The following is a 122,781-nucleotide window of genomic DNA, read 5'->3' on the forward strand; positions in this document are numbered from 1 at the left end:
GTGTAGAGTATTTAAGAAAAAATGATTGCTTGCTATTTCACACTTGTTGACGTAAGCCTGAGGGTTACAGTACTGGTTTAGTGCTGCCATGACTGATTTCACAACTATCCATTATCACAGTAGGGTGCCTGCCGTTTCATTTTGATTGACAGCTAATGGTGGTTATAAACTGTTTGATATGGGACTATGAATTCCAATGTGTCCTTATATGGGATTGTACAGAAAATGTTTGTTCTATAGGCTTTATTTAGTTGAAGGAATGTAAATGGGTTTTCATGAATGAGTGTTTTTTCATAGAATTTCTACAGTGCAGAAGAAGGATGTTTGGCCTAAGCCCTCTTCCCAGCCCTAACCTCGTACCCCACCTAACCTGTGCATCTTTGGACACTAAAGTGCAGTTTAGCAAGGCCAATCCACATAACCTGCACATCTTTGGACAGTGGGAGGAAACCGGAGCACCCGATGGGAACCCACGCAGACATGAGGAGAACATGCAAACTCTGCGCAGTCACCCAAGGCCGGAATTGAACCCGGGTCCCTGGTGCTGTGACTGAGCATTGCTAACCACTGTGCCACCATGTTGCCTGCACTTGACACTTAGAACTCTATTTGATAGAACTTTATTTCATCTCTGCATGGGGTCAGAGGTCTGGCCATGATGGATACTAGACGAGTTGGCATGGTAAGTGTAAGGACAAAGGTTGGTGGGTGGGGGAGCATGGGGTTGGCATAAATTCTAGCATGAGATCTGCTATGTAGTCATTCACTCACACCTTGTACCATTTTTATCACTACATTCCATGCACAATACCCATAAATCATTGTGTATCTAGATATATGCAGTTGAAGCGGAATGTCAACATCGATCTTGCAAAATTTGTTACATTGTAGGAAGACAGCTCATGAAGGATAGTACTGAATCCAACCCTTTCACATTTTTATCAGCATTTATTCACAAGAGTACAACCATACACTTCCAACTCAACAATCTCAATTTAAATATGTTTCTCGGGGCACAACTGAAACTACAGTTAATGCACACCACATACAATCGAAGACAATTAATAAACAATTAACACTTTGCTCTATTCAATATCTTCCAATAGATGCAGCACCATGGTCATAATATTTTCTTAAACTCTTCCAATCATATTATTACGATAGGCGCAAGTGACGAAGCTAACATATTTCAGACCATCACAGGTGAACCCGAATGATTATTCCATCACGCTCATTACTTGTAACGATACATTTACCTTAAACTCATGAATAAAATGTATAGTTTACAATCTTATGCCAGTGCAATGCAGTTTTAGCTCATTGTAGGCTGGTTCCACATGCTGCCAAGGACATTGACATATTTAAGTAGTATGAGCTCTCGTTTCTCCGCCACCAAGCTTGCTGCATCATGGATGAATACAGCGCGAAAGGAGGCTTTTTGGCTCAATTGTGCCTGTGCCTAGCTTTTTGTATAGCTGGTCAATTAATGCCACTGCTGTGCTATCTTCTCATATCCTTGCAATTTTTTTCCCCTTCAAGTATTTATCCAATTCCCTTTTGAAAGTTACTTTTGAATCTGTTTCCACGGCCCTATCAGGGAGCGCATTCCAGACCAAAACAGTTCACTGTGTAAACATCTTCTTCATCACGTGGGTTTGGTTCTTGTGACCAGTTAATTCAGTAACAGCTGAGAAGAAACAAAGAGAGCCTCTGGTGAACCAAGAACATGAGCCAATGTGTTATCCAGGTCAGTTTCACTTGTGAAGACACCATCAGGAATGTTTATTAATTTCAGTGGAGGAAAATCATGGAGAGTGTACCATTGAGTTTCAGATGTGTGCTCCTTCACTTTGGAAGCATGTATTTAAAGATTTGTCTCCTGTCAATATTGTTTTTTGGTCCACCCACCTCTGACAGCAACACACCTATTAGATCTCACATAACCACTACCTCTTAATTTATCCAACCCTCTTTCTGAATATTTTCAATCTTCATGGTGCTTTGCACTCCTGGTTTTCACCTGGAGTAACTTAAATATATATATTTTAATATATCAGGCCTTCGTGTGTCCTGAAGTAACCAAGTAAAAATACTACAGTGACTTCTAAGATTAAAGTGTTTTGTTCTGATTCATACTTGTGGTTTTAGGCCTTTTTGTAATCATTAACCACACCGGCAAAACAAAGTAGGGCTAAAGTTATTTCTGAGTCATTTCTTGCATATCATCATAGGAGCAATCTGCTCTTACTTTGTTTTATTTTATTCTGTATTTCCTTGGCACATTCCCTTGCACTTGCCACGTCCAGCCTACTTCCTCCAGGGAGGACAGATGAACTGATGGCATTCAGAACTGAATATCCAAGGGTATTCGATATTTAAAGGACAGACAAAAAGAGAAAGGAGGTGGGATGGTGTTATTTAAGGGTGAAATCAGTGCAGCAGTGAGAGAGGATATTGGCTCGGAAAATCTAGATGTAGAATCAGTCTGCGTTGGACTAAGAAGCAACAAGGGCAGAAAACACTAATGGGAATTGTCTATTAGCCTCCAAACAGCAGTAGTAAGGTAAGGTAAGGTATAGTAATCATGGGTGACTTGAATCTACATGTATATTGAGCAAACAAAATTAGCAACATGTGGCAGATGAATTCCTGTAGTGTGTACGAGATTGATTTTTTTTAGACCAGTATGTTAGAACATAGAACATATAGTGCAGAAGGGGGCCATTCAGCCCATCGAGTGCACCGACCCACGTTAGAGCATAGAACATATAGTGCAGAAGGAGGCCATTCAGCCCATCGAGTGCACCGACCCACGTTAGAGCATAGAACATATAGTGCAGAAGGAGGCCATTCAGCCCATCGAGTGCACCGACCCACTTTTAAGCTCTCACTTCCACCCTACCCCCGTAACCCAATATCCCCGCCTAACCTTTTTGGACACTAGAAGTAAAAGTTCATTATTTTTTTCATCCTGTTAAGAGTTCTTGAATGAAGGAGGTGCTGCTTTTAAAATGGCACATCGCAGTCCTGAAAATCAGTGACATCTGAAAATATTAAATTTCAGCCAGTTCTAGAGTTTGTTAACATCAGCAGAACCAAACCAGATATTGTCAGACCATCAATCCTGGATGTGATTGACAGCAGCATAAACACCAAAATCCCTGCAGTCACTTGTCAACTTGCTGATTTCTCAGCTCATATCGTGACTGAGTGAATCCCTTCCCACAGCGTCGATGGTCGGTCTCTTCCCTTTGTGAATGTGTTGGTGTACACTGAAGGTGGATGACTTCCTGAGCGTCTTTCCAAGGAAACTGCAGCTGAATGGCTTCTCCATAGAGTACCTTCGCTGGTGTCTTAGCAGATTGAGTGAATCCCTTACCGCACACTGAGCAGGTAAACGGTCTCTCCCCGGTGTGAACACGTTTGTGTACATGGAGGTTAGATGAAGACGTAAACCTCTTTCCACAGGACATGCAGCTGAATGCTCCATCCTTAGAGTGCATTTGTTGGTCTAATATGAGTCTGGCTGAGAGTGAATCTCTTCTCTCACACACACCAGGTGAACGCCCTCTTCTCAACAGTGAAAGGCATTCAGCCTCTGATCTCCGGGTAAGCGTTCTCCAAGGCAGCCTTCAGGACGCACGACAACGCAGAATCGCCGAGCAGAAACTGATAGCCAAGTTCAGCACGCATGAGTATGGCCTCAACCGGAACCTTGGATTCATGTGCCATTACATTCACCCCCCACCATCTGGCCTGGGCTTGCGAAATCCTACCAACTATCCTGGCTTGAGACAATTCACACCTCTTTAACCTGTGATTATCCCTCTCTCCAGTTGCACCACCTGGACCTGTAAAGACTTAATTACCTGCAAAGATCGCATTCAAAGGATCATCTTGCATCATTGACTTTGTCTATATATGGGTTTGTGGAACCCACCTCTTCACTCACCTAATGAAGGAGCTACACTCCGAAAGCTAGTGACTCCAAACAAACCTGTTGGACTTTAACCTGGTATTGTAAAACTTCTTACGGAGAGATTATGGGACTGAAAGCCAATAAATCCTCATGACCTGGTAACCTACATCCCAAGGTACTGAAGGAGGTGGCCTTGGGAACAGTGAATGCATTGGTTGTCATCTTCCAAAATTCTGTAGATTTTGGAATAGAGGGTGGAAAATGTAACTCCGCAATTTAAAAAGGAGTGAGGGAAAAATTAGGAATTACAAACCGGGTAGCTCAACATCAGTAGTAGGGAAAATGCCAGAGTATTATGAAGGATGCGATAATAGGACACTTAGAAAATATCAACAGGATTAGACAAAGTCAACATAGATTTATCAAAAGGAAATGTTTGACAAACCTAGAGTGTTTTGAGAACCTAACTATTAGAATAGATAAGGGAGAAGGGTGGCATGGTGTAGCAGTGGTTAGCATTGCTGCTTCATGGCGCCGAGGACCCGGGTTTGATCTGGGCCCCAGTCACTGTCCGTATGGAGTTTGCATCTTGTCCCCATGTCTGCGTGGGTCTCACCCTCACAACCCAAAAAAGATATGTCGGGTTTGTGGATAGGCCATGCTAAATTTCCCCTTAATTGGAATTTTAGATAAGGGAGAACCAGTGGATGTGGTGCATTTGGATTTTCAGATGGCTTTTGATAAAGTACCACATAAGATTAAAGCACATGGGATTGGGGGTAATATATTGGCATAGATTGAGAATTGGCTAGCAGACAAGAAATAGAGAGTCCCATAGAGGCAGTCCAGCAAAGGTTCACCAGACAAATTCCTGGGATGGTGGAATTGTTGTATGAGGAGAATTTGGGTCCGCTGTGTCTGTACTTACTGGAATTTGGAAGTGAGAGGGGATATAATTGAAGCATATAAAATAATAACAGGGCGGGACAGACAGATGCAGGCGTGCTGGGGGTGTCTAGAACAAGGGGGTCATAATTTCAGAATACAGGGTAGGTCATTTAGGACTGAGATGAAAAGAAATGTCTTCATTCAGAGGGTGGTGAACCTGTGGAACCCTCTACCACAGGAAGCTGTGGAGGCCAAGTCACTAAATATATTTTAGAAGGAAATAGATAGATTTCTAGATTCTAAAGGTGCCAAGGGGTATGGGTAGTGTGCAGGAGTCTGGTGTTGAGATAGAATGGTGGAGCAGGCTCGAAGGGCTGGATGGCCTCCTATTTTCTATATTTCTATCAATAACATTGCTTGAAATGAAATGAAATGAAATGAAATGAAAATCGCTTATTGTCACAAGTGGGCTTCAAATGAAATTACCGTGAAAAGCCCCTAGTCGCCACATTCCGCCGCCTGTTTGGGGAGGCTGTTACGGATTGACCAAAATGGATGTCTTCCGACATAAGGTGTCAGCTGTTGCTCAGTGAGTGACATTTTCACCTTTGTGGGTTGAAGTCCCTCTTCAGAAATATGAGTACAAAATCCAAACTGCCATTCCCAGCATAGTACTGAGGGGGTGTTGCACTGACAGGGGTGCTGTCTGTCGTAAGATACGTTAATGGAGATTGGAGTACAAGAGTAAGGAAGTCTTGGACTTCCAGTGGCGACCATGCATGTGCTGGTAGGTCACGTAATCGGCAGCTCCCACCGCAAATGGACTAACGGCCCTTTTAAGGAGCTTTAGCGGCTCCTCCTCGACGAAACTCGGCAGGCAAACAACGCTAGAAGGCTTTCCGTTTATGGAGGGGACCAGGAGCAGGACGGCGAAACAAATGAGCACCGAGAAGCGGTTGGAACGGGCGTGGGAACACAAAATGGCAGACGGCTCGGATCAGGCAGCGTGGGCCCAATGGTCGCGGGAACAGCAGGTGTTCCTTCAAAGTTGTTTTGCGGACCTGAAAACGGAGATGCTGGCCCCGATGAAGGTCTCAATGGAGAAGATGGTTGAGACCCAGAAGATGCAGGAGAAGGAGATCGAGAAAAAGGTCTCGGATAATGAAGACGAGATACTTGGTCTGGCCGTCAGGGTGGAGGCACATGACGCCTTGCATAAGAGATGGCAGGAGAGGTTGGAAGACCTTGAAAACAGGTCCAGGAGGCAAAACCTGCGATTTCTGTGCCTGCCTGAGGGTGCGGAGGGGTCGGACGCGAGCGCAGTTGTGACCACGCTACTGGGGACCCTGATGGGGACAGGAGCATTTCCTTGGCCTCTGGAACTGGATGGGGCGCACATAGTCCTTGCAAGGAAGCCCAGAACGAACGAACCGCCGAGGGCTATGGTGGTATGGTTTCACAGCTTCTCAGACAAGGAACGTGTCCTGCGATGGGCTAAAAAGGAGCGGAGCAGCAGGTGGGAGAACAGCGTAATTCGCATTTACAAGGACCTGGGAACAGAACTGGCCAAGAGGCGCGCTGGATTCAACCGTGCTAAGGCGGCCCTCCACAACAAAGGGGTGAAGTTCGGACTGCTGCATCTGGTGAGGCTTTGGGTCACGTATCAAGATCGTCACCACTACTTTGATACACCGGACGAGGCGTGGACATTTATCAAACAAGAAAAGTTGGACTCGAGCTAAAGGACAGCTACACTGGGATGAAACGCTCTGGTGGGGATGTTAATTGTTTGGTAGCCGGAGGGAGCTATGTTATGTTTCCCCCCCCACTTTTTTTTTTTGCTCCCTGTTTCTCTGGCCATGTTCTCGGCTTTTGTGGAGTTCAGCCACAGAGGAAGGAGAGGGGCCCTATACTTAGGGCTGCTCTTCAGGCACCTGGAGCCGTTTTTTTTGTGGGGCCGGGTTAGCGCCCGGGGATTGTTGTTTGTTTTGGGGGGGGGGGGGGTGGACAATGTTCTTTGAGGGCTGTTAAGGCAGTTAACGTGGGCTTTTCATAGGAAGGGAGGGGCCCGAATAACGAGGCAGCAGGATGATCGGAGACAGAGGCGGGAGCATCCGGGGTCAGCATGGGTCAGCTGACACACGGAAGCGTAATGGGGGAGAGTTAGTGTTAAGCTGGTGCTTGACTTGGAGGATTGGGATCATGGGGCTGTTGGGAGGGGGGGGTGGGTTGCTGCTTTGCTGACAGAAAAGGAGCCAACTTGGGGGAACAGATGGAGAGTCGGGGGGGGGGCCTCCAATGGGAGGACTCGAGTAAGCGGGGGACGTGGGCTCGTGGCTGGCCGAAAAAGGGAGATGGCTAGTCAGCAGGGGAGGGCAGGGGTTAACCCCCCATCCAGGCTGATCACGTGGAATGTGAGGGGTCTAAATGGACCAGTCAAGAGGGCTCGCGTGTTCTCGCAGCTAAAGGTGTTAAAGGCAGACGTAGCCATGCTTCAGGAGATGCACCTAAAACTCGCAGATCAAACAAGATTGAGAAAGGGGTGGGTGGGCCAGGTGTTCCATTCGGGGCTGGATTCAAAGGCCAGAGGGGTAGCAATTCTGGTCAGTAAACGGATGGCATTCGAGGCAGGGAGTATTGTGGCTGATAAAGGGGGCAGATACATAATGGTTAGTGGGAAGCTGCAGGGGACCCGGATGGTGATAGTGAACGTCTATGACCCGAACTGGGATGACGTGGAATTCATGAGATGCATGCTGGGTAGAATTCCGGATTTAGACTCACACAATTTGATATGGGGGGGGGTGATTTCAATACAGTCATTGACCCTGTATTGGACCGTTCAAAGCCCAGGTCAGGAAAGCGACCAGTGGCGGCCAAGGAACTGAGGGGTTTCATGGAACAGGTGGAGGTCGTAGACACATTGAGGTTCGCTCGGCCGAGGGCGAAAGAGTTCTCTTTTTTCTCACATGTCCACAAAGTGTTTTCCCGCATAGATTTTTTTGTTGTGAGCAGGGCGTTAATCCCAAGGGTGGAGGGGACGAAATACTTGGCCATTGCAGTCTCTGATCGTGCTCTGCACTGGGTGGACTTGCGACTTGGTGAAGAGAGAGGACAGCGCCCATTATGGAGATAGATGTGGGACTTCTAGCAGACGACGAGGTTTGTGGGCGCATAAAGAGGAACATTCAAAACTACTTGGAAACGAATGATACGGGAGGGGTAACGGCAACTACGGTTTGGGAGGCTCTGAAAGCAGTTATTAGAGGGGAGTTGATCTCTATCAGATCCCATAGGGAGAAGAAAGAAAGAGCGGAGAGAGAGAGGCTAGTTGAGGAGCTACTCAGAGTAGACAGGAGTTACGCGGAGACCCCCGAGACGGGGCTACTGAAAGAGCGCCGGAGACTGCAGGCGGAATTTGATCTGCTGACCACAGGGAAAGCGGTAGCACAGCTGAGGAAGGTAAAAGGGGCTGTCTATGAATATGGGGAGAAAGCGAGTAGAATGCTGGTGCACCGACTTCGTAGGAGGGAGGCGGCCAGGGAAATTGGGGAAATTCGGGATAAGGATGGTAACACGGTCTTGGACCCAGAGGGGGTGAACAAAGTCTTTAGGATGTTTTATGGTAAATTGTATGAGTCAGAACCCCCAACGGGAGGGGAAGGGATGAAGCAATTCATGGACCAATTGAGGTTTCCAAAGGTGTAAGAGGATCTGGTGGAGGGATTGGGGACCCCGATAGAGTTGGAGGAGATTGTTAAGGGTCTAGGGAGCATGCAGTCGGGCAAGGCCCCGGGGCCGGTCGGCGATCCTGTAGAATTCTACAAGAAATTTTCGGAACTGTTGAGTCCACTCCTGCTAAGGACCTGCAATGAATCTGAAGAAAGAGGGACCCTCCCCCAACAATGTCACGGGCTTCAATTTCACTCATCCTCAAATGGGAGAATGATACACTACAATGTGGGTATATGTTCTATAGACCGATATCGCTCTTGAACGTGGACGCTAAATTGCTGGCCAAGATTTTGGCCACGAGAATTGGGGACTGTGCCCCAGGAGTGATAGGGGAGGATCAGACAGGCTTCGTTAAGGGCAGGCAATTAAACTCCAATGTATGGAGGCTCCTAAGCATTATTATGGTCCCCTCAGAGGGAGGGGAGGCAGAAGTAGTGGCTGCGATGGATGCAGAGTGAGGCACGATCAATTTGACTGGAGACGAAGTTGAATCCAAACTGAGACTTTATTAGTATCAGATGTGTGGCCTCCCACAGCAGCTGGTGAAATGGCTGCGAGCTGGAGGCCACGCATACTTATAACCCGCCTCCTGGGCGGAGCTACCATGCAGGGGCCACAGGTGAACCTGTAGTGCAGGTTCTACCGTACAACCTCTAATATCAGAACACAGTGGTTTACCACATTCACACCCTGTTAAAATTGAGTCTGGCGGAGGTGGTGGATAACTATATACAATTAGCAATTTTTAATATTTACAGAGCAGTAAAAAAATGTCTCTGGTCATCCGGCGGGCCGGTCAGAGGTTCAGCCGATCCGGTGCCTTGATGGTCCTTTGAGATCGACGAAGTGGTGACGGCGCTGTTGGTGCTGTCGTGGTCGAAGTTGACTCCGGGAGCGTGCCAAAATCCTCTTCATCAACGGGGGTGGGCAAGGGGAGGACGGACGGTCCTAGGGGGGGTGATGGGGCAGCGGGGGAGGGGAGGATGGCACCGGAGGCGACGGGTGTGGTGTGGGGGTGGAACCTGCTGGTGCCAGCTCCCTGAGGGAGACGGTATCCTGACGGCCATCGGGGAACGCCACATAGGCGTACTGTGGGTTTGCATGGAGCAGGTGCACCCTTTCCACCAACGGATCCGCCTTGTGGAGCCGCACATGTTTACGGAGAAGCACGGTTCCCGGAGCTGTGAGCCAAGTTGGGAGCGATACCCCAGATGTGGACTTCCTGGGGAAGGCAAAAATACGTTTGTGTGGTGTACTGTTAGTAGCAGTGCAGAGTAATGAGCGAATGGAATGTAGTGCATCAGGGAGGACCTCTTGCCAGCGGGAGGCCAGGAGATTTCTGGACTGCAGGGCCAGCTGGACGGCCCTCCATACCGTCCCTTTCTACCTGTCCGTTTCCCCGGGGCTTGTAGCTCGTCGTTCTGCTGGAGGCGATACCCCTGCTGAGCAGGAACTGACGTAGATCATCACTCATGAATGAGGATCCCCTGTCACTGTGGATGTAGGCGGGGAAGCCGAACAGAGTGAAGATAGAATTAAGGGCTTTAATGACGGTGGCAGACGTCATGTCGGGGCATGGGATGGCAAAGGGAAACCGGGAGTATTCATCGATCACACTGAGGAAATATGTGTGTCGATCGGAGGAGGGGAGGGGGCCTTTGAAATCCACGCTGAGGCGTTCAAAGGGGCGGGAGGCCTTCACCAGGCGTGCGCTGTCCGGCCAGTAGAAGTGCGGCTTGCACTCCGCACAGACCTGGCCGTCCTTGGTGATTGTCCTTACTTCCTCGACGGAGTAGGGCAAATTTTGTGCCTTCATGAAATAGTTCAACCGAGTGACCCCTGGGTGACAAAGGCTGTCGTTCAGGGTCCAAAGTCGGTCTACCTGTGCGTTGGCACATGTACCTCGGGATAGGGCGTCTGGGGGTTCGTTGAGTTTGCCAGGGCGATACTTAATCTCGTAATTATAGATGGAGAGCTCGATTCTCCACTGCAAGATTTTATCATTTTTGATCTTGCCCCGCTGTGTGTTGTTGAACATGAAGGCTACTGACTGTTGGTCAGTTAGGAGAGTGAATCTCCTGCCGGCCAGGTAATGCCTCCAATGTCGCACAGCCTGAACGATAGCCTGGGCCTCTTTTTCGACGGATGAGTGCCGAATTTCGGAGGCATGGAGATTGCGGGAAAAGAAAGCCACGGGCCTGCCTGCCTGGTTGAGGATGGCGGCAAGGGCGACGTCCGATGCGTTGCTTTCTACTTGGAAAGGAAGTGTTTCGTCTACAGCGTGCATTCCAGCTTTGGCAATATCAGCTCTGATCCAGGCAAAAGCCTGTTGGGCCTCGGCCGTCAGGGGGAAATGAGTGGACTGTATGAGTGGGCGGGCCTTGTCCGCATAGTTTGGGACCCACTGCGCGTAATATGAGAAGAACCCCAGGCAGCGTTTGAGGGCCTTGGGGCAGTGGGGGAGGGGGAGCTCCATGAGGGGGCGCATGCGGTCGGGATCGGGCCCCAGAACTCCGTTCTGGACCACGTAGCCGAGGATGGCTAAGCAGTTTGTGCGGAACACACACTTCTCCTTGTTATACGTGAGGTTGAGGAGAGTGGCGGTGCGGAGAAATTTAGCGAGGTTGGCGTCGTGGTCCTGCTGATCATGGCCGCAGATGGTCACATTGTCTAGGTATGGAAATGTGGCCTGCAAGCCGTACCGGTCGACCATTTGGTCCATCTCCCTTTGGAAGACCAAAACCCCATTAGTGACGCCGAAGGGGACCCTAAGGAAGTGATATAACCGGCAATCTGCCTCGAAGGCGGTGTATGGCCGGTCCGATTTACGGATGGGGAGCTGGTGGTAAGCGGATTTCAGGTCCACCGTTGAGACGACCCGGTACTGTGCAATGGTTAACCATGTCAGATATGCGTGGGAGGGGGTACGCGTCGAGCTGCGTGAACCTGTTGATGGCCTGGCTGTAGTCCACGACCATTTGGTTTTTCTCCTCAGACTTCACCACGACCACTTGAGCTCTCCAGGGGCTGTTGCTGGCCTCGATGACGCCCTCCCGAAGCAACCGCTGGACCTCGGACCTGATGAAGGTCTTATTCTGGGTGCTGTACCGTCTGCTCCTGGTGCGACGGGTTTGCAATCTGGAGTTAGATTGGCAAAGAGGGAAGGAGGATCGACCTTGAGGGTCGCGAGGCCGCACACAGTGAGGGGTGGTAAGGGTCCGCCGAATTTAAGAGTCAGGCTCTGGAGGTTGCACTGGAAGTCCAGGCCGAGGATAAGTGCAGCGCAGAGGTTAGGGAGGATGGAGAGGCGAAAGCCGTGGAACTCTACGCCTTGGACTGTGAGCGTGACTGTGCAGTACCTCCGGATCGCTACGCGATGGGATCCGGAGGCCAGGGAGATACTTTGATTGGTAGGGTGTACCTTAAGGGAGCAGCGCCTTACCGTATTTGGGTGTACAAAGCTCTCGGTGCTCCCGGAGTCCAGTAGGCAGGAGGTCACATGGCCGTTGACTTTCATGGTGGTGGATGCGTTGGTCAGATTATGTGGTCGGGACTGGTCGATTGCCATGGAGGCGAGCCGTGGTTGATCGTCGGGTAGAGAGGCGGCCGTTGAGTTGAGGTCCTGGAACGCCGTTGGTGTCCATGTGCTGCGGGGTGGACAAGATGGCGGCGCCCGGAGATCCTGGGGATTACAAAATGGCATCACCCATGGAACGCACGTTGCGGGAGTGGAGCAAGATGGCGGCGCCCATGAAACGCACGTGTTGTGGGGGGGAGAAGATGGCGGCGCCCATTGGTCGCACATGGCCTGGGGAGGAGAGGAGGATGGCGGCGCCCATTGTACGTGACCGGGGGGGGGGGGGGGGGGCGACCGCGGCCGCTGAGTGGGCCTGGCACACCGCAGCGAAGTGGCCCTTCTATCCGTAGGCCTTACTAAGGGCAGCGCGGGCTGGGCAGCGTTGGCGGGGTGTTCTTACTGGCTGCAAAAATAGCATCGGGACCCCCCGGAGATCATTGGCTGACGCGCAGCGCAGGCGTATTGGGTGGGTAGCCCCCCGCTAGGGCGGCTGCATGTGGGGCCCATGAAGCGTAGGAGGAGTGGACCGTGCGGTTGGGGGCGTAGGACTGGACATTGCGCAGGGTGACCGTCATGGAGAGCGCTAGTGTTTTAGTCTCTGCGAGGTCACGCGTGGCCCTTTCTAGGAGCCGCTGCCTGATAACATCAGAACCAATCCCAGTTACAAAAGCGTCCCGCATAAGGAGATCTGAGTGTTCCTGGCAGTCACAGTCCCAAACTAGTGGGATCAGGGCCCTCCAGAAGTCCTCGATTGACTCACCAGGTAGTTGAGTACGCGTTGCGAGCGCGTGTCTGGTGAAGAGCGTGTTTTTCTTCTGTTCATAATTTTCTTTGAGTCGAGTCATGGCATCAGCATAATTGGGCGCATCCTGGATCAGCGGGAAGACTTCGGAGCTGAGTCTGGAGTACAATATTTGGATCTTCTGAGCCTCTGGAACAGGGGTCGGCGCCGCGTTGATATACGCTTCAAAACAAGCTAGCCAGTGTTGGAAGTCCTTTCTGGCGTTGCTTGCGGTGTGGATCCAGCTGCAGGCAATCTGGTTTAATCCGGAGGTCCATCTTCTGAATCTGATACTAATAAATTGAGGCACGATCAATTTGACTGGAGACGAAGTTGAATCCAAACTGAGGCTTTATTAGTATCAGATGTGTGGCCTCCCACAGCAGCTGGCGAAATGTCTGCGAGCTGGAGGCCACGCATATTTATAACCTGCCTCCTGGGCGGAGCTAGCATGCAGGGGCCATAGGTGAACCTGTAGTGCAGGTTCTACCGTACAACCTCTAATATCAGAACACAATGGTTTACCACACAAAGAAAGCCTTTGACCGGGTGGAATGAGTGTACCTGTGGGAAATGCTAAGAAGGTTTGGATTCGGTGAGGGATTCATAGAGTGGGTCCAGCTACTTTATCAGGCCCCCGTAGCAAGTGTATGCACGAACAGGGTGAGGTCGGAATACTTTAGGCTCCATCGAGGGACATGGCAGGGGTGACCCCTCTCCCCGTTATTATTCACCCTTGCAATAGAGCCGTTGGCCATAGCGATGCGGGCTTCAAAGAACTGTCAGGGTTTGGTTCGGGGGTGGGAGTGGGGGGGGGGGTGTGGGAGGAGCATCGGGTCTTGTTCTATGCGGATGATCTGCTCCTGTACATTTCGGACCCACTAGAGAGGATGGGGGAGGTCATGCAGATTTTGAGGGACTTCGACAATTTTGCTGGGTACAAATTAAACGAGAAGAAAAGCAAGATGTTCGTGATCCATGCTAAAGGGCAGGAGAAGAGACTGGGAGAGCTTCCGCTGAAGATGGTCGAGAAGAGCTTTTGGTACTTAGGTATACAGGTGGCTCGAAAATGGGACGCCCTCCACAAACTTAATTTATCCCGGCTGGTAGAGCAGATGGAGGGGGACTTTAAAAGGTGGGACATGCTCCCGCTTTCTCTAGAGGGGAGGGTGCAGACATATAGGATCTGGGGTCAGTGGAGAAGATACAGGGGGGTGGAGGGAGCCTCGGTTTGGACCCCGATACGTAACAATCACAGATTTGTCCCGGGCAAGATAGACGGGGGGTTTCAAAGCTGGCATAGGGCAGGTATTAAAAGGCTGGGGGACCTGTTCAGAGACAGGACTTTTCCCAGCTTGAAAGCGCTGGAGGAGGAATTCAATTTGCCCCCTGGAAATGCCTTCAGATACCTTCAGGTACGCGCCTTTCTTAAGAAACAGGTGGTGACATTTCAGTTGCTACCCACACGCAGGATACAAGATAGGGTGGTCTCCGGCACCTGGGTAGAGGAGGGGAAGGTGTCAGACATCTACCAGGAACTACAAGAGGCAGAGGAAGCCCCAGTGGGGGAACTTAAGGGCAAGTGGGAGGAGGAGCTAGGCGGTGAGCTGGATGCGGGCCTGTGGGCGGATGCCCTAAACAGAGTTAATTCCTCATCATCATGTGCCAGGCTTAGCTTAATCCAGTTTAAGGTGGTCCACCGGGCACACATGACGGCAACCAGGATGAGCAAGCTCTTTGGGGTTGAGGATAAATGTGCGAGGTGTGCGGGTAGCCCTGCAGACCATGTCCATATGTTCTGGGCATGCCTGGCTCTTAAGGGATTCTGGCAGGAATTTGCTGAGGCCTTGTCCAAGATCTTGGACACGCGGGTGGTGCCGAGTCCAGAGATAGCGATCTTTGGTGTGTCGGACGATCCGGGAGTTCAGGAAGCGAAAGAGGCCGACATATTGACCTTTGCCCCCCTGGTAGCCCGGAGACGGATCCTTTTAATGTGGAGGGACTCGAAGCCCCCGAGTGTAGAGACCTGGATTGGTGACATGGTTGGGTTTCTCTGTCTCGAGAAAATAAAGTTTGCCATGAGAGGCTCCATGACGGGGTTCTCTCGGAGGTGGCAGCCGTTCCTCGACTTTCTCGGAGAGCACTCAATGTCAGCAGCAGCAACTCGGGAGGGGTGGGGGGGAATGCTACATATTCTTGTTCTTTTTTCTGTATATAATGTTAACGTTTACCTTATTGTGTTAAATGTTGTTAATGGTTATGCACAAATAATGTTTTGATAAAAATCTGAATAAAAATAATTTAAAAAAATAAGAGTAAAGAAGTCTTGTTTTAGTTGTTCAGTGTACTGTCAGACTGTCAGCGTACATTATGTGCTCAAGTCCTACAGTGAGGTGTAACCCCATTTTTTTGTTACCATGGAATATGAAAATCAACCTCTCTGCCTCAATAGCCGTACGAACAGGAGGAGGCAACCCCTGCCTTTTTGTTAGATCATACTGATCTGTACTTCAGTTTTATTCATCTGTTTTTCCTTGACCCTTACAACAACAACTTTATTCATGTAGCATCTTTAATGTAATAAAGGTCCCAAGGTGCTTCACAGGAATGCCATAAAGCAAAATTAAACGCTGAACCACATGAGATGGCCAGTCGGCCGAAAGCTTTCAAAATGAGGTGGGTTTTACAGATGTTTGAAAGGAAGGAAGAAGGTGAGGGAATCAGGCAGGGAATTCCAGAGTTTAGGGTACAAGAACAGTTTTTAAAAAAATGTATTATTCATTGGATATGGGGATGCTGACAAGGCTAGCGTTTATCGCACAGTCCTAATTGTCTTTGAGAAGATGGTCGTGAGCTGCCCTCTTGAAACACTGCTGTCCTTGTGTAATTAAAATCAGAGATGCTCAAAGGACAGAATTAGATGAACGGAAATATCTTGGGGCGTGTGGAACTGGAGGGGGTTACAGAGATGGAGAAGGATGAAGCCATGGAAGGATTTGACAACAAAGATAAGAAAAATTAAATCAAAGGCATTTCTTTACTGGAAGCCAATGTAGGTCAGCAAGCACAGGAGTGATGGTTGAACAGGATTTGTTGTAAGGGTGCATGGCAGCAAAGTTTGGATAACTTTAAGTTTACTGGGAAAATAATTAGAATAGTCCAGTATAGCGGAAACACACGAATGAGTGCTTCAGCAGCAGATCAGCAGAGGCAGGGACAAAATTGGGGAATATTATGCAGGTGGAAATGGGCAGTCTTAATATTGGCATGGATACATGCTCAGAACTCATTTCAATTCAACACCAATGTAGTGAACAATCTGATTCAGTCTTAGTCAATATTCGGAGAAAGGCATGGAGACTGCAGCTCCTGCGGTTATGACAAGGCCTAAACAACATAACGGGCTACAAAGCGAAGCCGCGCAGTATCTCCAGCAGCAGCGCATGCCTCCCCGATGAACTCAATGCATTCTATGCTCGGTTCGAGCAGGAAATCAACAATCCGCTGGCGAGTGCCCCAGCAGCCCATAACACACCATACTCACCATCACAGCTTCCGAAGTCAGATCGGCCTTCCTGAAAGTGAACCCTCGGAAGGCGATGGGTCCAGACAGGATCTCTGGTCGTGCATTCAGAGCCTGCGCGGACCAGCTGGCAGATGTGTTCGCGGACATCTTTAACCTGTCCCTACTCCACTCCGAGATCCCCACCTGCTTCAAGAAGACCACCATCATACCGGTGCCAAAGAAGAGCCAGTCAACCGGTGGCCTTGGCCTTAGTCATATCGAAGTGCTTCGAGAGATTGGTCATGAAGCGCATCACCTCCATACTCCCAGAATGCCTTGACCCACTGCAATTTGCATACCGCCGCAACCGGTCCACAGCAGAAGCCATCTCCCTGGCCCTACACTCATCCCAAGAGCATCTCGACAACAAGGACTCAGGAAACTTCCTCAGGAAACTAAGGAAATTCGGCAAGTCCACATTAAGTCTTACCAATCTTTACAGATGCGAAATAGAAAGCATCCTATCTAGCTGCATTACAGCCTGGTATGTCAACTGCTTGGCCCAAGACCACAAGCAACTTCAGAGTCGTGAACACCGCCCAGTCCATCACACAAACCTGACTCCCATCCATGGGCATAAACTACACCTCCCGCTGCCTGCGGAAAGCGGGCAGCATAATCAAAGACCCCTCCCACCTGGCTTATTCACTCTTCCAACTTCTTCCATTGGGCAGGAGATACAAAAGTCTGATAACACGCACGAACAGACTCAAAAACAGCTTCTTCCCCACTGTCACCAGACTCCTAAATGACCCTCTTATGGACTAACCTGCTCATAGATGCTCAGTTTGGAATCCGCCAGGGTCACTCAGCTCCTGACCTCATTATAGCCTTGGACAAAGAGCTGAATGCTAGAGGTGAGGTGAGAGTGACTGCCATTGACATCAAGGCAGCATATTTGACCGCGTATGGCATTAGGGAGCCCTAGCAAAACTGGAGTCAATGGGATGAGGGGCAAACTCTCTGCTGGTTGGAGTCATACCTGGCACAAAGGAAGATAGTTATGGTGGTCGGAGGTCAATTGTCTCAGTTCCAGGACATCACTGCAGGAGTTCCTCAGGGTAGTGACCTAGGCCCAAAGATCTTCAACCTGCTTCATTAATGACCTCCCTTCGATCATCAGCTGAGAAGTGGGGATGTTCACACATGACTGTACAATGTTCAGCACCATTCGCCACTCCTCAGATAATGAAGCAGTCCATGTCCAAATACAGAAAGTCCAGGACAAATATCCAGGCTTGAGCTGACAAGTGGCAAGTTACATTTGTGCCAAACAAGAGCCAGGCAATGACCATCTCTTACAAGAGTAGATCTAACCATGGAGCGACAGAGGATATAGATTCCATCCTTGAGGTGAACCATCAGTACTCTCTTGCCGCGACAGTGGAGTTGCTGGTGAGTAGGAAAAAGTTGCAGCCGCAATTTGAGCTACTCAACGGGTAAGGCAGCGAGCCAGCTGCGACGCTCGAGGGGGACGTTCTATGAACACTGGGAGAAAGCCAGTCGCCATTTAGCACACCAGCTGAGGTGACAGGCTGCCTTCTGGGAGATTATGCAGGTAAGGGACTTGGGTGGCAGGTTGGTTTTCGCCCCATCAAAGGTTGATGCTGCTTTTGGAGCTTTTTATGAAAGTCTGTATACATCGGAGCCTCCGGAGGTGAGGTCACCCATGATGCAGTTTTTGGAGGGGTTGTCCTTCCCTGTGGTGGAAAGGGAGAGAATCCCCATTGGGCCCCAAGGAGATTATGAGATGTATTGGTTTAATGCACTCGGGTAAAGCTCCGGGCCCGGATGGAAATCCCATTGAGTTCTATAAGAAATGTGCGGGGCAGTTGATGCCTCTGAGATTGGACACATTTAATGCTTCCTTGCCCTGTGGGTTTTGCTGATTACATTTGCTGGCTGAAGTGCTGGCAGTTAGAGCCCTGCCATCCAGGGGTGAGCTCAGAAGAAGACAAGTTTTATTAAGGGTCGGCAGCTGTTGGCCAATATACGTTGATTATTAAATATCGTCATTTCCCCCTCTCCAGCGCCCGAACCAGAGGTGATTGTCTCAATGGACGCCGAAAAAGCATTCAATAGGGTGGAGAGGGGGTATCTATTTGAGATTCTCAAACCACTAGCCATTGTGTTAAGATCTTCCACTGAGTGGAGGGGGATAAAGCATGGAGGGAGGGAGCATAGGGTGTCCTTGTATGCAGATGATCTTCTTTATATCACGGACCCAGTCTCAACCATGGATGTGATAATGAAGCTACTTGGGAGTTTTGGCTCCTTCTCAAGGTATAAGTTGAATTTGGATGTGAACAAATACATTCTGGTGAATCCCCAGGGAGGGGAGTCGATCTGGGGATGTTGCCTTTTCACCTTGCCAGATCTAACTTTTGTTATCTGGGAATCTGGATGGCCCACGATTGGGCCTCGATTCATAAATTTTATAATGCTAGTCTGGTGAATGGGGTTAAATCTGACTTGCAAAAGTGCGATAACCTCCCCTGTCCTTGATGGACAGGATTCAGACTGTTAAAATGAATGTCCTCCGGAAGTTTTTATTTCTGTTACAGTATATCCCCACTTTTCTCCCTAAATCTTTCTTTGCTCAAATCAACAAAGTGATAACTTCCTTAATTTGGGTGGGACAGACCTTACCCTAAGGTTTTGTAGAGCATTTTTTCAAAGAGAGAGACTATTGTGTGACCTAGCTTTACCTAATTTGTAATTTTATTACTGGGAAGAGTGCTGGACAGGTATGTCCCTGTGAAAATGAAGGATCAAAATGGCAGGATTAGAGAACCATGGATGACAGGGGAAATTGTGAGACTAGTCAAAAAGGAAAAACAAGCATACGTAAGGTCGAGGCCACTAGAAGCAGACAAAACTTTTGAAGAATACAGAGAAAGTAGGAACAAACTCAAACGGGGTGTTAGGAGGGCTAAAAGAGGCCATGAAATGTCAGTGGCTTGCAGGGTCAAGGAAGTCCCAAGGCCTTTTATACATATATAAGGAGCTAGAGAGTAGCTCGGGAAAGAGTAGGCCCACTCAAGGACAAAGGAGGGAAGTTATGCTTGCAGTCAAAGGACGTGGGTGATATCCTTAATGAATACATTGCATAGGTATTCACCAAGGAGAGGGACATGATAGATATTGAGGTTAGGGATGGATGTGTGAATATCTAGGACATGGCAGTATAATGAAGGAGGAAGTGTTGGATATTTTAAAATTCATTAAGGTAGACAGGTCTCCTGTGCTGGATTGGAAAAATGCCAGGTTATTATGGGAGGCAGGAGAGGAAATAGCTGGGGCCTTAACAGATATCTTTTTATCATCTTTGACCACAGGTGAGGTTCCAGAGAACTGGAGAATAGCCAATGTTGTCCCTTTGTTTAAGAAGGGTAGCAGGGATAATCCAGGTAATTATAGGCCGGCGAGCCTGATGTCAGTGATGGGGAAGCTGTTGGAGAAGATACTGAGGGACAGGATTTATTCACATTTGGAAGCGAATGGACTTGTTAGTGATGGGCAACATGGTTTTGTGCGGGGAAGGTCATGTCTTACCAACTTGATAGAGTTTTTTGAGGAGGTGACTGAAGGAAACCTACTATTTCTGATAGGTAAAAGGATCATTAATTAGCCTATTTATTATAAATATAAAAAGCCCAGTTTAAAAATCACTTTAAAATGGATTCCTTTATGACACTGTAAAACTGTACAATCAGTTTGAAAAGCACAGCTTTTTGAGGAGGTGACAAAATTAGGGAAAGGCTGTGGATATCGTCTACATGGATTTTAGTAAGGCGTTTGACAAGGTACCTCATGGCAAACTGGTACAAAAGGTAAAGTCGCATGGGATTCGGGGTGTGCTAGCTAGATGGATAAGGAATTGGCTTGGCAACAGGAGATAGAGAGTAACAGTGGAAGGGAGTTTTTCGGAATGGAGATCTGTAACTAGTAGAGTTCCACAGGGATCAGTGCTGGGACTACTGTTGTTTGTAATATATATATAAATGATCTGGAGGAAAATGTAGATGGTCTGATTAGCAAGTTTGCAGATGACACTAAGATAGGTGGAGTTGCAGATAATGAAGGGTACTGTCAGAGAATACAGGAGAATATAAATAGATTGGAGAGTTGGGCAGAGAAATGGCAGATAGAGTTCAATCCTGACAAATGCGAGGTGATGCATTTTGGAAGATCAAATTCAGGTGTGAATTATACAGTAAATGGCAGAACCCTTAGGAGCATTGACATACAGAGGGATCTGGGCATTCAGGTCCATAGTTCATGAAAGTGGCAATGCAAGTGGATAAGGTGGTTAAGAAGGCATATGGCATGCTCACCTTCATCGGCTGGGGCATTGAGTACAAGAGTTGGCAGGTCATGTTACAGTTGTATAAAACTTCAGTTAGGCCACATTTGGAATATTGGGTGCAGTTCTGGTCGCCACACTACCAGAAGGATGTGGTGCTTTGGAGATTGTGCAAAGTTGCTGGTCTGGAGAGTGTTTGCTATGAGGAGAGGTTGAATAAACTCGGATTGTTTTTGTTGGAAAGTCGGGAGACCTGATTGAGGTCTACAAAATTACGAGAGGTATAGACAGGATGAATAGTCAGAAGCTTTTTCCCAGGGTGGAAGACTCAATTACAAGGTGGTACAGGTTCAAGATGAGAGAGGAAAGTTTAGGGGAGATGTGCGGGGAAAGTTTTTCACGCAGAGGGTGGGGGGTGCCTGGAACGTGTTGCCAGTGGAGGTGTTGGAGGCAGGCACGATAGCAACGTTTAAGGTGTATCTTGATAGACTCATGAACGGGTGGGAATGGAGGGATACAGATAATTTGGGCAATAAGTAGTAGGCCTAAGTAAGGAATCTGGAGCGGTGCAGGCTTGGTGGGCCGAAGGGCCTGTTCCTGTGTTGTGATATTCTTTGTTCTTTGTTCACTACCCGCAATGCCATGTGCTTTACATAGTTACATAGATACATAGAAGATAGGAGCAGGAGGAGGCCTTTTGGCCCTTCGAGCCTCCTCCGCCATTCATCACGATCATGGCTGATCAACCAACTCAATAGCCTAATCCTGCTTTCTCCCCATAGCCTTTGATCCCATTCTCCCCAAGTGCTATATCCAGCTGCCTCTTGAGTATATTCAACGTTTTAGCATCAACTACTTCCTGGGGTAATGAATTCCACAGGCTCACCACTCTTTGTGTGAAGAAATGTCTCCTTATCTCTGTCTGAAATGGTTTACCCTGAATCCTCAGACGGTGACCCCTGGTTCTGGACACACCCCTCATTGGTAACATCTTCCCTGCAGCTACCCTGTCTAGTCCTGTTAGAATTTTATAAGTCTCTATGAGATCCTCCCTCATTCTTCTGAACTCCAGCGAGAACAATCCCAACCTAGTCAATCTCTCCTCGTATGACAGTCCCGCCATCCCTGGAATCAGTCTGGTAAACCTTCGCTGCACTCCCTTGAGAGCAAGAACATCCTTACTCAGAGAAGGAGACCAAAACTGCACACTATACTCCAAGTGTGGCCTCACCAAGGCCCTGTACAATTGCAGCAACACATCCCTGCTTCTATACTCGAAACCTCTTGCAATGAAGGCCAACATACCATTAGCCTTCTTTACCGCCTGCTGCACCTGCATGCTTACCTTCAGCGAATGGTGCACAAGGACACCCAGGTCCCGCTGCACACTCCCCTCTCCCAATTTACAACCATTCAGGTCGTAATCTGCCTTCCTGTTTTTGCTTCCAAAATGAATAACCTCACACTTACCAAATTATACTGCATCTGCCATTGGTTTGCCCACTCGCCCAACCTGTCCAGATCTTGCTGTAGGATCCCCGCATTCTCGTCACAATTCAACCTCCCACCTAACTTGGTATCATCTGCAAACTTTGAGATGTTAAATTTTGTTCCCTCATCCAAATCATTAATATATATTGTGAATAGCTGGGATCCCAGCACCGATCCCTGTGGTACCCCACTAGTTACTGCCTGCTTTAACTTTACATAGTAATCTGCTATGTGAGACCTTGTTGAAAGCCTTCTGAAAGTCTAAATAAACCACATCCACCGGGTCTCCCTGCTCAACTCTACTAGTTACATCTTCAAAAAATTCCAGTAGATTTGGGTGAGGGGAAGATTTTGAACATCTATGGCCAGATCCAGTCAGCAGAGCAGGCTCCCTTGGATGAGGTGATGAGGAAGTGGGAGGGTGAACTGGGTCTGGTTTTTGATGGGAGGGAGTGGAGTGAGACTCTTCACAGGGTCAACTCAACCTTGTCCTGTGCTAGGTTCAGCTTGATTCAGTTCAAGGTGGTGCACAAGGTGTACCTGACCAAGGCAAGGATGAATGTCCTTTTCTCGGGGTGAAGGATTGGTGTGAAAGTTGTTTTCGGGGTCCAGAAAATCATACCCATATGTTTTGGTCGTGTCTTAAACTTGTAAGCTTCTGGGTCTTCTTCTTTAACACCGTGTCAGGGATTCTTGATATTGAGCTGGAGCCCTTGGCCGCTGGTTGTCATTTTCGGGATTTCGAACTCGCCGGTGCTACAGACGGTGGTGAAGGCAGGTATCCTCGCCTTAGCCTTGTTTTTAAAAAAAAATATGTTTATTCAAAGTCTTTCCAACAAAAATTTTCAACCATTTAAACCCCCCCCCCCCCGTAACAGAAAAGAAAAAGAGAAAGAACAGAACAAAACATAAACCTATCAATCCAACATAATACAGAACTTGTACAATGGGTTTCTCCCGCACATATTAACACTCCCATATGTTTATGTTTTTCTTTTTCCAAGTGCCCCTAGGAAGACCCCCCCTCCCTCCCTGGGTTGCTGCTGCTGACCGATCTCATTCTAATGCTCCGCGAGATAGTCTAGGAACGGTTGCCACCGCCTGAAGAACCCCTGCGCAGACCCTCTCAAGGCAAACTTTATCCTCTCCAGCTTGATGAACCCTGTCATGTCATTTATCCAGGCTTCCACACTGGGGGGCTTCGCGTCTTTCCATAATAGCAAGATCCTCCGCCGGGCTACCAGGGACGCAAAGGCCAGAATACATAGTAATCTGCTATGTGAGACCTTGCCTATTTCGCCTCCTGCACTCCCGGCTCGTCCGCCACCTCAAATAGTGCCAGCCCCCAACTTGGCTTGACCTGGACTTTCACCACCTTGGACATAGTCCTCGTGAAACCCCTCCAGAACCCATCCAGTTCCGGGCACGACCAGAACATATGGGCGTGATTCGCCGGGCTTCCTGAGCACCTCCCGCATCTGTCCTCCACCCCAAAGAACCTACTCAGCCTCGCCCCTGTCATATGCGCTCTGTGAATAACCTTAAACTGTATCAGGCTAAGCCTGGCACACGAGGAAGAGGAATTAACCCTACTCAGGGCATCAGCCCACAGACCCTCTTCAATCTCCTCCCCCAACTCCTCCTCCCACTTGCCCTTCAGCTCCTCTACCGAAGCCTCCTCCTCTTCTTTCATCTCCTGATATATCGCCGACACCTTGCCTTCTCCGACCCATACACCCGAAATCACCCTGTCCTGAATCCCCTGTGCCGGGAGCAGCGGGAATTCCCTCACCTGCCGCCTCACAAACGCCCTCACTTGCATGTACCTGAACGCATTTCCCGGGGGTAACCCAAACTTCTCCTCTAGCGCCCCTAGGCTCGCAAACGTCCCATCTATAAACAGGTCCCCCATCCTTCTGATCCCTGCCCGATGCCAGCTCTGAAACGCCCCGTGCATCCTTCCTGGGACAAACCAATGGTTATCCCTGATCGGGGACCACACCGTGGCTCACATCTCACCCCTGTGTCGTCTCCACTGCCCCCAGATCTTTAGCGTTGCCGCCACCACCGGACTCGTGGTGTACCTTGTCGGCGAGAGCGGCAGTGGTGCCGTCACCAGCGCCCTGAGGCTCGTTCCTTTGCAGGACGCCATCTCCAACCTCTTCCATGCCGCCCCCTCTCCCTCTATTACCCACTTCCGGTTCATCGCCACGTTGGCTGCCCAATAGCAGCCCTCCTCTGTCCCTACTACGCTCCAGAAACCCCCTCCTTACCCTCGGGGTCTTGTTTGCCCACACAAAACCCATGATGCTCCTACCTACCCGCTTAAAAAAGGCTTTGGTAATCATAATAGGAAGGCACTGGAACACAATTGTAGCGCACAATGACTTGCGAGAGAGGCGAGTAGAGATGAAGTCGATGAGGCTTTATTAAGCGAGACTTGTCCCCAGCAGTTCAGCAACAGAATGGAGCGGCGGGGAGAAGCTCGGGTTCTTATACTCCGCCTTCAGGGCGGAGCCAGGAGTCAACAGCCAACCAGGACCCAGGATCTGTCAGCCAATAGCATCACGGCTTCACAGTCCCACATGACCCCTAATACATACTACCACATTCACCCCTTGTTAAAAATGAACCCGGCGGGGTGGTGGTTCGCATGGTGGTAGGGGTTTACAAGGCTGGTCCTGGGGGGAATATTTCGGGCATGTCATTACAGTTTTAGCCCTACACTAGGCTATGTACAAGGTTTGTGAAACTATTTACAATATTAGTAAGAGAACATTTTTTTGTTACAGTCCAACAACATTCTTGGTGTCACGCCGATGCCACGAGTCGAGCGGGCGGTCTGGTCTTCCTCGTCGATCGCCTCAGCCCCGGTGGTGGTGCAGGTGCTTGTTCCGGCGTTGTCGTCTCCAGGAGCGTTTCGGTGTTTGTTCCTGTTTCACTCCTGGGCGGACACGGGAGGAGGACCGATCCTCCCGGGAAGGGGGCGGTCGCGGGGTGCGCCGGTGGCAGGGAGGGGATGATCGGTGTCGGGGGGGGGGGTGTGTTGCCGGCGGGCGCCAGGTCTCGCAGGGAGACCGTGTCCTGTCGGCCGTCGGGGTACGCCACGTAGGCGTACTGCGGGTTCGCGTGGAGGAGGTGAACCCTCTCGACCAACGGGTCCGACTTGTGCGCCCGCACATGTTTCCGGAGCAAGATGGGTCCTGGGGCCGCCAGCCAGGTCGTCAGCGACGTTCCGGAGGAGAACCTCCTGGGGAAGACAAGGAGGCGCTCCTGAGGCGTTTGGCTAGTGGTGGTACACAGCAGCGACCGGATGGAGTGGAGAGCGTCCGGGAGGACCTCCTGCCACCGGGAAACTGGGAGATCCCTGGACCGTAGGGCCAGTAGGACGGTCTTCCAGACCGTGCCGTTCTCCCTCTCTACTTGCCCATTCCCCCGGGGGTTGTAGCTGGTCGTCCTGCTCGAGGCTATGCCCTTGCTGAGCAGGAACTGGCTCAGCTCGTCACTCATGAAGGAGGACCCCCTGTCGCTATGGATATATGCGGGGCAACCGAACAGTGTGAATATGGTGCCAAGGGCTTTAATGACTGTGGCCGCTGTCATGTCGGGGCAGGGGATGGCGAAGGGGAAACGGGAGTACTCGTCCACCACCAGGAAGTATGTGTTGCGGTCGGTGGAGGGGAGGGGCCCTTTGAAATCCAGACTGAGGCATTCAAAGGGGCGGGAAGCCTTGATCAGGTGCGCTCTATCCGGCCTGAAAAAGTGCGGTTTGCACTCCGCGCAGATGTGGCAGTTCCTGGTGACTACGGACCTCCTCCACAGAGTAGGGGAGGTTGCGGGACTTTATAAAATGGTAGAACCGAGTGACCCCCGGGTGGCAGAGGTCCTCGTGGAAGGCTTGGAGAGGGTCTATTTGTGCGTTGGCACATGTGCCGTGGGATAGGGCATTGGACGGCTCGTTCAGCTTTCCGGGACGGTACAAAATCTCGTAGTTGAAGGTGGAGAGCTCGATCCTCCACCTTAAGATCTTGTCATTTTTAATTTTGCCCCGCTGTGCATTATCGAACATGAAGGCTACCGACCGTTGGTCGGTGAGGAGAGTGAATCTCCTGCCGGCTAGGTAATGCCTCCAAAGTCGCACAGCTTCCACTATGGCTTGGGCTTCCTTTTCCACTGAGGAGTGGCGGATTTCTGAGGCGTGGAGGGTTCGGGAGAAAAAGGCCACGGGCCTGCCCGCTTGGTTAAGGATGGCCGCCAGAGCTACGTCGGAGGCGTCGCTCTCGACCTGGAAGGGGAGGGACTCGTCGATGGCACGCATCGTGGCCTTTGCGATATCCGCTTTGATGCGGCTGAAGGCCTGGCGAGCCTCTGTCGACAGGGGGAAGGTAGTCGTCTGTATTAGCGGGCGGGCCTTGTCTGCATACTGGGGGACCCACTGGGCGTAATATGAAAAGAACCCCAGGCAACGTTTCAGGGCTTTGGAGCAGTGGGGGAGGGGAAATTCCATGAGGGGGCGCATGCGTTCGGGGTCGGGGCCTATTATCCTAAAAACGCACTTTTCCTCGTTGTATGTGAGGTTCAAGGCGTTAGCGGTCTGGAGGAATTTTTGGAGGTTGGTGTCGTGGTCCTGCTGATCGTGGCCGCAGATGGTTACGTTGTCGAGTTACGGGAACGTGGCCTGCAACCCGTGCTGGTCAACCATTCAGTCCATCTCCCGTTGGAAGACCGAGACCCCGTTCGTGACACCAAATGGGACCCTTAGGAAGTGGTATAGACGCCCGTCTGCCCCGAAGGCTGTGTACTTACGGTCACCTGGGCGGATGGGGAGCTGGTGGTAGGCGGACTTGAGGTCCACGGTGGAGAAAACCTTATACTGGGCAATCCGATTTACCATGTCGGATATGCGGGGGAGAGGGTACGCATCTAGCTGTGTGTACCTGTTGATGGTCTGGCGATAGTCTATGACCATCCTTTGCTTTTCCCCGGTCTTTACTACTACCACCTGGGCTCTCCAGGGACTATTGCTGGCCTGGATTATGCCTTCCTTCAGCAACCGCTGGACTTCAGACCGAATAAATATCCGGTCCTGGGCGCTGTACCGTCTGCTCCTAGTGGCGACGGGTTTGCAATCCGGGGTGAGGTTTGCAAACAAGGACGGCGGTTCAACCTTGAGAGTCGCGAGGCCGCAGATAGTGAGTGGGGGTATTGGGCCGCCGAATTGAAATGTTAGGCTCTGCAGGTTACACTGGAAATCTAATCCCAGCAATGTGGGCGCGCAGAGTTGGGGAAGGACGTAGAGCCTGTAGTTTTTAAACTCCCTCCCTTGCACCGTTAGGTTCGCGATGCAGAACCCTTTGATCTCTACGGAGTGGGATCCTGCAGCTAGGGAAATCTTTTGCGTACTTGGATGGATGGTCAGAAAACAGCGTCTTACCGTGTCAGGGTGAATGAAACTTTCGGTGCTCCCGGAGTCGATCAGGCATGATGTCTCGTGTCCGTTGATCAGCACCGTTGTTGTCATCGTCTGGAGCGTCCGGGGCCGTGATTGATCCAGCGTCACCGAAGCCAGTCGTGGTCGTAGTGTCTCGGCGTCTTCTTCGGACCCCGTGGAGCCATCGATGCTGGGGTCCTTTGTTGTCATCCAAGATGGCGGCGTCCATGAATCGCACGCGGCCGGGGGTGGACAAAATGGCCACCCCCATGGATCGCACGTGGTCGGGGGTGGACAAAATGGCCGCCCCCATGAATCGCACGTGGCTGGGGAGTCACAAGATGGCGGCGCCCCTCCTCCCCTCGTGGTGCCCGGGACCCAAAATGGCTGCGCCCACGGGTCGCACATGGGGCGCTGGGGGGGGTTGGGGAGCGTTTGGGATGCGCTGGGCTCGTTCTTCTCCAGGGATTGCGGCGACCCCCCGGGACCGGCACACAGCCGCGTAATGGCCCTTCTTGCCGCAGCTTTTGCAAATAGCTGCGCGGGCCGGGCAGCGCTGCCGGGGGTGTTTCGCTTGCCTGCAGAAATAGCAGCGGACCCCCCCTGGATGATCTGGCGCTTTAACCGCGCAAGCCTGTGAGGGAGGGGGGGGTTTGTCGCGACGGGGGTCCACGGAGCCCAAGGGGCTGCCGCGCGGTCGGGGCCGTAGGCGCGGGCGTTTTGCGAGGCCACATCTAGGGAAGCTGCAATGGCCCGTGCCTCTGAGAGTCCTAGCGACTCTCTTTCTAAAAGTCTTTGGCGGATTTGGGGAGAGTTAATACCTGCCACAAACGCATCGCGAATTAGCATGTCCGTGTGTTCAATCGCGTTCACCGGCGGGCAGCTGCAGCCCCGTCCCAAAATTAGCAGCGTGCGATTCTCCGGGACTTTGCCGTCTCGTTGCGAGTTGGTAGCGTGCGTAGACCTGGTTCACGGGGCGAACGTAGATGCTCTTCATTGCTGCGAGCGCCGTCGGGAAATCCTCTGCGTCTTCTATGAGAGGGTAAATTTCCGGGCTTACCCTCGAATGCAGGACCTGCATTTTCTGGTCTTCTGTGATCCGGCCGGGGGCCGTTCGGAGGTAGCCTTCAAAACAAGCTTGCCAGTGTTTAAAAACTGCTGCCGAGTTCGCTGCGTGGGGGCTGATCCGCAGGCATTCCGGGGCGATCCGGAGCTCCATAGTCCTTTAAGCTCGCTTAATAAATTGTAGCACACAATGACGTGCGAGAGAGACGAGTAGAGATGAAGTCGATGAGGCTTTATTAAGCGAGACTTGTCCCCAGCAGTTCAGCAACAGAATGGAGCGGCGGGGAGAAGCTCGGGTTCTTATACTCCGCCTTCAGGGCGGAGCCAGGAGTCAACAGCCAACCAGGACCCGGGATCTGTCAGCCAATAGCATCACGGCTTCACAGTCCCACATGACCCCTAATACATACTACCACAGTTGCCCAATAGTAGCCACCCAGATTCGGCAACGCCAGCCCTCCTCTGTCCCTACTACGCTCCAGAAACTCCTCCTTACCCTCGGGGTCTTGTTTGCCCACACAAAACCCATGATGCTCCTACCTACCCGCTTAAAAAAGGCTTTGGTAATCATAATAGGAAGGCACTGGAACACAAAAAGAAACCTCGGGAGGACCATAATTTTAATCGACTGTACCCTACCCGCTAGCGAGAGTGGCAACACATCCCATCATTTGAAGTCCTCCTCCATCTGCTCCACCAGCCGCGTCAAATTAAGTTTGTGCAGGGCCCCCCAACTCCTAGCTACCTGGATCCCCAAGTACCGAAAGCTCCTTTCCGCCCTCCTCAACGGTAGGTCGTCTATCCCTCTTCCCTGGTCCCCTGGATGCACCACAAAGAGCTCACTTTTCCCTACATTGAGCTTGTAGCCCGAGAAGTCCCCAAACTCCCTTAGGATCTGCATGACCTCCACCACCCCCTCCACTGGATCTGCCACATACAGCAACAGGTCGTCCGCATATAGCGACACCCAATGCTCCTCTCCCCCTCGGACCACCCCCCTCCATTTCCTGGTCTCCCTTAATGCCATGGCCAACGGCTCAATTGCTAATGCAAACAACAGGGGGGACAGGGGGCACCCCTGCCTTGTCCCTCGATACAGCCGAAAATACTCCGACCTCCGCCGATTCGTAACCACACTTGCCACTGGGGCTCTATCTAGGAGCTTAACCCAACTGATAAACCCCTCCCCAAACCCAAACCTCCGCAACACTTCCCAGAGATACTCCCACTCCATTCGGTCAAAGGCCTTCTCCGTGTCCATAGCTGCCACTATCTCCGCCTCTCCCTCCACCGAAGGCATCATAATCACGTTTAGGACATTGGTGTTTAGCTGCCTGCCGTTTACAAATCTCGTCTAGTCCTCGTGGATCACCCCAGGGACACAGCCCTCAATCCCCGTAGCCAGCACTTTTGCCAGCCACTTAGCATCCACATTAAGGAGCGAAATCGGCCTATACGACCCACATTGCAGTGGGTTCTTGTCCCGCTTCAGGATGAGAGAGATCAGCGCCCCGGACATTGTCGGGGGCAGGGTCCCCCCTCCCTTGCCTCATTGAAAGTCCTCACTAGCAACGGGGCTAACAGGTCCGCATACTTCCTGTAAAACTCAACCGGGAACCCATCTGGCCCCGGGGCCTTCCCTGCCTGCATGCTCCCCAGTCCTTTAATCAGCTCCTCCAACCCAATTGGCGCCCCCAAACCAGCCACCTCCTGCTCCTCCACCCTCGGGAACCTCAGTTGATCCAGAAATCGTCGCATCCCCTCTTCCCCCGCTGGGGGCTGAGATCTGTACAGCTCCTCATAAAAGGCCTTAAATGCCTCATTTACTTTCACCGCACTCCGCACCATAGTTCCCCTGCCATCCATGACTCCACCTATCTCTCTCGCTGCCATCCTCTTACGGAGCTGATGTGCCAGCATCCGGCTTGCCTTCTCCCCATACTCGTACGTCGCCCCCTGCGCTTTCCTCCACTGTGCCTCTGCCTTCCCTGTGGTCAACAGGTCGAATTCCGTCTGGAGACTTCGCCGCTCCCTAAGTAGTCCCTCTTCAGGGGCCTCTGCATATCACCTGTCCACCCTTAGGATCTCCCCCACTAACCTCTCCCTTTCCCTGCCCTCTCTCTTCTCCCTGTGAGCCCTGATGGAGATTAATTCTCCCCTGACCACCGCCTTCAGCGCCTCCCATACTACCCCCACCTGCACCTCCCCGTTGTCATTGGCCTCCAAATACCTTTCAATGCACCCCCGTACCCTCCCGCACACCTCCTCGTCCGCTAGTAATCCCACATCCAGACGCCACAGCGGGCGTTGGTCCCTCTCCTCTCCCAACTCCAGCTCCACCCAGTGCGGGGCGTGGTCTGAGATGGCTATGGCCGAGTACTCCGTTCCCTCCACTTTCGGGATCAGCGCCCTGCTCAAAACAAAAAAATCTATCCGGGAGTAGGCTTTGTGTACGTGGGAAAAAAAAGAAAATTCCCTGGCCAGGGGCCTAGCAAATCTCCACTGATCTACTCCCCCCATCTGGTCCATAAACCCCCTAAGCACCTTGGCCGCAGCCGGCCTCTTTCCCGTCCTAGATCTGGAACGATCTAATGCTGGGTCCAACACCGTGTTGAAACCCCCCACCATTATCAAGCTTCCTACCTCCAGGTCCGGAATGCGCCCCAACATACGCTTCATAAATCCAGCATCGTCCCAGTTTGGGGCGTATACGTTTACCAATACCACCCACGCCCCCTGCAACCTACCGCTCACCATCACGTATCGACCTCCATTGTCCACTACAATATTCTTGGTCTCAAACGACACCCGCTTCCCCACCAGTATTGCCATCCCTCTGTTCTTCGCATCCAGCCTTAGCCTTGTTGATAGCTCCGAGGCGAGTTCTGCTGGGTTGATGATCTCTTACTCCGCCCAGTGCCTCGACCTGGTTGGGTGACCTCATGTGGTTCCTATATCTAGAGAAGGTCAATTACACGAGAGGGTCGGCAGAAGGGTTCTACTCGAGATGGTAACCATTCATTTCCTTTTTGAGAGAGTTAGTCACCGTCAGCTATTGGGCGGTGGTAGTTTTTAGTCATATATGATGGGTTAGGTTTAGTGGCGTTGTTAGTTATTGATTGTGCTGTTCAAGCAATTGTACCTTTATGTATTTGTTGTTTATTTTGGTATAATGAAAAGATTCTTCAATTAAAATCTTTTTTAAAGAACAAATGTATGTGCATATGTAGGGGTGCATCTGTACAGAAGTGCATGGGGCCTTGACAGTAATCTTTGTATCCTCATTGGCTACAGGTGAAGTTCCAGAGGACTAGAGAGTAGCCAATGTTGTTCCATCGTTTAAGAAGGGCAGCAGAGATAATCCAGAAAATTATAGGCCAGCGAGCCTTACGTCAGTGGTAGGGAAATTATTGGAAAAGATTCTTAGAGACAGGATTTACTCACATTTGGAAACAAATGGACTTATTATTGATGGGCAGCATGGTTTTGTGAAGGGAAGGTTGTGCCTCGCTAACTGAATCGAGTTTTCGAGGAAGTGACAAAGATGATAGATGAAGGAAAGGCATTAGATGTTGTATACATGGACCTCAGTAAAGCCTTTGACAAGGTACCTCATGGTAGACTGGTACAAAAGGTGAAGTCACATGGGATCAGACGAGAGCTGGCATGTTGGATACCGAACTGGCTTAGGCACAGAAAACAGAGGATAGCAGTAGAAGGGTGCTTTTCTGAATGGAAGGCTGTGACTAGTGGCGTTTCACAGAGATCAGTTTTGGGACCTTTGTTGTTCGTAGTGTACATAAACGATTTGGAAGAAAATGTAGCTGGTCTGATTAGTAAGTTCGCAGACGACACAAAAATTGGTGGAGTTGCGGATAGCGAAGAGGATTGTCAGAGGATACAGCAAGATATAAACTGGTTGGAGTCTTCGGCGGAGAAATGGCAGGTGGAGTTTAATCCGGAGAAGTGTGAGGTAATGCACTTTGGAAAGTCCAATGCATGTAGGAATTACACAGTAAATGGTAGAACTCTTGCGAGTATTGACAGGCAGAGCAATCTGGGCGTGCGTGTCCACCGATCACTGAAAGTGGCAACGCATGTGGAAAAGGTGGTCAAGAAGGCATATGGAATGGAATCGGTCAGGGCATTGAATATAAAAATTGGTAAGTCATGTTGCAGGCCTCATTTGGAATATTGTGTACAATTCTGGTCGCCACACTACCAGAAGGATGTGGATGCTTTGGAGAGGGTACAGAAGCGGTTTACTAGGATGTTGCCTGGTATGGAGGGCATTAGCTATGAGGAGAGGTTAGATAAACTTGGTTTGTTCTCACTAGAACAACGGAGGTTGAGAGATGACCTGATAAGAGGTTTACAAGATTATGAGTGGCATGGGCAGAGTGGATTGTCAGATACTCTTTCGTAGGGTAGGACAGTCAAGTACTAGGGAACATAGGTTTAAAGTGCGTGGGGGAAAGTTTAGAACAGATGTGCGAGGCAAGCTTTTTACACAGAGGGTGGTAAATATATGGAACGGGCTGCCTGGGGAGGTGGTGGGAGCATGTACGATAGTGGCAAAGGGGCATCTTGACAAATATATGAATAGGGTGGGAATGGAAGGATACGGACTCCGTAAGTGCATACGGTTTTAGTTTAAGCAGGTACCATGGTCGGCGCAGGCTTGGAGGGCCGAAGGGCCTGTTCCTGTGCTTTATTGTTCTTTGTATACAAAGTGTGTCAGCACGAGCTTGCCTGTGCATATTGTTATGGGCCAGGGTTTAAAGAACACCAAAGTGTATCATGGAATTCACCAGACCCACAACTTTTAATAGATTTTGGTTATGGGGAGCACAGGGGCCCACTCTACAGGTGTGATGCAACAGAGATCTAAAGTACTTTTAAAACAAAACAATGTTTATTCTGTGAATCCAGTTAACATTTTATAAACACACAGTAAACATTTTAGCAACTATCAACTCAAATACTCCCCCCAAAGAATACAGTACTCTATAAGTAACCCTTAATCTTTCCTAGCAACATCCATAAAAAAAATACCCTCTTTAACAAAGATAGCTGGTTTTAAGTTCTCTACTGAGAGCAGTTATCACTTTTAAATTAGCAAGTGATCTGAAGATATTCTTTAAGTGCAGCGAGATCAAAATTACGCCTTGTTTGGCTGGATGCAGCTCCAACTCTGAAAACTAAATTAAACACACACTGTAGCTGCCAGCTCAAAAACAAAAGTAAAACAGACAGACAGCCCAGCTCCATCCCCATTTTGACATCACTGCAGCTATTTGATAAACACCCATTTCTCAATATAAACGTTGAGTACATGCCTGTGCATATGAATGTTGAGTATATGTCTGTGACAGAGTGCATGGTGCACACATATGTACGTTTAAGAATGTAAAAGTAAGTGTGCAAGTATATGTGAATATAAAATAAAAACAGAAAATGTTGTAAAAATCTGCAGGCCTGGCAGCATTTGTAAAGAGAGAAATAGAATTAATGTTTCAAATCCAATATGACTCTTCTTCGCAACTGAAGTTGATTTCCAAAGAACGGTCATTTATAACTCTGTTTCTTTCTCCACAGAGGATTCCACCAGGGCCATCAGCTCCTGACCTCATTACAACCTTGGTTCAAATGTGGACAAAAGAGCTGAATGCCAGGGGTGAGGTGAGAGTGACTGCCCTTGACATCAAGGCAGCATTTGACCAAGTATGTCATCAGTGATCCCTTGGAGTTATTGGGAATCAGGGAAAGGTCTCTGCTGGTTGGGGTCATACCTACCTGCTTAATGTGACCTTCCTTCCATCATAAGATCAGAGGTGGGGATGTTTGTTGGTGATTGCACAATGTTCAGGACCATTTGCGACTCCTCAGATACTGAAGCGGTCCATGCCCAAATGCAGCAAGACCTGGTTAATTTCCAGGTTTGGGCTGACAAATGACAAGTAACATTCAGGCCACGCAAGTGCCAGGCAATGACCATCTCCAACAAAAGACATTCTAACTATCAACCTTTGACATTCAATAACATTACCATCGCTGAACACCCACTATCAATATCCTTGGGGTTATCATTGTCCAGAAACTGAACAGGAACAGCCATATGAATACTGTGGTTACAAGAGGTCAGAGGCTCGGAATCCTGTGGCATATAACTCACTTCCTGACTCCCCAAAGCCTGTCTACCACCCATAAGGTACAGGTCAGGAAAGTGATGAAACATTCTCCACTTGACTGATGAGTGCAGCTCCAACAACGCTCAAGAAACTTGACATCGTCCAGAACACAGCAGCCTACTTGATTGCTACCCTATCCACAAACATACACTCCCTCCACCACCCATACACAGTAGTAGTGTGTACCATCTACAAGATGCACTGCAGGAACTGATCAAGACTACTTAGCACCTTCCAAACCCACGATCGCGACCATCTAGGACAGGGAAAGCAGGTACACGGGAACATCTCCACCTGGAAGTTTCTCTTCCATCCACTCACCACCCTGACTTGGAAACGTATCGCCATTCCTTCACTGCACTTGGTCAAAATCCTGTGCCTCCTTCCCGAACAACACTGTGGGTGTATCTACTGGGTGTATGTACTGCAACAGTTCAGGAAGGCAGCTCATCACCACCTTCTTGAGGGCAATTAGGGATGGGCAACAAATGCTGACCTAACCCATGAATGAATTTTAAAAAAGATGCTGCCAGACCTGCTGAATTTTCCCAGCTGTTATATTTCTTTGCTGCCGCAAAGAGAAAAGGTTGGGAGGTGCCCACACTCTGGATTTTTCATTGCATATTCCACAAACCAGCCTGTCTGGAAGAGTATCATCAAGTGTTGTACCGAATTCACAATATGAGAGAAATGTACCTCTAATTCACTGGTGGACTTGCCTCAGTTTTGCTGGATGAACAAGATTCTGTAGCAGCATAAATGTTTTACGGCCAACTGAGATGAGAAATATTGTGATCTTGAGGTCCTCCAGTGTCCAATTAGCTATTAAAAACAATTGGAAACTTTCTTCATATGAATTCTAAGTCTCATAACCCTCATAAAATCCGTCCATTGCGCCTGTTTTTCCTGCCATTTCTGGACACCAGCTCTTAGGATCCACACTTCCTCTCTTCCGACTGTGTTGGCAAAGACGACCAGCAATTAGGAAATCTATCCCTTTTATGCCTGAGTATTTTGACTTTTTTGCCAAATAGTGGCCTGTTCAGTTGGCAGACTACGAAATCCCCATTCCCCGTAGTCCCTGTAGTTTTCCTACGTGCCCGGTTCCTGCAGCCCAGGCCTCACTCTCTTCAACGCAAGCAAATCTTCCCCGACTGTTGGTCTTTCTACTCAAAGTTGCAGTCGAAAGGTTTTGCCAAACTTTCCCATCGGTGGCGGTGCTTCCCTCAACGTCTGTGTGTGTGTGCAAATCCGGTCCCAAGAATATTTGGTTGCTCCCGATACCATCCTGCAATTAGGCGTTGGATATCTTCTTCCTGTGATTTTTCTGCCACAATCCTCGTCACCAGTTTTCTGCCGCAGAGAGAAAAGGTATGGAGGTGCCCACGTCCGGATTCTTGTGAAACACAGCAGGAGGTTTATTAAGGGTGTTGCTCATATAATCAAGGTGCTTATCTGCCCAAAACCTGTGCAAACTCTCCGCTGACGTCACTACACACCATGTTACGCAGAACCAGCAAGAATGTATTCCCAGATGCATAACATTAGCACTTTCTGTTTTTAGATTTCAGATCTCCAGCATCGGCAATATTTTGATTTTTATATTAAAAGAAATAGGAAAATGAACATGGCTTGTACGTATTTCACATTTGGCATAACATCTTATCTTGCACCCCTTTCAATCTGCTGTTTTCATTTCTCAAAAAATTTAAATCTGGAACTTGCTGTTTCCAAGTCTGATTTATGTGAGATAGAACAATGCTATGAGTTACGTTCTTGTCAAACATACAACGATGGGAGGAAAAATACAATGAATTTATTTACGATGTAATAGGAACTAAAACAAACTTTGATAGAAAACAGAAGATATTTTCCATATTAAAATAGGTGGTTGGCTTACAGGATGTTCTGCACTGATTCAGCAACTGTTGTACAAACAAAAATAAACAACTGCCCAGAAATAGGAAATCCCTGTGGCTACGAAAGCATCACAAGTTGACTATTTTAGAGAGCTTCCTTGTATTGAAAGGTTTGTGAGCAGCCCCTGCAGGCTGATTTAAGACTTGCATGGATGCGGAAAGATTGAGATTAGCTGAAGTACAAATTGATTTGAAGCCTAAAAAGTATCCTCGAGTCTAACTAGCGAATGGATAGGCAACAAATACAGCCCTTGCCAGTAATGCTCACATCCTGAGGATGAATATTAATGAAAAAGAAATGTAATATTTTTCTGCAAAAACATAATGGGGAAGAATTGGGTTATTTTAAACTGGTTAATGTAGCAGATGGGGTGGGATTAGCTGCAGCATAATTTCCAAAAATTAAAGATGAACGACAACTGATTAATTTGATCAAGAGTTTACACCTTCCTCTGTCACAACCCAGAAAGACAGAAGCCTCTACAATACTGCCAGTTTTCCACCCCTCACTCTGGAGGGAAAATGACTGAGAAATGGGGTACAGGACAGCTTCACCTTGGAACTGCATTTCTGTCTCTCCATGGTATATGTATAAATTGTACATGTGTGTATGAGTATGTCTGTATTTATTATTGTGTCTGTGTTTAAATCAGCGTGTTTGCGTTTAAGCATCTATGTATAAGTATCTCCGTATTTATGAGCGTGGAATTTAATAGAACAACTGCATATCTTGCCTGCAAGTTGGAGAGATGGTGAGAGCCACTCGTCATTTAACTGGGCAAGAAATATAAGCTAAATGCTGCAGATTCTGGGAATCTCAAATAAAAACAGGAAGTGTTGGAAATACTCAGCTGGTTTGGCAGCGTCTTCAGAGAGAGAAAAACAGAATTTAACTTTCCAATCAAAAATTACTTCTTCAGTATTTCAGAACTCATTAATTTCCCAATCAAAGCCTCATTAGCAATGGTGCAGGAAGGTTGTCCACACGCATTTCCACTAGGGACTTAATCAAGGTGCAGGTGGTAAGGCGACTGAGTCCCCATCCACTGCTCTTCCATGTCATTAATTGTTCCCACCACTAAAATTGGCCATTAAACTTTGCCCTTAGTGTGTGTCTGTGTGCATATTAAAGTTTTTCTATGCATATAGGTATGTCAATGCGAACAAGAGTGAGCTCATCTGGCAATAAGACTCAGCTGTTCCCATGATTTTCTTCCCACGAAACAGCTGATCAGCCAATTTCCCTTGCTGGTTCCCATGTCAGGTGATATTGTAAACGGTTCTCTCTCCTTTATCCTTTAAATCCACTGTCATCAATATCTCCTCAAAAAAAAACATCTTTGACTCTACTTTTGGCTACCATCCTATGTCTAAACCTCCCTTTCCTCGCCAAGGTTTTTGATAATTTGGTTGTCGCCTCCCAAATCTGTTCCCATATTTCCCGGAACTCCATATTTGAATCCCTCCAAACAGCCGTCCACTACAGACACAGTACCAAAACAGCTCTTGTCAAAGTCACAAACAGTCCAATCTCTGATATCCAATACTGGATGAGCAAAATTTTCCTCCAATTAAATATTGGGAAGAGTGAAGTTATTGTTTTTGGTTGATGCTGCAAAGTTTGATCCCGAACTACCAACTTCATTCTTCTCTCTGGCAAATCTGAGATTAAGCCAGTCTGTTCACAACCTTGGTGACACACTTGACCCTGAGATGAGCTTGACCTTCCAACCGATCTCGATGACTGGGTATTTCCTTCTTCATAACATCATCTGACTTTGCCCAGACTCCGCTCACCTGCTGCTGAATCCCTCATTGTTTCTTTTCTTACCTTTCAACTTGACTATTCTGACACACTCCTGGCTGGTATCCCACATCCTACCCTCCATATACTTGAACTCATCCAAAACTCTGCTGGCCATCTCTTAACTGCAGCACATTTCTTTCCCCTATTGCTCTTGTGCTCACCAAGCTACATTGTTTCCTTGCCGAGCAATATCTTAATTTTAAAATTCTCATTCATTTTCGAATCTCTCAATGATCTCACCCTTCCTAATGTCTGTAATATCCCCCAGTTCCACACTCTCCAACATTTCTGCACTCATCTAATTCTGACCTCTTCAGCATCTGTAATTTTAATTGCTCCACCACTGGTAGTCCACCTTCAGTTTCCTCGGCCCAAATGTCTGGAATTCACTCCCTGAATGTCTCTTCAGAAACGTAGACTGAGTACTTCCAGGCAACAGAGCCTTTGAGACAACACTGTACAAATGAAATGTGGACTGAGCAAAATGGTAGGGAATGGGAAATGAGGGATGGAGAGGCAACTTAGATGGTTCAGACATAGACGCAAAATGAGTGCTGATAGATTGACAAAGGCTTATCAAAAGGATCGGGAATAAGGAGACTGTGAAAATGCTGGTCAGTTGGTAATAAGGATGATACAACTGTTATGCGTCCGGGTTTACAGAACCCCAAAGTGTTTCATGGAGTTCAACCGACCCACAAATTTTAATAGATTGTGGTGTGGGAAGCACACGGCGTACTCTCCAGGTGTGATACAGCAGAAATGGACAAATGGTTTTTAAAACAAAACAATGTTTATCCTATGAACTCAAGTTAACCTTTTAAAAACAAACATTGACTATCTTAACACCCATTACTTCAAAGATAACCCCAAAAGACTACAACACTAAATAATCCTTCAAACTGTTCCTTTAAACATCCAAAAGACTTCAAACCTTCAAAAATAAGAACACATTAGGTTACATTCAATATATTTATAGCCTTTGGATTGCAGACATCAACAGACCAGCTCTGTGTTTCTTCCTGCAGCTCACAGCAAAACAAACACACACTCCCAGCTGCCTTCTCAAACTGAAACTCAAAAAAAGCAGAATTGAGCTCCGCTCCCCCCACCCTCTGACATCACTTCAGTAATATGATCAGCTCCATTTCTTAAAATGGTACATTGCTTAAACATCCGTTTCTTAAAGGTACTCTCACATGACCCAAGGACAAAGAATCTTCACAATCTCAGGATGTTCCCAAAGCTCTTGATATCCAATTGAAGTAGTTTGAAATGAATTCATTTTGTAATGAAGAAACACAGTAGCCAATTTGTGTACAAGCTCCTACAAAGAGCAATGAGATAATACTTAGGAAATCTATTCTAGTGATATTCGATAAGGGAGGACAGACACCAGGATAACTCACCTGCTCTTCTTCAAAATAGCACCATCGTATCTTTTACTTTTTTTTTAAGTACATATGATGAGCATGTGAAAAAAATGAAAAAGCGCCAACGATCTACCCTCCTTATCTGTGCCATAAAAGAAGATAAAGGCCTGGATATCCTGGATGGACAAGATATTTAGGTTTGGAATGATCCAACGACACTAAGAAGATAAAGTAAAAAGATCCACCCAAGATGTCCACCGAGCCAAGTCAGATGACTCGACAAAGGAAAACTATCAGTAAACTAACACTATAACCACCCCAAATATGCCAGATTGAAACAGTGACAAACAATATCTCACCCTAAAGCCTATAGTTAATGAAACACAATTAAACAAAAGCTCTAAGCTCATTTGAGAAAAAAAAAGAAAATTGCTTAATTTCACAAGTAGGCTTCAAATGAAGTTACTGTGAAAAGCCTCTCGTCGCAACATTCTGGTGCCTGTTCGGAGAGGCTGGTACAGGAATTGAACCCACGCTGCTGGCCTACTTTGGGCTGCTTTAAAAGCCAGCTATTTATCCCTATGCTAAACCAGCCCCTATTTTGAAACACTGTAATGAGTTGCAGAAATCCCTCTAACACTACTCCTGTTAAATAACCCCTTTGTTAGCAGGGAGAGTTCCAACTGGAAAATAAGACCTTATTTGGCTTACAACACCACACTTGTGCTTAATTATCATGCCCAATGACAACAATGAAAAGAGAAAGGGAACAATAAATTGATGCAACACCAAATAACAGAGATCTCTCAAATATAACCAAAGGCATTATGAGCACACCCCAAAACTGAATATAGAAAGACATAAAATAAATACGAAGTGCCCGTCCACAGAGCCAAAGAACAGATCAAACCATGCCCAACTTGAGCTTTCGAACAAAGGAGTCCGCATCTCCTGGCATGTCAGAAAATTGGTCTTTTCCCCAAAGGTCACTCTAAGAAGATGAGCTGAATAGACCATTCCTAACATGACACCATTCTTATACAAGATAGCTTTCACTCCGTTAAAAGCAACTCTTTTTTCTATATCTTGGTACAACCAAATGGAGTGGCCTTCCCACTTGAGATCATCGAAAAACCTGTTCCTTTTCTTTTAAACTATGAACCCTTACAATCACCGCACAAAGCAGATCTCCAGCTGAAAGCTTCGGTTGAAGTGAGCGATGGGCCCCGGTTTAATTGTGGGTGGGATGTAAATAAACCCTCATTCACCATCTTGGAGGGCACGATAGCACTGTGGTTAGCACAGTTGCTTCACAGCTCCAGGGTGCCAGGTTCGTTTCCTGGCTAGTTCACTGTCTGTGTGGAATTTGCACTTTCTCCCCGAGTGTGCGTGGGTTTCCTTCGGGGGCTCCGGTTTCCTCCCACAGTCCAAAAATGTGCAGGTTAGGTGGATTGGCCATGCTAAATTGCCCTTTGTGTCCAAAAAAAAGGTTGGGTTGGGTGCGGTTACGGGGATGGGATGGGGTGGGGGGTAAGCTTGGGTGGGATGCTCTTTGCAAGGGCTGGTGCAGACTCAATGGGCTGAATGGCCTCCTTCTGCACTGTAAATTCTATGATCTTGTAAAACATTCCCGAGAAATATTCAGTAGGGGTGTGGACTTCAGATCCCTCTGGTAACCCCACAATACGAATGTTCTGCCTCTCGGATCTATTCTCCAGATCATTGAGTTTGCTTTTAATTACTTGTTACTTTCAACCACCAAAGTAAGATCGACCTCCGATGAGGTGCTCCGATCACTGTGATCTGATAATGCCGCCTCCATGTGCTGAACAGTAACTCCATGAGCTTCGATGGTCTAACTTGTGTTTTCAAGAGCCAAACAAATGGTGGCCAAGGCCGTGTCAATTTATCTCTTAAGATCTACCACTGTGCTTTGTTGGTGTTTATCAAGCTTGCTCACCAAAATGCTGGTGAGAATCTTGACCGTTAGCAGTGTGACCGGAGAGGAAGAATCCGCTCTGCTATCTTACCTCCAGAAGATCCCTGAGAGGCTTCGGAATCAATCGATGGATTTCGGCTTGAATTCTTCTTGGCTTTATCTCTACTGGGCATCTCCGAGAAGGGAAAACTCTCTTCCATTAAATTACTCCTGAGAAAGAAAAGGTCCATGGCACCTGCAAAAAGTGCAAAAAAAAAATCAGCTTTCCAGCGGGAGCCACCTCGTGCGCATCATCCACTTACATCGCGCCATCGGAAGTGCATATCTTTTACATCTACCTGAGAGGGTAGATAGGGACCTCAGTTTACATACACTGCTGGATGTGATAGCTTTTAGATGGTAACAGCCCTCAATACTGCACAAGGCGTGTCAGCTGACATTTTACACTCAAGTCTCTGGAGTGGGGTTTAGTCCCACAACCCTCTGACTCAGACAAGAGTGCGATCCATTGAACAATCATTGATGCAGTTCTCTCGATTTCTGACTGAAAGGATCAGTGCAGTGCTAGTCACCCATGACTCATTCACTGATGTGACAGGTAAAATTTGCTGGCCTTCTTCTCAGCATCTTTCAGTAAACTGATGATTAAGCTGCCCCAACTTGACCTCTTCTGAGGGGATGATTCATGCTTTGTTATTGCTTCCACCCTCAGGTATACCAATTAAATAACCTTTTTTCACATGTGAACTATCAATAGGAACATGGGATGAGGAGGATGCCATTTGAACTCTTGAGCCTGCACAGCCACTCAACTAGATCATGGCTCAGCTTCTACATCAGTCAATTTCCCCCATATCCCCGATGTCCCCCGCAACCCATCCCATGATTAAGCGCCCTCCCGCAGATATCCCTCACCCTCCCTTGACCTAACTACCAACCCCTCCACTGACCAAACCCCCTGACTCAACCACACCCACCCACCAACCACACCACACCCATCCCAACGTGACCTCTCGCACCGCCAAATCCGACCTGCCTGACCCCTAACCTGGCCGACGATCAACTCCTCCCCCAATGTACAACCACCCCTCACACCTCCACCGACCAGACCCTCTTCAACCCAACCCAATCCAACCACCACTCCCATCCTACCCCACCTCACCACTGACTCGACCTTCACTCTACCCCACCAGGCCTTCCAGACCTGACCCTCAGTCCACTGACCTGACATTACCCTCAACCCCCACCCTATCAATTTTTGAACCCCTCCGTATCCACGCCATACCCACATAATGTCTGAACTTCTCCCCCGATGTCCACCTTCCACCCCCCACCTCCCCTGTTGTCTCAACCCCAATCGCCACATTTCATTCCCTTACTTCAGAAACTTAGCTTTTGTTATGACCCCCTGGGCTAGTCAATTCCAGCCCCACTTGACGCGGAGTCACAACACAATTGAAATTAATAAATAATTCTTGGAAAAATACTCAAACGCTTTGCCCCTTGGCGGCTCAATAATGACAGTCACCAGATTTGTAAATTTAAACACAATTAATTTTATTAATAACAATAACTATGATTAAATATGCAGCAGATAAAATAGGTTAACTATAATCTAATTCTTAACCCCCACTTAAACGTGCCATTTCCTCTACACACACACAAGCCAGACAAACACAGAGAGGAAAAGAGGGGTGAAAAACAATAATAAAAGTAAAATGGATAAGAGTCTTTGTTTCAGATGATTGTTTTCTAGCACACCTTTCTTCATCCTAGGCTTCCAGTTCGAGGTTTCTGTTTGCAGTCTGTAATGGGTTTCACGTAGATTGATTCAGGTCTCTGTACAGCTATTCAGCTTTTATGGAGAAAAACAAGAGCGAAAGAGAGAGCAGCTTCTTCCCTCTGAGTGTCCCCGACTCCCAACTGTCCTTTCTCAATTCTCTGAAAAATCATCCCACTCAGCAAGATCCAATCACCGCCTGTTACTGGATAGAATATGGCCTTTTGACCAAGTCATTGGCCACCAACCAACTAATCAAACCGAGTCCCACCGATCTCTCAGGTGCCGAAATGCCTGGGTTCTGCTGTCCGAAGACTAGCAGTGTCACCTTTTGTAACTTTTGAATTCCTCACTTTCCCTACTCGACTTAAAGATACATGTCCATTAAGCATCCATGGATCAAAATGGTGACAGCATAAATAAAGAAAGGGGGAAAAAGGGAATCAACAAGAAGGGCCCATCCTCTTCTCCCTGCTCTATTATTTTCTTATTTTTTTAGAAAATATTTTCTTGAGGCATTTATAATTTTTAAACAACAAAGAGATCCAACACACGCAAAAACCCCACAATAACATACCCAACTTCCCCCAGCCCTAGAATCTAATTACCCATACATTAGATTCCCTGCCGTTATTCGTCACTTCCATGCCTCCCCCTTCCTCCCGCCCCCCCCTCTTCCTGCTGACGGTCAATTCTCCTTGAAGAAGCCGATGAATGTCTGTCACCTCCGAGCGAACCCCTGTAATGAACCTCTTAAGGCGAACTTAATTTTCTCTAGCTTAAGAAACCCTGCCATGTCACCAATCCAAACACCCGACTTTGGAGGTTCCAAGTCCCTCCTTTGCTCTGCTTCTTTTACACTTCGACACCGGAGCTAGGGACCTGCACTGTCTGCATTTCACCCAATCTGAGTCAGGAAGTTTGTATGAGGCAGGCCCTTAAGAATTCTAGCACTGTTAAGCCAGTAGATAGTAGCAATCCAATGCTGATCGCCACTGCAGGGAAGTTATGCCCAAAATCTTTATGCCTAGAAATCTATCAATCTCTAGCTTGAACATGCTCAATGACTGAGTTTCCACAGCCTTCTGTGGTAAAGAATTCCAAAGATTCACTACCATCTGAGTGAAGAAATTCCTCTTCATTTCAGTCTTAAATGGCCTATGTTTTATTCTGAGACTGTGTTTCCTGGTTCTAGACTACCCAGCCAGGGGAAACATCCTGCATATGTTGAACCCTGTAAGACTTTTGTGCGCCTCAACGAGATTGTCACTCATTCTACTGAACTCTAGAGGTAGAGGCCCAGTCTCCTCAATCTCTCCTTGTACGGATGTCAGCAGATGTGGGCATCAGAGTCTGGCTTGATCCTGTCCTCAAATGAAAGCTAAAAAAGGTTGGAAACATACTGCATCACAGCAGTATCTGTAGACGAGGTTAGGTGATGACAGTGTAATGTAGCCCCCCCCCCCCCCCCCCCCCCCCACTGGCCTCTAGATCGAAAATGTTAGATCAAGGAGTGGGATATTCCCAAGATGTGGTTAGAATATTGTGTGGCATCAGCCAGGTTAGGTTTGAGGTGTTCACTTGACCTTCCTGGTTCAAGTTGAAGACCTACTGAGCCATTGACAGACCCATCTAATTAGCTAATCATCCTTTTAGATTTATTCCATCTCATCGTGTAGACTTCTTAAAGAAAAATCTGTAACCAGAGAGTGATAATGATATTATCAGAAGAGAGATTTGAAATGTCATGAATAATCATCAATTTATTTCAGTCTGATTTGCATTGGCCCCTGTACATTATAGCTTTACTGATATTTATAAATAGTTGTACTTGTGACGATATATTGTTTAAAATATATGCCTTCTTAGTAATTGCAGGCACATCCAAAATTATTACTCTTCTCACATTGATGTGCCACAAGTATTTGTAGCTGTGGGTGCACATACACATGGACTGCAATGATGTAAGAAGGAGGCTCACCACCACCTTCACAAGGACAATTAGGAATGGGTAATAATTGCTGGCATCACCAGCGAATCCCACTCCCGTGACAATATTCAGAAAAAATAGTAAACGCTAATCTGGCTCTTACATTCCACCAATGGTTGATGTTAAACATTAGACAATTTTGTGAAATGGAGCCAAGTGTTAGTGAATGAGTCATCTCCTCACTAATCTGGTTTAAACTTTAATTTGACTCAGCTCTGACTAAATTGAGAAATCTGAATTGTGTAGCTGCCTGTTCATGAAAGGCATTTTCATTTAATCATGGATGGTGGAAACCTGGATCAGTCGATGTACGATGAGGTACAGTATAGTTCAAGTCAGCTGGAAAGTCTTTCTGGATGTTTGCGTTTTTTGTGTTTGTTCATGAAAAGCCAAAGTCTTGGTAATGAATGTCACAGAATCAAATGTCATGGGCATCACGGTGGCCCAGTGGTTAGCACTGCTGCCTACGGCGCTGAGGATCTGGGTTCGATCCTGGCCCCCGGGTCACAGACCATGTAGAGTTTGCACATTCTCCCCGTATCTGTGTGGGTCTAACCCCCACAACCCAAAGATGTGCAAGGTAAGTGAATTGGCCACGCTGAATTGCCCCTTAATTGGGAAAAAATAATTGGGTACTCTAAATTTATAATAAAAAAAGAATCAAACGTCACGTATTTGGCATCATATGCTCAGCTGTCACGATGAGAATATCACATGATTAAATCGCCAAATATGCTTCCAACCAGAGTTGACAAGCCTGGTGTGGATCGATGAGTAATTGTATGGGACAATTCTCAAAGGGTCAAGAAAAGTTGGGAGCATTGAGAAGATATAATATAGATAACAGCGAGAGAGAATATGGAGGTAGAGGGGAGAGAAACATTACATCTCTTTGTTGTAAAATTCAGAGACGTAATTGGATAATTACAGAGCGAGTTAAAATACACAAAAGCAAAATACAACTTTGACAGGTGTGTCGGGAGTGTTTAAACTGGAGCAGAATATCCTCCAATGAAAAAGGCCAGTTCCCCATCAACCCCAGAGCCTGCAAACAGGAAATGGTGTTAACTTATTTTGATATTGGAGTTGAAAGCGATGTGATCGTGTTATTTGTGACTTTTATTAATGCCAGTAGCCATGGATCTCTCTTTTCTTTGAATGCATTGTGTATTTTCTATTGCTCTCAGGATCCAATGATGCTGAATGCTCGCTTCCTGAAGTCTGTGCTGCCGGCCTCCGCCAGAGGTTTGATCCGAACCGGAGCGCTGCGGGCTGTGGCCACCTCCGGGATTTCCAAAGGTACGGGCTAAATATCCAACCCTTATGCTCGCTTATCCGGTGCCCAGTTATGCTGAACAAGCAATTCCGAGTCATTTTGTATGAACCCCTTCTCTCTGATTGCACATACAAACATGCAGCTTCTCAAGCCCAGAAATCTCGGGCAAAATTTTAATTTAAACTCGCTGTGTAGGAAAATCATAAGGTCAGGTGCAACACCTGATAAGGGCAGCATGGTAGCATTGTGGATAGCACAATTGCTTCACAGCTCCAGGGTCCCAGGTTCGATTCCGGCTTGGGTCACTGTCTGTGCGGAGTCTGCACATCCTCCCCGTGTGTGCGTGGGTTTCCTCCGGGTGCTCCGGTTTCCTCCCACAGTCCAAAGATGTGCAGGTTCGGTGGATTGGCCATGATAAATTGCCCTTAGTGTCCAAAATTGCCCTTAGTGTTGGGTGGGGTTACTGGGTTACGGGGATAGGGTGGAGGTGTTGACCTTGGGTAGGGAGCTCTTTCCAAGAGCCGGTGCAGACTCGATGGGCCGAATGGCCTCCTGCCCTGTAAATTCTATGATAATTTATGATAAGTGCTCAACGCATTTAAACATTGGGCCAGGTGTAAATGTGGTGTTGCACCCAATCTGATTGTGAATTGAAACTCTGGTATAGGAAATAGGAATCCTCTTTAGACTGCAGGGAGATTGGCAACCCATCAAATCCTCTGGAGCTGCCAGTTACATCAGTCCCTCCAGCCTTACCTTATGAAAACCTGCTTTCCTTTGGAATTTACCATTGCGCTGAAGTCAGACATGTTTAATGTGTGGGCGTGTTTGTGGGAGGAGGATTGAACAGCTGGACCTCCCCCAACAAAGAAAAAAAAATATTCAGCACTTCCAACTTTTTATGTACTATTTTGAAGTGTATAATATGGACAAATGTGACACCTCATTTGCATACCATAAACTCTCTCAATCAAATGATGACATGCTTTGTGACATTAAGGAATAAATATAGGCTAGGTTAGCACTTTGGATGAAGCATTGAGCTTGACCAAAAGATGGTCCTCTGACGTGCAGAATTCCCTCAGTACTAGCACTGAGTTTAGTGAATAAAGGCTAAGTGTGATGTTGTGAATCCTCAACTAAAGTGCAGGCCATGTTGCATCAATTGGTCTTGGGCAGAGTAGCAGCAGATGGGGCACTACCATTGAAATTAGCACTCTATCCATAGTGGGAGAAAAAAGAGAAAGGATCCCATTTGTGAATGCACACCAGAAGCCTTGTTAGAAAGTTTGAATGCATGGACACGAGTTGAAGACATTCTCAGTGACTGCATTCTTTTCTTCATTCTAGAGATACAGATGTTGCTGACAAGTTTTGCCTCGTTTACCTGTCTCTGGTTGCCCTGTGAAGGTGGTAATGGGCTACTGCCTTTTTGAATCACTGCAGTCCTTGTGTGGAAGCAGTTTGGAATGAATTGCTAGGATGACCTCAGAGCAGTAAGGGTCAATCACTTTGTTGTGGGACTGAGTCACACAGACTTGGTACAGAGTTTGGGGCTCTTTTCCTAAAAGACATGGACTAATTGTATTTTTACAACAATCTGACAGCTTCATATCCCCTTTTACTTTAGTTTTTTTAAAATGGTGAAATAACAATGTTCTGGGTGCTATGGTTGCACTTACACTTGCGTTGTCTGGATTATGAGCTCAGTACATAACTGTCATGATATTCAAACACACACATCATGATGGACACACCAACAGGCAAATCAGAGCACACAACACCACAACCAATCACAGACAAGAACACCAACCACATAAAAAGCACGAGCACGACACCTGGTGTTCAGTAGGTCTGGGGACAAAGAAACAGAGAAGAGCTGTTACAACATCACAAGCAGGGAACCCCCACGTGCAGAGTGTCAAGACAAAACTGTACATAGTAAGTTTGAATAAAATAGCGTTGTACCATATACAACCGTGTTGGCTCATCTGTGTGTCAGAACACCCAACACCACATGGTACAGGAGTGGATCGATACCTGCCTACTAACCTGCCATTCTGGACATGGACCGCACCGACAAACCGCAGCCGTTGCAAGTCGCGGGGAACCTAGGTACCAATTGGAAGCTCTTCAGGCAGCGATTTGACCTGTACATCCGTGCCACCGAAAAACAGAGTGCCTCGGATGAAACGAAGATTGCAATGCTCCTCTTCTACGCAGGTCAGCACGCCGTCGACGTCTTCAACTCACTGGTGTTCGAAGAAGGCGAAAACCAATCCAAATATGACACGGTCATCCTCAAACTGGACCAGCACTTTCAAGTTGAAGTAAATGAAAGTTTTGAAAGATACCTCTTTCAGCAACGCCTGCAAGGTAAGGAGGAGCTTTTTCAACCCTTCTTGACGCACCTCCGGATTCTAGCGCAGTCCTGCGGTTACGGCACCACCACAGAGTCCATGATCAGGGACCAGATTGTTTTTGGCGTTGCCTCTAGTGGCCTACGCCAGCAGCTTCTTAAAATAAAAAGCCTCACCTTAGCGTCTGCTGTGGAAGCCTGTGTCCTCCACGAAAATGCTACCTGCCGTTTTGCACGATTTCAGGCGTCCGAGTTGGCACGGAGGGGGTCCCCAGCCGTCGAATCGGCAAGCCAGGCCGCCCACGACGTCGAACGCATCCAGGCCATCGATTACTTCCCGACCCACGGCCCGGACGACAGCGGCCGCTTCCCGCGCTTTTCGCGGTCTCCTGCGCAGGTGCGCGCCAAAAATAACGGCCACAACGAGGGACGCACTGCGCAGGCGCGCCCACCGCAAGATCGCACTGCGCATGCGCAGTGGCGCAACGAACGCCGTGACGTCATGACGTGCGGCAATTGTGGAGCTCTACATTTAAAAGGGCAATGTCCTGCAAAAAACCGACAGTGCCTCAGATGTGGCAAGATGGGCCACTACGCAGCCCACTGTCGTTCGGCTCAACCCATGGATCCGGCGCATCCTCGACAATCTCGCAGACAAGTCAGGACCGTCCAGCCCACGCATCAAGACTTCCAGTTAAGTGATGCAGATGACCAGGATGCCTTCCGCGTTTCCGTCATCGATGTCAACAAGGTCAATGCCATCAATCCAGCCGATGAGTGGTGTGCCACCCTGACGGTCAACCCGAACTCGTCGCAAGCCCATTAGACTGGACTTATAATACCGTTCATATGTCTAACAAGTTGCACAATTTTACATGATAACCTGTTGTTGTTTATCGTTCCAGATGTCGTCTGACTGGACAACTGTTCAAGTTTTTTTTTCTTCTCTCGTTCGCATTTATGTTATGTTATGGTACAACTTGGTTCATGTGACGCACCCGACATCGCCCCATGTACATAGTTCCGTCATATGCACATGCTGCACACGACACACACACACTCTTAGATGCACTCACGGCACGATCATATTTATTACCACGTAGGCACATATCTTTGTAAAAAGGGGGGATGTCATGATATTCAAACACACACATCATGATGGACACACCAACAGGCAAATCAGAGCACACAACACCACAACCAATCACAGACAAGAACACCAACCACATAAAAAGCACGAGCACGACACCTGGTGTTCAGTAGGTCTGGGGACAAAGAAACAGAGAAGAGCTGTTACAACATCACAAGCAGGGAACCCCCACGTGCAGAGTGTCAAGACAAAACTGTACATAGTAAGTTTGAATAAAATAGCGTTGTACCATATACAACCGTGTTGGCTCATCTGTGTGTCAGAACACCCAACACCACAATAACCACTATACCATTGGTATCCTTGTCTAGACTGGCACATTCCTGTACCTTGGGTGAGGTACGATACCTCAGCAGGAGTTTGCAGATTCAGAAAAGCCAGAGAGAAATTGGAAGTATCAAACATGAGCCAACAGGCCTAATTTTACTGTATAAATAATGGTGAGGCTAACAGCAGCTGCCATTATCTTTTGCGCCGAAGCACACAGCAGCTTCTGTCTGGTGTACACATGCCATTAAATGCAAAATACAGCAGTTACAGTCCGCAATGTGCTCCTCCATAACCTGTGCTAAAATGGCACATCACTACTGGTTTCACTTCAAATGTATTGAACGTGGTGAAGTTCCTGACTTTATAACATACATTCAGGGCGGCACGGTAGCACAAGAGGTTAGCACTGTTGCTTCATAGCACCAGGGGCGGGTTCAATTCCCGCTTGGATCACTGTCTGTGCAGAGTCTGCGTGTTCTCCCCATGTCTGCGTGAGTTTCCTCCGGTTTCTTCCCACAAGTCCCAAAAGACGTGCTGTTCGGTGAATTGGACATTCTGAATTCTCCCTCCGTGTATCCGAGCAGGCGCCGGAGTGTGGCGACTCGGGGATTTTCACAGTAACTTCATTGCAGTGTTAATGTAAGCCGACCTGTGACAATAATAAAGATTATCCAAATAGATTATCTAAACTAGCCACCAAAGGTTAGTATTTGCCCATTCCTGTCCAAGTAGTCTTTTAATCATATGATATGCCTTAATTGCTGTGAAACAAGTACTCTGCCACACTTTGAAAGCGTATAGTCTTATTCTTTCAAATTTTCATTATTATTGGATTTTGTGCATGCTTTTTAACCTTTTTCCTCTTAATCCAGCCTTTCTTTCCCCCTCTTTATTTAGCTTGCAGTACTTGATATTGAATTTGCCTTTCGGATTTAGACTGGTTTAGACTCCCCATTCCTCAATAATGATTCTTCAATTGGATTGGTTAAAGATTTACACAGTTGAATGCCCTTTTCACACAGGTCCCAGATGCCTTGTCGAGGGCATTCCACTTTTGGGATTTTGGGCTGACAGCAAATTGCCATGCTAAAGTCAATAGGATGTCTCTGAGCAAGTTCTTGTGCAACGAATAGCTGGTGCTATTTGCTCACTGCTTATGGGAAAATTCAGTACCGCGAGTTATCTTTTCATTTGGTATTTTGAAAAGTTTAACTATTGTATGAAGTTAGTCGACTTATGGATTTATCCTCAAAAGGTTTCAAGCAAGCCAACATTGTGATAGTGGACAAAACATTGGCTGATGACTTTGAGAAGTTTTGCTTGGCAAACAATGGACCACTGCCATTACTGTACAGGAGTAAACCTGGCGAATGGAGCTCCCCACCACTCAGCACCGATTCTGATATAAGGTAGGTTCAAATACACTTTACCTTGTCCGTGGTTCCCAAATGTAAGGCTTTTGCTCTCGACACCAACTAGATTGGAAAAATCTTTTTTATGATTGACTGAAAGAAGGTTTTGGGAACTGTGGGTCCACAACACCAAAATGCACGGAATTTGACACATTAGCAACAGACCGGTAATTTCATTCCAGTGGGCTACCCGACAGCTTAGTGGCCAAGGACACCCAGCCAGTGTAGCACTGAGCCATGCAGACCAGAAGTAACTGGTTTCAAACCTCAACTGGTGCTGAATCAGCTGATTTGAGCCAAGGACAGATATTGGAATATTTCACCTAATAATGTGTCCCAGCGCAGGAAAGAGCAGGACAAAAAGGTTTTTGAAAATCTGCCCAGATTCCTGCTCCAGATCCTAATTTGGTGACTTCTACTGGAAGGTTCAATTGATTGGTTGTGATTCCTCCCAAAGTCCAAAAGCTAACAAACCCACCAAATTCACCAAAGGGCTATTAGGGGTATGTGCTCAGCACATGTGGAATGGTTACCCACCCACGGGTCATCAACTTCAGGAAGGTCATGAGGAAACTTGGTGCAGAGGGCGAGAGAACTACTGGAATCTTTTAGCACTTGACAAACAGTCTAAACTCAGATTATCATTTTGTGCATTAACCTCTGTTTAATCCTCTCAGACTTATCCTACAATTTGGTATACATTAACTGAGTGGTCATTTAAACTACAAACTAAAAGCAGCTTTCACATATCAGTTCAAGTGACAGATTCCAAAAAAGATTAAAGATTAGGGATCAAAGATTGGTACCATTCTTTTTTTTAAGATCTGTCTTCTCACTTTTTTGATTCACAACAAGAATGGTTACTTGGTCAACAACAGCAGTGAGGCTTGACCTTCAGAACCTTCAGGAGAAGGGACATTTTTATTTTCAAAAAACAAAGTCAGAAAGATCAAGGATAGAGGCACTTAGATCCAATTTAACAACCAAATGGCTAACAGGATGTCAAGAGCTCTACCATTCACATTTGTATGCCAGCCATGACTCAGTTAGTTACACACTCATCTATAACTCATGTTCATGTCTACTAGCCGGTCTTTGTCCTCTTGAAGTGTATCATTAGCCTCCTCACAGAGCACAGTACTTCCAAATTTTGTTTCATGTGCAAATTTTTAAATTGCAACCTGTATATTAGAATCAAAGGATTAACAGTGAAGAAGGAGGCCATTCAGCCCTTCGAGTCAGCACCGGCACTTGGAAAGAGGACCCTACCCAAGCCCACCCCCCCACCCTATCCCTCAACCCAGCAACCCCACCCAACCCCTTTGGATACAAAGGGCAATTTATCATGGCCAATCCACCTAACCTGCACATCTTTGGACTGTGGGAGGAAACCGGAGCACCCGGCGGAAACCCATGCAGATTCGGGGAAAAAGTGCAAACTCTGCACAGACAGTGCCGGGACTCGAACCTGGGACCCTGGAGCTGTGAAGCAACTGTGCTACCATGCTCCCCATACATCTTAACCTAAGTAGATAATTATGATCAAGTAACGCTTAAGTACTGACCCCTGGATACTTCCGGTGGCGGCTATGAAGGAGAAGGTCGCACATTTGGTGGCTCCCGCTCAGGTCGGACCTTTGGATCTTTTCCTCCGATTTGTTTTGTCGGACTTGATTCGGTAAATTGAAGGTGGAGGCAATTGTGAAGTGGATTCCTACATCAGTGCATGGAGAGGCGGACCAGAAGTGCTCGCATAGGAAGAAATAGGCAAACAGAGAAGGCTTGGGCTGCAGCAGGAGAAAGCATGGCGGACGACCGGAGTCCTGGCTTGTCGACCCAGCGGTCAACGGAGCAGCTGATGCAGTTCACTCGGGAGGGCTTCACCAAGCAGAAGGAGGAATGCTTGGACCCGATTAAGGAATCGATTGCGCGGCTGGAACTTAGACTGGATGCTCAAGACCGGGCGATCCAGAAAGTGGAGAAGGCGCTGGCTGAGCAGGAGGAATATCAAACAGCAGTGGAGTTGGAGGTGGGGATGCTGAGAGACCATCAGAAAAGGCTCCTAGAGAAGGTGGAGGACATAGAGAATAGGTCCCGCCGGCAGAACTTGAGAATCGTTGGTCTCCCGGAGGGGTCCGAAGGAACGGACGCAGGGGCGTACATAGCGGGCATGTTCGAGACGTTGCTGGGGGATGGGACATTCTCCCGACCCTTGGAGGTGGACAGGGCTCACAGAGCGCTCGCGAGGAAGCCACGTGTGGAGGACCCCCTCCGAGGGCAGTGGTGGTGAGATTCCACAGGTACCTGGACAAGGAGCGTATTTTACAGTGGGCCAGGCAGACATTGAGCTGTAAATGGGAGAATCGTATACTGCGGATCTATCAGGATTTGAGTGCGGAGGTGGCCAGGAGAGGAGCGGTGTTCAACCAGAAGTCAACCCTTTTCAAGAAAAATGTTAAGTTTGGACTGCTGTATCCGACCTGCCTCTTGGTCACGTACGAGGAGCAACATTTTTATTTTGAGTCGCCTGAGGAAGCGATGGACTTCGCAAGAAGGAAAGGGCTGGTGGTGGACTGAGGTTTTTGAACTTTGCTGCAGCGCTTATTTTTAAAAAAGTTTCTTGTTTTTCAGACGTTATTTGTAATGCCTTCTGTATTGATCTGGGGCTTGTTGCAGAGCTGTGTGAGTTAAAGTTTACATTGGCACTGATGGGGGATGGAGGTGTGAATCTTAGATGTTGGATCTTCTGTTTGATCTTTTCTTTGTTTTTCGTGGGTTTTTTCGGGCAATTGGAGGATAGCAAATGTTGTCCCGTTGTTCAAGAAGGGGAGTAGAGACAACCCCGGTAACTATAGACCAGTGAGCCTTACTTCTGTTGTGGGCAAAATCTTGGAAAGGCTTATAAGAGATAGGATGTATAATCATCTGGAAAGGAATAATTTGATTAGAGATAGTCAACACGGTTTTGTGAAGGGTAGGTCGTGCCTCACAAATCTTATTGAGTTCTTTGAGGAGGTGACCAAACAGGTGGATGAGGGTAAAGCAGTTGATGTGGTGTATATGGATTTCAGTAAAGCGTTTGATAAGGTTCACCACGGTAGGCTACTGCAGAAAATACGGAGGCATGGGATTCAGGGTGATTTAGCAGTTTGGATCAGAAATTGGCTAGCTGGAAGAAGACAAAGGGTGGTGGTTGATGGGAAATGTTCAGACTGGAGTCCAGTTACTAGTGGTGTACCACAAGGATCTGTTTTGGGGCCACTGCTGTTTGTCATTTTTATAAATGACCTGGAGGAGGGAGTAGAAGGATGGGTGAGTAAATTTGCAGATGACACTAAAGTCGGTGGAGTTGTGGACAGTGCGGAAGGATGTTACAAGTTACAGAGGGATATAGATAAGCTGCAGCGCTGGGCTGAGAGGTGGCAAATGGAGTTTAATGCAGAAAAGTGTGAGGTGATTTATTTTGGAAGGAATAACTGGAAGACAGAGTACTGGGCTAATGGTAAGATTCTTGGCAGTGTGGATGAGCAGAGAGACCTCGGTGTCCATGTACATAGATCCCTGAAAGTTGCCACCCAGGTTGAGAGGGTTGTTAAAAAGGCGTACGGTGTGTTAGCTTTTATTGGTAGAGGGATTGAGTTTCGGAGCCATGAGGTCATGTTGCAGCTGTACGAAACTCTGGTGCGACCGCATTTGGAGTATTGCGTGCAATTCTGGTCGCCGCATTATAGGAAGGATGTGGAAGCATTGGAAAGGGTGAGGAAGAGATTTACCAGAATGTTGTCTGGTATGGAGGGAAGATCTTATGAGGAAAGGCTGAGGGACTTGAGGCTGTTTTCGTTAGAGAGAAGAAGGTTAAGAGGTGACTTAATTGAGGCATACAAGATGATCAGAGGAGAGCCGTTTTCCTCGGATGGTGATGTCCAGCACGAGAGCTTTAAATTGAGGGGAGATAGATATAGGACAGATGTCAGAGGTAGGTTCTTTACTCAGAGTAGTAAGGGTGTGGAATGCCCTGCCTGCAACTGTAGTGGACTCGCCAACACTAAGGGCATTCAAATGTCATTGGATAGACATATGGACGTTAAGGGAATAGTGTAGATGGGCTTTAGAGTGGTTTCACAGGTCGGCGCAACATCGAGGGCCGAAGGGCCTGTACTGCGCTGTAATGTTCTATTGTGTTGGGATTGTTTTTCTTTTGCACATGTGTGTCGGAGGGGGGGAGGGAACAATAGGTGGGAGAATGTTGAGCGCCATGGGTGAGGGTCACCAATCCAGCTGGACGGGCTAGCTCACAGAAGCGCAGTTGGGTGGTGAGCAGGTGTTATGCTTGTTGAAGGGGTTGGTTTACATAGTGCTGTTACTAGGTGGGGGAGGGGGAACAAATGTTCTGCTGATGGGGAGGGACTTTTGCTGTGGGACAGAAAGGAGACGCAATTTAGAGTAACTGATCAGATTAGATTAAGGAAGGGGTGGGTCAGACAGGTTTTTCACTCGGGGCTGGACTCTAAGACCAGAGGGGTCGGAATCCTGATTAACAAGCGAGTGTCATTCGAGGCGGGAAGAATAGTTGCGGATGTGGGAGGCCGGTACATTATGGTCAGTAGGGAGCTGGAGGGTCTGCCGGTGGTATTCGTGAATGTGTACGTGCCGAATTGGGATGATGTGGAGTTTATAAAGAGGTTGTTGGGAAAGATCCCGGACCTGGATTCGCATAAGTTGGTCATGGGGGGGGGGGGGGGGACTTTTACACAGTCATCAACCCTGGGCTAGACCGGTCGAGCTCAAGGACAGGCAGGGTGCCAGCAATGGCAAAGGAGCTAAAGGGGTTTATGGAGCAAATGGGGGGGTGGACCCATGGAGGTTTGGGCAGCCGAGAGTGAAGGAGTTCTCCTACTCACGTGCACAAAGTGTACTCCCAGATTGACTTTTTTATTCTGAACAGGGCTCTATTGACGGGGGTAGTGGACACTGGGTATTCGGCGATTACAATCTCAGATCATGCCCCACACTGGGTTGACCTACAGGTTAGCAGGGAGAGTAGCCAGCGCCCGCACTGGAGGCTGGACGTGGGACTTTTAGCTGATGAAGAGGTGTGTGGGTGGCTGAGGAAATGAATTCAGAACTACCTGGAAGTTAACGACACGGGTGAAGTTTCGGCGGCAGTGGTCTAGGAGGCATTGAAGGCAGTGTTTAGAGGGGAGCTGATCTCGATACGGGCCCACAGGGAGAAGGCAGACAGAGCAGAGATGGACCGACTGATAAAGGAGATACTGCGGGTTTACAGGAGGTATGCGGAGACCCCAGAGCCAGGAGGGAGCAACGGAGGCTACAGGTGGAGTTTGGCTTGTTAACTACAGGGAAGGCGGTGGAGCAGCTGATGAAGACGAGGGGGGCGATTTATGAATATGGAGAGAAAACCAGCAGAATGCTCGTGCAGCAGCTTAGAAAGAGGGAGGCAGCCAGGGAGATAGGGAAAGTAATGGACGGGGACGGGAACCTGGTCGGAGATTCACCAGAGGTTATTAAGTTGTTCAAGGAGTTTTACATCAGGTTGTATGAGTCGGAACCCCCAGCTGGGCCGGAGGGGATGAAGCACTTTTTAGGGGGACTGAAGTTCCCGAAGGTGGACGGGGGGTTGGTAGAAGGGCTGGGGGCCCCAATCGGGTTGGAGGAAATAGCAGAGTGGCTGAAGGTCATGCAGTCGGATAAAGCCCCGGGGCCGGACTGGTACCAAGTGGAATTTTATAAAAAGTTCTCTGGGATATTGGGGTCGCTGTTGATGAGGACATTCAATGAGGCAAGGGAGCATCGTGGGGTGCTTCCCCCGACGATGTCACATGCCACGATCTCATTGATCCTGAAGCGGGACAAGGACCCTGAGCTATGTGTAGCGCACAAAGACTCCGAGAGACGAATAGAGTGAAGTCGATGAGGCTTTATTAAGCGTGACTGTTTCCCCCGCAGTTCGGTAGTAGACTGCCTGTGGGGGAGGACTCCAGGTACTTATACTCCGCCTTCAGGGCGGAGCTAGAGGTCAACGTCCAACCAGGACCCGGGATCTGTCAGCCAATGACATCATGGCTTCACAGTCCCACATGACCCCTAATGCATACTACCACACTATGTGGTTCCTACAGGCCGATATCCCTACTAAATGTAGATATCCCTACTAAATGTAGATGCCAAACTGTTGGCCAAAATCTTGCCCTCTAGGATTGAAAACTGCGTTCCAGACGTGATTGAGGAGGACCAGACGGGATTCGTTAAGGGTAGGCAGTTGGCGGCCAATTTGAGAAGGTTGCTAAATGTGATCATGATGCCCCCAGAAGATAGGGACGTGGAGGTAGTGGTCGCAATGGACGCAGAGAAGGTATTTGATCGGGTGAAATGGGAATATCTGCCGGAGGTACTGGGGTGGTTTGGATTTGGGTGGGGCTTCATTGACTGGGTCAGGCTGCTGTATCGGGCTCCTGTTGCGAGCGTACGGACGAACAGGTTAACATCGGACTATTTCAGGCTGCACCGGGGGACGAGACAGGGATGCCCCCTCTCCCCACTGCTGTTTGCGTTGGCCATAGAGCCCTGGCAATTGCGCTGAGAGCCTCAAGGGGCTGGTCCGGGGGGGTGGATGGGTTGAACACAGAGTCTTGCTATACGCAGACGACCTGCTCCTATATGTTTCGGACCCACTAGAAGGGATGGAAGAATTTATGAGGATTCTGGGGGAATTTGGCCGGTTTTTCGGTTATAAACTGAATATGGGGAAAAGTGAGATGGTTGCGATTCAGGCAAGGGGGAAGGAGAGACGATTGGGGGAGCTGCCGTATAGGGTGGTAGGGGGTAGCTTTCGGTACCTAGGCATTCAGGTGGCGCGGGAATGGGAACGGCTACACAAGTTAAATTTGGCCCGATTAGTAGACCAAATGAAGGACGATTTCCGAAGGTAGGACGCGCTCCCATTGTCACTAGCTGGGAGGGTGCAGACAGTGAAAATGACGGTCCTCCCAAGATTCCTGTTTGTGTTTCAGTGTCTCCCCATCTTTATTCCGCGGTCCTTCTTTAAACGGGTCAATAAGGTGATCACTGGCTTTGTATGGGCGGGTAAGAGTCGCGAGTAAAAAAGGGGATGCTGGAGCGGAGCCAGAGGGAGGGCGGGCTGGCGCTGCCGAACTTTAGTCATTATTATTAGGCAGCGAATATAGCCATGTTTAGGAAGTGGGTGGTGGGGGGAGGGTCGGTGTGGGAGCGAGTGGAGGCGGAATCATGCAAGGGCACTAGTTTGGGGGCATTGGTAACGGCACCTCTGCCGTTCCCGCCAACATTGTTTTCCACCAGCCCCGTGGTGGTGGCGGCCCTGAGAGTCTGGGGTCAACGGAGGAAACATGTGGGAGCGGAGGGAGCATCGGTCTGGTCTCCAATCTGCAATAATCACCGGTTTGCCCCAGGAAGGCTGGATGTAGGGTTCCGGAGATGGCAGAGAGCAGGGATTGAGAGGATGGGAGATATGTTTATAGAGGGGAGCTTTTCTAGCCTGAGTGAGCTGGAGGAGAAATTTGGATTGACGAGAGGAAATAAGTTCAGGTCCCTGCAGGCACAGGACTTCCTACGCAGGCAGGTCTCAACCTTCCCGCTCCTACTACTAAGGGGGATACAGGACCGGGTAGTTTCCAGAATGTGGGTGGGAGAAGAGAGGGTTTCTGACATTTGCAAGGAACTCATGGGGTCAGAGAAGACGCAGACCGAGGAGTTGAAATGCAAATGGGAAGAGGACTTAGGAGGAGAGATAGAGGATGGTCTCTGGGCGGACGTGTTGAGTAAAGTCAACGCGTCCACATCATGTGCCAGGCTCAGCCTGATACAGTTCAAGGTCGTTCACCGGGCCTGCATGACAGTGGCTCAGATGAGCAGATTCTTCGGGGTAGAAGATAGGTGTGCAAGGTGTGCGGGAGGGCCAGTGACCCATGTTCATATGTTCTGGGCATGTCTGAAGCTTTGGGGATTCTGGCAGGGGTTTGCAGATGTCATGTCCAAGGTCTTGAAAACAAGGGTGGCACCGAGTCCGGAGGTGGCGATTTTCAGAGTGTCGGAAGACCCGGGAATCCAGGAGGAGAAAGAGGCAGACGTTCTAGCCTTTACTTCCCAGCCCGGAGACAGATACTATTAGCTTGGAGGGTCTCAAAGCCCCCGAAGTCGGACACCTGGCTAACTGACATGGCTAGCTTTCTCTGTCAGGAGAAAATCAAGTTCGCCTTGAGAGGGTCAATGTTAGGATTCGTCCGGAGGTGGCAGCCATTCGTGGAATTCTTTGGGGAAAATTAACTGTCGAGGGGGGGGGGGGGGGCGCCGGGGGGGGGGGGGGGGGGGGGGGGGGCGCCGGGGGGGGGGGGGGGTTGGGTTTAGTTTAGAGTAGGAGGTTAGTAAAGGTGGGACCTGTAAGGGGGGATGATGGCTTTTGCACTATGTTTATATTTTCAGGTCATTGTTTATTCTGTTGTTGTTATAAAACCATAAATACCTCAATAAAATGTTTATTAAAAAAAAAAGTACTGACCCCTGGACAAACCCATTGTGTACCTTTCTCATGTCTGGAAAACATCAAATTAACATTACCCTCTATTTCCTGTCACTCGGCCAACCTTGAATCCATGTGCCACTGTCCCTTTTATTCTATGGCCCTCAATTTTGCTGACAAATCTGTTATGTGGCACTTTATCAAACATCTTTTCAATGTCCATATACATCTCACCATCCCCTCTGGGGGGGGGGGGGGGGTGTAAAAGAGGAGGTGGTGTCGCAATCCTGATGAAGAAATCAATTACTACAGTAAGGACCCTATTTTACATTTCTCTGCAATTTGCCTACATATCTTCCCTTCTATCTCTCCTGGACTGTTTAGGGGCCTGTAGTATACTCCCAGCAATGTGATTGCCACTTTTCCATAGAATCCCTACAGTGGACAAGGTGGCCATTCGGCCCATCGATTCTGCGCCGACCCTTCGTAGGGATGATGCCTTAGATGTTTCTTCAAATGAGGTCTTATGGGTAAAACTTAGAAACAACAAGGGGCAATCACATTGCTGGATGGCACGGTGGCACAATGGATAGTACTGCTGCCTCACAGCGTCGGGGACCAGGGTTCCATTCCGGCCTCGGGTCACTGTGTGGAGTTCTCCCTGTGTTCTCCCCGTGTCTGCGTGGGTTTCCTCCGGGTGCTCCAGTTTCCTTCCACAGTCCAAAGATGTGCAGGTTAGGTGGATTGGCCATACTAAATTGCCCTTTGTGTCCAAAGGGGTTGGGTGGGGTTGCTGGGTTGAGGGATAGGGTGGGGGTGTGGGCTTGGGTAGGGTCCTCTTTCCAAGTGCCGGTGCCGACTCGATGGGCTGAATGGTCTCCTTCTTCACTGTTAATCCTTTGATTCTAATATACAGGTTGCAATTTAAAAATTTGCACATGAAACAAAATTTGGAAGTACTGTGCTCTGTGAGGAGGCTAATGATACACTTCAAGAGGACAAAAACCGGCTAGTAGACATGAACATGAGTTATAGATGAGTGTGTAACTAACTGAGTCATGGCTGGCATACAAATGTGAATGGTAGAGCTCTTGACATCCTGTTAGCCATTTGGTTGTTAAATTGGATCTAAGTGCCTCTATCCTTGTTCTTTCTGACTTTGTTTTGATAAGTTGCCCCTTAGTGTCCAGGAGTGTGCAGGTTAGGTTATGGGATTACAGGGATAGGGCAGGGTACTCATAACTAGGCACAGTGCTCATTCGAAGGGTCTGTGCAGACTTGAGATATTTGTTCAGTAAGTTTATTAAGGGACATGGAATGAAAAGGATGTGGAGTTGAGGTACAGAATCAGCCATGGTGTAAGTGAGTGTTGGGACAGGCTTTAGGGGCTGAATGACCTCCTCATATTCCAATGGTCCCACTTGCTGTTTTACCTCAATGTCTCCATTGTTCTTTTCAAAGTTGGTGTTTTACGCCAGGAGCCTCAGCCTTCACCGAAAAACCTGTGGACTAACTGAACTCATGTCAATAGAATTATTGTTCTGAATTTTGAAACAAAGGCGTTTAACCAAAATCTATTGCTGCAATTTGGCTTTAGGACCGATTGTCCACAGTACATCAAGTATGAGGAAGGAAATGTCACAGGCAATCTGAGCAGCCTTATGGAATGTACCGAGCAGTTGAAGGACATGGTGACGTTTTATCTGGGATGCAGCTTTTCCTTTGAGAGCGCACTCCTCAAGGCTGGGGTACCAGTAAGAAATATTGAACAAGGGTGTAATGTCAGCATGTTCAAGGTAGGTTCAAGTTTGTACGTTTTCACACTTTTATATAAAATCAGCTAACCTCGTGACATTGTTCATAGTGTCAGATAATAGGGTCTGGTAGAACAGTGGCTGTCACTAGACTAGCTTTATATTACTCGACTGGAAATGAAGAGTAAAAGCAAAATACTGCAAATGCTGGAAATCTTAAAAACAGAAAATGCTGGAACAACATAGCAGGTCTGGCAGCATCTACGGAGAGAGAAGGAGAGTTAATGTTTCGAACTCTGGAGAAGAGTCGGATGTACTCGAAACATTAACTCTAGTTCCCTCTCCACAGAGGCTGCCAAGCCTGCTAAGTTTTTCCAGCATTTTCTAGTAATGAGGAGGCCTGGACCAATAATCCACGAGATCGTGAGTTCAAATTCCACCGTGACAGTTTGAAACTTCCCATTCCGTTTTAAATAAAAACCTGGGATCAGCAAAAGTGATCTTGACTCTGTCTGAATGCCAGCCACAACTAGTTTGTTGTTGTACTTTACGGATGGAAGCCTGCCTTTCTGACCCTGTCTGTTCCATATGTGACTTGTTTCCATGCTAATAATGTTGTCTCTTAATTGTCCATTAAAATGACCTCACAATATACTCAGTTGTCTAAAACCTCTATCAGCAACAGTGGTTCTAGAGGAAGGCCCACAACCAACTTCTGGGCAACTCGAGCACTACTGGCCAGCCTTGCCAGAGAAGTCAGAATCTCTAGAATGAAGAAAAGAAAACAGTCGCAGCCAATGTCCGCGGGTGGCCACACTTCCCTTTTAGCTGCCCTCTGAGGTTGGTTATATCAAACGACCGCAAAGCATCCGCCACTCAAAACAAAGACCCCGTCACCTTGCTGAGGCACTGCTGGCAAGCAGGCCTTGCTCTATCGAATCGTCTGTGGGTGTGAACTAGTCTTGGCTCCACACAGCTGACTACATTTTTGTGGGTTCAGTGTTCAACTATCAGCATGGCAACCCGAGTTGGCAGACCAATCAGTGTTTTTCCTGTTGTGGCAAATCGGACCAGTTACCATTAAATTACTGCACCCCCAACAACCAATCAACTTGAATAATAGGCATCTGATTTCAGCCAAGATCAAAACCAAGTCAGGCATCTGTGTGAATACAGGAGGGTCCACTTGGTGTTGTTTACCTCGTAATATGAAAGCATGTGTCCTATGCCAACAAGTCAAATATTGATTTTCTTTTTTTTAATGAGCCACTTTGTGGCAAAAATTCGTCATGTTCTTTCCATTTCTTCATTCCCCCCACCGATTTTTTCAGACGTCCATTCCATGTGTTGAGGTTGGCGGTTTCCAGTGTAAAATGGTGGTCACGATGCGACCTATCCCCGTAGACAAGCTTGATGCAGCTGTGCAAGTAACCCATCACATGAAAGATGTCCATGGTGCTCCTGTACACATTGGCCACCCAGGTAAGATTGCCTTTTGGCCCTGAGAAGGAATGCAAAAGAGGATTTATTTTCCTGTTGTTGTTTCTGGGAGTAGCACAAAGGAACTGGAGAAGGCCATTCAATCCCGAGAGTACATTCTCCTTAAAGTTGTGTGTGGTGTACATACTGTTCTTACTTATGGTACTTACTGTTCTTACTGTTTGTTACGTGTCTGGGTTTGTCCCTGCTGGCTCCGTCCCTCGGGCTCAAGTATAAAGGTAGCTAACCTCCAGCCCTGCCCTCATTCTGGGACCGGCTGCCAGCAGGTGTCTTTTAGCTGATTAAAGCCACAGTTTACTCTTCCGACTCTCGTCTGTCGTCATTGATGGTACATCAATTTAATCAGCTAAAATGTTAAGATGCATCCATCACTCAAGCCTGATCGCCTGGAGCTGGACCCCCAAGCAGCCGACGCCACTGCCACTGCCACGTTTGAACACTGGCTAAGCTGCTTCGCATCTTACATTGATTCCTCCGCCACCGCCGTCACTGAGACCCACAAGCTGCGAGTCCTCAACTCCCGGGTGAGCCCGCAAGCTTTCCTTCTTATCAGAGACGCTACCTCGTTCGAGGATGTGATAAGCCGTTGAAGGGGCAGTATGTTAAGCAAGTCAATGAGGTGTACACTAGGCATCTCCTTGCCACGAGGCCACAGCGCCCCGGAGAATCGCAAGCTGAATTTCTGCGCACCTTGCGGATACTCGGCCGGAACTGCAGTTGTAAGGCAGTATCGGCTGTCAAGCACACCGAATTGCTGATCCGGGACGCCTATGTCGCAGGCATAAAATCTAATTACATCTGCCAGCGCCTACTAGAAGGGGATACACGCTACCTCCAAGACACAGTACAACTCTCGGACTCGTTGGAAGTGGCCTTCCATAACATGGATGCCTACACCTCCGGCCACGCGGCGCCCTCGTGGGCGCCGCCATCACCCGGCCCAGGGGCGCCGCAAGCCTGTGCCGCGCAGCGACCCGCCAACTCCGGAGGCCTGAAATGTTACTTCTGTGGCCAGGGTAAGCACCCCAGACAACGCTGCCCAGCGAGGAGCGCGATCTGCAGAGGGTGCGGAAAGAAGGGCCACTTCTCTAAAGTCTGCCAGGCCCGACCTGTTTTTAAACCCAGCAGCGCTGCGTGTAGCCTGCGGGGACCGCCCCTATCTTCCACGTCACCCGCCACGTGCGACCCGTGGGGGCTGCCATCTTCGACGCCACGTGCGACCCGTGCGGGCCGCCCTCTTCAATGCCACCCGCCACGTGCGACCCGTGGGGGCCGCCATCTTGGAATCACCCCGCCGCCTCCCAGGACCCCTGCTCACCAGATCGTACGCTGGCCTCCACTTCCCTCGATCAGCCCACCCATCTTCCGAAGCTCGCCTCCATCACCCTTGACCAATCTCGACCTCATCACCTCACTAAATCCATGATGGCCGTCCGGATTAACGGCCACGAGACGACCTGCCTCTTCGACTCCGGGAGCACGGAGAGTTTCATTCACCCAGATACGGTACGGCGCTGCTCCCTCCCAATTTTACCCGTGACCCAGAAAATTTCCCAGGCTTCCGAATCACATTCCGTGGAAGTCAGTGGGTACTGTGGCGCAACCCTTACAGTACGGGGCGTCGAGTACAAAAATGTCAAGCTCTACGTCCTCCCCCAACTCTGCGCTGCCCTACTACTAGGTCTAGATTTCCAATGCCACCTCAAAAGTCTTACCTTGGAGTTCGATGGACCCCTGCCCCCTCTCACTGTCTGTAGCCTTTCGACCCTTAAGGTCGCCCCACCCCCACTCTTTGCTAACCTCACCCCGGACTGTAAGCCCGTCGCCACTAGGAGCAGACGATACAGTGCTCGGGACAAGGCCTTTATCAGGTCGGAGGTCTAGCGACTCCTGCGGGAAGGGATCATAGAGGCCAGTACTAGCCCCTGGAGAGCCCAAGTGATGGTCGTCAAAACTGGGGAGAAGCACCGGATGGTCATCGACTACAGTCAGACCATCAACAGGTTTATGCAGCTGGACGCGTACCCTCTCCCCTGCATATCTGACATGGTCAATCAGATTGCGCAGTACCGAGTCTTCTCCACTACTGACTTGAAGTCCGCGTACCACCAGCTCCCTATCCGCCCGGAGGACCGCCAATATACTGCCTTGGAGGCAGATGGCCGCCACTACCACTTCCTCAGGGTCCCCTTCGACGTCACCAATGGAGTCTCGATCTTCCAACGGGAGATGGACCGAATGGTTGACCAGTACGGCTGCGGGCCACGTTCCTGTATCTGGGGATGACCACGACCATCAGGACCATGACTCTAACCTCCAACATTTCCTCCACACCACCAAGCTCCTTAACCTAACATACAATAAGGAGAAATGCGTTTTCCGCACACCCGCCTAGCCATCCTTGGCTTCGTTGTGGAAAACGGAGTCCTAGGGCCCGATCCCGACCGCATGCGTACGCTCTCCCCCGCATATCTGACATGGTCAATCAGATTGCGCAGTACCGAGTCTTCTCCACTATTGACTCCTGGAACTTCCACTGCCCCAAGGCCCTGAAGAGATGCCTGGGGTGCTTTCCTATTATGCCCAGTGGGTCCCCAATTATGCGGACAAGGCCCGCCCACTCATTAAATCCACTATTTTTCCCCTGATGGCTGAGGCCCGCCTGGCCTTCAACCGCATCAAAACCAGATATTGCCAAAGCCACGATGCACGCAGTAGACGAGTCCATCCCGTTCCAAGTGGAGAGCGATGCGTCTGACTTTGCTCTGGTCGCTACCCTCAACCAGGCGGGCAGGCCCGTGGCTTTCTTCTCCCGTACCCTCCAGGCTCCGAAATTCGACACTCCTCAGTCGAAAAGGAAGCCCAGGCCATTGTGGAAGCTGTGCGACATTGGAGGCATTACCTGACCGGCAGGCGATTCACTCTCCTTACTGACCAACAGTCGGTTGCCTTCATGTCCAACAATACGCAGCAGAGCAAGATCAAGAATGACAAGATCTTAATGTGGAGGATCGAACTCTCCACCTATAATTATGATATCTTGTATCGACCTGGGACGCTCAATGAGCCCCCAGATGCCCTATCCCGCGGTACATATGCCAGTGCACAAGTAGATCAACTTCGGGCCCTCCACTATGACCTCTGTCACCCGGGGGGTCACGCGTTTTTTCCATTTTATCAAGGCCCGCAACATGCCTTACTCCATCGAGGCGCTCAGGACCTTGACCAAGGACTGCCAGGTCTGCGCGGAGTGCAAACCGCACTTCTATCGGTCGGATAGAGCACACCTGGTAAAGGCCTCCCGCCCCTTTGAGTGCCTCAGCATCGATTTCAAAGGACCCCTCCCCTCCACTGAATGTAATGTGTACTTTCTCAACATCATTTAAAAAAAATATATATATATTTTATTCAAAATTTTTGGCCAACCATGACAGTACATTGTGTATCCTTTACACAGTAATATAACAATATAAATAACAATGGCCAGTTTTAAACAAGAAATAAATAATATATAAACAACATCAAAATTAAAAAACAAAACTAAATGGCAACTGCCTTGTCCCAAATAAATACTCTCCAAAAATACAATTCAGCAGTCCAATATACAATTACCTATAACAACAACCTATACATATTATACATATACACTAACATCCCTGAGAGTCCTTCTGGTTCCTCCCCCCCCCCCCCCCCCCCCGGGCTGCTGCCATGTCATTTATCCAGGTCTCCACACCCGGGGGCTTGGCTATAGCTATTTCGGATCACGCTCCACATTGGGTGGACTTGGAGATAGGGGAGGAAAAAGAACGGCGTCCACCCTGGAGAATGGACATGGGACTAATGTCGGATGAGGGTGTGTGTCTAAGGGTGAGGGGGTGTATTGAAAAGTACTTGGAACTCAATGATAATGGGGAGGTCCAGGTGGGAGTGGTCTGGGAGGCGCTGAAGGCAGTGGTTAGAGGGGAGCTGATATCAATCAGGGCACATAAAGGAAAGCAGGAGAGTAGGGAACGGGAGCGGTTGCTGCAAGAACTTCTGAGGGTGGACAGGCAATATGCGGAGGCACCGGAGGAGGGACTGTACAGGGAAAGGCAAAGGCTACACGTAGAATTTGATTTGCTGACTACGGGTACTGCAGTGGAGGAAGGCACAGGGTGTACAATACGAATATGGGGAGAAGGCGAGCAGGTTGCTGGCCCACCAATTGAGGAAAAGGGGAGCAGCGAGGGAAATAGGGGGAGTGAGGGATGAGGAGGGAGAGATGGAGCGGGGAGCGGAGAGGGTGAATGGAGTGTTCAAGGCATTCTATGAAAGATTATATGAAGCTCAGCCCCCGGATGGGAAGGAGAGAATGATGTGTTTTCTGGACCAGCTGGAATTTCCTAAGGTGGAGGAGCGGGAGAGGGTGGGACTGGGAGCACAGATCGAAATGGAGGAAGTAGTGAAAGGAATTAGGAGCATGCAGGCGGGGAAGGCTCCGGGACCGGATGGATTCCCAGTTGAATTTTACAGGAAATATGTGGACTTGCTCGCCCCGCTACTGATGAGAACCTTTAATGAGGCGAGGGAAAGGGGACAGCTGCCCCCGACTATGTCAGAGGCAACGATATCGCTTCTCCTAAAGAAAGAAAAAGACCCGCTGCAATGCGGGTCCTATAGGCCTATTTCCCTCCTGAATGTAGACGCTAAGATTCTGGCCAAGGTAATGGCAATGAGGATAGAGGATTGTGTCCCGGGGGTGGTCCATGAGGACCAAACTGAGTTTGTGAAGGGGAGACAGCTGAATACGAATATACGGAGGCTGCTAGGGGTAATGATGATGCCCCCACCAGAGGGGGAAGCGGAGATAGTGGTGGCGATGGATGCCGAGAAAGCATTTGATAGAGTGGAGTGGGATTATTTGTGGGAGGTGTTGAGGAGATTTGGCTTTGGAGATGAGTATATTAGATGGGTTCAGGTGCTGTATAGGGCCCCGATGGCGAGCGTGGTCACGAATGGACGGGGGTCTGCATATTTTCGGCTCCATAGAGGGACGAGGCAGGGATGTCCTCTGTCCCCATTATTGTTTGCACTGGCGATTGAGCCCCTGGCAATAGCATTGAGGGGTTCCAGGAAGTGGAGGGGAGTACTCAGGGGAGGAGAAGAACACCGGGTATCTCTGTATGCGGACGATTTGTTGTTGTATGTGGTGGACCCGGTGGAGGGGATGCCAGAGATAATGCGGATACTTGGGAAGTTTGGAGAATTTTCAGGATATAAACTGAACATGGGGAAAAGTGAGTTGTTTGTGGTGCATCCAGGGGGGCAGAGCAGAGAAATAGAGGACTTACCGCTGAGGAAGGTAACAAGGGACTTTCGCTACTTGGGGATCCAGATAGCCAAGAATTGGGGTACATTGCATAGGTTAAATTTAACGCGGTTGGTGGAACAGATGGAGGAGGACTTCAAGAGATGGGACATGGTATCCCTGTCACTGGAATACCAGTGGAAGAGAGAAAAGTTACCGGGTCGCAGGATTAACAACATAAAAATCATCTCTCCCCCCTTTTTCCCCCCTCTTCGCCCCCCATATTTGCCCCACCACTTTGTCTCAAACGTTCTTTTTTAATAATCCACTCATTCCAATTTCTCTTCAACAATAAATGCCCACGCCTCATTCGCCGTTTCAAAGTAGTGGTGCTTCCCTTGATATGTGACCCATAGTCTTGCCGACTGCAGCATTCCAAATTTGATCTTCTTTTTATGAAGCACCGCCTTGGCCCGATTAAAGCTCGCCCTCCTTCTCGCCACCTCCGCACTCCAGTCTTGGTATATGCGGATCACCGCGTTCTCCCATCTACTGCTCCGAGTTTTCTTTGCCCATCTTAGGACCATCTCTCTGTCCTTAAAACGGAGGAATCTCACCACTATGTCTCGAGGAATTTCTCCAGCCCTTGGTCTTCGCGGCATAACTCGATAGGCTCCCTCCACCTCCAGCGGACCCGTCGGGGCCTCCGATCCCATCAACGAGTGCAGCATCGTGCTCACATATGCCCCGACGTCCGCCCCTTCTGCACCTTCAGGAAGACCAAGAATCCTTAAATTCTTCCTCCTCGCATTATTCTCCAGCACCTCCAGCCTTTTCACACATCGTTTATGGTGTGCCTCGTGCATCTCCGTCTTCACCACCAGGCCCTGTATATCGTCCTCGTTCTCGGCAGCCTTTGCCTTCACGACCCGAAGCTCCCGCTCCTGGGTCTTTTGTTCATCTTTTAGCCCTTCAATCGCCTGTATTATCGGGGCCAACAGCTCCTTCTTCATCTCCTTTTTAAGCTCTTCCACGCAGCGTTTCAAAAACTCGTGTTATTCAGGGCCCCATATTAAACTGCCACCTTCCGACGCCATCTTGGTTTTTGCTTGCCTTCCTTGCCGCTGCTCTAAAGGATCCACCGCAATCCGGCCACTTTCCTCTCCTTTTTCCATCCGTATCCAGGGGGAATTCCCTTCTGGTTTACCGCACAGTGCTTTTAGCCGTTAAAATTGCCGTTGGGGCTCTTATTAAGAGCCCAAAAGTCCGTTCCACCGGGAGCTGCCGAAACGTGCGACTTAGCTGGTCAGCGCCGCACCCGGAAGTCCTTTCTCAACATCATTGAGTACTCACATTTCCCTTTCGCCATCCCGTGCCCTGACATGACCTCTGCCACAGTCATCAAGGCCCTGCACGGCCTCTTCACCTTGTTCGGTTTCCCCACTTACATCCATAGCGATCGGGGTTCCTCCTTCAGGAGTGATGAGCTGCGTCAGTTCCTGTTTAGCAAGGGCACTGCCTCAAGCAGGACTACCAGCTACAACCCCCGGGGAAATGGACAGGTGGAGGGGGGAACGCGACGGTCTGGAAGGCCGTCCTTCTTGCCCTATGGTCTAGACGTCTCCCTGTCTGCCGCTGGCAGGAGGTCCTTCCCGATGCGCTCCACTCCATCCGGTCGCTCCTGTGTACCGCCACCAATGTGACCCCTCATGAGAGGATGTTTGTCTTCCCCAGGAAGTCCACCTCAGGGGTCTCGCTCCCGTCCTGGCTGATGATTCCAGGGCCCGTCCTCCTCCGGAAGCATGCGAGGAGTCACAAGTCGGATCCCCTGGTTGAATGGGTCCTTCTCCTCCATGCTAACCCCCAATATGCCTATGTGGCATACCATGACGGGCGGCAGGACACAGTCTCCCTTCGGGACTTGGCACCCGCAGGTTACCCAGCGACCATCACCACTACCCCCGACTCTACACTGTCTCCCTCCGTTGCTACTCACGACTTTACACCATCTCCCTCCGTTGCTACTTATCCGGAAGACGACACGCTCCTGGATACGCAGGCCTCAAACCTTCATCCGACACCAGTGTCCTCACAAAGCCGGGACTGAGGCGATTACAGCAGGAGTTCAGAGCCCCCGACAGACTCGATCTCTAATTCAACCCGTCCGCTTCAGCCCCGCCGGACTCTTTTTCTAACAGGGGGTGAATGTGGTGAACCACTGTATTATATTGTACATACTGTTCTTACTTATGGTACTTCCTGTTCTTACTGTTTGTTACATGTCTGGGTTTGTCCCTGCTGGCTCCACCCCTCGGGCTCAAGTATAAAGGTAGCTAACCTCCAGCCCTGCCCTCATTCTGGGACCGGCTGCCAGCAGGTGTCTTTTAGCTGATTAAAGCCACAGTTTACTCTTCCGACTCTCGTCTGTCTTCATTGATGGTACATCATTGTGGCTGCATGCCTGAAATCACAACTTTAAGTGAATCCTGGGCTCCCACAGGAACAGGATGCAATGTTAAAGCCAGAGTTAAGTTCCTTTGGACGTTTCTCGGCCGGAGAAAACGATGCAGAAGTTTCAATTCTGTACAATGCATGTTCAGCTCTTTGCATTCCTAGCTGAAGTAACTTGCAAAGCAAAATATGTCACTAAATGTGAAAGAAATGCAATTATCCAATTTTTTAAAAACACACTTATAGATTGACTGATTTCCATCTAGTGGCAGATGCTGGTCAGTGCAGTTATCAGTTGAAGTTCCAGTACTATCTGCACTGACCTCCTCTGCCACTAGATAGAGCCCAAGAGTGAAGCACAGGCGAAACCAGCAGCAAAGACACAGGAATGCAGCCAGCAGCAAGAGAAGAACAGACCCCAGGGCCTAAGATATGAACCGAGGGCAGGGGCCAAGACCCGGAGTGGAGGTGATGCTGGGGAGCCAGGGCAGGAAACAAGACCTGGGAGCCAAGGGCAGGAAGCAACATTGGGAGCCGATGGTGGCAGCAGTAAGGGACGGAATAGGACTGAGGGTGAGAGCGGAAACACTGGTGGAAAGGTTTTGTGACCAGGCAGATCACAGAAGACTGAGTCTATGGCAACAATGTTAAAGTCAAACTGACCACGTGGAATGGATATGCCAGAACACAATGGCTGAGACTTGTCTCCCATGAGCCTTATTGAATACTTTTATATACCTGACTACTGCATTTCATAGAATCATAGAATTTACAGTGCAGAAGGAGGCCATTCAGCCCATCGAGTCTGCACCAGCACTTGGAACGAGGACCCTACCCAAGCCCAAACCACTACCCTATCCCAGTAACCCCACCTAACCTTTTAGACGCTTAAGGTCAATTTAGCATGGCCAATCCACACAAACTGCACATCTTTGGACTGTGGGAGGAAACCAGAGCACCCGGAGGAAACCCACGCACACACGGGGAGGACATGCAGACTCCGCACAGACAGTGACCCAAGCTGGGAGTCGAACCTGGGACCCAGGAGCTGTGAAACAATTGTGCTAACCACTGTGCTACCATGCCACCCGTCTAGTGTACATGGCTCTAATTTCTCTTTGATACTCATGATGTGTTCTAACTATAGAGTTAAAATATTATGGAGGTAATCACATGCCTGTAACGGCGATGTCTCTCCAATCATTCGATCACAAAATCAATCCCATCCAAGGGAGGAATGGGTATGCGGAGTCTCCACAGTAGATCAAGTTTTGGGAGTTGTCCTACCAATCAGCTTTTTTATGGGGGGAAGAATCAACATTTGTCGTCCTCCTTTGCGGTTTTTGGCTGATTTTTAAATGTTTCTCCAGTAAGCCACCTACATAGGTATTGAAATATGTTCACTTTACCACCCTCAGGCTTAATTGGAGTTGAAGACTTGTCCAAACCAGATTTTGGAGAAGCAGTTAAAGCACATCCTGGTGACACTCCAGTCTTCTGGGCCTGTGGAATCACTGCAACAGAGGCTGTTCGCAACTGCAGTAAGATACAAAGATAAGAGACTTCAGTGGTTGTGGGCTGTCACTCGAAACTTTTTGTATGAATAATTTTGCTGACAGTAAAATTGCATTTATATATCGCCCTTCACAACTTCAGGACGTCACAAGGCTCTTCATAGCCAACTGAGTACTTTAAAAAATATAATTAGCAGGTCTGGCAGGATCTAAATGACCCTTCTACTGAAGGATATCCTTTAGGGAAGGTAACCTGCGATCCTTACCTGGTCCGACCTACATGCAACTCCAGATCCACCACAGTGTGCTTGAGTCTCAAATGTCCTCTGAGATGGAGAGCGGTTAGGGATGGACAATAAATGCTGGCCCATCAACGACACCCACACCCGTTCAATAAACGTTTAAACAATTCAAGGTAAACAGTGACTCGCTGGAGGTTTTGGACAAGAAGTCAGAAGTGTAATTTTGCTTGAACTAATAGTTAACAAATGACTGATTTTGCATCGTGTCTTTTAGGGGTCCAGAGATGAGAATGATGGAACAGTTGGGGTGGTAAACAGGTAGGGATTAAGAGAGGATGAGAGCATTGGAGACAGAAGCAGGGAAACCTCTGAACAGGTGGAATGGGCAAATCCCTCCAGTCTGGTGGAAGGTAACAAGAATGGAAATCAAGAATTGGGAGAGGCAGTCAGTAGGGATCAGTTAAGGGCCGAGGACAATTATGGAATGGTTTGAAGCAGGAAGCATGATTTGGATATGGAGGAAAGTCAGAATGAAATCATATCTTTAAAATGACAAGTAGCTTGGGCCTTTAGGAAGATTGAGGACAGCAAAGAAATCCAAAGTGGAGATTTTAGGTGAAGATTGAAATCACTTGGGTAGATGGAATTCTTTAGCTGGATGAATTAAGTGGGTATTAGAAGAATTGTTTTCACATCAGGATCATAAAGAAATAAATAACTTTAATTTATATATTCTTGATCTCAGAATGCACTAAAGCTCTTCACAGCTAATTAAGTACTTTTGAAATGCAGCTGCTGTTGTACCAAGGAAAACACAGCAACCAATCTGCAAGATAGTAATACATCAGTGATGCTCATAGATGGAGCTCTAACATGCAACATGCACACGTATTGTAAGTAAAGCTAGTGGGTGTTGAGACCAAGGACAGAATTTTCAGTCACCAAAAGGCTGGGACCTCGATTCCAGATGTCCTGCCCCCGAACCCAGCACTCACCATTTTCATCAGGGGGCTGGGAGGGGAACAGGGACTGGGGGGGGGGGGGAAACAATGGTGAGTGTTCTTTGCACATCTGTGGTTCATGGAGGCAGCCATAGGTGTATAAGTGGAAGCACCTTCAGGCTGGTCCAATTTTCGTTATTGGGATTTCCAAAACGTGACTTGTCGGGTCTACCATTTGAGGAAAAAGTCGAAAGCTATTGGGGTTACTTGGGGAGGTCAGGCACCCCTTTTGGAGAGATCAGGTGCCCTTTTGTGATTGTTAAGAAGAGACATGAATGTGCATTAAAAGTGGATAAACTCTGGGAGACTGTCCAGTTGTCAAGTCATTTAAAACCCCAGGCCCTTTAAAGTTTTGAAAAGAACCATCCAGCCCACAGTTAAAATAAATTGGTGCTTGCTATTTCACCATTTGTTGGCATAAAGATTAGTGTTGCTTGACTGTTTCCACAACCTACCATTATCAACAGGTGAAAGGGTGGGGTGGGAGATTATGGGCTATATAATTTGTTTGAAAGCTCCAAGTGGTTCGAAAGAGATTAGATTTTTTATGGGACTATTAATGCAAATCTATATTTTCATGAGGGAGTAAGGACTTGAAAGAAATTTTTTAAAGGGATGAAATACTTGAAGAATTTGAATGTTATCAGTGAAAGTGTTTTTTGTTTTAAAGATAGCGAAGTCTGCAGTAGACACTAAGGCCAGAATTTGCCATGTCCCGCTACGGGGGATAACCCACCACAGAAGCAGCAAGCTATTCACAGGTCTATTGCTTTCAGTGAGGCAAGACGATCCAACTGGAGCCATTCTGGTTGTAGAACTGGTCTGTCTATGGTGAAGGGTGTAAGAGCAAAGGGTGGTATGTATGGGACACTCATTAAGTTTGCATAGGTTGTAAAGGGCAATGGGGGAGTGGGGACGTAGGTTGGCATGGAGGCAATGAGGAGTGAGAAGATAACCATAGATTAGCATGGAGGGATGAGGGGCTGTGGGGTGGGTAGAGGGGCAGAGGTTCACATGGAGGCAATGAGGCTCCATTGGAACAAAGTCCCGGAGCACAAGGAGGACCTTTTAAACAGCCCCCCTCAGCACCCGGCAGCCCCTGTGGATGCCTCCAAACTCTTTAAGGGGGTGTGGACCTGACTCCAGTTAACAACGCACCAACGTTGATACCCTTCTTTGTTAAGTATCCTAGGATGTTTTAGTATGTTAAATGTGTTATATAAATGCAAGTTGCTTTCATTTCCATCAATTTCTATAATAATAATCTTTATTAGTGTCACAAGTAGGCTTACATTAACACTGCAGTAAGGTTACTGTGAAAGAGAGAACAGTGGGGATGTTGGGGTTGGTGTGAATGATGTAGATGTTGTTAATGCCCCTCAGTGCAGGGGTTAATCGAATATGTGCTTACACATCGGGTTTCTTATAATTGATATGTAGATTGTGAATGTTGATGTAAAATTGATTACATCCTTCTCTTTAAGTTCTGTAAATGACGATTAACTCTTACTTTCAGAATCCCCTCTGGCTTTCACCCATGCTCCCGGCTGCATGTTCATTACTGACCTGAGGAGTGATCAGGAGGTGGTCAGCAACTATGCTGCTGACACAGAAACCCCGCACGTTTTCTGCATTTCTCAGAATCCACTCCACTATAGCGTTGCCTCAGCTACCGTGGTTAAGAAATTCAAGGCTATGGACATTCTGATTCAGCAAGATCCAGGTAAGCAGAGAATGCTAATCACAGCTGTATAATAGCGGGGTTCAAATTTCAATTGTGAGAGTTTACTTATTCACAAAGGTACCCTAGAAATGGCCCTGGGGCGGGGTTTGGCAGGTTTCTGCAACTATCTGCTTCATTTATAGATTCCTACAACCACCCACTCCTCCTCCTCAACCCCCCCTCCCCCCCCAATTACCCCATCACCTTTGAGAAGTTTTTAAAAAACAACACTTGTGATGTTACACTTGGAGGCAGGGGCCTGCAAGATACAGCCCTGGGATTCCCATATGCTCCATCCACAGTCAGCGCTAAGTATGGTCACATGAAGTGGGCATGATTGCTGTACAAGCATTGTAAATGAACCCTCCCACCATATCCCAGTGACCAATGGTCCAAGAGTGTTACACACCAACCAGGGAGAGGACGTGGGCAGAAATTAAAATATTACCATAGCCAGTTAGTCGACTTTTGCCTATGGTTCATGAATTATGGATAGATCTCAGTTGAGTTTTTTCTCTGTTGATTTTTCTAACCCAATAGTTTCAGCAAGCTATATGGTAATGAAGTGACCATCCAAATTTGAGTGGATGAAAAGTGTATTTTCCTGTCATGACTCTCTGAATAGATCCCTAATTGATGATTTAGTTTGTATAGGGGTAGCAGCCCTCCTGTATCTCATTCAGTGTCCATTTCTCATATGTGAGCTGAGGGATTCATCAACTAGCTCTTCATCCAGAAATTATGCTATAGACAAAGCCAACCTTGAGCTTGCCCAATATCTACTCATGGGCATTTCAGCGAGGGAGAGGAGCAGCAAAGCTGATAAGCTGCACAATTTCCAAAACCCTCTCCCCAACCCTAAACTTATTGAGAACATTTACACTTCACTGATGTCCTGGTTAAGATGGTCCAACTCAATACTCCACTACTCAGGCTCAAAACTACAAGATAACATATTTGGTATACCACCTTTAACATAGTCAGTCACCTTATTGAACATCATCAGATTAAATGTAATACTAAGCACACAAGGAGATAGCAGGGCAGGTGATCAAAGGCTTGGTTATGTTTTAATTAACAACTTCAAGGGGGAGAGAGTGTAGGATAGATTTACAGGATGAATTCCAGAGTTTAAGCCCCGGGCAACTGCCACTGGCGGCAGAGTGGTTAAAATTGAGGACATACAATTGGCCAGAATTGGGGGAGTCAAAATTGCCCACAGGATGTTGGGCTGGAGGAGATTGCAGAGATAGGGATAACAGAACAGACTGTAGCTTTATCTGCTGGGCAACTTGGTGGAGATTCTTTTAAAGGAAACCTATTGGCACATAAGTGCCTGTCAGAAAATTCTTGCCAGCAGCTGAGTTACTACAAATAAAACCATGATGGCTGCTTACCCAACTGTTAGTAACACTGATTGATTTGTGTGTAGTTTCCACTGGACCCACAACCTGGACCCAAGTAATCATTGCTGTGAAGAATCTGTCCGGTGCTCACCCGTTATCAACATGCAGTAACAATTGGACCTTGTTCCATTTATTCCGAACTAGTCAAATTGAACTATGCATCTTTGAATGTAAATGAACCAGTTGGAATAAAAATTTAATAATACATGTTTCTGTCCTCGTCAGGCAATCGAGGTATCAAGCATTTATTAATTGAAAACCAGCTGGTGAAAGCCTGTCTCTCACTATCACATGCAAAATCTGTGCTCATAACTACTGGATTTCCAACCCACTTCAATCACCAGCCTCCAGAGGAGACGGATGGCCCTCCAGGAGCTATTGCCATAGCAGCCATGTTGCAGGCCCAGAAGAAAAATATTGTCATAGTAACAGATCAAAGAGCCCTAGAGATGAACAGAAAGATTATTGAAGAAGCTGTTGAGCAAGGTAATAATTTTTTTCTCTTTGAATAAAGGCTGTTTGATCTGACAACAACTGAAGACTAAAGGTTTTTGGAGGTGACAAGGATTTTGTCCACCAGTTGGAGAGCCCTGCATCGTGTCTTTTAGGGAAGGCTTGCTGAATTCAGGCCTGGTCAGGATTACGTCCCGCCTCCTGAGAGCTGCTGTCCAATCAGAGGCCAGCAACTATGTTAAAGAGCAGCAGCATCGCGGAGGCGGTGGCTGCTGATGGTATTTTTTTTATAGAAAATATTTTTATTTGGTTTTTAGCATTTTATACATAAAACAAAACAATGCAAATCAATAAGAACAACAGAAACCCCCTCCCCCACTCGACCAATCAACACACCAATATTCAAAGAATATCTCACCCATCCTTACAGCTGACGGTAACCAACTCTTTAATGTGTAGAATAAACAGATTCCATCTCTTGAGGAACCTCTCAATCGCACCTCTCAATATCAACTGATCCTTCTCCAAATAAAGGAACTCCTTCAGGTCACCAAGCCATACTGAGGAACTGGATAGAGGCTAAAAGTCCCCTCCCCCCACACTCCCATCTGCAGTTCCGACAAGTCCAGTACCCCAATTATGGCCCCCAGGTGAGGGGCTCCAAACCCAAGTGCAAGATTGCCGACATGGTGCTGAAAAATGACCCCCAAAATTTCTCCTAATTCGGATAGGGCCAGAACATATGCACATGATTGGCCTGACCTCTCCCACTCCCTCCCACACCGCTCGCAAATGTCCTCCACCCCCTCAAACAATTGGCTCATCCTCGACCCCGTCAGTGCGCCCAGTACACCACCTTTAACTATATTAACCCCAGCTTCACACATGAGGTTGAGGCATTCACTGTCCGCAACACCTCAGATCACATCCCCTCCTCCACTACCAGCCCCATCTGCTCCTACTCCCACTTGGCCTTAACGTCCTCCAGCGACGCCATATCCTCCTCCAAAATCTTTCCATAAATCGCCGAGATGACCCCCTCCCATTTCAACTCCATCACTAACAACACCCCCTCCAACAACGAGGAGGGGAGGTGTCACCGGAAACATCGGGAAAACCTTCCTTGCAAAGTCCCGCACCTGCATATACCAAAAGACCCCCCCCCCCCCCCCCCCCCGGCCCCACGTGGAATCCCAAACTTCTCCGTCAACTCCTCCAGACTCGCAAACTGCCCTTCCAAAAAGAAGGCCTTCATTTCCTTCAACCCCCCACCCCATCCTGCGCTTTCCATCTCTAAAATCTAGCATCCAGTCTCGCTGGCTCAAACAAATGGCTGCTGCTGGCATGACATCAACCCAAGGCCTAAGATTGTTGCTGGATCGTGGAGTTGGAAATGTGATGAGATTTACCACTCCAGCCAGATTAAGTGTCACCATCACCAAACTTTCTGAAGAGAGGGTTTTAAATTCCACCTTTGCCGTGGATTTAACCACAGCATTTCCTTTTTGAATGATAGAGTTTTATTTTCTTTTTTAATCTCATTTGTCCCAGCATTCTTTTTTTAAACTGTAAAGAACAAAAAAAAGGCATTAAGGAATGGTCTTGGCCGTTTCCTCCTTCCTACTGCCTGTGTTCGTCATCTCCCATCTCCACACATCTCCCTACTTCCTGGCATCCCACATTCTATCCTAAAGGTAGTTACAGAAGAGACCAGCAGTACCTCCAGTACTTAACCAATTCTTCATGCACAAGCCTGGTCAGTCTGAGAGACTTTGCAGACTGTTTCCATCATGGGACATCCACACAAAGGTGGCTTGTAGGGGAAGTGACTAGACAGCTATCAGGTGTGGCTATGTGTACAGAGGCATCCTTAGCAAGCCTGATGGCTGCTAACCACCCAAAGTTACCTAATGGATGTGAGGTTTGTGTGGTCAGCAACATTGAGGTTTTAAAAATGACCTCCTTGGACTGTTTGATTCCCAGATTACTCTAATCTCCGCCTCCACTCATGAAAATTAGATTATTCTATTTGTGTTAACAGGGAGAGCTAATTGACAGATCACACTTAATGGCTTCACCTCAACCCTGGAAAATCTAGTAATTGTCTCCATCATTCAGAAGCCATTTAAAACCTTTATCATTGATGGTGCTGAATATTAAAAACATTCAAGATGACATTGGATCATAGAATCCCCTTTAATGTTCACCCATTCAACTGACCTGTCTGTGTTCCTAACTTTTCTGATCGTCTTCCTCCTATTCATGCTGGAAATCCACACAGGGTCATGCCAACATGTAGAAGAGAAAGACAGGTTAATATTTGGAATGGGTTTGTCCATCAGTTCTGACTAGTCTGTCCCTTACTCTTACAGATTCTGACATGCTACCTGTGAGTGTTCCAATATTCACCGTTTTGCCTTTCTTTTTGTCTTTAGGAGTTTTGAAAACTCCCATCCCTGTTGTTAGCTTCCAGGACAATGATGAAGATTCATCCGTAAAGTTCCTTTGCCGTGATGGAGATCTGCAGTTTCCAAGGTAAACCTTAACTGTAAAGCATGGATTGGGTCAAAATGAAACATTACCCACCAGTAAAGGTAGAAATCACTCTACATTTGGACAAGATCCATCATGAAAATGAGTGGTCAGTTCCTCAGTATTGGACTAAGATGTCAGCCTAGATTACACTGAACTCACTGGGCTTGAATTAGAGGAGAATAAGTTAAATAAATCATAACGGTAGTTCTGTGGAGAACACAGAGGTTGCGCTGGGGAAATTATGGACCATTGCTGCAATAAGTAATTTACATGTGGGTTCAGTCATTAACAAGTTGAGTAATTTTGCATGATTGTATATGGACAGGTTTGATCATCTCTTAGCAATAGAACGTGCTGGAATGGCTGCAGATGGCAATTACTACAATGCACGGAAAGTGAACATTAAGCATTTAGTGGATCCAATTGACAAATTGTTCCTCACAGCACAGAACATCCCTGGAATTTCCACAACAGGTAACTGCAAACTTGGGTCAGGTTGGAAATTTGTCCCTGTTTTGAAATGTTTTCTCTCACAGGATATGGGTGTCATTGGCAATGTCAACATTTGTAGTTGATCCCTAATTGCCCTTGAACTGAATGGCTTGCTAGGCCATTTCAGAGGACAGTTAAGAGTCAACCATATTACTATGGATCTGAAATTGCATGTAGGGCAATCCGAATAAGGACAGCAGATTTTATTCCTGAAAGAGCACTAGTGAGAACCAGATGGGTTTGTATAACAATTGATAGTTTGTTGGTCATCATTACTGCAGCTAGCCTCATGTTCCAGAATTGAATTTAAATTCCACCAGCTGCTGTGGTGAGATTCGAACACATATCCCCAGAGCATTAGCCCAGGCCTCTGGATTACTAGTTTAATTACATTACCATTACACTGCCATCTCCCTGACAATTGAGAAATTGGATTGTGCCAGTTACTTGGATGAATGAAACCAGAACTGCTTCAAAAAGCTCAACACTATCATAGGGAGAGCAGTTTGCTTGATTGGTATTCTTGCCTCTGGACTCATCAACCGTACCGCCTCCCATTAATACACTCTGTGTAGGTTTAGTAGGAGTGGTAGAATACATTGCACTAGCACCCTGAGGGTATTCCAACAGCACATCCCGCCCCTGAGACTCCCACCTGTCAGAAGGACAGAAATTGAAATGTGTTACGACCACAGCAGATGTTATTTATTGAGCAAGCCAAATCCCAGAGGGAAACATGTCTTACTGATCATAACCTTTTTGTTGTATTTTGAAACCTACTGATCCCAGAAACATAGAATTGCAGGAACACTTTTGCGATTTAAAAAAATTTAATATCAAAAGATTTATTAACAAGAAGATAAGAAAACTTAAGCACACAAAATTGAAGTTACATATTTAAAACAGTCTTATAAACTTCCCCCTCCCCGCCTGCCCCCAAAAGAATGGACTTTATCAGAACACACAAGTAAACACCTTCTTGGCAGACTTTTTTAAACAACAAAGATCCAGTAATATTGCCCAAGGAAAAACTGCTGTTGTCTTTGTAAATACCTGTTGACTTCTCAAACTCTTCCACTTTGTTGTGGAAATCCACGAAAATTCAGAAACTGGACTGATTTCTGAAACAAAGACTTTCTTGGATTCTGGATTGCTGCTTCAGATTTCCTACCTCCTTTCAGCATAAAGCTGGTCTCCGGACCTCTCTCCAACATAGCCTAGATCAATATTTTAATTTTAATTTTTTTCTTTTCAACTTTGATTCTCTTGTCCTCAGCACCTCTTTCAACTCAACCTTCTCCAAAATGTAAAAATCCTATTACCGTCCCTTTTGGGTCAAATGAAATTTCATAACCTCTACTTGTTTATTTATGAAACCTTTGTACGTTGTAAAAGTCCCTAACAGCTGAACAGCCACGTCCTGGACTATCTCTTAATGCAAATTTCTAAACCCAACCGACTTACTTATAATAATAATGATAATCGCGTATTGTCACAAGTAGGCTTCAATGAAGTTACTGTGAAAAGCTCCTAGTCGCCACATTCCAGCGCCTGTTTGGGGAGGCCGGTACGGGAATTGAACCTGCGCTGCTGGCCTTGTTCTGTATTACAAGCCGGCTGTTTAGCCCACTGTGCTAAACCAGCCCCAGGATGGCCTCTTATTACAAAAGCATGTATTTACTACCTTTACCCTTTTTGTTTTTCAATTTCCCAGACAAGTTATCACTTTACCCTTTCCTCAGCTTAATTATTTTTTTCTTACAAACAGACACACACATGCCACAGAAGTCTTTAGAGAATAACACAATATTCACCAACAATATTTTTTTTAAAATCCATCCTCACGAATGTCAAGGGAAACCCCATCACCTCCAGCAAATACATCTGCACTTGATGACCTGCATCCTAGAACACTCTAAAAGAGGTTTAGTAGATGACTGAAATGAAATGAAATGTAAATCGCTTATTGTCACAAGTAAGCTTCAATGAAGTTACTGTGAAAAGCTCCTAGTCGCCACATTCCGGCGCCTGTTCGGGGAGGCTGGTACTGGAATTGAACCATGCTGCTGGCCTGCCTTGGTCTGCTTTAAAAGCCAGCGATTTAGCCCAGTGTGCTAAACCAGCCCCAGACTGGTTGCGATCTTCAAAATTTCGTAACTTTAGAACTGTCCCAGTGGATTGCCAGATAGAGCGGGTGTAATACTGCAATTTTAGGAAATAGAAAGAGAGAAAACCGGGAACTACAAGTCAGTTAATTGATATCCATCAGAAGGAAAATGTTGAATCCATCATTAGAAAATCCGCGATTAGGAAATCATAATATGATTAGGCAGAGTCTGCAGAGTTTATGAAAGGGAAATCACGTTTTACAATTCCATTAGAGATTTTTAAATATGTAACTAACAGGGTAGATAAAGAGGAGCCAATGGATGTAGTCTATCTGGATTTCAAAAAGGCAGCCGATGGAGAACCACCTGAAAGTTCTTTAAGGCTTGTTGGGTTGAGATTAATGTATTGGCACGGATAGAGAATTGGTTCAAGGACAGAATATAGAGAGCAGGAATGAGCAGGTCTTCACAAGTAAGGAAAGACATTCCTGCCTAAATTTACCTGATTCCTTTCTGAGTTGAGAGAGAGTTGTTATAAGGAGAGATTGAGCAGAATGGGTCGCTATTCTTTGGAGTTTAGAAGAATGAGATGTCATTGAAAGATTCTGACATGGTTTGACAGGGAAGATGCTGTAATGTTGATTCTTGTGACTGGAGAATCTAGGGTGCATAGCCTCAAGATAAGATATCAGCCATCCAATACTGAGATAAATAAACACTTCTTCCTTCAGCAGCTCACAAGCCTTTCAAATTATCAATCACAGGGCTGTGGATACTTAGGTGTTGAATGTATTCAAGGCTGAGATTAGGAGATCTTTAGACAAAGAAGAGTCATGGGAACAGGGCAGCAGTGGAATTGAGATTGAAGGTCAGCCATTATCTTATTATATGATGGAACAGTTTCATGTAACCATAGGAGCTACTTCTGAACCAATTTCTTATCTTCTTGTGCACCTCCAAGTTATTCTGACTTGGATATTTAGCACTGTTATTACGATCCCAGACCAGTGCCTGGGATACTGGATAGAAACCCAAATATTTTATTTTAATTTTGTAAAATTGTGAGGAAAGGATGCTTTGCTCCAGAAGTGATTGCACAAAGAAATAGGGACATGATATATTAAAATAAACTTTATTATGAACATAGCATTCAAATCTTTAAAATCACACCAGAAAATAGTTTTCAAATACCCCTTAAACAATGCTACTCAATATAGTGAATACAATACACTTAATTGCTAATCTTTGTTTCCACGAAAACAACAAGAAAATAAACCATCTCAGCTCTCAATCCATCTTAAATACAAACGGGACAAAGGAATACTTGCTTTACAGAGATATTCTTTGAGAAAGAGATATTTTGACACTGCTTTATAGAAATGATCTGACTCCTGTCAGAAACTCTGGCTGTTTGTCTTCAAAAGTTGCTTTAATTGGCTTGTTTCAGCTCCCCCTTGTCCTCTGACAAGTCTGCACTGCTTTAAATTTATTATTATTATTAATAAATACTGTTAATCTATTTTAACTAACTTACAGTGAGAACAGACTGTCTTATTTGAAGTCTCAGCATCAGCCAGATCAGAAGTGAACTGAAAATGCTTTCTCAAGCCTTAGCTCTTTAGCTCCACCCAGCAATGGCATCATCTCATCAAGCTGAAAACTAATTAACCTTCCAGGGAATTATCTTAATCAAAACAAAACAGCACTAGCCCAAGCTTTTTGTAATGGTTAATTGTACCTCTGTCTCCTAAAAGCTTTGTTGTCTTTGGAGTTTAGAAGAATGAGAGGATGTCATTCGAAGATTCTGACATGGCTTGACAGGGAAGATGCTATAATATTGATTCCTGTGACCGGAGAATCTTTTAAAACATGACATCAGCCGTCAAACACACTCTTAACCCAGGCTTTTAATCCTTACTTCACTAAAAACTTATAATACAATACATCCAAAATTCCTACATTCATCACGCTATTCCTTCATCATTTCTAAATGCTGGTATATGGCTGATGTTCTGTTAACAGCCTTAGACCTTAGTTAAGGAGGGAGAAGATACCAGTGGGCTGTCACTCCAAATTGCTATGCAGGAATCTGTGCAGTGTGTTACATGTCTATCATTCTTATCCTAATTTGCATCAAGTTCCATCTATGGTCACAAACGTACACTGGCTGCCAGCCTAGTGGTACTTCAATTTTAAAATTCTAATTTTTGTACTCATAGAATCATAGAAAATAGGACCAGGAGGAGGCCATTTGGCCCTTCGAGCCTGTTCTGCCATTCATTATGATCATAGCTGATCATCCAACTTAGTAACCTGTTCCTGCTTTCCCCCCATATCCTTTGACCCCTTTCGCCCCAGGAGATATATGTAACAATGTTTTGTCCTCAACTGCTTTCTCTGGTAGTGAATTCTAGAGGCTCGCCACCCTTGGTGAAGAGATTTCTCTATCATGTTGTGTTACGTAATTTGGAATAACACAAGCTGCCACTTGATGCAGTTTTGAGTAAAAGATGCTCCAGACTTTGAAGTGAGTTCAATGTGTTTTATTGAACTATTAGCACAGTTCTCAATGAGTTCGACTCTCTGCTAATCTAAATGTAGTAACTCAGTCTAACTGAACCAACCTTGCTCTAAGCCACGTGCTGGGGTGAAATGCTGAGGATACCCCCTGTCTCACTCTGTAGATATTGGTCTGTGGAAAGAGGCGGGGTGAGAGTGCCTCATCCCTTTTATAGTGAGACACCACCGCTGAGTGTCCTGACTGCTCATTGGTCATGTCCTATTCTGTGTGTTCATTAGCTGCATGTTTGCATATCATGACACTCACAATCACATATATCCTACCCTGATCCCTCACCTCCTTCGCACTCACAAATCCCATTTTTTTGCTCATTAAAATCGCCACTCCCCTCAATTTCAAATCGACCCCGGATGAAAAACCTGCCTGACCCACCCCTTCCTTAACCTAACCTGGTCCTTCACACGGAGGTGAGTCTCCTGCAGAAAGACCACCCCCGCTTTAAAGCTCTTGAAGTGCGCGAGCACCTGTGATCTTTTAACCGACCCATTCATTCCACAGACGTTCCACGTTACCATCCTTATCGGAGGCTTACACCTCCTATCCCCTCTACCGTCCGTCATCTTCCCTACTTAATTCCACCCTATACCTAGCCCATCCCAGGTGGCCCCTTCGTCCGCTTCTGACCATGTCATCTCTCAGCCCCTGCCACGTCGCAACAACCTACCCGCACTCGCCCTTCCCCCTCTCACCTCTCTCCGCCTTCTCCCCCACCATCTCACTTCGGTTCACCAATACCACCTGCTAGCGTGGCCGTCCCTGCCCAACGGCACCTCCTAATGACCTCCCCACCCCAGCCCCCCACTCCCCAGCTCAAGGAGGAAGGCTCCCTGCTGACCTTACCCTCCCCGTCCCAAACAAAGACTTCCCCTGAACTCCAGGCAGCCTTCTCCAAAAGCAAACAAACAGTCCCATAAAACAGGAGGGGGGGATGGGAACATCCATCCCCACAAAACTCTTCACTTCTACAACCTTACAATCGCAACATTAAACAGCAAACCCCCCACCCTCCCCCCAAAGATGAAAATCCCCCAATCCCTACCCCCACCTCAAACACGCTCCCAACCATGAAAAAGTACCAGCATCTCAGTTCCCAAGCATTGTCTGCTCAGTTCTCCCCCAGTTTATACTCCTCAATGAAGTCTTCGGCCGCTTCTTGGGTCTCAAAATAATACTCCCGGCCTCCGAACGTCACCCATAATTCCATCAGGTAGAGCACCCCAAACCTGATCTGCTGCCAGTACAGCACCGCCTTGGCCTTGTTGAAGCCTTTTTCAACTCTGCTCCAATGTCCTGATGAATTCGGACGCTATTCCCCTCCCAGTTGCAGATACGCTTCTCCCTGGCCCATCGCAGAATTTTCTCTATCTCCATAAATTTGTGGAGTCTCATGATCACTGCCCGAGGCAGCTCCCCCGCTCTATGGCTTCTGCCTCAGGGACCTATGCGCTCGGTCCACTTCAGGCACCTTATCTAGCACCCCTTCTGCCACCAGCCCCACCAGCATCTTCGAGATGTACCTCGTGGTACTCACACCTTCCACTCCTTCAGGCAGGCCCACTATTCGCAGGTTCTGCATTTTCGAGGTATTCTTCTGTTCCTGCACCTTTGCCCTCAACATTTTACACAGATCCCTAGGAGCCCCACCTCCGCCTCCAGAGCCACTGCACGGTCTCTGTGGTCTGAGATAGAACATAGAACATAGAACGATACAGCGCAGTACAGGCCCTTCGGCCCACGATGTTGCACCGAAACAAAAGCCATCTAACCTACACTATGCCATTATCATCCATATGTTTATCCAATAAACTTTTAAATGCCCTCAATGTTGGCGAGTTCACTACTGTAGCCGGTAGGACATTCCACGGCCTCACTACTCTTTGCGTAAAGAACCTACCTCTGACCTCTGACCTATATCTATTACCCCTCAGTTTAAAGCTATGTCCCCTCGTGCCAGCCATTTCCATCCGCGGGAGAAGGCTCTCACCGCCCATCCTATCTAACCCCCTGATCATTTTGTATGCCTCTATTAAGTCTCCTCTTAACCTTCTCTCCAACGAAAACAACCTCAAGTCCATCAGCCTTTCCTCATAAGATTTTCCCTCCATACCAGGCAACATCCTGGTAAATCTCCTCTGCACCCGCTCCAAAGCCTCCACGTCCTTCCTATAATGCGGTGACCAGAACTGTACGCAATACTCCAAATGCGGCCGTACCAGAGTTCTGTACAGCTGCAACATGACCTCCTGACTCCGGAACTCATTCCCTCTACCAATAAAGGCCAACACTCCATAGGCCTTCTTCACAACCTGGGTGGCAACTTTCAGGGATCTATGTACATGGACACCTAGATCCCTCTGCTCATCCACGCTTCCAAGAACTTTACCATTCGCCAAATATTCCGCATTCCTGTTATTCCTTCCAAAGTGAATCACCTCACACTTCTCTACATTAAACTCCATTTGCCACCTCTCAGCCCAGCTCTGCAGCTTATCTATATCCCTCTGTAACCTGCTACATCCTTCCACACTATCGACAACACCACCGACTTTAGTATCGTCTGCAAATTTACTCACCCACCCTTCTGCGCCTTCCTCTAGGTCATTGATAAAAATGACAAACAGCAACGGCCCCAGAACAGATCCTTGTGGTACTCCACTTGTAACTGAACTCCATTCTGAACATTTCCCATCAACCACCACCCTCTGTCTTTCAGCTAGCCAATTTCTGATCCACATCTCTAAATCACCCTCAATCCCCAGCCTCCGTATTTTCTGCAATAGCCTACCGTGGGGAACCTTATCAAACGCTTTGCTGAAATCCATGTACACCACATCAACTGCTCTACCCTCGTCTACCTGTTCAGTCACCTTCTCAAAGAACTCGATAAGGTTTGTGAGGCATGACCTACCCTTCACAAAGCCATGCTGACTATCCCTGATCATATTATTCCTATCTTGGTGATTATAAATCTTGTCTCTTATAATCCCCTCCAAGACTTTACCCACTACAGACGTGAGGCTCACCGGTCTATAGTTGCCGGGGTTGTCTCTGCTCCCCTTTTTGAACAAAGGGACCACATTTGCTATCCTCCAGTCCTCTGGCACTATTCCTGTAGCCAATTATGACATAAAAATCAAAGCCAAAGGTCCAGCAATCTCTTCCCTGGCCTCCCAGAGAATCCTAGGATAAATCCCATCAGGACCCGGGGACTTATCTATTTTCAGCCTGTCCAGAATTGCCAACACCTCTTCCCTACGTACCTCAATGCCATCTATTCTATTAGCCTGGGTCTCAGCATTCTCCTCCACAACATTATCTTTTTCCTGAGTGAATACTGACGAAAAATATTCATTTAGTATCTCTCCTATCTCTTCAGACTCCACACACAACTTCCCATCCCTGTCCTTGACTGGTCCTACTCTTTCCCTAGTCATTCGCTTATTCCTGACATACCTATAGAAAACTTTTGGGTTTTCCTTGATCCTACCTGCCAAATACTTCTCATGTCCCCTCCTTGCTCGTCTTAGCTCTCTCTTTAGATCCTTCCTCGCTACCTTGTAACTATCCATCGCCCCAACTGAAACTTCACACCTCATCTTCACATAGGCCTCCTTCTTCCTCTTAACAAGAGATTCCACTTCTTTGGTAAACTACGGTTCCCTCGCTCGACGCCTTCCTCCCTGCCTGACCGGTACATACTTATCAAGAACACGCAGTAGCTGATCCTTGAACAAGCTCCACTTATCCAGTGTGCCCAACACTTGCAGCCTACTTCTCCACCTTATCCCCCCCAAGTCACGTCTAATGGCATCATAATTGCCCTTCCCCAGCTATAACTTTTGCCCTGCGGTGTATACTTATCCCTTTCCATCATTAACGTAAACGTCACCAAATTGTGGTCACTGTCCCCAAAGTGCTCTCCTACCTCCAAATCCAACACCTGGCCTGGTTCATTACCCAAAACCAAATCCAACGTGGCCTCGCCTCTTGTTGGCCTGTCAACATATTGTGTCAGGAAACCCTCCTGCACACACTGTACAAAAAAACGACCCATCTAATGTACTCGAACTATATCTTTTCCAGTCAATATTTGCAAAGTTAAAGTCTCCCATAATAACTACCCTGTTACTTTCGCTCTTTTCCAGGATCATCCTCGCCACCCTTTCCTCCCTAGAACTATTTGGAGGCCTATAGAAGACTCCCAACAGGGTGACCTCTCCTTTCATGTTTCTAACCTCAGCCCATACTACCTCGGAAGAAGAGTCCCCATCTAGCATCCTCTCCGCCACCGTAATACTGCTCTTGACTAGCAGCGCCACACCTCCCCCTCTTTTGCCTCCTTCTCTGAGCTTACTAAAACACCTAAACCCCGGAACCTGCAACATCCATTCCTGTCCCTGCTCTATCCATGTCTCCGAAATGGCCACAACATTGAAGTCCCAGGTACCAACCCATGCTGCCAGTTCCCCTACCTTATTTCGTATACTCCTGGCATTGAAGTAGACACACCTCAAACCACCTACCTGAACACTGGCCCCCTCCTGCGACGTCAAATCTGTGCTCCTGACCTCTATACTCTCATTCTCCCTTACCCTAAAACTACAATCCATGTTCCCATGCCCCTGCTGCATTAGTTTAAACCCCCCCAAAGAGCACTAACAAATCTCCCCCCCAGGATATTTGTGCCCCTCAGGTTCAGATGTAGACCATCCTGTCTGTAGAGGTCCCACCTTCCCCAGAAAGAGCCCCAGTTATCCAGAAACCTGAATCCCTCCCGCCTGCACCATCCCTGTAGCCACGTGTTTAATTGCTCTCTCTCCCTATTCCTCATCTCACTATCACGTGGCACGGGCAACAACCCAGAGATAACAACTCTGTTTGTTCTAGTTCTGAGCTTCCATCCTAGCTCCCTGAAAGCCTGCCTGACATCCTTGCTCCCTTTCCTACCTATGTCGTTAGTGCCAATGTGGACCACGACTTGGGGTTGCTCCCCCTCCCCCCTAAGGACCTGGAAAACACGATCCGAGACATCATGTACCCTTGCACCTGGGAGGCAACATACCAAACGTGAGTCTCTCACGCTCCCACAAAATCTCCTATCTGTGCCCCTGACTATCGATCCCCAATTACTAATGCTCTGCTCCTCTTCCCCCCTTCCCTCCTGAGCAACAGGGACAGACTCCGTGCCAGAGGCCCGTACCCCATGGCTTACCCCTGGTAAGTCCCCCCCCCCACAAGTATCCAAAGCGGTATACTTGTTTCTCAGGGGAACGACCGCAGGGGATCCCTGCACTGACTGCTTCTCCCCAGTCCCTCTTACAGTTACCCATCTATCTTCAATCTTTGGTGTAACTAATTCCCTGAAGCTGCTATCTATGACCCCCTCTGCCTCCCGAATGATCCGAAGTTCTTCCAACTCCAGCTCCAGTTCCCTAACTCGGTCTTGGAGGAGCTGGAGATGGCAGCACTTCCTGCAGGTAAAATCAGCAGGGACACTAACGGCATCCTCAAACATCCTGCAGGAGGAACATTGCACTCCCTTCCCTGCCATCCCTCTAACTTTCTACCAAGATCTGGCTAACAACTAAATTAAAATTAAAAAAAAAAAATAATAATAATAAAATATGGTACTTACCTCACACCAATGGGTTTTATTATTAGGTTAGAGGAGGAGGGCGGGTGGGAGACACTACACGTGTAGTGTCTCGGGTTTCCTCTCCACCAGAATTTATTGGTGAGGGTTTTCCCAGAAGTCCGTGGGTCGAACCTCCTGTTCCCGCCTTAAACACTAATTTTTTTTTAAAAACAGCAAAGAGGGACCGAAAACGGGACCAGGTAAGTGTTTACCGCTGAAATTGACTAGCCTGCCCCTATGAAGGTCTCCCATAAATCACTAATGCTCCGCTCCCGCTGAAATCGACTGGCCTGCTCCTGCAAAGACAAGTGTTTTTAAAGGAGAAACTTACCTCCCAGAAATCACTTGCGCACTGCTCCCGCTGAAATTGACTAACCTGCTCCGCTCCCGCTGAAATCGAGTGGCCTGCTCCTGCAAAGACAAGTGTTTTTAAAGGAGAGACTTACCTCCGAGAAATCACTTGCGCACTGCTCCCGCTGAAATTGACTAGCCTGCTCCGCTCCCGCTGAAATCGACTGGCCTGCCCCTGCAAAGACAAGTGTTTTTAAAGGAGAAACTTACCTCCCAGAAATCACTTGCGCACTGCTCCCGCTGAAATTGATTAACCTGCTCCGCTCCCGCTGAAATCGACTGGCCTGCTCCTGCAAAGACGAGTGTTTTTAAAGGAGAGACTTACCTCCCAGGAATTACTTGCGCACTGCTCCCGCTGAAATTGACTAGCCTGCTCCGCTCCCGCTGAAATCAACTGGCCTGCTCCTGCAAAGACAAGTGTTTTTAAAGGAGAAACTTACCTCCCAGAAATCACTTGCGCACTGCTCCCGCTGAAATTGACTAACCTGCTCCGCTCCCGCTGAAATCGACTGGCCTGCTCCTGCAAAGACAAGTGTTTTTAAAGGAGAGACTTACCTCCCAGAAATCACTTGCGCACTGCTCCCGCTGAAATTGACTAGCCTGCTCCGCTCCCGCTGAAATCGACTGGCCTGCCCCTGCAAAGACAAGTGTTTTTAAAGGAGAAACTTACCTCCCAGAAATCACTTGCGCACTGCTCCCGCTGAAATTGACTAACCTGCTCCGCTCCCGCTGAAATCGACTCTGAGATCACTCCTCCAATCCCCCGAATCTGCGACCCCTGCACCTCCAAACACCTCTCCACCCATTCCAGAGAACACATCAGGGGTGCCACAGCCCCTTCGATGGCCTTTGAGCGATCCTCATGCATTTCCTTTTTCTGCCGGCAGAATTCGTCTTCAATAAACGCCATCAGCTTGTCCAACTTGGCCTTCTCCCACCTGCATTCTTACAGTGGTTGCTGCAGCAAAGTGCCAGCATCTCAGTTCCCAAGCAAGTTTCCCTCCAACGTTTCAGCCAACTCTTCTGCCGGGCCTGATAGCCAGCAAACATACCAGTCCTGGGGGAAACTGCTCATCCAACATTCACCATCGCCTTTTCATCAAAATTTCACCCAGTATCGGGTGAAAAGAGCTCTTTTCTGTGCCTTTAAGCAGGAGCTGCCCTGTGTGTGACCACTCACTCCATGGTCACAACTGGAAGTCAACATTTTGTGTTCTGGTTATGCTCCTGTAAAGTGCCAGTGGATGTGTTACTAGATTGAAAACATGATATAAATGCAAGTATTGGTGAGAATTTGGCAGAGATTCCACTCCTGAGATGGTGCTGCCTGTCCACACTCACCCTTCACAAATGGACTCTTTAGAACATAGAACATACAGTGCAGAAGGTGGCCATTCGGCCCATCGAGTCTACACCGACCCACTTAAACCCTCACTTCCACCCCATCCCAATAACTCCTCCTAACCTTTTTGGACACTGAGGGCAAGTTAGCATGGCCAATCCACCTAACCTGCACGTCTTTGGACCGTGGGAGGAAACCGGAGCACCCAGAGGAAACCCACGCAGACACAGGGCGAACGTGCAGACTCTGCACAGACAGTGACCCAGCGGGGAATCAAACCTGGGACCCTGGAACTGTGAAGCCACAGTGGTAGCCACTTGTGCTACCGTGCTGCCCTAATAGAAACAGTTCCCGATTTCCGCTTGCTTGTTTCTACACCCCCTTAAACATTTCTGGGTCAGTCCCATAGAAGAGTCTGTGTCAATTCTGAGGAAATTATCGACCCATAGAATTCACTAGCTTTCCCTTGAGATGCTAATCATTTCATGTCATTGTTTCAAATTATTATTTCAGTTATTTATTATTTATCCCCAATTTTCTAATACTAAGTCTCCTTGGTGATGATAATTAAAATTTTAGCAAATGTTGGGAAGTATTTGCAATACAAAATAACTCCCCAAACCTTCTTAAGAATACATTTTTTCTGTAATATTGTGGGAGAGCAAATGTACAAAATTAGGAGCAGAGGTGTATACAGGATTGGAAGAGATCATGGATAGAGCAGGGACAGGAATGGTTGTTGCAGGGCCGGGGTTTAGATATTTCAGTAAGCTCAGGGAAGGTGGTAAAAGAGGGGGAGGGGTGGCATTGTTAGTCAAGGACAGTATTACGGTGGGAGAAAGAACGTTTGATGAGGACTCGTCTACAGAGGTAGTGTGTGCTGAGGTTAGAAACAGGAAAGGAGGGTTTTCTATAGGCCTCCGGAAAGTTCCAGTGATGTAGAGAAAAGGATTGCAAAGATGATTCTGGATAGGAGCGAAAGAAACAGGGTAGTTGTTATGGGGGACTTAACTTTCCAAATATTGACTGGAAATGCTCTAGTTCGAGTACTTTAGATGGGTCCGTTTTTGTCCAATGTGTGCAGGAGGGTTTGCTGACACAGTATGTAGATAAGCCAACAAGAGGTGAGGCCATATTGGATTTGGTACTGGGTAATGAACCAGGACAGGTGTTAGATTTGGAGGTAGGTGAGCACTTTGGTGAAAGTGACCACAATTCGATTACGTTTACTTTAGTGATGGAAAGGGATAGGTATATACCGCAGGGCAAGAGTTATATCTGGGGGAAAGGCAATTATGATGCAATGAGGCAAAACTTAGGATGCATCGGATGGAGAGGAAAACTGCAGGGGATGGCCACAATGGAAATGTGGAGCTTGTTCAAGGAACAGCTACTGCGGGTCCTTGATAAGTATGTCCCTGTCAGGCAGGGAGGAAGTGGTCGAGCGAGGGAACCGTGGTTTACTAAAGCAGTCGAAACGCTTGTCAAGAGGAATAAGGTGGCTTATGTAAAGATGAGACATGAAGGTTCAGTTAGGGCGCTCGAGAGTTACAAGTTAGCTGGGAAGGACCTAAAGAGAGAGCTAAGAAGAGCCAGGCGGGGACATGAGAAGTCTTTGGCATGTAGAATCAAGAATAACCCTAAAGCTTTCTATAGATATGTCAGGAATAAAAGAATGACTAGGGTAAGAGTAGGGCCCGTCAAGGACAGTAGTGGGAAGTTGTGAGTGGAGTCCGAGGAGATAGGAGAGGTGCTAAATGAATATTTTTCGTCAGTATTCACACAGGAAAAAGACAATGTTGTCGAGGAGAATACTGAGATTCAGGCTACTAGACTAGAAGGGCTTGAGGTTCATAAGGAGGTGTTAGCAATTCTGGAAAGTGTGAAAATAGATAAGTCCCCTGGGCCGGATGGGATTTATCCTAGGATTCTCTGGGAAGCTAGGGAGGAGATTGCTGAGCCTTTGGCTTTGATCTTTAAGTCATCTTTGTCTACAGGAATAGTGTCAGAAGACTGGAGGATAGCAAATGTTGTCCCCTTGTTCAAGAAGGGGAATAGACACAACCCTGGTAACGATAGACCAGTGAGCCTTACTTCTGTTGTGGGCAAAGTCTTGGAAAGGTTTATAAGAGATAGGATGTATAATCATCTGGAAAGGAATAATTTGATTAGAGATAGTCAACACGGTTTTGTGAAGGGTAGGTCGTGCCTCACAAACCTTATTGAGTTCTTTGAGAAGGTGACCAAACAGGTGGATGGGGGTAAAGCAGTTGATGTGGTGTATATGGATTTCAGTAAGGCATTTGATAAGGTTCCCCACGGTAGGCTACTGCAGAAAATACGGAGGCATGGGATTCAGGGTGATTTACCAGTTTGGATCAGAAATTGGCTAGCTAGAAGAAGACAAAGAAAGGGTGGTGGTTGATGGGAAATGTTCAGACTGGAGCCCAGTTACTAGTGGTGTACCACAAGGATCTGTTTTGGGGCCACTGCTGTTTGTCAATTTTATAAATGACCTGGAGGAGGGCGTAGAAGGATGGGTGAGTAAATTTGCAGATGACACTAAAGTCGGTGGAGTTGTGGATAGTGCCGAAGGATGTTACAAGTTACAGTGGGACATAGATAAGCTGCAGCACTGGGTTGAGAGGTGGCAAATGGAGTTTAATGCAGAAAAGTGTGAGGTGATTCATTTTGGAACGAATAACAGGAAGACAGAGTACTGGGCTAATGGTAAGATTCTTGGTAGTGTGGATGAGCAGAGAGATCTCGGTGTCCATGTACATAGATCCTGAAAGTTGCCACCCAGGGTGAGAGGGTTGTTAAGAAGGTGTACGGTGTGTTAGCTTTTATTGGTAGAGGGATTGAGTTTCGGAGCCATGAGGTCATGTTGCAGCTCTACAAAACTCTGGTGCGGCCACATTTGGAGTATTGCGTGCAATTCTGGTCGCCGCATTATAGGAAGGATGTGGAAACTTTGGAAAGGGTGCAGAGGAGATTCACCAGAATGTTGCCTGGTATGGAGGGAAGATCTTATGAGGGAAGGCTGAGGGACTTGAGGCTGTTTTCGTTAGAGAGAAGAAGGTTAAGAGGTTACTTCATTGAGGCATACAAGATGATCAGAGGATTAGATAGGGTGGACAGTGAGAGCCTTTTTCCTCGGATGGTGATGTCCAGCATGAGGGGACATAGCTTTAAGTCGAGGGGAGATAGATATAGGACAGATGTCAGAGGTAGGCTCTTTACTCATAGAGTAGTAAGGGTATGGAATGCCCTGCCTGCAACAGTAGTGGACTCGCCAACACTAAGGGCATTCAAATGGTCATTGGATAGACATATGGACGATAAGGGAATAGTGTAGATGGGCTTTAGAGTGGTTTCACAGGTCGGTGCAACATCGAGGGCCGAAGGGCCTGTACTGTGCTGTAATGTTCTATCATTTGGCCTGCCATATAGCAGTTCCATGTCTCTTACCCCTCAGTCCCTTCCTCTGCAATTATCTTGAATTGGTCTATGAATATATGCCTCCCAATAAACACCCATGGGTCTGTTTGCCAGAGGGTTCATTTTGTCTCTTTGTTCTCTAGGTATTGGCGATGGAGGGAATGAACTTGGAATGGGAAAGGTGAAGGAGACCGTCAGAAAATACATTCACAATGGGGACCTGATAGCTTGTGACGTTGAAGCAGATTTTACAGTCATTGCAGGTGGGTTTATTGGGATTTGCAACAATAAGCTTGAGATGCGAAGGTTGGTTTTAAAAATGCAATTTTCAGCTTTTTAAATTCGATGATTTCAAAGTCATCTTTAGTCAGTTATTGAACCAGTAACCTGGAAACAGTGACGGCACTAATCTTGACACTGTTCTCAAGTTTGTGGGAGAGGAAGGATGCACGTTACAATTCCCATGCTGCTGGTTTTACTACTCTGAGCTATGATGTGGAGATGCGGGCGTTGGACTGGGGTGAGCACAGTAAGAAGTCTTATAACACCAGGTTAAAATCCAACAGGTTTGTTTCGAATCACTAGCTTTCGGAGCACTGTTCCTTCCTCAGGTGAATGAAGAGGTGGGTTCCAGAAACACATATATATAGTCAAAGTCAAAGATGCAAGACGATACTTTGAATGTGAGTCTTTGCAGGTAATTAAGTCTTTACAGGTCCAGACGGAGCAACTGGAGAGAGGGATAATCACAGGTTAAAGAGGTGTGACTTGTCTCAAGCCAGGACAGTTGGTAGGATTTTGCATGCCCAGACCAGATGGTGGGGGTTGAATGTAATGCGACATGAATCCAAGGTCCCGATTGAGGCTGTACTCATGTGTGTGCATCTTGGTTATAAGATTCTGCTCGGCGATTCTGCGTTGTCGTGCATCCTGAAGGCTGCCTTGGATAACGCTTACCCGAAGATCAGAGGCTGAATGCACTTGACTGCTGAAGTGTTCCCCGCTGGGAAGGGAACATTCCTGCCTGGCGACTCTCGCCTGATGTCCGTTCATCCGTTGTCGCAGCACCTGCATGGTCTCGTCAATGTACCACGCTTCGGGACATCCTTTCCTGCAACGTATGAGTTAGACAACGTTGGCTGAGTCGCACAAGTATGGACCACGTACCTGGTGGGGGGTGGTCTCACGTGTAATGGTGGTACCCATGTCGATGATTTGGCATGTCTTGCAGAGATTGCCATGGCATGGTTGTGTGGTGTCGTGGTCGCTGTTCTGAAAACTGGATAGTTTACTGCAAACAATGGTTTGTTTGAGGTTGCGCGGTTGTTTGAAGGCAAGTAGTGGGGGTGTGGGGATTACCTTGGCAAGATGTTTGTCTTCATTGATGACGTGTTGAAGACTGCGAAGAAGATGTTGTAGTTTCTCTGCTCCAGGGAAGTACTGGACGATGACGGGTACACTGTTGGTAGTGTCCCATGTTTGTCTTCTGAGAAGGTCGGTGCACTTTTTTGCTGTGGCGCGTTGGAACTGTCGATTGATGAGTCGAGCGCCATATTCCGTTCATATGAGGGCATCTGTAGATGTCTGTTATGCTTCTCCTTGTCTGAGAAGATCTTGTGTATACGGAGGGCTTGTTCATAGGGGATGGCTTCTTTAATGCGTTTAGGGTGGAAGCTGGAGAAGTGGAGCATCGTGAGGTTATCGTTAATTACCTGCAAAGACACGCATTCAAAGTATCATCTTGCATCTTTGACTTTGTCTATATATATGTTTCTGTGGCCCACCTCTTCATGCACCTGAGGAAGGAGCAGTGCTCCGAAAGCTAGTGTTTCAAAACAAACCTGTTGGACTTTAACCTGGTGTTGTAAGACTTCTTACTGTACTCTGAGCTATGCTGAGTGTAGGCTATGCCATCTCCTATTTGTGATGAGTAGAGCTGATCAATTTGGTTAGTGTCTAGAGAGAGCAAAGGGTTCAATGTGGAGAAGTGTGGTGATGCATTTTAGTAGGAAGAACATGAGCAGACAGCACGGTAACACGGTGGTTAGCACTGCTGCTGGTTCAATTCTAGCCTTGGGTTACAGTCTGTGTGAAGTTTGCACTTTCTCCCTGTGTCTGCATGGATTTCCTCTGAGTGCTCTGGTTTCCTCTCTCAGTCGGAAAATGTGCAGGTTAGGTGGATTAGCCGTGCTAAATTGCTCCTTACTGTCCAAGGATGTGCATGTTAGATGGAGTTTTGGGGGAATGGGGGGGGGAGTCGGCCTAGGTAGGGTGCTCTTTCAGAGAGTCCGTGCAAACATGATGTGCTGAATGACCTCCTTCTGCACTGCAGGAATTCTATGATTCTAAGAAAATAAGAGGTTACAATTCTGGAAGGGAGCAGAGTGACCTGGGTGTATATGTGCACAGATCATTGAAGGTGGTAGGATAGGTGGTGTCATGTGAGTGTCCCTTTAAGAAAAGTGTGTTTATCAAATAGCTGCAGTGATGTCATTGTGTGGGTGGAGCTGAACTGTGTTTCTGGCTTTTACTTTCGTTTTGAGCTGGAAGCTGTTTTGTAACTGAGTTTTTGGTTTTCTTTTCAGTTGGGAGCTGCATTCAAACAAGAAGGTGTATTTTGATCTCTCTCTGCATGCTAAAGAATGTCTTCAGATCACTTGATAATTTAAAAGTGATAACTGCTTTCTGTAGAGAATTCAAACCTGCTGTCTGTTAAAAAGGATATTTAATTAATGGATGTTGTTACAAAAGTTATTCAGGGTTATCTATAGAGCATTGTATCTGTGGGGATTATTTATGTTGGTAGTTGATAAACTGTTTACTGTGCGTTTATAAAATGTTAACTGGATTCATAGAATAAACATTGTTTTGTTTAAAAATACTTAAGGTCTTTGTTGCATAACACCTGGAAAGTGGGCCCTTGCGTTCCCCATAACCAAAATTTATAAACAGTCGTTGGTCAGGTGAACTCCATGATATACTTTGGTGTTCTCTAAACCCTGGCCCATTATAGTGGAGAGAACAGTTAATAAAGTATATAGTATTGTGGGAATTATTGGAGAGAGTGCAGAAGAGGTTTGCAACAATGATTCCAGGGATGAGAAACTTCAGCGAAGAGGAGCATTGAAGATGTCTATCTCTGTAACTAGTTCATCTCTGTAACTTTTAAGGCAAGCCAAATTTTCATTGATAGATATTTGTATTCCACAGAAACAGTGAACAGATTGTATGGACTGGCTGCCTATCACAGAGCAGTTGCAGGCTCTGGAATTATTTCGATTGCTGGGCTGAAGGGCCCTTTCTCACATTTGAGTCCATGAGATTTGATCAACTCAAACTAGATCCATAAACAGCAGAAGAACCAATTTGTAATGTCAATGTGTTTTATTAGGTGTATCAAACTGGGGAGGTTATGCTGTAGCTTGTGGTCTGTACATTCTCAACAACTGCACAATCCATGAACGCTACCTACGCAAAGCAGTTGGGTTCCCTAAGACCGCTGAAATGGATATCTGTCTCTCAGCATTGCCAACTGTCCATAAGGTAAGTAACAGGAATTTATTTTCTCACTTGAATAGAGGGACGTTTCTCTCTCTCCCGTTCCTGCAGTGGAGTTCCCTGTGATCCCTTTATCACATCTTGCTCCTCGCCTCCTTTCTCTTTCTGTCTTTTTGTGCAATCAAACTAAGCTCATTGATCCTGAGAATTACCCTCTTGCTCCTTCAGAGATCCCCCCTTCCATATTTATCCCCTTTCCTGCATCTCGAAATCGAGACATGTCACATACACTTTTTTTCTGGCTCATTCCTTCCCAGCATCTCAAAACTGTGGAACTTGTAACATCTCTCAGTTTTCCACTCCATCGATGCCCAAAAGTGTTCAAAGAGGAGAATGTGCAGTCCTGTCCTGCACTACGATCCCAGTCGGTGTTACTACAAGAAGGGAAAGTCTTGGAATAGAACTCTGGCTCAGAAGACCGTAACATTTAACTTTTCTTAGAAAATGTGAAGGAACAGAGTAACCAGATTGGCAACTCGTTTTTATCAACAAGAAAAAAACGTGTGTTAAACATGAAAAGTTTAATTATAACCAAGCCTTGGATGACAAGAGAAGTGGAGCTTCTAGTCAAGAGGAAGAAGGAAGCTTATGTAAGGTTGAGGAAGCAAGGATCTGGCACAGCTCTAGAGGGTTACAAGGTAGCCAGAAAGGAACTCAAAAATGGACTTAGGAGAGCTAGAAGGGGGCATGAAAAAGCCCTGGCAGGAAGGATTAGGGAAAACCCCAAGGCGTTCTACACTTATGACAGAAATAAGAGGGTGATCAGAGTGAGAGTGGGGCTGATCAGGGATAGAGGAGGGAACTTGTGCTGAGAATCTGAGGAGATAGGGGAAGCCCTAAATGAATATTTTGCTTCAGTATTCACTAGAGAGAGGGACCTTGTTGCTCATGAGAACAGCGAGAACCAGGTTAATAGATTCAAACAGGTTGGTATTAAGAAGGAGGATAGGGCAACATGGTGGCACAGTGGTTAGCACAGCTGCCTCACGCTGCCGAGGTCCCAGGTTCAATCCCACCCCTGGGTCACTGTCGCGTGGAGTTTGCACATTCTCCCTGTGTTTGTGTGGGCTTCGCCCCCATAACCCAAAGATGTGCAGGCTAGGTGGATTGGCCATGCTAAATTGCCCCTTAATTGGAAAAATGAATTGGGTACTCGAAAAAACATTTTAAAAGGAGGATGCTGGAAATTTTGAAAAGCATCAGGATAGATAAGTCCCCTGGGCCAGACGGGATATACCCAAGGTTACGACGGGATATACCGAAGGTTACTACAGGAAGCGAGGGAGGAGATTGCTGCGCCATTGGCGATGATCTTTGCATCCTCGCTCTCCACTGGAGTTGTACTGGATGATTGGAGGGAGGCAAATGTTGTTCCCCTATTCAAGAAAGGGAATAGGGAAATCCCTGGGGACTACAGACTAGTCAGTCTTGCTTCTGTGGTGAGCAGAATACTGGAAAGGATTCTGAGAGATAGGATTTATGATTATTTAGAAAAACATAGTTTGATTAAAGATAGTCAGCATGGCTTTGTGAGGGGCAGGTCAAGCCTAAAACGCCTCATTGAATTCTTTGAGGATGTGAGGAGACACCTTGATGAAGGTCAGGCAGTGGATGTGGTGTATATGGATTTCAGTAAGGCATTTGATAAGGTTTCCCATGGTAGGCTCATTCAGAAAGTCAGGGGTCATGGGATACAGGGAATCTGGCTGTGTTTAAAGAATTGGCTGGCTGAAGGAAGACAGCGAATGGTAGTGGATGGAACGTATTCCGCCTGGAGGTCGGTGACCAGTGGTGTTCCACCGGGATCTGTTCTGGGACCTCTGCTCTTTGTGGTTTTTATGAATGACTTGGATAAGGAAGTGTAGGGTGGGTTAGTAGGTTTGCCAATGACATATAAAATTATGGAGGGAATAGATAGGATAGATGCGGGCAGGTTGTTTCAACTGGTGGGTGAAAGCAGAACTAGGGGGCATATCCTCAAAATAAGGGGAAGTAGATTTAGGACTGAGTTTAGGAGAAACTTCTTCACCTAAAGGGATGTGAATCTATGGAATTCCTTGCCCAGTGAAGTAGATGAGGCTCCTTCATTAAATGGTTTTAAGATAAAGATAGATAGTTTTTTGAAGAATAAAGGGATTAAGGGTTATGGTGTTCGGGCCGGGAAGTGGAGCTGAGTCCACAAAAGGTCAGCCATGATCTCATTGAATGGCGGAGCAGGCTCGAGGGGCCAGATGACTTACTCCTGCTCCTAGTTCTTATGTTCTTATGACACGAAGGTTGGTGGAGTTGTCGATAGTGTCGAGGGCTGTTGCAGGATGGCAGGATGCAAAGCTGGGCTGAGAAGTGGCAGATGGAGTTCAACCTAGATAAATGTGAAGTGATTAATTTTGGAAGGTCAAATTTGAATGCTGAATCCATGGTTAAAGGCAGGATTCTTGGAAGTGTGGAGGAACAAAGGGATCTTGGGGTCCACGTACACAGATCCCTCAAAGTTGCCACCCAGGGGCAACCGTTCCTAGACTATCTTGCGGAGCGTTAGAGGAAGGTTGGTCAGCAGCAGCAACCTGGGGGGACGACGACGTCCGGGGAGGGGGGGGGGGGGTGGCGGGGAGGGGGTGCTGCCCGGGGGGGTGGATGAGCAAGAGATAAAATGAAGAGTTGGGGAAACTGGCACGTACGGGAGAGTCAGTGTACAAAGCTATGTAAATATACTATTTTGCCATGTATATATCTTGCTCCACGCGATTTCTTGTTTCTTTTTCTTTTTGTTACGCCGGGAGGAGGCTACTGTTTGTAAGGGAGAAAAATTGTGTTAAAAACTTTAATAAATATATATATTTTTTTAAAGTTGCCACCCAGGTTGATGGGGTTGTTAAGAAGGCGTATGATGTGTTGGCTTTCATTCACAGGGGGATTGAATTTAAGAGCTGCGAGGTTTTGATGCAGCTTTATAAAACCTGGTTAGACCACACTTGGAATATTGTGTCCAGTTCTGGTCACCTCATTATAGGAAGGATGTGGATGCTTTGGAAAGAGTGCAGAGGAGATTTACCAGGATGCTGCCTAGACTTGATGCCATGTCTTATGAAGAAAGGTTGAGGGAGCAAGGGCTTTTCTCACTGGAGCGAAGAAGGAAGAAAGGTGACTTGATAGAAGTGTACACTTGATAGGTGAGAGGCATGGATAGAGTGGATAGCCAGAGACTTTTCCCCAGGGTGGAAATGGCTGTCATGAGGGGGACATAATTTTAAGGAGATTGGAGGAAGGTATAGGGGAGCTGTCAGAGGTGGGTTCTTTAGACAGAGAGTGATAGGTGCATGGAATGCACTGCCAGCGGAGGTGGTGGGGTCAGAGTCATTAGGGACATTTAAGCAACTCTTGGACAGGCACATGGACAGCAGTAAATTGAAGGGATGTAGGTTAGGTTGATCTTAGATTAGGATAAATGGTCAGCACAATATCGTGGGATGAAGGGCCAGTACTGTGCTCTACTGTTCTATGTTCTACAATATAATCTCCTTCCCTGCCCCCTATCTTCACAAATGTGCACAGATTTCAAGTATACCTCCTCCACTCAAAATCTTCTGTGAATTTGTCCTCAAATTCCCCCTAGGTGATTGTCAGATGAGTGTCTCCAAACATCACACCCAAAAAGATGCACTTTAAAATCTTCTTTCAAACAATGCTTTCCCTCAGTTGTTTTCATCAGGAATCCACCTCCAGGTTTTCCTACTCTCCTTTCTGGATTTGTTTGCCTTGAATGTTTTTTACACAAACTCTGAGACCCAGTTACCGATTGCTCCATAATTATTTCATGTATCGCTTCACAGCCTGTGGTAAGATATCTCAAACCTTAGAACCACTTCAGATATCTTTTTGGCTTCTCACGAGCCAACTCCTGAGCTCTTTTATGTGGCTTCAATGTACAATAGCCTGTTCCAGTTCCAGTTTCCTCTGTTTTTTTAACTTCAGATGTCCTGGAAACTTCTATTTATTCCTTAGCTAGCTGTTCGTTAGATTTCTGGTACTTGCCTTTTTTGCCTCTTACTCAAATTAAAGCTTTTATTCCAGCAAAGCTGCAAGGGGTTTTCACCCTCGCGCTCTCTGCAATGCTCTTCTACTCTGGCTTCCAGGTAAAATTGAACTCAAAAATGTCTTCTCCCCAAAAGTGCTCCTGATTGTTAGGCAACATCTCAATCCTCCTCAAAGATCGTGTTTATTTTTACTGTTGTAAACTCTGTTTGAAACACAGTTTGAACTGAACCTAAAACTCCTATATATGCTAAAACTATTGCTTAACATGAATCTAACTAGAGTTTTTACCCTTTCCGACACAAAACCACTAATTAAACATACTTAAATCTATACCTTACTCTATATATGCTAAAACTGTTGTTTAACATGAATCTAACTAGAGTTTTTACACTTTCCGACACAAAACCACTAATTAAACATACTTAAATCTATACCTTACTCTAATACCTTATTAATCTTCAACAATACAAATATAGATGACTTAAATTACATGTGTTCTCAATTGATCCCTTCAATTCACCCAAAAGGTTGTGAATCTATGGAATTCCTTGCCCAGTGAAGCAGTTGAGGCTCCTTCATTAAATGTTTTCAAGATAAAGATAGATAGTTTTTTGAGTAATAAAGGGTTATGGTGTTCGTGCGGAAAAGTGGAGCTGAGTCCACAAAAGATCAGCCATGATCTCATTGAATGGCGGAGCAGGCTCGAAAGGCCAGATGGCCTACTCCTGCTCCTAGTTCTTATGTTCTTATGTAATCCACCTGGGATAATATTCCTTGAACAACGAAATAGACCGGTTATCTGGTCATTGACACATTGTTTTATTTTGTGGGAGCTTGCTGTGTGAAAATTGGCTGCCATGTTTACTACATGACAACATTTTCAAAGTACTTCATTGTCTGTTCAGAGCTTTGGGATGTCCTGAGGTTGTGAATGGAACTATATAAATACAAGTCTGTTTTCTTTTTCCTGTCAAACCAGTACCTCTGCATATGTCAAGCTCTCTAATCTATGCTCCACCTCAATGGGTCCTGGATTGTTCTGCAAGCCATTTGACCCTTTATAAAGAATATTGAACCTATTTTGGAAATGGAGAAACCATATGAATTATTTCCTATAACATTTTTTTCCTCCTCGTCATTAGATTGCCTACATTTTACTCTGCAGATTAACAAGCTGTGTGGCGGGTACTTTGACTCATCTTTCGGTTTCCATCTTAATCCCTCTTCCTCTGGCTCGGTGTCAATTCTTTGATTTGTTGTTCTTGCATAACATCCCTTGGGACAATTACCAATATCAAAATTGCTATATAAACGCAAGATAGAACATAGAACATTACAGCGCAGTACAGGCCCTTCGGCCCGCGATGTTGCGCCGACCTGTGAAACCACTCTAAAGCCCATCTACACTATTCCCTTATTGTCCACATGTCTATCCAATGACCATTTGAATGTCCTTAGTGTTGGCGAGTCCACTACTGTTGCAGGCAGGGCATCCACACCCTTACTACTCTCTGAGTAAAGAACCTACCTCTGACACCTGTCCTATGTCTATCTCCCCTCAATTTAAAGGTGTGTCCCCTCGTGCTAGACATCACCATCCAAGGAAAAAGGCTCTCACTGTCCATCCTATCCAATCCTCTGATCATCTTGTATGCCTCAATTAAGTCACCCCTTAACCTTCTTCTCTCTAACGAAAACAGCTTCAAGTCCCTCAGCCTTTCCACATAAGATCTTCCCTCCATACCAGGCAATATTCTGGTAAATCTCCTCTGCACCCTTTCCAATGCTGCCACATCCTTCCTATAATGCGGCGACCAGAATTGCACGCAATGCTCCAAATGCGGCCGCACCAGAGTGTTGTATAGCTGCAACATGACCTCATGGCTCCTAAACTCAATCCCTCTACCAATAAAAGCTAACACACCGTACGCCTTCTTAACAACCCTCTCAACCTGGGTGGCAACTTTCAGGGATCTATGTACATGGACACCAAGATCTCTCTGCTCATCCACACTGCCAAGAATCTTACCATTAGCCCAGTACTCTGTCTTCCTGTTATTCCTTCCAAAATGAATCACCTCACACCTTTCTGCATTAAACTCCATTTGCCACCTCTCAGCACAGCGCTGCAGCTTATCTATGTCCCTCTGTAACTTGTAACATCCTTCCGCACTGTCCACAACTCCACCGACTTTAGTGTCATCTGCAAATTTACTCACCCATCCTTCTACGCCCTCCTACAGGTCATTTATAAAAGTGACAAACAGCAGTGGCCCCAAAACAGATCCTTGTGGTACACCACTAGTAACTGGGCTCCAGTCTGAACATTTCCCATCGACTACCACCCTTTGTCTTCTTCCAGCTAGCCAATTTCTGATCCAAACTGCTAAATCACCCTGAATCCCATGCCTCCGTGTTTTCTGCAGTAGCCTACCATGGGGAACATTATCAAATGCTTTACTGAAATCCATATACACCACATCAACTGCTTTACCCTCATCCACCTGTTTGGCCACCTTCTCAAAGAACTCTATAAGGTTTGTGAGGCATGACCTACCCTTCACAAAACCGTGTTGACTATCTCTAATCAAATTATTCCTTTCCAGATGATCATCCTATCTCTTATAAAAATCCAAGATTTTTCCCACAACAGAAGTAAGGCTCACTGGTCTATAGTTACCGTGGTTATCTCTACTCCCCTTCTTGAACAAGGGGACAACATTTGCTATCCTCCAGTCTTCTGGCACTATTCCTGTAGACAAAGATGACTTGAAGATCAAGGCTAAAGGCTCAGCAATCTCCTCCCTAGCTTCCCAGAGAATCCTAGGATAAATCCCATCCGACACAGGTGATTTATCTATTTTCAGACTTTCCAGAATTGCTAACACCTCCTCCTTATGAACCTCAAGCCCTTCTAGTCTAGTAGCCTGAATCTCAGTATTCTCCTCGACAACATTGTCTTTTTCCTGTGTGAATACTGATGAAAAATATTCATTTAGCACCTCTCCTATCTCCTCGGACTCCAAGCACAACTTCCCACTACAGTCCTTGACTGGCCCTACTCTTACCCTTGTCATTCTTTTATTCCTGACATATCTATAGAAAGCTTTAGGGTTATCCTTGATCCTACCTGCCAAAGACTTCTCATGTCCCCTCCTGGCTCTTCTTAGCTCTCTCTTTAGGTCCTTCCTAGCTAACTTGTAACTCACGAGCGCCTTTACTGAACCTTCACGTCTCATCTTCACATAAGTCTCCTTCTTCCTCTTGACAAGTGATTCAACTACTTTAGTAAACCATGGTTCCCTCGCTCGACCACTTCCACCCTGCCTGACAGTGACATACTTATCAAGGACCCGCAGTAGCTGTTCCTTGAACAAGCTCCACATTTCCATTGTGGCCATCCCCTGCAGTTTTCCTCTCCATCCGATGTATCCTTATTCTTGCCTCATCGTATCATAATTGCCTTTCCCCCAGATATAACTCTTGCCCTGCGGTATATACCTATCCCTTTCCATCACTAAAGTAAACGTAATCGAATTGTGGTCACTATCACCAAAGTGCTCACCTACCTCCAAATCTAACACCTGTCCTGGTTCATTACCCAGTACCAAATCCAATATGGCCTCGCCTCGCGTTGGCCTATCTACATACTGTGGAGATGCCGGCGTTGGACATACATCGATGACATTTTTTTCCTTTGGACCCACGGCGAAGAATCACTGAAACGACTACACGATGACATTAATAAGTTCCATCCAACCATCAGACTCACCATAGACTACTCTCCAAAATCAGTTGCATTCTTGGACACACTCGTCTCCATCAAGGACGGTCACTTCAGCACTTCGCTTTACCGCAAACCCACGGATAACCTCATGATGCTCCACTTCTCCAGCTTCCACCCTAAACACATTAAAGAAGCCATCCCCTATGGACAAGCGCTCCGTATACATAGGATCTGCTCAGACGAGGAGGAGCATAACAGACATCTACAGACGTTGAAAGATGCCCTCGTACGAACGGGATATGGCACTCGACTCATCGATCGACAGTTCCAACGCGCCACAGCGAAAAACCGGACCGACCTCCTCAGAAGACAAACAGGGGACACAACCGACAGAATACCCTTCGTCGTCCAGTACTTCCCCGGAGCGGAGAAACTACGTCATCTTCTTCACAGCCTTCAACACGTCATTGATGACGATGAACATCTTGCCAAGGTCATCCCCACACCCCCACTACTTGCCTTCAAACAACCGCGCAACCTCAAACGAACCATTGTGTGCAGCAAGCTACCCAGTCTTCAGAACAGTGACCACGACACCACACAACCCTGTCATGGCAATCTCTGCAAGACGTGCCAGATCATCGACATGGATACCACTATTACACGTGAGAACACCACCCACCAGGTATGCGGTACATACTCGTGCGACTCGGCCAACGTTGTCTACCTCATACGCTGCAGGAAAGGATGTCCCGAAGCGTGGTACATTGGCGAGACCATGCAGACGCTGCGACAACGAATGAACGGACATCGCGCAACAATCACCAGGCAGGAATGTTCCCTTCCAGTCGGGGAACACTTCAGCAGTCAAGGGCATTCAGCCTCTGATCTCCGGGTAAGCGTTCTCCAAGGCGGCCTTCAGGACCCGCGACAACGCAGAATCGCCGAGCAGAAACTTATAGCCAAGTTCCGCACACAGGAGTGCGGCCTCAACCGGGACCTGGAATTCATGTCACATTACATTCATCCCCCACCATCTGGCCTGCAAAATCCTACCAACTGTCCTGGCTTGAGACAATTCACACCTCTTTAACCTGGGGTTACCCCATCTCTGGATCTGTAAAGATTTAATCACCTGCTAATGCTCGCATTCCTAGCATTGTTTGGCATCTTTGAATTTGTCTATATATGTGTTTCTGGAACAGACCTCTTCATTCACCTGAGGAAGGAGCAGCGCTCCGAAAGCTAGTGACATCGAAACAAACCTGTTGGACTTTAACCTGGTGTTGTAAGACTTCGTACTATCTACATACTGTGTCAGGAAACTCTCCTGCACACATTGGACAAAACGGACCCATTTAATGTACTCGAACTATAGCGTTTCCAGTCAATATTTGGAAAGTTAAAGTCCCCCATAACAACTACCCTGTTTCTTTCGCTCCTACCCAGAATCATCTTTGTAATCCTCTCCTCTGCATCTCTGGAACTTTTCGGAGGCCCATAGAAAACCCCAAACAGGGTGACCTCTCCTTTCCTGTTTCTAACCTCAGCCCATACTACCTCAGTAGACGAGTCCTCATCAAACGTCCTTTCTGCCACCGTAATACTGTCCTTGACTAACAATGCTACCCCTCCCCTCTTTTACCACCTTCCCTGAGCTTACTGAAATATCTAAATCCCGGCACCTGCAACAACCATTCCTGTCCCTGCTCTATCCATGTCTCCGAAATGGCCACAACATCGAAGTCCCAGGTACCAACCCATGCTGCAAGTTCACCCACCTTATCCTGGATGCTCCTGGCATTGAAGAAGACACACTTTAAACCACCATCCTGCCTGCCGGTACACTCCTGCAACTTTGAAACCCTACTCATGACCTCACTACTCTCTATATGTATACTGGAGCTACAATTCAGGTTCTCAAGCCCCTGCTGAACTAGTTTAAACCTTCCCGAAGAGCATTAGCAAATTTCCCCCCCAGAATATTGGTACCCCTCTGGTCCAGGTGCAGACCATCACGTTTGTAGAGGTCCCACCGACCCCAGAATGAGCCCCAATTATCCAGAAATCTGAAACCCTCCCTCCTGCACCATCCCTGTAGCCACGTGTTCAACTCCTCTCTCTCCCTATTCCTCGTCTCGCTATCACGTGGCACGGGTAACAAGCCAGAGATAATAACTCTGTTTGTCCTAGATCTAAGTTTACACCCCAGCTCCCTGAATTCTTGCCTTACATCCCCATCCCTTTTCCTACCTATGTGGACCACGACTTGGGGCTGCTCCCCCTCCCCCTTCAGGATCCCGAAAACACGATCCAAGACATCACGCACCCTGGCACCTGGGAGGCAACACACCAACCGTGAGTCTCTCTTGTTCCCACAGAATCTCCTATCTATCCGCCTAACTATGGAGTCCCCAATGACTAGTGCTCTACTCCTCTCCCACCTTCCCTTCTGACCAACAGGGACAGACTCTGTGCCAGAGACCTGTACCCCATGGCTTAACCCTGGTAAGTCCCTCCCCCGCAACAGTATCCAAAGCGGTATACTTGTTACTAAGGGGAACGGCCACAGGGGATCCCTGTACTGACTGCTTCCTCCCAGCCCCTCTCACCGTTACCCATCTATCTTTATTCTTCGGAGTAACTACATCCCCGAAGCTTCTATCTATGACCACCTCTGCCTCCCAAATGATCCAAAGTTCATCCAACTCCAGCTCCAGTTCCCTAACGCGGTTTCTGAGGAGCTGGAGATGGGTGCACTTCCCACAGATGAAATCAGCAGGGACACTGACGGCATCCCTCACCTCAAACATTCTGCAGGAGGAACATTGCACTACCTTCCCTGTCAAAGAAAGAGCTTATCTGTTATTCCCTGTTATCATTGTAGTTGGCTGTTTTACTATCACTTGCCAAGGAAGAAAAGCTTCTCTTTACATTCTATATTCAGAATTGTCCCAAAGTGTTTCATGCCCAATAAATAACTATGAAATGCAGTGACTTCAGAAAGCAGCTATCTCAGAACACATATGGATTATTAGGGCAGTAGGTCATTCAGTCCCTTGAGCTTGCTTTGTCATCATAGATAATCTGCTTTTTTCACTCCCATTTACTCTTTCAGTGTCATATCGGTTTCATCTCGCTTAATACCCTTCCCTAACAATCTCTCAATCTCAGTTTTGAAATTCTCAATTGTTCCCTTCATTTTTTTGAGGGAGAGAGTTTCAGATTTTCACCACGACGTGTGGAATGAATGCTTCCGGATATCACTCGAAATTTGATGATATTCAGGTTCTAGAAACATAGAATCATAGAAAATAGGAGCAAGAATGTATTATTCGGCCCCTCGAGCATGCCCTGCTGTTCAGTATGATTATGCTTGATTCTTTATTGGAACACCATACTCCCGGGCCCTCCTCGTACTCCTTATCACTTCTCTACACCCTGTAGTTCCTCCTTGAGTATATTCAATGACTTGGCCACCACGGCCTTTGTGGTAGTGAATTCCACAGGTTTTCCACCTTCTGAATGAAGATAATTCTCCTCACTCGGTCAAAATGGCCTACCCCATATCCTGAGACTGTGACCACCAGCCGCAGGAAACAACATCCCTGCATCCAGTCAGTCCAGCCCTTTCAGAATTTTAGACGATTCAATTAGATCCCCTCTCATTCTTCTGAGCTCCAATAAATCCAGGGCCAGTCGACCCAATCACTCCTCATACAACAATTCTGCCATTCCAGGAAGCAGTCTGGTGAACCTTCGATGCACTCCCTCCATGGCAAGTATATTCTTTCTTAGATAAGGAGACCAAAACTGCGCACAATGCTCCACGTGTGGTCTCACCAAACTCTGTGCAACTTCCACCTCTTCACTCACCTGATGAAGGGGCTGTGCTCCGAAAGATAGTGACTCCAAACAAACCTGTTGGACTTTAACCTGGTGTTGTAAGACTTCTTACTGTGCCCACCCCAGTCCAACGTTAGCATCTCCACATCATAACACAATCCTGTAAACTTTGTATACTGAATGATGCATCAAATCCACATTGCATAAATAGCCAAATGGCCTTAGATAGTATGTGTGCACCAGATGAGCCTCATCCCACTCATCTTCATCTGATCTTCATCAGCATTACCTTTTCTTAATGTTAAAATGCAGGTTCTGTTGGCAGTTAGGAAGGCAAATTCAATGTTTTTATTTATGTTGAGTGGGCTAGAATACAAGACCAGTGATGTAATGTTGAGGCTGTCTAATGCTCTGGTCAGACCCCATTTGGAATACTGTGAGCAGTTTTGGGCCCTGTATCGAAGGGAGGATGTGCTGGCCTTGGACAGGGTCCAGAGGAAGTTCATGAGAATGATCCCCGGAATGAAGGGCTTGTCGTAGCAGTTGAGGACTCTGAGTCTGTACTAGTTGGAGTTTAGAAGGATATGGGGGGGATCCTATTGGAACTCACAGCATACTGAGGGGCCTAGATAGAGTTGACATGGAGAGGAGGTTTCCACGAGTAGGAGAAACTAGAACTCAAGTGCACAGCCTCAGACTGAAGGGACGATGCTTTAAAACACAGATGAGGAGGAATTTTTTTCATCGGAGGGTGGTGAACAAGGAGGTCTGTGGAACTCCTTGCCGCAGAAGGCTGTGGAGGCCAAATCACTGAGTGTCTTTAAGACAGGGATAGACAGATTCTTGATGAATAAGGGGATTAGTGGTTCTGGGGAGAAGGCAGGAGAATGGGAATGAGAATCGGGCGCGATTCTCCATCCCGCCACACCCGACAGCGTGATTCTCCGTCCCGGCAGCCGGCCAATCGGGTTTCCCATCGTGGGCACCCTCATGCCTTCAGGAAATCCGCGGACGTGAGGAGGCTACCGGGGGAACCAAGGATCCTGCCGGTGGAGAATCCAGCTATGATTGAATGGCAGAATATACTTGATGGGCCAAATTGCTTCATTCTGCTCCTATATCTTATGGTGTTCCTCTCCCTGAACTGCATCTATGCTATCTCCTTCAGTTATTTCCCCTGGTAGCATGTTTGACAGTCTGTCTACTGTTAACATAAAGAAGTTTCTTCTGAAATCCCGTCTGGATATATTGATCACTGTTTTTTCCTTAAGATCCTTAAGTTATTTCCTCCCCAACAAGCAAAGTTTATTTTCTCCACATCTATCCTAATCAAACCCTGTCCTGAAATGAAGAGCTTCAGCTTGTTCAATATTTTCTGATACTTGCAACCTCTCAGTTCTGTAGTCAAACTTGTTGTTTGCCCTCAGGAAGAAAAGCTGCTGGAGTTGCTGGTGAAACATGGAATTCGAAGTGGGAAAACTGGGAATCTGGGAATGGAAGTGGATGGCTTGCTTTTCTATGACACGCACTCATCTGTGATCAAACAATTGTTGGAAATCACACTGGGACAGGCCCAATGAAATTAGCTCATATAAAATGGGCAATGCAGAAAGCTATAATATAGAATTACAATCATTCCCACCAACCTTCTAAATGAGAAAATTCCAGTTAGGTTTACAGGAACTACTCAATATGATATTTGCATAACAGGTAGGTTCTCATGCTTTTCTTGATTAATTTCATATTTTAGTGGCTGTGTGTGCTTCCAATTTCATGTCAAGAGTGAATACAATACTTTCCACAAATCAGGTTATTCCAGTGTCTGGGTTAGTCATTTCCAAACGTTCTCTGTATAATTACGCACAGTTCTGTTTGGCATTTAATTTTACCTAAAAGTATTGACAATGGGACTTCTGGTGACGGGGATGTGCTGAGTAGTCACACCTCAGGTGGCTCTCCTCCAAAGGACAGAACAATAGGGGCTTTCAACCAACTTTAGCCTGAAAATCAGACTTAAACCTCCCCTCACCCATAACAACAAGAAATATAGCAAGAATGCCAGGGAACAGCAGCTCAAGAAGCCGCAGGGACACCAAAAACTGCCGCAAGGGACGAGTGAGCAGCAGACCCATGAGGCGAGGGAAATCTGCTACTCGAAAAGCGAGAGCACAGCACCCCCAGCCCACCCCCCACCCACCCTTCCCCCAGCCAATGGATGGAAGACATTCCTTCCCAGGGAACTGAAGAAGATGAAGGACAATATCGAAGTCGAAACAAAGGCGGCAGTCAAGGAGGCAGTAACAGAAGTGCTGGTCACCATCTAGGTGGCCCTCAACAGCATGCGAAACAGACTGGAGGCCCAGTGGAGCACGATAACGGAGCTGGAGAAAGCCTCAACGGACCAGAGTGACTGAATATTCGCCCTGGAGGCCGGAATTAAGAGGTTGGGGCGACCCGGGGAGTCTGAAAGGAAAGGTGGCGGATCAAGAAAATCGTTTGAAGCGGCAGAACATCAGAATAATGGGCCTATCAGATGGAATCGAGGGCAGGGATCCGACCGACTATGTGGCCCAAATGCTGGGGAATCTAGTGAGGAGAGACAGCTTCCCCAAGCCGGCAGAGATCGACGGATCTCACAGGTTGCTCCGAATAAAACCCAAGGCAGGGGAGCAGCCACGAGCCATCATAGCCAAGCTGCACAAGTACCAGGACCGGGAAAAGATCCTTCGCCGGGACAGATGAAGGCTTGCAACTGGGAGGGACACAAAATCAGAGTCTACCAGGACATTGGGGTGGACCTGGCAAAGTGCAGGGTAGAATTCAATAAAGCATAATAAGCCCTGTAGAAAAGCAAAATAAAATTCAGGATGCTGTACCCAGCCAGGCTCTGGGTAACATACCAGGGCAAGGAACATTACTGCCCCTACACAAGCGGACAAGCTCATCCAAATGAACGGTCTAGACAGACGGCAAGGAAAACAGCGATAAAGAAGGCACAGAGGAGGCAGAGAAGTCCCAACGGATAATTTTGTGCATAGCCTCGTTTTGAACAGTGGAACCAGAGACACACAATGCTAGAGGAGCTATTGGACACAGGTAATCTGGGAGGGGGAAAACTGCGGGGACCTGTATGGATGACTATTAGAAAGGACATGCTCCCAGGGCAGCATGGTGGCACAGTGGTTAGCACAGCTGCCTCCAGGCGCCGAGGTCCCAGGTTTGATCCCGGCTCTGGGTCACTGTCAGTGTGGAGTTTGCACATTCTTCCCGTGTTTGTGTGGGTTTCGCCCCCACTATCCAAAGATGTGCAAGATAGGTAGATTGGCCACACTAAATTGTCCCTTAATTGGAAAAAATGAATTGGGCACTCTAAAAATCTTTTTAAAAGTACATGCTTCCCACTGGACGAAACACGGGGGAAAAATGGGAGGAAGAACTAGAGATGGAAATACGGTACGAACTTTGGTATGAAGCACTGAACAGAGCCCACTCCAACTCCTCATGCGCAAGGCTAAGCCTCATGCACTGAAAGTGGTGCACAGAGCACACCTGTCAAGAACCTGAATGAGCAGGTGGAGGACAAATGTGAACAGTGCTAGGGAGGCCCGGCAAACCACTCTTACATGTTCTGGCATGCCCCAGACTTGTCGGGTTTTGAACAGCCTTCTTCAAGGCAATGTCCAAGGTTGTGGGGGTGAGGGTGAAGCCGTGCCCAAGAGGGGTAGTCTTCAGGGTATCGGACCCGCCAGAACTATTCATGAGCAAGCGGGTTGAAGTCCTTGCCTTTGCTTCCCTAATCGCCCGCCAAATAATCCTACTCAGCTGGCGATTGGCAGCAGCACTCACAGCTGCAGACCGGAACCTCACAGCATCACCGAAAATAGGAATGGGGGAGGAGAAGGGGAAACACTTCCAAAATGTAAATAAACCAGTCGGAATTTCTCCACCTGGAGGAGGTCAAATTCACTCTGAGGGTCAGCGGAGGATTTCCACAAAACGTGGAGGTCATTCACCAACTTATTCCAGGATCTGTTCGAGGGCAACAACCAATAGAGTGAGGGGAGTGGGAGAGCACATGGGAGCCAATGAGACTGCAGGAAACAGATGAGGGGGACCCAATAGCTTCGCCAACATCGTGGCAAAGTACTCAGTCGGCCTCGGCCTTCCACTCCTTCGGGCAGATCCTCCGATTCTGACACCTGGCTCTGTTTTCCAAGTCGTCCATTTGGCTCGCAGACCCTCGTTGATCTCTATCACCTTCCGCATCTCCTTCCCCATCGAGGTAAGTTGATCACTGTGCTGCAATAATGTCTCTTCCACTTCCTTCAGCGCCTCAGCTTGCTCCCGCACCTCCGCCACTGCACTCAATACCGCCGCCCTCACTGGGGCAATCGCCTCCTCCACCAGCACTTTCAATACCGCTCCATCTCCTTCCTCATTGCCTCCATGTGTTTTGTGAACTGCCTTTCGAGTTCCACGGCCATCACCTTAGTCATTTCTTCAGCCGTGGGCAATACGGCCTCCCCTGCTGCTCCAGCCTCCACTTTTCTTGCTGTCCCCGCGGTGACCTTTCCACTCTTCGGTGGACTTTCAGCCGCTTTTTTCACGGTCGTTTTTTAACTTATTTTCGACATTTCCATTCACTGTGCCGCCTCCCTGCTTTTGCCGCCTCTGTTGCCCCTGGGACCGGGCATTAAACCCCGAAAATGCCGTTCCCGAACGGGAGCCCTCCAATGTGCGGCTGCCTCCCACCCGCCATCACCGGATGTCCCCTAAGGTTCGCTTATCCAACGTCTCAACAATTTCTTACTCGTCTCTTGGAAGACCACTCATGCCATAACCAAGATTTCCCTGCATTCATGATGAAAAGGCAGCAGCGATCTGCATCTTCTAAAACCTCAAAGAACAAAGGAAATTATGTGACAACAACAACAAGCACAAGTGGAATTATGTGAGAGCAAGGCAAAGTGCAGAGTTTTCCACCAGGGACAAGGAGTCTTGGCTCAGAATTACTCCTCGGGGGAGAAATGGATTCCTGCCACTGTTCTTGCGCAAACTGGACCTGTCTCTTACAATGTCCAGACCTCAGACGACATTATCTGCAGGACGCATGGAGACCAGTTACTGCTGGACAAAACAGATCCGCTAAAATTGGAGCCTGTTGCGAATTCAGGTTCAGCCTTACCAAGTTAGGACTTTCCTGTGACCTCCTATACCACCAGACACCATTGAGGAAGTCAGCACCTCACCCTCTGTTCAGGTGCAGAGACAACCTCCAGTTCTCGTGTCAATGCCGGTTAAACCAACCACCACTGACGGCAGTGTCAAGATGAGAATACTAGAGGTTCGCCGTCATCCGTTCTGAGAGCAACGATCTCCAGACCACCTGAATTTATAGTAGTGACTAACCTATTGACGATTGTTCATGTTGAACTTGCCCTGGGACATTTAAATTAAGGGGGGAGGAAATGTTACATATGTGTCCCATTTGTCTCACCGTAAAGCCCTGCTATAGTAATGTATGCAAAGAAGTGAAGTAATGCGATATAGAGTGGGAAACAGAAAAGCAGCAGGTATGAGAGAGAACACACCACAAAAAAGTTACGTTTGTTTATGGAATGTTCCTGAGTGTCATTTTCCAACCACACAACAGTCAGCATGACCTGAATCATGGCAGCCCCCCCAGAAGGTGCACCTGGTGAGCAGAACCTGCAGGTGAGTACAACCACCATGAGGGAGAGGGCCATGCCTGGAAAGTACCCTGGCATTTTACCCTGGCACTGGTGTTCAGTGGGGACAATGTTGCATGGGGAGGGTGGGGGGGGGGGGCGCTCCATAGTGGAGGCGGGGACGGAGTTTGCAGGGGAAAATGCTTTTGGGGCTATGTTGCACATTACATTTATTGTAATACGTATGTTTATACTGAAGAAAAAAGTACTAAACTTTCAAAGATATGTTACGTTGTCACTGAACATCTTTTAAATAATTGAGATAACATGGGAATAATTTAAATAATTGAGATAACATGGGCGTTCCAGCTCCATGAAGTTCTGCCTCACAGCCATGTTGTCCAGTTCCAGTTCAAACAGATTAAATCAAATATAGCCAAAATCATGGTGTATTAATCTTCACCAAGGAGTACATCTGTATATAAAGAACAGGCAAACAATGTGGATCAAAGATCTATAGGAGGTGTTTACATTCCATGTCAATGAATATTGGGACCCGTGTCTACAAGATGCAGGAATTGCTCATGTTGAAACACATTCAGGCAGACAAATTTTGTAAAACCCCAAGGCTAAGAATTTCCTTGGTGCTTGTTGGATTCAACAATTATAGAGGGGGTCCTTTAAAATATTAGCTAAAATGCTTCTTGAAAATTACTAAATTTGTAGAAATATGAATACGTTATAATTGTTTGAATACTATCCATGGCTGTCTCAAATGTTACAAATAATGTACTACAAGTTCTGATATTCGACAAGATTAACACAATATCGTAGCTGAGACCAGACGTGATGTAGGGAGTTTGAACGTGGGACAAAAGCCATGGGTCAGTTAATTAATATGGAGTCATTGATTAATGTCTAATTCAACAATCTCCTGTTAAGTGACTGACACTTTCCTGAACAAATCAAGGGGGTCTCAGCTGAAAATTAGAACCAATGAAACTAAGTAAGGGGCTAAACCCAGATAAGGATTCCCTTAAGAATGTGATCCGTCTGACTGATTAGCAGAGAAATTTATAGCCGTCGGAGAATAAACATTTCTACAAAGGCATTTGTTAAAATGACTTTTAATTTTGTCAATCTGAAGTCACTTATATCTTGAAGTTTTTATTTCTACTTGTTGGTGCTTCAAGGACATTTCGAGAGACACGGAAAAAGCATTTTCCAGTTCATTTCGTGTGAATGTACCAAAATGTGTTTTTAAGAAATAAACTTTGCTTGCATTCATTCAACCGAACTGACTTATCTATGAGCGAGAGATGAGACAAATCTTGTGCTCCTCATTTTCTGACAAAGTCTGACTCCTGCCTTTAACATCACATTCCAGTGTCCGCCCGAGTGACCCCTGCATGTGTGCTGGCCAATCCATCTCACGGGCCCATCTATCCTTAGGGGGGGGGGATGTGTGGTTCGGGAGATGGTGAACTGTTAGGACTCCAACAAGGCGGGCTCATAGTTCAGACCCCGTGCCCTGCTACTTCTCTCAGGGTGACACCAGGTGGGATGTTCATGTGTCATGGGGGCCCTGCCCCTTCCCATCCGGCACACCTTTTACACCCAGGCCCAGCCCATTCCTAATACCCATCAGACAGGTTAGAGGTAGGTAGGCTGTTGATGCAAAAGTGTTTAATGGTGACTGTATACATTGTTGTGCCCTGATCTCTAACTATCATCTATGTGCTACACCCGTGCCAACTTAGGTGTTCTCTAACTTTCTAATTTTACATTGCCTACTGCTCCTTCTAGGTGTAACCCCAGAAAGCACATCAAAAGTGGAGGCCGCCTGCTGCATGTCTCTCCCTTTGCCCAGTGATGCCTTTGGAGGGCCTGGACCTCGATGTGCCTAGCCGACTTTCGGGTGTCACAGATGAAGACATGCCAGCATGTTCTGCTCACTGCCCATCAGATATGCCAATGTCAGGTAGGGGTGATTCGGAAACACTGAGGTGTTCCAACACCTTCCCTGCGGGAAGCACCAACATGGACCCCTTCACTTCCTCTTCCCTAGGGGTGCTCGATGGCCACCAGGCTACTCCATAGGACAGAGGTGAGTCCGGAGGGAGCTCCGGAGGCTCCACCGTCACACATTCCTCAGTGATTGACACATGTCCTTGACTGCCTCGGTCATGTCCCTCTGGCACTGTGCCATGTCCCTCTGCGCCTGTGACATGTCCCTCTGTGACTGGCTAAAGTCAGAGCCCAGCCAATGCTTTTGATGCCCTCAGCAATGGCCTTATGTGACTGAGCCAAGCACTGGAGCGCCGCAGCAATGTCCATTTGGGCCCAGGACACGTCTGCCTGTGACTGGGCTCTTCTGTCCTGTGTCTCTGCCATTGACCACACAGTGTGACCCATGACTCGGACCTCTTGCCCCACACCTTCCACTGTGTAAGCAACCTATTCAGTATTTACCTTGGAAGTATTGTCGGCAACATCTCATGAGCCTGAAGATGGTTGGAATCCTCCAGCCGCACCTGCAGGACCTGGAAATTTGCTGACACCTCCTTCTGTAAGTCCTGGCTCTGTGTCTGCATCTCAACCACTAATAGGGTCATACTTTCTAGACACCTGTCTGGACTACAGCCGTTTCCTGGAATCGGGGAGCCCTCCAATCGCCCACTCCCTCGGGAGTCACTGCCTCCACCTGATGTGCTGCAGCATGTGTGAATTGCGCCCAGGAGCCTCTTCACTAAAATGCCCCACCTAGATGTTAGTCTCTGAGATGGTGGAGGGTGCATGTGACAGCAGTGTCGAGAAGTCGGTGTCTTCCCTAGACTGGTGCTCAGGGATGCAGCTGGGGGGCAGCGACCCCTGACGGCCCAGCCTCATCTGTTGGTGATCCTGCAAGAGAAAAGACAAGAGACCATGGTGAGATCTTGGGATGGAATAATTTGTGAGCGAGGGGTGGCTCAATTGTTAGAGGATCATCAGCTTTGCATTGGGCTCTCACTTGGTTGCTGCATGCCAACCTCAGTTTCAGACACTGCCCTTTCCACAGCTACGCCCGCTAGCTCCACTGCCCTCTGCTCTGCAGGAGTCTGCATGTGCTTGCCTTCTGGCACTCTCATCTGTTATAGCCAGCTTTGTCATGGGGAAACAGAGGGCATGGTGAGATGCAGGGAGGCAGGTTCTACAGGAGCTGGTGGCATGTGTGTGAAAGACACCTGTCCAAAGAGAACAATAGAGGTGTTGGGTTTGACGGAGGTTGGGATGTAAAAGAGATGCAGGCTGGTGCCTCTGGGATTGGTTGGGGGGGGGGGGGGGGGGGGGGCGGAGGAGGTGATGTGAGGAGTGAAGAATGGGGGTGATGCCAGGGACACATGTGGTGACTCACCCGAGCTGCCCTGAGAGGGTCATTCACCTTTTTCCTGCACTGGGTTCCAGTCCACCTAGTCAGGCTGGCAACACTAACCGGCCCTGCCACCTCCTCCCAGGCGCTGTTGATGACAGCTGGCTTTAGTCAGCACCCCACCCAGGGGAAGAGGGTGTCCCTCCTCTCCTCCACACCATCCAGCATTCTCTCCAGCTCACTCTCCTTGAAGTCTTTGTGGAGTCATCATCTTGGCTGGAATGAGTGCGTGGGGAGGGGAGCATTTATAAACAATTCCGGCTTGTCAGGCTCTCCAGCAGTAATTCCGGTCCCAGCGAATCAGACACCAGTGGAAATGGGAATTGCCCTCAATTCACGTGGGTAGAGTGTTGACCCATTTGCATGTCCTGACTCACTTTTCATTTAGTGCCTCCAATGAGAACGCAAAGCGCATCCCAAAGCCCTCGCCCCCAATGCCTCCACCGCGGGCGCCACCCGTGCGGTGTTGGCCTGGATGGCATGCATAGTCTGTACCACTTCCTGCTGCTGCATGCAGTTGGACTCCTCCAGCTGCAACAATCCCTCATAGAATTTACAGTGCAGAAGGAGGCCATTCGGCCCATCGAGTCTGCACCGGCTCTTTGAAAGAGCACCCTACCCAAGACCACATCTCCACCCTATCCCCACAACCCAGTAACCCCACCCAACACTAAGGGCAATTTTGAACACTAAGGGCAATTTAGCATGGCCAATCCACCTAACCTGCACATCTTTGGACTGTGGGAGGAAACCAGAGCACCCGGAGGAAACCCATGCACACACGCGGAGAACGTGCATACTCCGCACAGACAGTGAACCAAGCCTGGAATCGAACCTGGGACCCTGGAGCTGTGAAGCAATTGTGCTATCCACAATGCTACCGTGCTGCCCACAATCTGGTCCCGAATCATGGAAGATTCCACCGCACAAAAATTACAGGTTTTAGCTTTTAACTTTAAATCAGTGATTAAATGTTCTATGGACTACCCTGACTTCTGTAAATGTGATCTAAACACATAGGGTTTATTCTGTCCCATTCTGTATTGTAATATCATAAATTTCATCCTTTCTGGGGCTGCAATGTGCATCAAATCTCCAAATTACTTTGTTTAAAATTTTTACTATCTTCATCATTTGCAAATTTAAAATATGAAACACAGCAATTGCTTCGGGCCCTGCCGCTTTTAGGAGCATCGCTACCTTACGCGAATCTGATTGGTCTTCTAAATTTACTGCAGTAAGAAACAGATTAAATGGTTGTTTAAACACACGCCAGTTGCTGTCCACATTACCATGAAATCTGAGACTCATTGGTGGCTTCAAGGACTCCATTCTTGCAGTCTGCAAAATCTTCAAATCTCCGTGGACCTCGTGGCAGGCTTGTTTTTTGTTTTCTCGGTGTTTAATACCATCCAACCCTGGTACCATGTAATGTTCTTGTTGGATGGCCTGATTTATATTACAAGAACACTTGTAGCTAAAGCTATAAATGATTAATGTATACTGTGGGAATTATATCCAAAACAACAAATGAATAACAGTAAGGTCAAGCACAAGCAACCTCTCTCCAGCTTCCTCCAGCCAGTCTGAGGGGTCACCTGACTCTAGCATCCACTTATATACTACTGAGATTCCTAGTGGTCAGTCTGGAATTACAACACAACTATGATATCACTACATACAGGTGAATGGATGGGAGGCAGTTTTGCGTGATGGACTGGGCGGTGTTCATGACTCTGTAGTTTCTTATGGTCTTGGGCCACGCAGTTGCCATACCGGACTGTGATGCAGCCAATCGGGATGCTTTCCATGTTGCATCTGTAAAAATTGGTAAGTGTCAATGTGGACATGCCTTAGTTTCCAGAGGAAGTATTTGCGCTGTTGTACTTTCTTGGTCGTAGTGTCGATGTGGGTGGACCAGGACAGATTATTGGTGATGTGCACACCTAGGAATTTGAAGCTCTTAACCATCTCCACCTTGG

At 47.5% G+C, this 122,781-nt stretch overlaps 1 protein-coding gene across 4 annotated transcripts; it reads left to right on the forward strand.

Moving 5' to 3' along the window:
• Window positions 1-45,961: 45,961 nt before the first annotated feature.
• Window positions 45,962-113,534, forward strand: dglucy (D-glutamate cyclase). Of its 4 annotated transcripts, none has more exons than XM_072494113.1 (13): window positions 45,962-46,075; window positions 46,945-47,056; window positions 52,068-52,221; window positions 62,337-62,535; window positions 63,825-63,975; window positions 73,150-73,272; window positions 76,005-76,211; window positions 77,843-78,103; window positions 80,506-80,605; window positions 80,931-81,079; window positions 96,699-96,818; window positions 99,947-100,098; window positions 113,149-113,534. In XM_072494113.1, the coding sequence occupies exons 1-13, from the start codon at window positions 46,037-46,039 to the stop codon at window positions 113,299-113,301; spliced, it is 1,920 nt and encodes a 639-aa protein (XP_072350214.1). In that variant the 5' UTR covers window positions 45,962-46,036; the 3' UTR covers window positions 113,302-113,534. The 4 variants fall into 4 exon arrangements, with proteins under 4 accessions (XP_072350214.1, XP_072350208.1, XP_072350215.1 ...); XM_072494107.1 differs by lacking the exon at window positions 45,962-46,075 and adding an exon at window positions 46,314-46,337; XM_072494114.1 differs by lacking the exon at window positions 45,962-46,075 and adding an exon at window positions 46,601-46,621.
• Window positions 113,535-122,781: the final 9,247 nt, after the last annotated feature.

The sequence above is a fragment of the Scyliorhinus torazame genome, chromosome 2 (genome assembly GCF_047496885.1).
Source record: "Scyliorhinus torazame isolate Kashiwa2021f chromosome 2, sScyTor2.1, whole genome shotgun sequence".
Lineage (NCBI taxonomy): Eukaryota > Metazoa > Chordata > Chondrichthyes > Carcharhiniformes > Scyliorhinidae > Scyliorhinus > Scyliorhinus torazame.

Excerpts from the sequence above, each read along its gene's own strand:
- dglucy (XM_072494113.1), top strand. The coding sequence starts at position 46,037 with ATGGATGGTGGAAACCTGGATCAGTCGATGTACGATGAG. Across the intron at positions 47,057-52,067 it reads CACCTCCGGGATTTCCAAAG|GTTTCAAGCAAGCCAACATT; the intron begins GTACGGGCTAAA and ends TATCCTCAAAAG. Across the intron at positions 52,222-62,336 it reads AGCACCGATTCTGATATAAG|GACCGATTGTCCACAGTACA; the intron begins GTAGGTTCAAAT and ends ATTTGGCTTTAG.